At 43.7% G+C, this 144,179-nt stretch overlaps 4 protein-coding genes across 4 annotated transcripts; all 4 read left to right on the top strand.

The window, feature by feature from the left end:
• Positions 1 to 31,070: 31,070 nt before the first annotated feature.
• On the top strand, positions 31,071 to 44,765 carry gabra4 (gamma-aminobutyric acid type A receptor subunit alpha4; the record flags this gene model as incomplete). Its single annotated transcript, XM_084456303.1, has 9 exons — positions 31,071 to 31,168; positions 31,467 to 31,585; positions 32,797 to 32,864; positions 33,037 to 33,257; positions 33,428 to 33,510; positions 36,503 to 36,646; positions 36,881 to 37,033; positions 42,103 to 42,359; positions 44,238 to 44,765. The coding sequence occupies exons 1-9, from the start codon at positions 31,083 to 31,085 to the stop codon at positions 44,763 to 44,765; spliced, it is 1,659 nt and encodes a 552-aa protein (XP_084312429.1). The 5' UTR covers positions 31,071 to 31,082.
• A 10,819-nt stretch (positions 44,766 to 55,584) lies between these two features.
• On the top strand, positions 55,585 to 106,771 carry gabra2b (gamma-aminobutyric acid type A receptor subunit alpha2b; the record flags this gene model as incomplete). Its single annotated transcript, XM_084456304.1, has 8 exons — positions 55,585 to 55,699; positions 77,091 to 77,158; positions 84,823 to 85,043; positions 85,963 to 86,045; positions 89,859 to 90,002; positions 103,188 to 103,340; positions 105,202 to 105,404; positions 106,466 to 106,771. The coding sequence occupies exons 2-8, from the start codon at positions 77,156 to 77,158 to the stop codon at positions 106,769 to 106,771; spliced, it is 1,113 nt and encodes a 370-aa protein (XP_084312430.1). The 5' UTR covers positions 55,585 to 55,699; positions 77,091 to 77,155.
• Positions 106,772 to 113,897: 7,126 nt separating this feature from the next.
• guf1 (GTP binding elongation factor GUF1) lies at positions 113,898 to 119,841 on the top strand. The gene is made up of 17 exons (XM_084456275.1): positions 113,898 to 114,144; positions 114,368 to 114,479; positions 114,627 to 114,775; positions 115,029 to 115,109; positions 115,206 to 115,283; positions 115,429 to 115,512; positions 115,611 to 115,675; positions 115,810 to 116,013; positions 116,100 to 116,239; positions 116,426 to 116,549; positions 116,693 to 116,825; positions 117,461 to 117,604; positions 118,184 to 118,317; positions 118,439 to 118,540; positions 118,666 to 118,785; positions 119,530 to 119,566; positions 119,676 to 119,841. The coding sequence occupies exons 1-17, from the start codon at positions 113,950 to 113,952 to the stop codon at positions 119,808 to 119,810; spliced, it is 2,037 nt and encodes a 678-aa protein (XP_084312401.1). The 5' UTR covers positions 113,898 to 113,949; the 3' UTR covers positions 119,811 to 119,841.
• A 900-nt stretch (positions 119,842 to 120,741) lies between these two features.
• On the top strand, positions 120,742 to 125,600 carry kctd8 (potassium channel tetramerization domain containing 8; the record flags this gene model as incomplete). The annotated part of the gene is made up of 2 exons (XM_084456392.1): positions 120,742 to 121,552; positions 124,987 to 125,600. 2 exons carry the CDS (start codon positions 120,742 to 120,744, stop codon positions 125,481 to 125,483), a joined length of 1,308 nt encoding a protein of 435 aa, XP_084312518.1. The 3' UTR covers positions 125,484 to 125,600.
• Between the last annotated feature and the right edge of the window lie 18,579 nt (positions 125,601 to 144,179).

Consider the following 144,179-nt stretch of genomic DNA (forward strand, 5'->3'; position numbering starts at 1 on the left):
CATTCCAACTATGCTACTATCAAACCAATGTGCTAGCTACTGTCCATCCCAACTATGCTACTATCAAACCAATGTGCTAGCTACTGTCCATCCCAACTATGCTACTATCAAACCAATGTGCTAGCTACTGTACATCCAAACTATGCTTCTATCAAACCAATGTGCTAGCTACTGTCCATCCCAACTATGCCATCAAACCTATGTGCTAGCTACTGTCCATCCCAACTATGCTACTATCAAACCAATGTGCTAGCTACTGTCCATCCCAACTATGCTACTATCAAACCAATGTGCTAGCTACTGTCCATCCCAACTATGCTACTATCAAACCAATGTGCTAGCTACTGTACATCCCAACTATGCTACTATCAAACCAATGTGCTAGCTACTGTCCATCCCAACTATGCTACTATCAAACCAATGTGCTACCTATTGTCCATCCCAACTATGCTACTATCAAACCAATGTGCTAGCTACTGTCCATCCCAACTATGCTACTATCAAACCAATGTGCTAGCTACTGTCCATCCCAACTATGCTACTATCAAACCAATGTGCTAGCTACTGTCCATCCCAACTATGCTACTATCAAACCAATGTGCTAGCTACTGTCCATCCCAACTATGCTACTGTCCATCCCAACAATGCTATTATCAAACCAATGTGCTAGCTACTGTCCATCCCAACTATGCTACTATCAAACCAATGTGCTAGCTACTGTCCATCCCAACTATGCTACTATCAAACCAATGTGCTAGCTACTGTCCATCCCAACTATGCTACTATCAAACCTATGTGCTAGCTACTGTCCATCCCAACAATGCTATTATCAAACCAATGTGCTAGCTACTGTCCATCCCAACTATGCTACTATCAAACCAATGTGCTAGCTACTGTCCATCGCAACTATGCTACTATCAAACCAATGTGCTAGCTACTGTCCATCCCAACTATGCTACTATCAAACCAATGTGCTAGCTACTGTCCATCCCAACTATGCTACTATCAAACCAATGTGCTAGCGACTGTCCATCCCAACTATGCTATTATCAAACCTGTGTGCTAGCTACTGTCCATCCCAACTATGCTATCAAACCAATGTGCTAGCTACTGTCCATCCCAACTATGCTACTATCAAACCAATGTGCTAGCTACTGTCCATCCCAACTATGCTACTATCAAACCAATGTGCTAGCTACTGTCCATCCCAACTATGCTACTATCAAACCAATGTGCTAGCTACTGTACATCCCAACTATGCTACTATCAAACCAATGTGCTAGCTACTGTCCATCCCAACTATGCTACTATCAAACCAATGTGCTACCTATTGTCCATCCCAACTATGCTACTATCAAACCAATGTGCTAGCTACTGTCCATCCCAACTATGCTACTATCAAACCAATGTGCTAGCTACTGTCCATCCCAACTATGCTACTATCAAACCAATGTGCTAGCTACTGTCCATCCCAACTATGCTACTATCAAACCAATGTGCTAGCTACTGTCCATCCCAACTATGCTACTGTCCATCCCAACAATGCTTCTATCAAACCAATGTGCTAGCTACTGTCCATCCCAACTATGCCATCAAACCTATGTGCTAGCTACTGTCCATCCCAACTATGCTACTATCAAACCAATGTGCTAGCTACTGTCCATCCCAACTATGCTACTATCAAACCTATGTGCTAGCTACTGTCCATCCCAACTATGCTACTATCAAACCAATGTGCTAGCTACTGTACATCCCAACTATGCTACTATCAAACCAATGTGCTAGCTACTGTCCATCCCAACTATGCTACTATCAAACCAATGTGCTACCTATTGTCCATCCCAACTATGCTACTATCAAACCAATGTGCTAGCTACTGTCCATCCCAACTATGCTACTATCAAACCAATTTGCTAGCTACTGTCCATCCCAACTATGCTACTATCAAACCAATGTGCTAGCTACTGTCCATCCCAACTATGCTACTATCAAACCAATGTGCTAGCTACTGTCCATCCCAACTATGCTACTGTCCATCCCAACAATGCTATTATCAAACCAATGTGCTAGCTACTGTCCATCCCAACTATGCTACTATCAAACCAATGTGCTAGCTACTGTCCATCCCAACTATGCTACTATCAAACCAATGTGCTAGCTACTGTCCATCACAACTATGCTACTATCAAACCAATGTGCTAGCTACTGTCCATCCCAACTATGCTACTATCAAACCAATGTGCTAGCTACTGTACATCCCAACTATGCTACTATCAAACCAATGTGCTAGCTACTGTCCATCCCAACTATGCTACTATCAATCCAATGTGCTAGCTACTGTCCATTCCAACTATGCTACTATCAAACCAATGTGCTAGCTACTGTCCATCCCAACTATGCTACTATCAAACCAATGTGCTAGCTACTGTACATCAAAACTATGCTTCTATCAAACCAATGTGCTAGCTACTGTCCATCCCAACTATGCCATCAAACCTATGTGCTAGCTACTGTCCATCCCAACTATGCTACTATCAAACCAATGTGCTAGCTACTGTCCATCCCAACTATGCTACTATCAAACCTATGTGCTAGCTACTGTCCATCCCAACTATGCTACTATCAAACCAATGTGCTAGCTACTGTACATCCCAACTATGCTACTATCAAACCAATGTGCTAGCTACTGTCCATCCCAACTATGCTACTATCAAACCAATGTGCTACCTATTGTCCATCCCAACTATGCTACTATCAAACCAATGTGCTAGCTACTGTCCATCCCAACTATGCTACTATCAAACCAATTTGCTAGCTACTGTCCATCCCAACTATGCTACTATCAAACCAATGTGCTAGCTACTGTCCATCCCAACTATGCTACTATCAAACCAATGTGCTAGCTACTGTCCATCCCAACTATGCTACTGTCCATCCCAACAATGCTATTATCAAACCAATGTGCTAGCTACTGTCCATCCCAACTATGCTACTATCAAACCAATGTGCTAGCTACTGTCCATCCCAACTATGCTACTATCAAACCAATGTGCTAGCTACTGTCCATCCCAACTATGCTACTATCAAACCTATGTGCTAGCTACTGTCCATCCCAACAATGCTATTATCAAACCAATGTGCTAGCTACTGTCCATCCCAACTATGCTACTATCAAACCAATGTGCTAGCTACTGTCCATCGCAACTATGCTACTATCAAACCAATGTGCTAGCTACTGTCCATCCCAACTATGCTACTATCAAACCAATGTGCTAGCTACTGTCCATCCCAACTATGCTACTATCAAACCAATGTGCTAGCGACTGTCCATCCCAACTATGCTATTATCAAACCTATGTGCTATCTACTGTCCATCCCAACTATGCTATCAAACCAATGTGCTAGCTACTGTCCATCCCAACTATGCTACTATCAAACCAATGTGCTAGCTACTGTCCATCCCAACTATGCTACTATCAAACCAATGTGCTAGCTACTGTCCATCCCAACTATGCTGCTCCATCCCAACTATGCTACTATCAAACCAATGTGCTAGCTACTGTCCATCCCAACTATGCTACTATCAAACCAATGTGCTAGCTACTGTCCATCCCAACTATGCTACTATCAAACCAATGTGCTAGCTACTGTCCATCCCAACTATGCTACTATCAAACCAATGTGCTAGCTACTGTCCATCCCAACTATGCTACTGTCCATCCCAACAATGCTATTATCAAACCAATGTGCTAGCTACTGTCCATCCCAACTATGCTACTATCAAACCAATGTGCTAGCTACTGTCCATCCCAACTATGCTACTATCAAACCAATGTGCTAGCTACTGTCCATCCCAACTATGCTACTATCAAACCAATGTGCTAGCTACTGTCCATCCCAACTATGCTACTATCAAACCAATGTGCTAGCTACTGTCCATCCCAACTATGCTACTATCAAACCAATGTGCTAGCTACTGTCCATCCCAACTATGCTACTATCAAACCAATGTGCTAGCTACTGTCCATCCCAACTATGCTACTGTCCATCCCAACAATGCTATTATCAAACCAATGTGCTAGCTACTGTCCATCCCAACTATGCTACTATCAAACCAATGTGCTAGCTACTGTCCATCCCAACTATGCTACTATCAAACCAATGTGCTAGCTACTGTCCATCCCAACTATGCTACTATCAAACCTATGTGCTAGCTACTGTCCATCCCAACAATGCTATTATCAAACCAATGTGCTAGCTACTGTCCATCCCAACTATGCTACTATCAAACCAATGTGCTAGCTACTGTCCATCCCAACTATGCTACTATCAAACCAATGTGCTAGCTACTGTCCATCCCAACTATGCTACTATCAAACCAATGTGCTAGCTACTGTCCATCCCAACTATGCTACTATCAAACCAATGTGCTAGCGACTGTCCATCCCAACTATGCTATTATCAAACCTATGTGCTAGCTACTGTCCATCCCAACTATGCTATCAAACCAATGTGCTAGCTACTGTCCATCCCAACTATGCTACTATCAAACCAATGTGCTAGCTACTGTCCATCCCAACTATGCTACTCCATCCCAACTATGCTACTATCAAACCAATGTGCTAGCTACTGTCCATCCCAACTATGCTACTATCAAACCAATGTGCTAGCTACTGTCCATCCCAACTATGCTACTATCAAACCAATGTGCTAGCTACTGTCCATCCCAACTATGCTACTATCAAACCAATGTGCTAGCTACTGTCCATCCCAACTATGCTACTGTCCATCCCAACAATGCTATTATCAAACCAATGTGCTAGCTACTGTCCATCCCAACTATGCTACTATCAAACCAATGTGCTAGCTACTGTCCATCCCAACTATGCTACTATCAAGCCAATGTGCTAGCTACTGTCCATCCCAACTATGCTACTATCAAACCAATGTGCTAGCTACTGTCCATCCCAACTATGCTATCAAACCTATGTGCTAGCTACTGTCCATCCCAACTATGCTACTATCAAACCAATGTGCTAGCTTCTGTCCATCCCAACTATGCTACTATCAAACCAATGTGCTAGCTACTGTCCATCCCAACTATGCTACTATCAAACCAATGTGCTAGCTACTGTCCATCCCAACTATGCTACTATCAAACCAATGTGCTAGCTACTGTCCATCCCAACTATGCTACTATCAAACCAATGTGCTAGCTACTGTCCATCACAACTATGCTACTATCAAACCAATGTGCTAGCTACTGTCCATCCCAACTATGCTACTATCAAACCAATGTGCTAGCTACTGTACATCCCAACTATGCTACTATCAAACCAATGTGCTAGCTACTGTCCATCCCAACTATGCTACTATCAATCCAATGTGCTAGCTACTGTCCATTCCAACTATGCTACTATCAAACCAATGTGCTAGCTACTGTCCATCCCAACTATGCTACTATCAAACCAATGTGCTAGCTACTGTCCATCCCAACTATGCTACTATCAAACCAATGTGCTAGCTACTGTACATCCAAACAATGCTTCTATCAAACCAATGTGCTAGCTACTGTCCATCCCAACTATGCCATCAAACCTATGTGCTAGCTACTGTCCATCCCAACTATGCTACTATCAAACCAATGTGCTAGCTACTGTCCATCCCAACTATGCTATTATCAAACCAATGTGCTAGCTACTGTCCATCCCAACTATGCTACTATCAAACCAATGTGCTAGCTACTGTACATCCCAACTATGCTACTATCAAACCAATGTGCTAGCTACTGTCCATCCCAACTATGCTACTATCAAACCAATGTGCTACCTATTGTCCATCCCAACTATGCTACTATCAAACCAATGTGCTAGCTACTGTCCATCCCAACTATGCTACTATCAAACCAATGTGCTAGCTACTGTCCATCCCAACTATGCTACTATCAAACCAATGTGCTAGCTACTGTCCATCCCAACTATGCTACTGTCCATCCCAACAATGCTATTATCAAACCAATGTGCTAGCTACTGTCCATCCCAACTATGCTACTATCAAACCAATGTGCTAGCTACTGTCCATCCCAACTATGCTACTATCAAACCAATGTGCTAGCTACTGTCCATCCCAACTATGCTACTATCAAACCTATGTGCTAGCTACTGTCCATCCCAACAATGCTATTATCAAACCAATGTGCTAGCTACTGTCCATCCCAACTATGCTACTATCAAACCAATGTGCTAGCTACTGTCCATCCCAACTATGCTACTATCAAACCAATGTGCTAGCTACTGTCCATCCCAACTATGCTACTATCAAACCAATGTGCTAGCTACTGTCCATCCCAACTATGCTACTATCAAACCAATGTGCTAGCGACTGTCCATCCCAACTATGCTATTATCAAACCTATGTGCTAGCTACTGTCCATCCCAACTATGCTATCAAACCAATGTGCTAGCTACTGTCCATCCCAACTATGCTACTATCAAACCAATGTGCTAGCTACTGTCCATCCCAACTATGCTACTATCAAACCAATGTGCTAGCTACTGTCCATCCCAACTATGCTACTCCATCCCAACTATGCTACTATCAAACCAATGTGCTAGCTACTGTCCATCCCAACTATGCTACTATCAAACCAATGTGCTAGCTACTGTCCATCCCAACTATGCTACTATCAAACCAATGTGCTAGCTACTGTCCATCCCAACTATGCTACTATCAAACCAATGTGCTAGCTACTGTCCATCCCAACTATGCTACTGTCCATCCCAACAATGCTATTATCAAACCAATGTGCTAGCTACTGTCCATCCCAACTATGCTACTATCAAACCAATGTGCTAGCTACTGTCCATCCCAACTATGCTACTATCAAACCAATGTGCTAGCTACTGTCCATCCCAACTATGCTACTATCAAACCAATGTGCTAGCTACTGTCCATCCCAACTATGCTACTATCAAACCAATGTGCTAGCTACTGTCCATCCCAACTATGCTACTATCAAACCAATGTGCTAGCTACTGTCCATCCCAACTATGCTACTATCAAACCAATGTGCTAGCTACTGGCCATCCCAACTATGCTACTATAAAACCAATGTGCTAGCTACTGTCCATCCCAACTATGCTACTAGCAAACCAATGTGCTAGCTACTGTCAATCCCAACTATGCTACTATCAATCCAATGTGCTAGCTACTGTCCATCCCAACTATGCTACTATCAAACCAATGTGCTAGCTACTGTCCATCCCAACTATGCTACTATCAAGCCAATGTGCTAGCTACTGTCCATCCCAACTATGCTACTATCAAACCAATGTGCTAGCTACTGTCCATCCCAACTATGCTACTATCAAACCAATGTGCTAGCTACTGTCCATCCCAACTATGCTACTATCAAACCAATGTGCTAGCTACTGTCCATCACAACTATGGTACTATCAAACCAATGTGCTAGCTACTGTCCATCCCAACTATGCTACTATCAAACCAATGTGCTAGCTACTGTCCATCACAACTATGCTACTGTCCATCCCAACAATGCTATTATCAAACCAATGTGCTAGCTACTGTCCATCCCAACTATGCTACTATCAAACCTATGTGCTAGCTACTGTACATCCCAGCTATGCTACTATCAAACCAATGTGCTAGCTACTGTCCATCCCAACTATGCTACTATCAAACCTATGTGCTAGCTACTGTCCATCCCAATTATGCTACTATCAAACCAATGTTCTAGCTACTGTACATCCCAGCTATGCTACTATCAAACCAAAGTGCTAGCTACTGTCCATCCCAACTATGCTACTATCAAACCAATGTGCTAGCTACTGTCCATCCCAACTATGCTACTATCAAACCAATGTGCTAGCTACTGTCCATCCCAACTATGCTACTATCAAACCAATGTGCTAGCTACTGTCCATCCCAACTATGCTACTATCAAACCAATGTGCTAGCTACTGTCCATCCCAACTATGCTACTATCAAACCAATGTGCTAGCTACTGTCCATCCCAACTATGCTATCAAACCTATGTGCTAGCTACTGTCCATCCCAACTATGCTACTATCAAACCAATGTGCTAGCTACTGTCCATCCCAACTATGCTACTATCAAACCAATGTGCTAGCTACTGTACATCCAAACTATGCTACTATCAAACCAATGTGCTAGCTACTGTCCATCCCAACTATGCTATCAAACCTATGTGCTAGCTACTGTCCATCCCAACTATGCTACTATCAAACCAATGTGCTAGCTACTGTCCATCCCAACTATGCTACTATCAAACCAATGTGCTAGCTACTGTCCATCCCAACTATGCTACTATCAAACCAATGTGCTAGCTACTGTCCATCCCAACTATGCTACTGTCCATCCCAACAATGCTATTATCAAACCAATGTGCTAGCTACTGTCCATCCCAACTATGCTACTATCAAACCAATGTGCTAGCTACTGTCCATCCCAACTATGCTACTATCAAACCAATGTGCTAGCTACTGTCCATCCCAACTATGCTACTATCAAACCAATGTGCTAGCTACTGTCCATCCCAACTATGCTACTATCAAACCAATGTGCTAGCTACTGTCCATCCCAACTATGCTACTATCAAACCAATGTGCTAGCTACTGTCCATCCCAACTATGCTACTATCAAACCAATGTGCTAGCTACTGTCCATCCCAACTATGCTACTATTAAACCAATGTGCTAGCTACTGGCCATCCAAACTATGCTACTATAAAACCAATGTGCTAGCTACTGTCCATCCCAACTATGCTACTAGCAAACCAATGTGCTAGCTACTGTCCATCCCAACTATGCTACTATCAAAGCAATGTGCTAGCTACTGTCCATCCCAACTATGCTACTATCAATCCAATGTGCTAGCTACTGTCCATCCCAACTATGCTACTATCAAACCAATGTGCTAGCTACTGTCCATCCCAACTATGCTACTATCAAGCCAATGTGCTAGCTACTGTCCATCCCAACTATGCTACTATCAAACCAATGTGCTAGCTACTGTCCATCCCAACTATGCTACTATCAAACCAATGTGCTAGCTACTGTCCATCCCAACTATGCTACTATCAAACCAATGTGCTAGCTACTGTACATCCCAACTATGCTACTATCAAACCAATGTGCTAGCTACTGTCCATCCCAACTATGCTACTATCAATCCAATGTGCTAGCTACTGTCCATTCCAACTATGCTACTATCAAACCAATGTGCTAGCTACTGTCCATCCCAACTATGCTACTATCAAACCAATGTGCTAGCTACTGTCCATCCCAACTATGCTACTATCAAACCAATGTGCTAGCTACTGTACATCCAAACTATGCTTCTATCAAACCAATGTGCTAGCTACTGTCCATCCCAACTATGCCATCAAACCTATGTGCTAGCTACTGTCCATCCCAACTATGCTACTATCAAACCAATGTGCTAGCTACTGTCCATCCCAACTATGCTATTATCAAACCAATGTGCTAGCTACTGTCCATCCCAACTATGCTACTATCAAACCAATGTGCTAGCTACTGTACATCCCAACTATGCTACTATCAAACCAATGTGCTAGCTACTGTCCATCCCAACTATGCTACTATCAAACCAATGTGCTACCTATTGTCCATCCCAACTATGCTACTATCAAACCAATGTGCTAGCTACTGTCCATCCCAACTATGCTACTATCAAACCAATGTGCTAGCTACTGTCCATCCCAACTATGCTACTATCAAACCAATGTGCTAGCTACTGTCCATCCCAACTATGCTACTATCAAACCAATGTGCTAGCTACTGTCCATCCCAACTATGCTACTGTCCATCCCAACAATGCTATTATCAAACCAATGTGCTAGCTACTGTCCATCCCAACTATGCTACTATCAAACCAATGTGCTAGCTACTGTCCATCCCAACTATGCTACTATCAAACCAATGTGCTAGCTACTGTCCATCCCAACTATGCTACTATCAAACCTATGTGCTAGCTACTGTCCATCCCAACAATGCTATTATCAAACCAATGTGCTAGCTACTGTCCATCCCAACTATGCTACTATCAAACCAATGTGCTAGCTACTGTCCATCCCAACTATGCTACTATCAAACCAATGTGCTAGCTACTGTCCATCCCAACTATGCTACTATCAAACCAATGTGCTAGCTACTGTCCATCCCAACTATGCTACTATCAAACCAATGTGCTAGCGACTGTCCATCCCAACTATGCTATTATCAAACCTATGTGCTAGCTACTGTCCATCCCAACTATGCTATCAAACCAATGTGCTAGCTACTGTCCATCCCAACTATGCTACTATCAAACCAATGTGCTAGCTACTGTCCATCCCAACTATGCTACTCCATCCCAACTATGCTACTATCAAACCAATGTGCTAGCTACTGTCCATCCCAACTATGCTACTATCAAACCAATGTGCTAGCTACTGTCCATCCCAACTATGCTACTATCAAACCAATGTGCTAGCTACTGTCCATCCCAACTATGCTACTATCAAACCAATGTGCTAGCTACTGTCCATCCCAACTATGCTACTGTCCATCCCAACAATGCTATTATCAAACCAATGTGCTAGCTACTGTCCATCCCAAATATGCTACTATCAAACCAATGTGCTAGCTACTGTCCATCCCAACTATGCTACTATCAAACCAATGTGCTAGCTACTGTCCATCCCAACTATGCTACTATCAAACCAATGTGCTAGCTACTGTCCATCCCAACTATGCTACTATCAAACCAATGTGCTAGCTACTGTCCATCCCAACTATGCTACTATCAAACCAATGTGCTAGCTACTGTCCATCCCAACTATGCTACTATCAAACCAATGTGCTAGCTACTGTCCATCCCAACTATGCTACTATCAAACCAATGTGCTAGCTACTGGCCATCCCAACTATGCTACTATAAAACCAATGTGCTAGCTACTGTCCATCCCAACTATGCTACTAGCAAACCAATGTGCTAGCTACTGTCCATCCCAACTATGCTACTATCAAACCAATGTGCTAGCTACTGTCCATCCCAACTATGCTACTATCAATCCAATGTGCTAGCTACTGTCCATCCCAACTATGCTACTATCAAACCAATGTGCTAGCTACTGTCCATCCCAACTATGCTACTATCAAGCCAATGTGCTAGCTACTGTCCATCCCAACTATGCTACTATCAAACCAATGTGCTAGCTACTGTCCATCCCAACTATGCTACTATCAAACCAATGTGCTAGCTACTGTCCATCCCAACTATGCTACTATCAAACCAATGTGCTAGCTACTGTCCATCACAACTATGCTACTATCAAACCAATGTGCTAGCTACTGTCCATCACAACTATGCTACTATCAAACCAATGTGCTAGCTACCTTCCATCCCAACTATGCTACTGTCCATCCCAACAATGCTATTATCAAACCAATGTGCTAGCTACTGTCCATCCCAACTATGCTACTATCAAACCTATGTGCTAGCTACTGTACATCCCAGCTATGCTACTATCAAACCAATGTGCTAGCTACTGTCCATCCCAACTATGCTACTATCAAACCTATGTGCTAGCTACTGTCCATCCCAACTATGCTACTATCAAACCAATGTGCTAGCTACTGTCCATCCCAACTATGCTACTATCAAACCAATGTGCTAGCTACTGTCCATCCCAACTATGCTACTATCAAACCAATGTGCTAGCTACTGTCCATCCCAACTATGCTACTATCAAACCAATGTGCTAGCTACTGTCCATCCCAACTATGCTATCAAACCTATGTGCTAGCTACTGTCCATCCCAACTATGCTACTATCAAACCAATGTGCTAGCTACTGTCCATCCCAACTATGCTACTATCAAACCAATGTGCTAGCTACTGTACATCCAAACTATGCTACTATCAAACCAATGTGCTAGCTACTGTCCATCCCAACTATGCTATCAAACCTATGTGCTAGCTACTGTCCATCCCAACTATGCTACTATCAAACAAATGTGCTAGCTACTGTCCATCCCAACTATGCTACTATCAAACCAATGTGCTAGCTACTGTCCATCCCAACTATGCTACTATCAAACCAATGTGCTAGCTACTGTCCATCCCAACTATGCTACTATCAAACCAATGTGCTAGCTACTGTCCATCCCAACTATGCTACTATCAAACCAATGTGCTAGCTACTGTCCATCCCAACTATGCTATCAAACCTATGTGCTAGCTACTGTCCATCCCAACTATGCTACTATCAAACCAATGTGCTAGCTACTGTCCATCCCAACTATGCTACTATCAAACCAGACAAATGGAAAATATATAAAGCATTATATTGGCTTCGCCTTCACTGTTGCCTATGTAAAATTAGCCTAAGATTCGTGATGGCCTGACACGAGCGAGCTCCCAATGCGAGTCTCAAATTCAACACAGTCAAACAAACAATTCACATTTCCCTCAGTCCAGCGGCCATTTTAGAGTAACGTTAACTAACACAAACTACCAGCTCAGACCGTTCGCTTATGTTTCTACAAATGTTCGCGGCGAACACAAAGCAAGCAGTAACAGAATTTAGGTTTGCAATAGTTTGTCGGAGTATTTGCAATATTGTCTAAACGTTAGCCAAGTTCGGGCCTTGACTTAGCTAGCTAACACTAGGTAGCGTGCTAGCTAGCATTAGCTAACGTTAGCTAGCTATCATTGGGCTTCCAATTCCTGAACTTAGTTTAGCGTGCAGGTTATGAGTTACTTCTGTTTACTTAAATCTTATATTACCGGTAAGTAAACAAATAAATAGCTAAACCAACGGTCAAATCAATGTAATTTGATGAGAAAAAAAACCCAGAGGTGACGTTAGCTAGATAACTTACCAGAGATGAAGTGCGCACCACACAAAAAAGTGTTGTTGGTCCCCAATCTGTTCTCTTTATGGCTTTAAACCACAGCTTTCGGCGGTTCCTCTGAAAAGGGTGACATCTCGAGGGGATGATGAAGAATCTGAAGCCATCATCTTGTTCTTTTCTGTTTGTACAGTTCACAGCACAGCAGCTTTGAGGCATAATTAGCTACATGAAACGGAGCTCCTGGCTACTGTGGCGAGTTCGTTTGCCTTTTTACCAAGAGGCTGTGTGCGCACCCCGCTGTGACGTAGGCGGCGAACCCATGGAGGTATAATATAAGATCTATAGGGAGGGAAAGTAATCTCATCGCCCCCTAGTGGAAGCGTCCCATAATGCCGAGAGAATGAATGGGTTTTCTCGACACGTCTTTTGAAAATTGATATTTTGGTCGACACCGAAAAGTTAGTAGACTTTTTTTTAATAAATGAAAAAGCATTCAATTTATAACAAACAGGGAAATATACAATCAATAACATTTCTAAGATGAGTTATTAACCTCAACATACAGTACAATATGAAGGATATAAGCGAAAATAAAAATAATAATACAGGAGCAGTTTGCCAAACCGCCTACTTTAACTGTGAACCAGCAAGCAGTGACGTCACGGGATAGCCCGATTGCTAGCCTAATAGGACTGTAATACAACGTTACTCTCACGTTATGCAATGTGAAACGTTTTAGGGACCCATGTTGCCAATGTTTCTGCAACGTTGCAGTAAAGTCTAATTAGACTTAGGAGGGTAAAGTTATTTTCGACCATAGATGGACGTTGTCACAACATCGCCTGATGGTAACGTTGCAACTTACCTACTAACGTTGCAACTTACCTAAGTACAACTTATGTGCAACGTTGCTGCAACCCACTGTTAGTAGGGTTACAGCTTATGAGGGTTGCTTATATCAGATAGCCTACCTACCCTACTAACACAGTACGTAAAACTGACGGGACACATTGGTGTAATTGTGGTAACTTTGCGACGTCACCAGCAGCGGACCTAGCTGACACCTAGCTGACACTTGCCTTTTCAGTCGCAAAATAACCAAAATAGCCGTCCTCAAGTACACTGTAAGGGAACGTAGCCGCCACTGCTGCTTAAATCCGTAACTACGATGTAATTAAATAACGTGACAATGTGGTTACATCACAGTCCCAATCTGACTTTATTGGAAATGTGTCACAGTGGGTCAGAACATTTGTAAATTACTTAGGTTTTAAAATAAATTTTGAAGTCATAGTTACAGAATTGTGAGGAGAAATCCTGCATGTCTGTTTTGTGTGTAATTTCTCATTTACAGTTAATATTAACACTAAAGATTTGCAGTCTAGGCCTAATAAAAATAATGATAAAAAATATGCCTATGAATAAAGTCCTAATTTTGCAACCTAAATGTGAGCAATGAACGCTGAGCAGTGAACGTAGAATGCAAGGCATTGGGCTACTTTCTTAGGTGACACAATTGAAGAACTAGACAAACAAGTTACACACTCTGGTACAGTAGGTGGCTGTATGCACATTAAAGTTGTTTGCGATCCGCCACTAAACCCAGCGAAGGAGAAGAAGAACGAGGAGGGGTTAAACTTCCGCCCCGTTTGAAACAGAAGCGATTGAGAAAGACCAACACGCCCGCGACAACACAGATCCTGTAAGTATCTCAATTTCAATGTATACATTAGTATGTATACATACATACTATGTATTTTGGTATCGTCCCAGATAAAACACCAACGTTATGTGCAAGCTACCCTTTTGTAATGATTATCTATATGCAGATGCTCTCTTTCCAATGTTAGCTAACTAGCTAGCCAGCTAACGTGATTAGCCTTTTTCGGGCAATGGTGGAGTCTTCTCGAGTCTAGCAGGCTCGCGCGAGCTCCTGCACGTTCGTACTGTTTCATCGCTTGGAATAAAATGCGATAATTAGCTTACTCATTGATTTCGCATTAACCCACGACACCGTTAGTAGGTGTTCGTTTTTAGGCATTCATTTTTCCGAAGTTAACGTTAACAGAATACTAGAAGCCCCAACAACGGAGCTAGGCTAGCTAGCAGGATTTGTTATAGCAGCCATCTTGGCTCATTTGGTTACAGCAGCCATCTTGGTGGATTTCATGTTACTCTTAACTGTTGAAATGGTTGCTCATTCTGTCAAACGGGTAAAGAATTGTGTACTACGTTTTCACTCACATACAAATCCAAATTTTGCATAATAGGTACTCATGATGTGGACTACTAATAGAGGCGCTAAGACGGGGACAGGCGTGGCCAGGGGCAGTCCTGGGACAGCACCACAGGCTCTGTGAGTCTTGTTCAGTTGAATGCCCTCATGAGTATCAACAGAAGAGCACCATATACATATGCACACATATACTCTAACATGTCGCTCTCTCCTCAGCTCAGCCCAATGGTCTCTGATGGTTCTGTCTGGCCAGCCCTTAGGTGGAGAAACACCTGATCATCAATATAGGCAGGCACACGTAAGTACAAATGCACATACGTTTCCATAGATGGGATAAACAAATGGGGATATTGATATTGAGTTAATGTTAGCTGTAGACATGTGAGATTCATAAGACGCATCACTGACGCCAGTGACGCCACAATATCAGGGAAATTGAGCAATTGCTTCCCTGTAGTGCAAACTTGCAAGATTCGCTCAGTTATTAACCCTTCTTGCCTTTTTTGTTGTTGGTTTTCTCTCTCCTCCTTCCTCTCTGTGCAGTTCTCCTGTGTGCTGAGCCGCTATCCCATGTATTGCCACTGCTGACAGGGTAGAGCTCAGCCCCATGCAGAAGTGAGTGATGAGGAGAGGGAAGATCATTTTCCCGTTTTTTTTCCCTCCAGTTTTAGGAACCGTCTCAAGAATGTGTTCCCCACTTTTATGCCTTTAAATCAGGGTTGGAGTATTCCAGGTGTGTGGCCATGGCCATGAACACCAGTAGAGGAGGGAACCAAGTGTCTCATTCTCTCTCCACAGTTGTGTGGTTGTAACCCCCTACTAGCTACATATTCATTCAATCTTTATTTAACCTTGTGAATCAATTGAGAGTAAGCTCTCATTTACAATGACGTATAATCACTCTATATTTGAACTTGTACTACAGGTGAGATAATCCTTTTTAATGGTCTCTCTCATTCGCTCTCCTAGCTGTGATGTTAGAGTTGTGCAAGACTTGGGTGTTCTCCTGCTCTGAGTGCCCATTCTCCTATACCTCCCAGATCTACCTCCACAAGCACATCAAGAGGAGCCATGACAACCTGTCTCTGCTGAGGAACACACAGAGCATTATGAAGTAGCCAGTGCCTTGGCGAAGGTGTTTGAGCAGCAGTCATCAATGGATTAACTCCCAAGACACAAGGAAGAGACAGCGCAACACACGCTATGACTCCAGTGACGAAGGTAATATAATAAAGTGCATTCAACAGTCCCAAAAGAGTACTACTTGAGTTGACTAATCTGAGCTAATTTACCTCTACTATATGTTCCAGTGCCCAGGCAGCCGGTCGGCAGAACTCAGACCAGACCAGCTATGCCAGGTGCCAGAGCCGGAAGGCCTGCTCTGCCAGTTATCAATGCAGGTATCCATGCATGTTTGTGTTGGTGAAATGTCTATGCATATTTGCACACTTACAGTTAACTCAGGACTTTCGGAAGACTCATGTACTCAGTTCACTAATTCGCTCATCTCACATCTCACTACTCGGCAGTAGATGTTCATCGCCCGGGTCCTTTGAGCCAAGGCGCTGTGAGCCCAGGCCCTTCAGCCCTTCAGACGTCCAGGCACGAGCAGCATGCATCAGCGATTAGCACCCCGGCCAGACCAGGTCAGGGTCTGACATGTCTCATGTCGAGTTGATTCTTCCCCTTATGCCAGAATCACTACGCTGCCAGCACCATAGTTTCCTGCTCATCCCTTTATCCTCTGGTTTTCAGGTAGTTCTCTGATGCCATCGCCTGTGAGACCAACAGCTCCAGCAGTGTTGTCATCAAGCTCTGCAGATGCTGGTATGCTGAATTTTGTGAACTACTTCATGCTGCATGTAGGGATATACTGTGAGCTGAATATCCATTATGGGACCGTACAATTACTTATAGCCACATCTGTGTTTAATATCCAGACTTCCAGAGGATGATGTGTCAGCAGTTCTCCAGCGTCATGCAGAGTCTGAGGGAGATGGCACAGACAATGATGAGGCTGGAGCAGAGACTGTCCGGCGAGTCTGCAGACAGCTATCGGGGAGCAGTACTGGATGACCTGCACCCTGCTAAAACGGAGGAGGAGCTGCTGGTCTTGGAGGAGCAGCTGAAGGACAAGGATCATCAAAGGAAGATGGTGAGTAACTTCAGGGCAGAACTTTGTTCCTTATTTTTGCAGGGAAGTGTTAAGGAAATGTAAAAGTAAATGATTGTCTTTATGTTTTGCAGACACGATATCTGAGTTCCATTGGCGGCAAAGATCTGCCAGATGTGGTCCGGCGGGTGCTGTCAGCCATTGCCATACACAGAGTGTGGTGTGTCTACAGCGTCCATGGGAAGAGGGGGAAGAAGCCTCTGAAGAATAGGACCCTCTATAATGTCATATTACGTAAGGGATTGTTCATATTTTCGCAAAATAATACATTGTCTTTGCTTCATGCCATGTGCATTGAAACCATTCCCTTTTTGGTTAAAAGGTGCAGTTATGGCCTGTAAGCCAAGCACCACTGTGACGGAGGTGTCTGCCCAGCTGCAGGAGATGCTGAAACATGCCCCTGCTCGATTCAAAAAGGTATGTGATGTCAGGCAGTTAATTTTCTCGTATCCAGTGACATGGCACGCTTCCAATGAACGTATGCGACTTGCTTTTACAGCCATTTCATTATGTCCTTAGGCATCTGCTCCAGCCCAGCTGACCTCCCCAGCCCAGCCCCTGACCGCAGCTCCAGCCCTGACCACAGTGGAGTATTCAGATGAGGATGACCTCTTCTGCCCAGACCCTCGATTCAGATGTGGGTGACCCCCAGCCCGTCTCCCTAAACCTGCCTTTCCAGCCTGCCAGGATGGATGCCTTTTTTGTAAATAGTTTTTGTAAATTTTAACCTTTTTTTTGTGGGATACAACGGTCTGTTCCCGGTCTGCCTGCCACAGAATGCGCACTGTTTCATTTTTGTTTTTAGAACTTTTGCAATTGTCAGATAATGGGTTGCTAGCCAGAGCTTGTACATGCTTTTTTTTGCTTTTCTGGCTATGCGTAATGTGACAGACCGTAAACCTCATCCTTGTAAATATGTATACTTTTAATTTGTAATGTACTTTGTGTAATAAAATGTTCTAAACTGTTAATGGTGTTCAGTCTTATATTGGTTTGTATCATAATGCTTGCTGCTATATCCCCATATAGCATTAATTCATTTTTGTACTGGTAAATGCTAAATATAGCCAGTGGTACTGCAAATGCTAAATATAGCCAGTGGTACTGCAAATGCTAAATATAGCCAGTGGTCAGTAAGTGACCATATTTGCACCGTGCGAAAAAGACGTGCAGACCAAGTCATATAAATACCTGTAAATCTAGTGTCAGCCAAGTGAGTTTATTACGGAAGTTCCTGCCCACGTTTTTTGCACGCGGCCGCACCATATTTGCACCGTGCGAAAAAGACGTGCAGACCAAGTCATATAAATACCTGTAAATCTAGTGTCAGCCAAGTGAGTTTATAACGGAGGTTCCTGCCCACGTGATCACGTGCGTTCTTTGCACGCGGCCGCAACTTCGGAATGACGTGTCGTTCTTACGTAGCGGCTACTAAACGGCAGATCTCGCGTTTCCGTAAATGGCCGCGTAATTTCCGCACGCGGCGCAGATGAATCGTCACCTATAGCGGCCGTATGTAGAACGTTTGCGCAACCTGCGTGTGTTAGTAGGGTAGGTCCTAAGTGGAAATATCCAAATTACAATATGGCCAAGGCATTCAATTATATTTATACATCTTTTTAAGAACTCTTACCTATTCATTTCACCGTTACCCTAATTCATTATTATTATTATTATTAGGACTATTGTCAATAAAATAATTGTCATTTTTCCACCGCAGCTGCTTCAGCACGATTATTTGTAGGCTAATAGTGTATTCTTTGTATTTTTGTTTTTATTTGCATTAAAACAAAGCAGGCCTGATTTTGTTTGTCCTGATGTTATGCTCATTTCATCTTCACTGTTATGAAGCACTTTGGGCTGCAATTCTTGTGTTGAAAGTTGCTATACAGTTTATTAAAACAAGCCCATAAAAATTGCACAAGCTGGCTGTATGAACCTGTGTTTGTCCTCTTGTCATTTTCTGCAAATAATGTCTGACATTCTAAATTTTGGGGAAAAGTAGTATATAGAAAGTGCACTTACTCAAAAACATCTATAAATAGTAAACCATACATAGTAAACCAGGATGTTGCTGTGATCTCATCCTTTCCAGAGCTGTGTTCACCTGTGGTCTGAAGTATAGGCTAGTTTAGATTGCAGACCATACCACTAATATGACAACCAGAGATTGCACATATTTGTCTCCAGATTCTGTATAAAGGATACACAGGGATTGCCACAATTCTTATTTATTGAAAATAAAATAATATTGAAAACTGAAAATTGGGCATCACCGATCACAACTGAAAATTATTAATCCCCATCAATGGACCCCCGTCTTTTTTGGCAGGGGAGGGGGGGTTCAAGTGAGGACACCCTGGATGTGTCTGGGAGGGATGGTGTATCAGACGTGGATGTGTCTGGGAGGGATGGTTGATCAGACGTGGATGTGTCTGGGAGGGATGGTTGATCAGATGTGGATGTGCCTGGGATGGATGGTTGATCAGACGTGGATGTGCCTGGGAGGGGCAGTGGATTGGACCTGGATGTGCCCGGGAGGGAAGATGGATCTGGACTGGCCTTGATGGTGGGGTTCGACATGCATGAGGCAATGAGGACAGGTGGAGTCAAAGATTGTTTTGACTCCACTGCCTCATGCATGCCATCATAGAAGCTCCAAGTAGCAGGGGTTTCCTCTCCTTGGTCAGTCCCAGAGCCAGTTGGTGGAGCTCTCAGCTCCTAAAACAAACAGTGGCATGAGATCTCTTTAGCATCTAGAAGGCTATATTCATGTTATGTGAAACACATTTACTGTGTACTTCTTTAAATTCACCCATTTCTTTGAGGCCTGTTTTGGACTTGCCTGACCCTCCAGGTTCATTTCTTTTATGATGAAGCTGTTAAGAAATATGTCCGGGAAGATGGTTAAAATGTTTTGGTCAGAATGAGTGCTGTGTGGCCCCTCAAATCACTCCACATCTTACCAAGTAGTAGTCCTACACATCATTTATCAAGTCCTAGTAATGGAATACAATCACACAATTAATCTTCTTTGAAATAATCTTAAACATTAAGGTGTTTTTGGTTGTAGGCCTAATCAGTGAAATCTGCCAATGGAACAAGTGAAACTTTGCTTAATGTTTGGAAGAAGATGCATTTATCTAAAGACAAATCACTTGGTCTATATCTCACTGAAATGTTGCCTGTTGGTTGACTGTCTACATTACGTGTAAAAAGATGTGTTTTTACAGCGCGCAGACTGGCTATTCTCCGGCTCACATTCTCTGCGCTACGATCGGATTGTTGCTGACGAATGACGACGACAATATTCTCGGCACCAACAACGATAGTAGCGCAGAGAATGTGAGCCGGAGAATAGCCAGTCTGCGCGCTGGCCTGTGCGCATGCGTGCTGGAGCAAGTGGGGAAAGGCGTGTAAAGATCATATTACAGAGGCTAAAGACCCCGTATTTGAAAACCGAAACAATGCCTCGCGTTGAGGAATCTCAACTGTCGATTCATCCAATCTGATTGATGAAAACAACCGTTTAGCGGCCGAAAATAGATTTTGAGAAACTGCATTCTCGGTGCCCCGATCACCGTCATTACATGGATATACTGGCTCGCACTGGATTTTAAATTTCTTCTACAGGCCTCCGAACTACACCAAAGTGATCTCGGTGAGTCAAACTTCTTATAATATGTCGTAAATAAGGTCCAGGTTGTCAAAAACGAGCATTGCCCTTTAAGTCTGCTGCCCTATTTTGCCGTGTTAATGGGTGTAGCCCCCCATGTGTGTAGTGCAGTGTCACTCCGATCCTCACAGTCGCTGAAGTAAACCCTGTGTGCGGTGGTCAAGTATAAAGTGGCTATGGTTGTAGTGGCCCTCTTATGTGTCTGTGTGTGCAGTGCACATTTGCAGTGTGGTGTGACGGCAGCCGGCAATAAGGCCCCAACCCTGGTGGTCTACTGTATCAAATGCTGCTGAGAAGTCTAGGAGTATCAGGACAGAAGAGAGAGAGTTCACTCTCGTGGCATGGAGTGACTCCCTCACTGCAAGGAGCGCGGTCTCTGTCAAGTGGCCAACCTTGAACCCAGACTGGTGGGGGTCTAGGAGGTCATTCTGGTGGAGATACGAAGATTGTTGGTTAAAGTGTTCAAGTGTTTTCAATAGAAAGGATAGAAGGGAAACCGGTCTGTAGTTTTTGACGCCAGAGGGGTCAAGAGATGGTTTCTTCAGGAAGTGGGTGACTCTTGCAGTCTTGAACGCGGGGAGGAGGAGGGAAAGCATCCTGATACAAGAGATGCATTGATGAGGTGGGTTAGGAAGTAAGGAGTTCGGGTGCAATAGACTGAAGGAGAGTGGAGGGGACAGGGTCTATGGAGCATGTGGTGGGGAGGCTAGATGTTACAAGCCTTATGAGCAGAGAGAGTGGGGAGGTGAGTTTGGTGCATGGTGCATCGACGGGGGTGGGGAAAAAGGATCTGATATCGTTAACTTTCTTGTCAAAGAAGTTGGCGAAATCATCAGGGAGACCTGACGAGGAGTTGGGATAGGAGGTGGGGTTTGGAGTAGGTTTTTTAGGACTGAAGGCAGAGGTTGGAATTTTAGAGCGGAAGAAAGCTGCTTTAGAGAGGGAGGAGGTCAAGGCAGAAAGAAGAGATTGGTGATTAAGAAGTTTCTCTGGGAGTCTGCCTTTTCTCCATTTATGCTCAGCTATTCTCAGGCTCTGTCTACCAGTACGCACCAGCCATGCGGCAGGTGGAGTTGGCCATGCTGGCCTGGAGGTGAGGGGACAGAGATTGTAGAGAGGAGAAGATCAGTAGCAGTATCAGAGGGTAGGAAAGAGAAGGACTCAGGGGCAGGGAGGACAGAGGTAACGGCAGAGGAAAGGTCAGTAGGGGACAGCAAGCGGACGTGGGCGGGCACCACGCAGGCGAACCCGGCGGCCAGGATTCGCCGCGTGGTGACATTAGCAAAAGTTCGATTTTTGGAACTTTCTGCAGCAGATTCGCGTGGCAACCCATTGGCTCCTGCAGCGAGATTGGGGCGAACTGGGCGGCGTGAATTTTCTCACCGCGCCTGGTGTGAACACAGCATAAGGCAAACCTATGCCAACCGATTGCTAGGCTACTAACGCCATTCATTGGTTGTGACGAGCACTGCAGCTTGCTAACGTTAACCAGCTAGATAGTGCTATAGCATTGTACATGCAGGTGCTATGCTATACACTATTAGGCTATTTTACATTGACATTGACAGTCCTTAAATCTAGATGTCTTCTTTGCAAGCTAGATTCCCTCTGTCATCCGCTTGCTAAAGGCTACAAAAACGTATTAGTATAACTTAGTCTACAGTGGGTCATTCATTCATTCACTAGTTGTGCATAGTAATGTAACGTCACTGCACCGAGCTAGCAAGCTAACGGTAGCTAACTTTAGGTATAGCTGGCTAGCTGCAGTATGTTACTACTAGTCTAATGAATGAACCACTGTAAGTCAAAGCTTTAGCAAGCCGATGACAGAGGGAATCTAGCTAGCAAAGAAGACATCTAGCACTAGATTTAAGTACTGTCGATGTCAACGAACGGGACTTATTGAGGTGCGCATAGCATGCATACCTGGGCCCTGTACTACGAAACCGGATTACGGGGTTAGCGCGATCACTTCAGGTTCAAGCCTTGTTTATCCGTACTACGAAGGTGGTTCACTTTGCACTGTGCTATATCGCCGTGGTAATTTATGCTGCCGAGATAACCTGCTCCGGGGCAGGTTAAGTTCCAGATTATGGATCAAAACGTATGAAGCACTGCCGACCGACTGACGGTGCGTGTCCACTATAGGCGATGAAAAATGCCCGATTTGCGTGCCCTCCGTGGTGTGGTTCACGGGTAGTGGTGGGAGGGGTTAACCGGTAATCCGGTTAACCGGATTGGAGAGCCTTCAAATGCCTTACCGGTTACTAAAAATCACTAACGTATTCATTTTTTTATTTTTTGGCTATTTAAATCATGTATAATAAAAACGTATACTATTGGATGGCAATTGCGATGAATCCGGTGTGCAGCACACCTGATCAATCACTTCCATCCAATAGTATAGGACAGGAAAGAAATATGCCTGTAGAGTTTCAGGAAGAAGTGGAGCTTGTGCAAAGAGCCTATTAATGCCATATAGTCAATGCAGCAAGCATAATTATGATACAAAAGGTATGACACAACACCATTAACAGTTAAGAACATTTTATTATATTAAAAAAGTACAATATCACACAAAATCACACTGTGGCTAGCCAGACAAAAAAGTACACACAATGTCTGGCCTGCAACATTATAAACAAGTTCTAAAAAGGATTTTAAAAAACATCCTGTGTTATTTACAAAAAAATGACGGGCTGTGCTCAGATAGGCTGGGGGGACTGTGCCCAGATGAGCTGCGGGTGGGCGTCAGATGGGCTGGGGGGCAGCTAGGAAGGGAAGTCTTCCTCATCGGAACGCTGGGCTCAGATGGACTGTGCTTGGATGGGCTGTGCTCAGACGGGCTTCTGCAGATACCTAAAGACATAATAATAATAATAATAATTGTGTCTGCAAAACATAAAGACAGTCATTTACTGTACCCTTCCCTGCAAAAATAAGGCAAAAGATTCTGCCCTGCAGACACTCACCATCTTCCTCTGATGTTCCCGGTCCTTCAACCTAGCCTCAATGACCTGCAGCTCCTCCTCCGTTTGGGCAGGGTCCAGTGCATCCAGCACTTCTCCCTGGGCACCTCTGGACTCCCCAGGCCGCATGCTCTGGGCCAGCTCCCTCACACTCTGCGTGAGCTCACGGAGCTGCTTCCCTAAGTCCGAGAACTGCTGATGTACCGTCCTCTGGAAATCTAGATATCAACACAGATGTGGCTATAAGTACATTGACATAAAACTAAATTCAACTCAAAATATATCTCTGCATGCAACATGTTCCTGAAATTGCACGTACCAGCATCTGCAGAGCAGCATTGATTGGGTAGAGGGGTACACGGAGTCAATGCTGCTGGAGCCGTTCTCTTGGGCGATGGCATCACAGAGCTAACTTAAAACCAAAAGGGATAAAGGGATTAGCAGGAAACTTTATGGTGTTGGCAGCATGCTTTTGCTTCTGGCATTTGAAGGAAAATAAATGAAGACATGAAACAGGTAGACACATCACAACACCACAGCAGTACATACCACTCTTACCTGGTCTGGCTGGGGTGCTATACATGGGGCCTGGGCTTGCATGGTTTTCGCTCACAGGGGATGAGCTCGGAAAATCTGCAAGATGAGTAAAATGGTATTCAAAATCTAAAAAATAGTCCAACTATCAATGTGCAAATAGGCATAGACATTTCACAACACAAACATGCATACCTAGATTGTAGAGCACACGCGGATTGTACTGGACAGCCGGCAGAGGCCTTTCGATTCCGGCACCTGGCATACTGGCTTTGGCCTGCATTGTGGGGACCAATGGCTGCCCGGGGCTTCGAATATCTAGTGGAATATCAGTAAATTAGCTCAGATTAGTCAATTTCAAAAGTAGTAATCTTTTGGGACTGTTGAATGCACTTCATTATATTACATTCGTCACTGGAGTCATAGCGCGTGTTGCACCGTCTCTTTTGAACATCTTGGCGCTCATCCATTGATGACTGCTGCTCGAACACCTTTGCCATGATCCTGGCACCTTCATAATGATGTGTGTGCATAAAGTACCATAATCAATACATTTCAGCCATCCTTTTTCCTCAAAATAATGAATCGTGTTTTTTTCCCATCAGTATTTTTTTAACAGCTTAAAATGCAAGCCTACCAGTTATGGACTTTGGGAAAACTTGGACTCTGGAGCGCCCAGTCAGGGTTTGGTTCCACACAGTTCTTTATGCGTTGCCAGACAAAGAGGCGTTGCTGTGCCTTTTTCACCACATGGGCGGTGTGCACCTCCCAGGTCAGGTCCTAAGTGATATGGACACTACCCAGATAGCAAGTGGATCTGGGCCATATACAGGCCAGATCTGGCCCTTGTGGCTTAGTTCCGGCCCATATATGGCCCAGAATCATTACCGCTTGCTATCTGGGTAGGAACTTTGAACTCTCTTTACGGTCGATCCACTGATGGTGATGAGGTCCAGCCTCTCCCCAGATAGCAAGCGGATGTGTAATAATTCTGGGCCATATATGGGCCGGAACTAAGCCACAAGGGCCAGATCTGGCCTGTATATGGCCCAGATCCGCTTGCTATCTGGGTCTCCTCTCTTCCTGTAGACCACGATCAGCTCCTCGACTTCACTCCTATAGGCCGCCTCATCATTTTCGATAATCAGGCCTATTACCATTGTGTCATCGGCGAACTTAATCAATAGGGGAGTTGTGCGTGGCTAGCTACTGTCCATCCCAACTATGCTACTATCTAACCAATGTGCTAGCTACTGTACATCCCAACAATGCTACTATCAAACCTATGTGCTAGCAACATCCCAACTATGCTACTATCAAACTAATGTGCAAGCTACTGTACATCCCAACTATGCTACTATCAAACCAATGTGCTAGCTACTGTCCATCCCAACTATGCTACTATCAAACCAATGTGCTAGCTACTGTCCATCCCAACTATGCTACTATCAAACCTATGTGCTAGCTACTGTACATCCCAGCTATGCTACTATCAAACCAATGTGCTAGCTACTGTACATCCCAACTATGCTACTATCAAACCAATGTGCTAGCTACTGTCCATCCCAACTATGCTACTATCAAACCAATGTGCTAGCTACTGTCCATCCCAACTATGCTACTATCAAACCTATGTGCTAGCTACTGTACATCCCAGCTATGCTACTATCAAACCAATGTGCTAGCTACTGTACATCCCAACTATGCTACTATCAAACCAATGTGCTAGCTACTGTCCATCCCAACTATGCTACTATCAAACCTATGTGCTAGCTACTGTCCATCCCAACTATGCTACTATCAAACCAATGTTCTAGCTACTGTACATCCCAGCTATGCTACTATCAAACCAAAGTGCTAGCTACTGTACATCCCAACTATGCTACTATCAAACCAATGTGCTAGCTACTGTACATCACATCTATGCTACTATCAAACCAATGTGCTAGCTACTGTACATCCCAACTATGCTACTATCAAACCAATGTGCTAGTTACTGTACATCACATCTATGCTACTATCAAACCAATGTGCTAGCTACTGTATCACTCACAGAGCAAGAGACCCTGTTTCAAGGAGTCCTGGGATGTAGATTATACTGTACCAAACACACACACACACACACACACACACACACACTGTATTGTATAAACGCACACACGCACACAGAAGTGGTAATAAACAGACAATATATAACATTCTCTCTGAAGACACAGGCACAAGCTTGCTGCGAAAGGTCAGGAGAGCATCATAAACTTCACATGGCTGGTCCTGTACCAGTTTTGGCATAGTTTGACATTTTTAAATATTCTGTAGCATTTTGAATGACAATTTTCTATGTGTTTTACTGTAGTACAGAATATCCAAATGATACATAAAAAGTCATCTGTTGGACCAAAGCCCACCCCCACAAAGAGCACATGTATTTCTCTTCCCCCGCAGAGCAGCAGTGCTGCAGTGCATTGTGGGTGGACCAGGGTGGGTGGCAGGGCTGTGCAGAGGGCCGTTCCATTTCTATATGATACCGTACCATTGTGAACTCCAGCTGAAGACCAACATTCAATTTGCAAAGATAGTGTTCAACCCCTGCCCTTTCAAAACAAAACCATAATTTCATCTTTCCTTTTAGAGCTGGAGCTAGGTCTATAAAGCTGGCTTAAGAGATCTGGGTCTATAAAGCTTGGTCTAGAGATCTGGGTCTAGAGATATGGTCTAGAGAGCTGGGTCTAGAGACCTGGGTTAAGAGAGCTGGGTCTAGAGAGATGGTCTAGAGAGCTGGTAGAGCTGGTCTAGAGAACTGGGATTAGAGAGCTGGTCTAGAGACCTGTGTTTAGAGATCTGGGTTTAGAGAGCTGGTCCAGAAAGCTGGGTTTATAGAGCTGAGTTTAGAGAGCTGGCCTAGACAGCTGGGTCTAGAGAGTTGGGATTACAGGTCTGAGTCAAGAGAGCTGGGTTTAGAGATCTGGGTTTAGAGATCTGGATTTAGAGATCTAGGTTTAGAGATCTGGGTTTAGAGATCTGGGTTTAGAGATCTGGGTCTATAGATCTGGGTTTAGAGATCTGGGTCTAGAGATCTGGGTTTAGAGGTCTGGGTCTAGAGAGCTGGGTCTAGAGAGTAGGTTTAGAGAGCTGGGTCTAGAGAGCTGGGTCTAGAGATCTGGGTCTAGAGATCTGGGTCTGAAGAGCTGGGTCTAGAGAGTAGGTTTAGAGAGCTGGGTCTAGAGAGCTGGGTCTAGAGATCTGGGTTGAGAGATCTGGGTCTAGAGAGTAGATTTAGAGAGCTGGGTCTAGAGAGTAGGTTTAGAGAGCTGGGCTAGAGATCTGGGTCTGAAGAGCTGGGTCTAGAGAGTAGGTTTAGAGAGCTGGGTCTAGAGAGCTGGGTCTGAAGAGCTGGGTCTAGAGAGTAGGTTTAGAGAGCTGGGTCTAGAGAGTAGGTTTAGAGAGCTGGGTCTAGAGAGTAGGTTTAGAGAGTAGGTTTAGAGAGCTGGGTCTAGAGAGTAGGTTTAGAGAGATGGGTCTAGAGAGTAGATTTAGAGAGCTGGGTCTAGAGAGTAGGTTTAGAGAGCTGGGTCTAGAGAGTAGGTTTAGAGAGCTGGGTCTAGAGAGTATTGAGATCTGGGTTTAGAGAGCTGGTTTATAGATCTGGTTTTATAGATCTGGGTTAATAGATCTGGGTTTAGAGAGCTGGTTTAGAGGGCTGGGTTTAGAGAGCTGGTTTATAGATCTCGGTTTAGAGAGCTGGTTTAGAGGGCTGGGTTTAGAGAGCTGGTTTATAGATCTGGGTTTATAGATCTGGGTTTAGAGAGCTGGTTTAGAGGGCTGGGTTTAGAGAGCTGGTTTATAGTTCTGAGTTTAGAGATCTGGGTTTAGAGATCTGGTTTATAGATCTGGGTTTATAGATCTGGGTTTTTAGATCCGGGTTTAGATAGCTGATTTAGAGGGCTGGTTTAGAGATCTGGGTTTAGAGATCTGTGTCTAGAGAGCTGGGTCTAGAGATCTGGGTCTGAAGAGCTGGGTCTAGAGAGTAGGTTTAGAGAGCTGGGTCTAGAGAGCTGGGTCTAGAGATCTGGGTCTAAAGATATGGTCTAGAGAGCTGGGTCTAGAGAGCTGGGTCTAGAGAACTGGGTCTAGAGATCTGGGTTTAGAGAGCTGGGTCTAGAGATCTGGGTCTGAAGAGCTGGGTCTAGAGGGTAGGTTTAGAGATCTGGGTCTAGAGATCTGGGTCTAGAGATATGGTCTAGAGAGCTGGGTCTAGAGACCTGGGTCTAGAGATCTGGATTTAGAGATCTGGGTCTAGAGATCTGGATTTAGAGATCTGGGTCTAGAGAGCTGGGTCTAGAGATCTGGGTCTGAAGAGCTGGGTCTAGAGATTAGGTTTAGAGAGCTGGGTCTAGAGAGCTGGGTCTGAAGAGTAGGTTTAGAGAGCTGGGTCTAGAGAGCTGGGTCTAGAGAGCTGGGTCTAGAGAGTAGGTTTAGAGAGCTGGGTCTAGAGAGTAGATTTAGAGAGCTGGGTCTAGAGAGTAGGTTTAGAGAGCTGGGTCTAGAGAGCTGGGTTTAGAGAGCTGGGTCTAGAGAGTAGGTTTAGAGAGCTGGGTCTAGAGAGTAGGTTTAGAGAGCTGGGTCTAGAGAGCTGGGTTTAGAGAGCTGGGTCTAAAGAGCTGGTATTGAGATCTGGGTTTAGAGGGCTGGTTTATAGATCTGGTTTTATAGATCTGGGTTTATAGATCTGGGTTTAGAGAGCTGGGTCTAGAGAGTAGGTTTAGAGAGCTGGGTCTAGAGAGCTGGTATTGAGATCTGGGATTAGAGGGCTGGTTTATAGATCTGGTTTTATAGATCTGGGTTTATAGATCTGGGTTTAGAGAGCTGGTTTAGAGGGCTGGGTTTAGAGAGCTGGTTTATAGATCTGGGTTTATAGATCTGGGTTTAGAGAGCTGGTTTATAGATCTGGGTTTAGAGAGCTGGTTTATAGATCTGGGTTTATAGATCTGGGTTTATAGATCTGGGTTTAGAGAGCTGGTTTAGAGGGCTGGGTTTAGAGAGCTGGTTTATAGTTCTGGGTTTAGAGATCTGGGTTTAGCGATCTGGTTTATAGATCGGGGTTTATAGATCTGGGTTTATAGAGCTGATTTAGAGGGCTGGTTTAGAGATCTGGATTTAGATATCTTGGTTTATAGAGCTGGGTTTAGAGACTTCAAATGTTGCCAAGCAAGCATACTGTACATACTTAACATATCCACTTTGGCCTCAGCACTAGATTACACTCTTAGCCACTTGTTTAGAAAGGAGATGCACTTATGAGTTCTGGCAAGTAGTAATACACTGACTACCTACGTTAAATGCAATTTTTGTAAGTCGCTTTGGATAAAAGCATCTGCTAAATAACTGGGGTGTCCTGCAAACTAGACATCTTGTATGTCCCCTGAGACTTACACACACACACCTCACCATTAGAGGCAAACACAGGTACGGGCACGAGCACGCACGTACTGTACATACACACACACACACACACACACACTTATCTGAAGGTCCTTGTCCCAGGTGCAGAGAAATCTGTGAAGCAGCATGTGGCTTGTCCCAGTTCCCCTACAGTACCAGTGACCGTGTGTTTGCATGCCCGTGCCAGTGTGTGTGTGTGTGTGTGTGTGTGTGTGCGTACGTATGTGTGTGAGTGTGCATGCCAGTATGTGTGTGTGTGTGTGTGTGTGTGTGTGTGTGTGTGTGTGAGAGAGAGAGAGAGAGAGAGAGAGAGAGAGAGAGAAGGGGGGGGGGACAGAGAGGGTGCATGTGTGTGTGTGTGTGTGCGCGCATGTGTGTGTGTGTGTGTGTGTGTGCGTGTGTGTGTGCGTGTGCGATTGCGTATTGCGACAAGAATGACCCATTTGAATGTAGGAATGTAGATGTCCTGTTAAAACGTGCTAGCTGCTCACCTCTGATCATCAGATCCTGCTTGACAAAGATGGACCTTGAGGATTTTGTTTCTGTGCACTTTTCAAACACCTTTGAAACCCATTGAACAAAATGAATTAAGCAAATGTTTACCTTGAAATATAGTCAAATAAAAGTGTATGTTGATTGAACAATGCCTAATAAATGCAGCCTGACTATTTAAGCATTTGCAATACCAGATGATTATGGGTGAAAGGGGCTGGCTACTAAGTAGCTACCAGCCTGTTCTCCACTGGAACTTTCTCCCTAGATGGTTGTTGCCAACCCTCCCCCGACGATTCATTTTCTCACTGACGTTTTAACCGCTGGATGTGCTGCGCGACTACTCAATTTCTGTTATCATCTCTTCAACACAACACACCCATCTATCATCAGCAGCCTGAATTGGCATGTGTGAGGGAACGTTTGCTGGAACGTGGAGTATGCAAACAACTGAGATTAAAGGTTCGGTTTCATCAGGCAACAGGGAATGTGCGCGCTCCGATGTTCATCAGGTCCAGGCTTTTTCCCTGGAATGAGAGATTTGCGGGAGATGGTAAAGTTCCATTTGCGCCGTTCTCTTTTCTCTGTCGCGCCTTTGATCCTTCCATGGGACAAGACGTTCGGCGAAGGGAAATGTGAAGAGGCTTGAAGTATGGCATGTAAAGATGGTTTCTGCCAAGAAGGAGATGGTGACTGCGATGTACCCCAGTTACATTTTGACTCTCTTCTACTTTTTCTGCTTGAGTGCTTGGTGAGTTCGAAGGACAAACGATACGAGGCTTGTTCACCAGCGAGATCTGTCCATGGTGCTGAAATCTGGACATGCGATGCACAACCAGAACGGTCTTGAAGTGTAGCCCAAATAGTTATATATATATATATATATATATATATATATATATATATATATATATATATATATATATATATGCCTATATATATATATGCCTATATATATATATATATATATATATATATATATATAACTATCACTTACAGTAATGTTGTCATCAACATCTCAGAATAACATGCTTTGTGTCGTGTTTCAGTGTAAAGAGGATCTCTGGACAGATAAAAAAGGATGAGAGAATATACCCGGAGAATTTCACACGCATTTTAGACAGACTTCTGGATGGCTATGACAACAGGCTGCGACCTGGATTCGGAGGTATGTACCTGCAGAGGCAGTTTCGGCACTAGCCAATTAGTTGTGCTTTGGTTAGGAGGATATGTTCATGTTTAAAATGGATTTGGCCTACATTATAACTATAGGCTAGGCCTATTCAGGAGCTTTGACTTGCGCACATTTTTGAGTGAAACATGTTGCACCAGGGCAACTACCAAAGCCATCCACAGATGTTAAATCAACCTATTGCATGTTTTAAAAGCTTTATGGCTTGCAGGACTTTCTTACATGTAGTAATCGCAGCTTCGAAAAAACTGTAACCCACATCCAAATGTTGTAAACGAGTTTAGTTACGTAATCGTCGTTGGAAAAAGCCGCTTATGGCACAATTTAAGTAGAAAAAGCGCAGATGTTCTTTTCGCGTGTGTTCTCCACCTTCCATGACTGCAAAGTAGCCTATCAGCAATTTAAAACCTGTGAATATTTTTTAAACCATTATAATTAAGCTTATTCCAATTAATAAAGCATTATTATTTGAAATGGTATAGGCCTTCCTTTATATGTGCAGATTTTAGGAAATGTGTCCATTTTCCAATGCTACCCCACAGTGGACGCTTAAACTTTATAACCCCTCAAGAGTTCAGAGGGGATGATGATCGGCTTACTCTGGATGGTTTCCGCTTTAAACCTCTTTAGCTATTTTTCATTCTATTATGTAAAAGCCTAAAAGGTATGATACCGTCTATGCATGAGAGGCAGCACTGGTTGCGTTTCGGATGTCCGTTTGCGGTAGCAATCAAGTGTTCCCAGAAACCTTGCCATGGGTTCTTTGTTCAATACACTAGGTTATGAACATGTGAGTTTTCGATACTTTATATTTTACATTAGGGGTTTGTGAGAGGCAGTCTAAATGGATCATCAAATAACTCAAGCAGGCATCCCTGCATAATACCCGATATGCTCCCAGTACCTAATTATAGCACGTGTACAGTTGTTTTGAAGTGCTTTTTATCATGATGGATGAAGCTAACACCAAAGAACACCTCACAGATAGGGGGTCATGCGAGGGGTCATTTGAGGCTTACCTATATGTATCATGCCACGTCTATGGTACTGTGTAGGCCTCAAGTCTCAAATATCTCTCTCTCTCTTTCTCTCTCTCTCTCACACACACACACACACACACTCACACACACACACACACACACACACACACACACACACACACACACACACACACACACACACACTAGGTCCAGTGACAGAGGTCAAAACAGACATCTATGTGACAAGTTTCGGACCGGTCTCCGATGTTGAAATGGTATGTACCCACCCAACCACTCACTTGACACAGATTAGTAAAATTACCCATATTATGGGTAGACTTCCAAAGAAGAATGGATTCTTAATTCAATGTAATATTTTAGAATGAGACACCAGGGTACAGCAGGTCACGTGACCAAATGAAATATGGCTGTTGCCCATGTTTTTAGGAATATACGATGGACGTGTTCTTCCGGCAGACATGGGTTGACAGGAGACTGATGTATGATGGACCCATTGAGATCCTGAGACTGAACAACTTAATGGTCGGTAAAGTGTGGACTCCTGATACCTTCTTCAGGAACGGAAAGAAGTCTGTGGCCCACAACATGACCGCCCCAAACAAGCTGTTCCGTATCATGAAGAACGGCACCATCCTCTACACCATGAGGTGCATCGCTACACTACCCAGAATCCCTCCATCTACACTTTCTATATCTCCTTTTCTGCTTACAGTATGATGCCTAAAAGCAAGTGTTTGCTCTGCTGGTACAGTATGAATTTTGGGAAAAGAAAACAACCAGTTTAACCGACAGTACATGTTGGATGTTTATGCTACAGGTTGACCATTAATGCAGAATGTCCCATGAAGCTGGTGGACTTCCCCATGGATGGACACGCATGTCCCCTCAAGTTTGGAAGTTGTACGTCCAACCTCATACACTACAAGGAAGTGGGAGGGCTAGGAGACACTGGGAGGACTGGGAGGACTGTGAGACACTGGGAGGACTGGGAGACACTGGGAGGACTGGGAGGACTGTGAGACACTGGGAGGACTCGGAGACACTGGGAGGACTGGGAGACACTGGGAGGACTGTGAGACACTGGGAGGACTGTGAGACACTGGGAGGACTGGGAGGACTGGGAGGACTGGGAGACACGTGGAGGGTTGGGAGACACTGGGAGGACTGGGAGGACTGGGAGACACTGGGAGGGCTGGGAGACACTGGGAGGACTGGGAGGACTGGGAGACACTGGGAGGACTGGGAGGGCTGTGAGACACTGGGAGGACTGGGAGACACTGGGAGGGTAGGGAGACACTGGGAGGACTGGGAGACACTGGGAGACACTGGGAAGACTGGGAGGACTGGGAGACACTGGGAGGACTGGGAGGGTTGGGCAAAACTCTAGACATTCAATCTGCATTACATCACCACATAAGAAAGTAACTATGAGCAAAGTTATGGTCATATTAGGTGTCATAACCATGGCTATAGGGACTTCATCCATTTGCAAAACTCCCTTTTGCTTTCTGTGATATAGTCTAACGAAAAATGCTAAAACTAAATTACATTCTGTACCAAAAACTGAACAAAGAAAGCTAAACTCAGCAGCATTGCTCATACTGAGCCCACTGGTCAGCACAAACTTATCTCAAATAAAATAATCTCTGGTACAAGCCTGGCTCTTATCAGGGAGAGAGTAGGGATTTGGAGATCGTATCAAAGAAGGAGGAGGAGGACGCAGAGAAAAGGAGGTTTGTCATCCACTTCCCAACAATGACATTGCAAAGGACACAGATTCCCTGGGTATCATCAAATTACTCTTGGTTGAAGATAGTACTCAGTCCCTCCCCCTCAATCCATCCCTCAATCTCTCCCTCCTCTTTCTCCTCCTCATACTCTCTTACTCCTCCTCCCCTCCTCCTCCCTTACTCCTCCTCCTCTCTTACACCTCCTCCTTCTCCTCCTCCTCTCCTCCTTCCCATCCCCCTCTGCTCCTCCTCGTCTCTTACTCCTCCTCCTTCCACTCCTCCTCCTCCACTCCTCCTCCCTTACTCCTCCTCCTCTCTTACACCTCCTCCTTCTCCTCCTCCTCTCCTCCTTCCCATCCCCCTCTGCTCCTCCTCGTCTCTTACTCCTCCTCCTTCCCCTCCTCCTCCTCCTCCTCCTCTCTTACACTTCCTCCTCTCCTCCTTTCCCTCCTCCTCATTCTCCTCCTCCTCCTCTCTTCCTCCTAGTCATCTCCTCCTTCACCTTCCCCTCCTCCTCCCCTCCTCCTCTCCTCCTCTCCTCCTCCTGGCCTACAGGGGAAGCAGATGAGAATATGATGAGGTTTGTATCTTAGGAAAGGTCAGAATCTTTCCTTCTGCCCCAGGATAGCTCAGACATATACCACTTCTCTCTGAAGCTGGTGTGTGTGTGTGTGTGTGTGTGTGTGTTTTGTTTGTTTGTGTGTGTGTGTCTGTTTGGTTTGTGTGTGTGTGTGTGTGTGTGTGTGTGTGTGTGTGTGTGTGTGTGTGTGTGTTTGTGCGTATGTGTGTGTGTGTTGGTGGGGAGGTGGGAGTGTGTGTCTGTTTTGTTTGTGTGTGTGTGTGTGTGTGTGTATGTTTGTGTGTGTGTGTGTTGGTGGGGAGGTGGGAGTGAGAGAGAGAGAGAGAGAGAGAGAGAGATAGTGGCGTTCCGCTCCATATCATGCCCCAGCCATTCCATTTTCCCAGCACAGTTGGTGCTCTGTCAAAGTTCCGTTGGGAATGGCAAATGGGAAAAATGGCCATGCGCACTGAATGACAGAACGACAGACCCATATACACTGTAGGAGGAATCTGCTCAATGACAGACCCATATACTGTAGGAGGAATCTGCTTAGATGTTTACTGTATATTTGTTTATGATATCAGTGCAATTACAATACCAGCCTTTTCACTTTGTGTTGTTCTAATAACATTGGTGTAGAGGTACACTGCCACCACCATCTAGAAAACAGTGTAATTCCTGCTTACATGAGACGACGAGTATCAAAAGGAGCATTAAACATTTCAATGGCAGAGTTGACCTGCTAGTGGAGGAAATGAGCCAGATTTACTACTGAAAGACTTTCGAAAGACTAAAGATTTTCCCACGGAAATGTGTTTTATAGTATAGTACTTACCCTATTAGCCTTTTTATTGATTTATAAGAACCTATACATGTTCATATGTCAAGATTACACCACTTTCATAACACTAGACTGGAGGCTGTAGGGCAGCGCAGCAAAACTGTGTCTTCACTGTATAACTTCCCCCTTTGCTTTTGTGATGCTTGTTTTCAATCACATCGTGACAGAACACTGAAAATCCAGCGGAGGCATTGTTTCATTTAATCTTCAAAATTAGCATGTATTAATATTAGCATGTATTAACATTAGCATGTATTAACATTGGCATGTATTAACATTAGCATGTATTAACATTAACATGTATTAACATTTGCATGTATTAACATTAGCATGAATTAATATTGGCATGTATTAACATTAGCATGTATTAACATTAGCATGTATTAACATTAGCATGTATTAACATTAGCATCTATTAACATTAACATGTATTAACATTAGCATGTATCAATATTAGCATGTATCAACATTAGCATGTATTAACATTAGCATGTATTAACATTAGCATGTATAAAGCCGCTGAGTGACGTGCAGATCAAGTACAGAAGTCTTGCATAACTGCCTGCACAGCACTGCCTCATTCACAACCAGAGCATTCAGCTTGGTACAGGAATATACATAAGAAACATGCCAGGATAGAAACAGACATAGCCTCCAAATATTAATTCTTTGTAATTGTCCAAATTAAATTGAATTGACCCCCCCAACATTGACCTCCATGCATACACTGTTTATGTATTTCTTTGTTCTCACCCTCAGATGCATACCCCAAAACAGAAATGATCTATACATGGACTAAAGGACCAGAACACTCAGTCGAGGTTCCCCCCGAATCCTCCAGTCTAGTGCAGTACGACCTCATTGGACAAACTGTCTCCAGTGAAACAGTCAAATCCATCACAGGTACAGTGACATTGGCTTCCTGACTTATTACATCCTCAGGGATTATTACTGCCAAAGAATACAACCTTTTTTGCTTAATGCCACGATGAAGGCAATTTGCTTAAACACAGAAAGAGAGAGTATCCTAACTACTGTATTTTCTGGCCTGTCCATCTTCCTGTAAATATTGTTTTCATGTTTTTTTGTGTTTTTTATTTATTTAAATCAAATGAATCATTTCTGTCCGTCTGCCAGGTGAATATGCGGTGATGACAGTGCACTTCCACTTGAAGCGGAAGATGGGTTACTTCATGATTCAGACATATATTCCCTGCATAATGACCGTCATCCTCTCCCAAGTGTCCTTCTGGATAAACAAAGAATCTGTCCCGGCCAGAACCGTCTTCGGTATGTACAGTACCACACAGAGATCCCCCTGGGTCAGTATGTACCACACAGAGATCCCCCTGGGTCAGTATGTACCACACAGGGGGTATTGGGGCGGCTGTAGCTCAGTTGGTAGAGCGGGTCGTTCAATGATCGAAGGGTCAGTGGTTCGAATCCCAGCTCCGGCTGTCCACATGTCGAAGTGTCCTTGAGCAAGACACCTAACCCCAAATTGCTCCCAATGAGCAGGTTTGCATGGCAGCTACCGCCATTGGTGTGTGAATGTGTGTGTGAATGGGTAAATGAGAGGCCATTGTAAAGCGCTTTGAGTGCCGCTAAGGTGGAAAAGCACTATATAAGTGCAGTCCATTTACCATTTACACAGAGATCCTGCATTCTGCTGGCAGTGTTCGTCTGTTGGGAGGCCACATATATCATCCGTTTCACACATGATGCTTTGTTGTTCTCATGACTCTGTGCTGTCTGAGTAAATGATGTTGTTGGGTTTTGATGGTTTCTCAGTTTGGTGGGGACTGCTGTGGTAGTCAGTGAATATAATCAAACGGACTGTTGCTGAATATGTTGAAAGTGCAGGGAACAGTGTGTTGACCATGTGGACTGACCAGGAGAGTCAGTGGTGGATTATGGCTCATACTGTATCTTGGAGCCAGAGTTTTTCATTGGTCAGGTCACAAGATTAGGGACATCAGCTCACTTATTAGGGACATCAGCTCACTTTTCTGGCCCCCGGGTGATACTGGTTTTTGCTTCCCTCTGGAATATGTAGAAGTGGGTCGTATGCCCACCTCCCTTGTTCTCTGTAAAGCGCATTGTGTCGCCTCTGGATATGAAATGCGCTATACAAATAAAGCTTTGATTGATTGATTGATTGATCTTCAAATTATTGTTATTGTTTATTATACGTTTATTGAACAGGGAATATGTACATGAAGATCATGAAGATCTCCTTCCAGTGTTGACTAAAAGGCTAGTCTGCAGTGTTTTATACCACCTGTATCAGATGTGTTTGGCTGGTTGAATCCCCAGTGGTGGAACAGGGACTAGAGTCAATCTGCTCTGTTGGTGAGGCCAGAGTATGTCTGATTTATACCCCACCCCCCCCCCCCCTCCCAATGACACTGTCACATTGGCTTGGGCCCCAGGGCAACTGGGCTGTTACTCTCCAGTCTGTCTGTCTGTGTGTGTATGTCTGTGTGTGTGTGTGTGTGTGTGTGTGTGTGTGTGTGTGTGTGTGTGTGTGTGGTGTCTGTGGTGTGTGTGTGTGTGTGTGTGTGGGGGGGGTCTTTTTCACTTTCCTTCTCCTCTGCCGACGATGCGCTGTTCCACTTCCTGCCTCCATGACTCAACGCCTGGCACAGTCACCCTGTAATGGAGGTGGCAGGACTGTTTGGGAAGAAAAACAAGGATTTACTTCGATGATGATCAATGAAGAAACGATTCTGGAGCTCCCCCTGGTGGCTCATGGTTTTATAGCGGTTGAAATGGATCTTGGAGTGGCTCAATCAGAGCTTCATAGTCCAGACTCAAGATCTGTTTATTGCCATGTATATGGTTCACACATACTAGTAATTTGACTAGGGTTAAGGCATACTTTGTTGTACACGACATAGGACAGGGTACAGGCCAGGACAGTGTAAAGACATGACAGTGCAAAACCGTACAAAAAATTGTGCAAATACAAAATACAGAATACAAAAAAACAGTGCAACAAAATGCAGGGCAATGTACAAATTAAGATATACAGTTAAAAAATACAAAAAAATAAAGCGAGAGGCACAGCAAAACTATGTACAGAATGGGGTGTGGTGAGTGTATGTACAGTGCAGTGTGTGTGTAGAGTGTAGTGTGGTAGGTGAGCGGTGTTATGTACAGTGAGTGCAGTGTGTGTGCTGTTAAGGTATGTGGAACAATCAGAGGTCGTGTGCAAGTGGTGCAGGGGGTGTAGAGTCAATATGTGTTGGGTGTTGGGGGGGTGGTGTCGTTGTGGGGAGACACAAGCCTCAGTGATGAGTCTGATGGCCGTGGGACAAAAGCTGTTTTTGTGATGAGTGATGGACCGCCTGATGGACCGCAGTCTCTTGCCAGAAGGGAGTGGGTCAAAGAAACCGTCTCCAGGATGAGAGGGGTCGGCCGCGAGCTTATTGCCCCGTTTTAGGGTCCTGGAGGTGTGCAGGTACTGTAGAGATGGCAGTCTACAGAGTAGACAGAGTAGATAATGTGCTGCAGTCTGTCCTTGTCTGTTGTGGCTGAGAACCAGATGGTGATGGAGGAGGTGAGGATGGACTCGATGATGGAGGTGTAGAAGATTTCCATCATTGCCTTTGACATGGAATTTCTTCAGCTGCCTCAACTGCAGAGCATCCAGGAGGGGGTCTGAGATGGATTTGAGATGCTGCAGGACAAGGCGCTCGAAAACCTTCATTGCTACAGGGTCAGGGCGATGGGTCTGTCGTCGTTGAGGCTAGTGATCCTTGCTTTCTTGGGGATGGGGATGATGGTGGTGGTGAAGCCTTGAAGCAGACTGGAACATGGCATGTCTCAGGAGAAGTGATAAATATGTCAGTGAACACCAGGGACATCTGATCAGCACAGTATTTCAGCATAGAGGGGGAGACAGAGTCCGGTCTGGCTGCTTTCCGGGGGTTCTGTCTTTTGAACAGGCGGTTCACATCCTTCTCTAGGATGGTAAGAGGCTGTGTTGCATTGGGGGGGGCGGGGGGTGGAGAGGTCCGGGGACCTTCTGGGTTGATGCAGCTGCTGAGTGTGGGGCTCATTTGCATGTACTGTGTCATTTATACTGTGTGTGTCTCCAATACACCACATCTTAGGCTTGTTCTGCAGTGTTTCCTGTTTCCCTCCTACAATATTCTTACAGTATGCTACTGTGTAGAATTTCCTATCTTTTAACACTTGTTGCATGTCTGTTGTCACCAATGTGTGTTTGTATCTGTATGTTTCTCTGATGAGCAACTTATGACAGGCACGCTTATGGATTCTGCTAAACAGCTAGAGGGCTATGAGTGACTATAGCACATTTGAGTTGCTCCACCACCATGTATGGAGACAATTCAGTTCACAGAACAGGATGGTTTACAAAGATCTCCAATGTTTGTGGGAGCTTCCATGTTGGGGCAAATACATACATTTCTTTGTGTGGGCAAGTCCATCTGCCACAGGAGTCAATGTAAATGTTTCTGAGTTTGTGAGTGCTCTATTCAACAGTATGTTAAATGTTTAGCAGTATGTAGCTCGGGAGGTAGAGCGGCCGGCTGGGAATCACAAGGTCCCCGGTTCAATCCCAGCTCCTGGCAGTGTGCTGAAGTGCCCTTGAGCAAGACACTGAACCCCAAAATCGCTCACATGTGGCACGGTGGTGCAGTACTTAGCCCTGTCGCCTCAGGGCAAGAAGGTCTCCGGTCCTTTCTGTGTGGAGTTTGCATGCTCTCTTTGTGTTTCCCCCATAAAGAATTCAATATGAAAAACATGCAGAAGAACAGGATGCTAACGCTGTCCATCCCTGATGAGGCTGGACAGGAGCACTTGGATTTGTCCCCAGACGCGGCTCCTGCACGCACCCTTGTCTGCAGTGTACGACATACCCTGTGATAATTGTCACGGCTCCCCCAGACCCCCCTGTATTTTGTATCTTTTTGTATGAATGTATTTCTAATTTTATCTAATTTTTCACCCAATTTGGTAGTCAATCACACCCGACCTACTGTCTAATTGTCCCCTTTGGCTGCTGTGAAGGATTCGTTACACAATCCCACAGTCGGCGATCCGGAAGAGAGAGCCAGCTACCTGACTCCCTCAAACCCATTCATCCATCCATCTTCATCCGCTTATCTGGGGTCGGGTCCCTCAAGCCCGTGATCCAGAAAAGAGAGCCAGCTACCTGACTCTCTCAAGCCCGTGATCCAGAAAAGAGAGCCAGCTTCCTGACTCTCTCAAGCCCGTGACCATGACTCCAACACCAGACAGGGTCGCTGTAGAGTGGCGGATCCTTGCACTGAAATTAAACTAACCACCCTTGTGAGTGGAGGCCTAATTATGCCACTCTTCTGTGGGATCTGGCTATATTCGGATCTGGCGAGACCAGGGCAGGGATCCCTGCTCCCTGGTGGGCAATGTGTGTGTGTGTTCATGTCGCCCATTGCATGCACATGTTGGAGTGTCAGTTGTATGACAAAGAAAGCCTTCTTCTTCTTCTTCTTCTTCTTCTGCTTCTTCTGCTTCTTCTTCTTCTTCTTCTTCTTTATCTTCTGCTTCTTCTTCTTCTTCTTCTTCTTCTCCTACTGTAACATGCAGTATGTTACTGTAACCTCCTTTAGGTGCAATTCCAACTCCCTATACAATGTAAACAAGTTCCCTTCTGGATACATAAGACTTAAGTGATGCTGAACAATGTTGTTTTAAGGTAAAACTGGAGTCTCTGTTCATACACAAAGTTATTATGTTTTATTATGTAACACAAAGAGTTATTATGTTTTGATTACTCCCAGTAGGATTAGTCATACCTCAGGATTCTGCATCAGATCTTGGAAGACTGATCATGTACCGTATCTGATATTGACAGTTAACTCAGCAAGACAGCTTTATATGAATAGTTATACTCCAGCTAGGAACTCCCACCTTCACCCCTGCTCTCTAACATCATCATCATCATCATCGTCGTCATCATCATCATCGTCGTCATCATCATGTGTGTGTGAAGTCAGAGCAGAGTGGATGGAACATACTGTCCCGTACCTCACATTCTCCAAAGCACATTGTTGCTATCTGCTAATAATCCCAAGGAAGAGGGAGCTCAGAATATGATTCTAGCACTGGCGTTATTTGTTATATTAGTCTAGAACACACATCAGGGGTCAGCAGGTCATACTGAACAGAATAGGGTTGACTAATCTTGTCAGCAAATGTCTACTGTAGTCCACTGATACACTCAGAAACCCATTGTTGATAGAGAAACAGATGTTTGCCTAGACAATGTTGCAAATATACTGTAAGAATAAACTTTTGTGTGGATGAGTACTCTACTGAACTCATCCATGTTCTGGCTTGTTTCTAAGGCATCACCACCGTGCTGACCATGACCACACTCAGCATCAGTGCCCGTCATTCTCTGCCCAAAGTGTCCTATGCCACCGCCATGGACTGGTTCATCGCTGTCTGTTTCGCATTCGTCTTCTCCGCTCTCATCGAGTTTGCTGCCGTCAACTACTTCACCAACGCTGAGCTAGAGAGAGCCAAGAGGAAGCCGGCTAAATGCCCCCCCGCCCCCCAAACCACCCCTGTGAAGGTCAAGCACTCAGAGGAGGCACTGCAGGTGAGCTGTTGCTGGCATTCACAGCATCTGACTGATTCATAATGCTGCTTCAGAGCATTACATTCTCTCCACCAGATCTGCTTTTGATTTACTCCCTCGCTCTTTTTCTCTCTCTCTCACTTTCTCTCTCTCACTTTCTCTCTCTCACTTTCTAACTCTCTCACTCTTTCTCACTCTCTTACACACAGACACACACACACACACACCAGCCTCCCTCTCTTCAGCACATCACACACACGCACGATTTAATATAATTTTAATTTGAACACTGGCAAGACACACTAAGTGGTTGGTCTGGGGGTCGTTCCCCAAGAGATTTTGAGCGTCACACTTCATTTCCTGCATTCTGGTGTTCTGATTCTGATTTGTATGCACCAATTTGAGACTTTTCTGCATCGGTATACAGTGGAAATGTCCTTGGAAGCATCCTAACTTATACATACATACACACACGTTCCTCCCTCCCTTCAAAACACCACACTGTTCAAGTAAAATCCACTCTACTGTATGTTCAGACCATTTGAAGTACAGTTGCACAGCTGTCTGCTTAAATCAATGTGTAATCTAGCACAGCAGCTTAACAATTTCATCCCTAAAATTTGGAATGCTCTCAATGTCCTACATTACAGTAACTGCTTTCTCATAAATTCAAACTGTGAATAAATGTAATATAATTTGAGGTCTGGGTCAGAGAATGGGATAATGAACAGGCCTAGTTCAGACTATTTCCATCACCTTACAGTACGTTCCATTTCAGTCTGACACAGTACAGTCTTCAGGTACTGATACATTACATATGTCATTTATCACAGAGAATGTTTCCATTCCAAGTACAGACAGTGATCATGGTATCCAGAACCACAGTGAGGCAACTGAAGAAGCAGCTCAACCAGTTTGCAGTAGCACTCATCAGCCAGATGTCTGGTGTCAAAACATGCATTGCTAACCGACGCTGGCAGCATGTACAGCAGCAGTGTCAACCTCTTGACTGCTTTAAATTCCCCTGCCATGCAAATCCTGCCGTGCTGTAATCGAGCCTGAATGCGGTTTAGCGACAACAGCGCTTCAATGGATTAGCAGGTTGCCACGGCAACCCGGCCCGGGTAGAACATCTGTATAGGTTTGAGAGAAGCTCACGGCGCCGGAGGGAAAATTAATACCCTGTTTCCTCGACAGCGGCCCCGTGGCGACAGGACACAGGGGAAATCTGCCAGGCGTTAGGGTCACGGCGTGTGCGGACGTGTCCAGGTTATAAGCCTTTTACCGTGGGCATTGGGCAGATAAAACCCCACTCCCTCCCAGGCACCATGTGCTTCCCATCATTCTAGGAGACAATAGGGTTGGCTGCAGGATCCTCTGGGATCTGGGGGAATCATGACTGCACTGTGAAAACATTCGCTTTCAGAGGATAAGCTGCTTTGATGCCTGTATGCCGCTCTCCGCTCCACCATACCAGTGAGTGGTAACTACTTTGTGACATAAGCTAGTGTGAAATGAATGAAATCCTTCCCAGATGACATCTCAATTCTTCCACACCATGACTACAAATGAAGAACAGCTGGGGGCAGAAGACAACATGCTGATTAAACTGACGACAAGGTTTAGAATGCTTCCTGAAAAAAGACCTGGGTTAAAAGAGAATATGAATTTTCTTCAGGTCCGCTTGATTGCACTATGATGGATCAAGCCCCGCTGAAGTGATTCAAATGTTACAAATAACGTTTGACCCAAGCCTGCATTACATCATAAAATCATAATGAATAGTGAACAAGGGTACATTTACCATTGCCATTACCATGAACAAGGGTAGATTCAAATGATGTATCATTATGCATACTTTGCACCTTTCAATTTAGCAGTATGTTTTTCTCTCCACAGCAAAACCCGGACACTAATGGTAACCTAAGGAAACGAATGAACAACATGTCCCAGCAGGACTCCCACAGCGGCCAGAGAACTGAGTCCAGCAGCAACAACTCAGCAAGGCTAACCTGGCAACCTCAGCCCTCTGGCCAATCCTGTTTAGCCACAGAAACGACTGGCAGCTCCTCCACCCTATCCTGTTCCAGCCCCAAGTCCGCCAGCCAACTCAACACGGTTAAGAACATGCCCCCGGCTCCGCCCTCCACGTCAACCATGGTGGGTGAGACACCGACCAAGCAGAACTTTGGCTCCTCCTCCCTCGAGCATCTCCTTGGTCCAAAGCTGGAGCACATTCAGATGCTGGGCAACAAGATGGAGCCCAAGCAGTCACCATGCTCCCAGCCGACCACTGCCGGCATGGGCGGGACCAGCAAAATCGACAAGTATGCGCGCATCCTGTTCCCAGTGTCCTTCGGGGCTTTCAACATGGTCTACTGGGTGGTTTATCTGTCCAAAGACCCCATGCAATCCAGAGGAGCATAGCTGGGTCTCCTGTCAGAGGGGGTCGAAGTTTGGATCCTTTGTGTAAAACGATGGAATTTAAAGCAGGGTTTTTTCGAGCCTGTCTGAGCAGTTTGGACAGAGAGATGGACCCGTTTCAACTAACATGAGAACATGAGACCCTCAAAGGTTTTCCCTGGGAACACACACCGACATTTTTGTTCGTTTGTTTTGTTTTCTGGAGGTCATCTGACAACGAGCACAAGAACAAAACCATTCCAAAAATGTCAGAATCAAGCAAATATAGTAGATCTTTAGAGAACTATGTTTTATTTTATTACCGTGGTTTACAGCGATGATTACAAAAAAAAAAGCACACATTTCTCAATGTGCTTGAGAAAATCCTTGGCATATTCCTGTATAAGTAGGAGTATTGCTCCAATGAACCCAATCTGAGGTGAGGAACATGAATCACAATGTCAGTGTGAGTGAAGCACAAGCAGGTGTCTCCTAGCTAAGACCTATAGTAACACCATGTGTATCTGCCTCATCACAGCCAAAGGGATTCTCATAAGCACTATAAATATCTTGGTTAGGGGATCTTGCATGCACAGGAATCACAATATCATGGTAGATGAATGGCCATTCACCTGTCATAGTTAGAGTAAGCCTTCCTCCACACATTTAGTGTTGAACCCTCTCTGCTTTTCAAAAGATAATACAAACATTTATCACTGTATTAGCTCCGGTGACTGTTTATCATTAAGTTAATACCTTCTTTAGTCATGGTGAAGAAGTTCTGGTTTACAGTGGTGATTAGTCAGTGGTATTTCCCTGAGACGGTCCTGTCATCGTGAAGAGGCTACTGTGACTGGTTATCCTGAGGCTTGGTTGTGCACTCTTAGCCCTATCACCCACGGAGGCCGGGCAGGCCCCTGGAGTCCCTCTGCAGACTGAGTGGGACTGCTGTTCCCAGAGGGCTGGCTGTAGACAGACAGACGGACGGACAGACGCACATGTCTACTACTGAGTGCTGCTCCTAAATGCACTGGCGTGTGAAATAGATTTTGTCCTCCCCTCACCTCCCTCTTGGAATTTACACAATACTGTACACACACACACACACACACACACACACACACACACGTACAGCACAACATTTGTACACCTTGTTAACAGCCTGTATGTATGTTAGTCTATGTTTTTCTCTCAACTCTGTTGTTTTCTCTGTCTGAGTATTCATGCCGGTGATTGATGGAGGTGTCAACATCCGGTCGCCTTGCTTTTAAGCAATCTGAGAACATGGGAGACAGCTGACTGAGGAAAGTTGTGTCTTATGTAAAGGAGCTCCTGGATGCTGCTTAGGGGGTTGCAGAAGGGGATGTAGCTGGCATAGTAAGGCTCTGTGTAAGCAGCCAGTCTTCCTTGCAGAGGATGAGGACGCGGTTCACTGGCTTCACCCGACATTGAAGCATATCATCCCTCTGGGTGTTGACCAACACCAGAGCAGAGGCCTCCATTAACGTGGCTGAGAGAAAGATCACATTAACATCGGTAGGAGTCTCCTGTTGTACATAAGCCTGGCAAAGCCCTCCAGATGTTGTTTGTTTCATGTTGTTCCTCCCCTCAATGAGGAGCAGTAGATCTGGAGACATGCCGCATTACACAACCTTACCCTGCCACCAGTGACATGCTTCTCAAAACTGCTATACACCCATAGAGACTGTATATCTACACCCAGTATGTCAATAGAACACTTTTAGGATTTTTTTTTCATAACACATTTTTTATTTTGAAATGATAAATACATGAGTATAATTTCTATAGTATGTACATTAATTTCAATGTGTGGGACTAAGTTAGTATTTATTTTACACAGTGAACTGGACTCAGGTAGAGCACATTGTCTTTGTTCCTGCATTTTAAAAGATCAATAATGTTTTTTTATGCATTATTTTATTGTTTTAAGCAAATACCTTGATTTCCTTGGTTTGTGATTTATGATGGGGCTAAGGTTATTGCATGACTTGCTATGCTTAAAAAGAGTACAGTACACAGCTTTTGGTAGTTTCAAACAATGTTCTACTGTACTTGTATGGTAAACCATTCAGATTCCCAGTGTAACATCACCAACATGAAACCACTAATATGATTATCTGCAGCCTCATGTGAGAGGCCAAAGGAACAGAGGCAGAGAACATCTAATCAGAACTAGAGGGGTTCTCTCTCACCCAGCATCTAACAGCAGTTAAGCCCTTAACTCTGACTTCTTTTTAACTGTGTGTTCACGTACCACGCGTCTACTGTGTTCCTTTGGCACATTGGCTGCAATTGGCTGTGTAGGTCCTCAGAAATTCACTTCGCAGAGGTAGAGGAACCCTGTTCTCTCTCATCCTGTATCTACAGTAGCAGCAGAGGTAGAGGAACCCTGTTCTCTCTCGTCCTGTACCTACAGTAGCAGCAGAGGTAGAGGAACCCTGTTCTCTCTCGTCCTGTATCTACAGTAGCAGCAGAGGTAGAGGAACCCTGTTCTCTCTCGTCCTGTATCTACAGTAGCAGCAGAGGTAGAGGAACCCTGTTCTCTCTCATCCTGTATCTACAGTAGCAGCAGAGGTAGAGGAACCCTGTTCTCTCTCGTCCTGTATCTACAGTAGCAGCAGAGGTAGAGGAACCATGTTCTCTCTCGTCCTGTATCTACAGTAGCAGCAGAGGTAGAGGAAACCTGTTCTCTCTCGTCCTGTACCTACAGTAGCAGCAGAGGTAGAGGCATCATGGCAGGCCATCTCAGCTACCAGGTCCATCAAATGCCGTTGGAATTATAAACCAGGCAGAGATTTGATCTTTTCAGAAACCAAATGTAATTTCCCCCAAACACTGGAGAACGAAATGTGTTCTTGTGCAAATATTCATGATACAATAACTGGGAGAGGAATAGAACAGGGAGAAGGATTGGCATAACAGAACATGTGGGAGGAATAAGACTTATTGTGACTTATTTCAGATCACAAACAGCGGGGATGGATCCACCTCCTGTATATACAGTACTCACAATAATAACTGAATGTCTTTGTACAAAATACTGACTTTATGTGTTTTGTAGTTGAGAGAATATTTAGCATTGCCCTATGCAAGAGACACTTTAGAATTGTGTCGTAGTGCAGGTGTCTGTGCTGGGTTCCTCCATGAGGAAGGGGGTCACTCTCAGCCAAATAAAAAAGAGTGCAATGTTATTAACTGTCATGGGTCTATTTTCTCTTCAACCCTCACATAATCTCTGCCTCCTGTTCTCTGGTGTATCTGATGTCTTATCTGTGGGTATACTTGTGAACCAACTGCTGTTTGGCTGCACATTTCTTCCCTAGTTTATTTTTAAATTGAGATTGAAGTCCTCCTGTCTACTGTACATCTCAAACGTCACAATAGATATGTCCTTCGATTCACACCATACTTTTTGTGCCTGTCACATCACTGCCAAGACACTCACTGTCAAACCCATGGCCTTAACACAAGAACTCTCAAATAAATCACACCCAGGTTGTGAAGTAAGAGGTTTATGCGCCATCATCTTAAAGATGGGCCCTTTTCATGGGCCATTTTGACATGTCAAAGCAAGCTAAACACAGGTGGCTGTGACACAAAAATAGAATGGGACCATGATTAATTTGATCAATTTCACCTGTGTTTACCCTGCCTACTCCCGATTAGCATAGGCTACTCCTGATTGGTCTAAATGTCATGCTACGAAGGGACACACAGAGGGACGTACACACACGTATAGAAGTGGATGCACCACTTAAAAATAACAGTTATATGCAGTTCCGGTGCACAACTCAAGAAAGGCAATCTCACAAAGCAATTAAAGTCCAATTAAGAAACACTATTCCATGGCAGTGTGGCTGAGGGCTTGTCATTTACAGAGCCTGAGAATAGACTGAGGGACTGTGAATCAGTCTAGCTTGTTGGCACCCCATCAGTGCGCAGACAGCTCTACACAGACTGCATACAGATGTCTCCGTAGCCAATGGCGTGTGATCAACACAGCGACCACCCCAAACAACAGGGAATAGAGAAAACATCAAGCCAACCTTTACAATGAATTCTTTGAAATTGTATTAATCAATGGGATGTTCTATTTCATCTTTATGTCCTGGAAATCCTGCAATTTGTGTTACATTATTTTTCCAGCCAGCATAATCACAATGTAATAATTTTGCTTTATCGGTGACCCATGGTATCCTCTCTTCATGATACCCATAGTGTACCACAGTGTATTACAGTGCATTACCATGTATTACAGTACAGTACATACCTAAAAGACATAATTTCATAATGTTTAGTATAGTGCCCCTTGCTGGCCTTCTTTGGTACTACACCTGAAATGAAAAAAGCCTAGTTTAGCAGGGACACTATGTGACCAAATCTCTTGTGCTTCCTATCTAATCAGTTATATGACCTGCTGTTACAGTGACTCGGCTCAAGTTTGGGGAAATAATGCCTGGGGCTATGAGATCGACTACAACAAATGAACACAGTGATACATGTCTGATATATCCACAAATAACTGAGGTGGTGATAGTGGTATATATTAATTTGTAAATCCCTGTTGCAAGATAGATGGGTTTTTGTGCGTGTTTTTTTGTTGTTGTTTTTTTTTACCATGATCATACCCTGAATTCCAGCCTCATCATGACATCATCTGGTATATGGCTGGATATGCAATTCTGATTCTGATTCACACAATATCTCAATCAGTGTCACGAATAGGATGTTAGCAATGATGTCATCATTGTTGTTATCACAACCCCAAAATAGTGATAATACATGCTCTAGCTGACCAGCTGATATGAGCCCACTCACACTCGCACATGCTCTATCTGTCCTGTGTTTCCTGCATGAATAATGATTCTCAGCATCCCGCTTATCAGGAACTCTCAGCAGGATCTTGTTTTTTTGTTTGTTTGTTTTTTGTATCTTGCTGTTCTCATATTTTGTACATGTTCCGACAAATGTAATTTGCAGAGATTCTGCTTTTTGAAAAAATATTTTATAAATATAAATAACATGATGCAATGAGCTGCAAAGAGAACATGAGGGATGAGGCAGAATTACACCAGGGCTCGTTTCCCTGGCAACCTGATATAAATTAGCCAATGAATGTGCAGAGAAACTCCACGGAATTGATAATATTGCCAAGGTCAGGGAGCTGATCTTTTCATTCACATGTGTATGTTCATCTGTGGAATATATGTAAGCTGAGAATAAGAGAAAATAGTGAAATAGTGTCTGGAATTTGCTAAATGCATTTTTAATTTAATTAAAAAGTGTTGAGGTCTCAAGTTTCTCATGTTGTTTAATGTGGTACACGGTAGCAACATGGTACCACCCCCACGTGTAGCTTTTAACAACAGCCATGTGTGCTAGCTGTTGTTTGATTTCAAAATGAGGAGTGTTTGTTCAGAGTGTGGAACCCTTCATCTTTGCTGTTTTCCTGAAATGTATTGAGAACAGGGACCCACAACTGTGACCTTTGATCCAAGTCTGCCCTGTACACATTATTTCTATGATCAATGATGTCCAATTATGTGCAAGTGCAAGTTGTCATTCATATATATTAACTCCTGTGAGGCCCATCCATGCATGTGTGTAATTTAATTTAATTTAATTGTTTAATTATTGCTTCTGGGAGGGTAATTCGTATTTAAGTAGAGTGCATTGGCTACACCTGAAAAAGAGGCAAAGCTAAGTGATGTGTTTAACAAGCATGAATATCATAAGGTCTTCACTTCTGTCAGATCAATTTACTCATTTAGAATTCAAAATATTGTGAAAGGTATTTCCCACTGTACGTGGCAGATTGCACTACCACAAACAGGGTTGAAGCTAAATTAATGTTGCACCTCTCTTGAACAGTGACAGACAGGCAGGCGGGCAGGCAGACAGGTTGGCAGACAGACAGACAGACAGACAGACAGACAGACAGACAGACAGACAGACAGACAGGCAGGCAGACAGACAGACAGGTTGGCAGACAGACAGACAGGTTGGCAGACAGACAGACAGACAGATTGGCAGACAGACAGACAGACAGACAGACAGACAGACAGACAGACAGACAGACAGACAGACAGGTTGGCAGACAGGCACAGATACACACACACACACACTGTAATGCATGTATTATCCTGTCCTCTGTGTCCTCCTACCTGCACAGATAGACAGCTTGTCTATCACATGCTGTATCTCCCATGAAGCACTGGGGTCTTCAGCAGTGTCACAGCCCCTCAACAGCATCCTCTTCTTTCTTCTGTCACGGCTTGTTGCCGAGGCAACAGGCAAGATACAGGTTTAGTAATCCCAACAGAAATCAAGTGTTTCGGATGTGCAACTGATGATAATGTTGAACTGATTAATGTTTTGTGATCATTGTGTGACTGAACAGTGGACCAATGATTAATGATTATGATAATTTAGTGTTTGGCTACACTGCCTTTTATATCCAGAGTGCCAGAATTCATAGTTTAAATACTGTAGGTTATTTGGGTATTATTTGACAAGTTAAGGTGATGATAATGTAGGCTTCTAATAATAACCTGAAATGTCTCATTTAAGTGGAATACATCATGTTATCTATGTTTGTTTGGATCTTTCAGTGGTGAGAGGGAGGTCTTCCTCAACACTCCTCGTGGTCACTACGAGGGTTTTATTATGAATATGCTGTTTATTCTGAGTGTTCTTTATGAAGTTGATATGAGCTTATTTTCGTACTACAGATTACAAGGATATCAATGCAACACTGCTGGTAGTGTGTTCGTCTGTTACATCAGCAGAGGGCGCTGTGACCAAATGTCATTGCTACCTGAAAAGGGTGAGCGAGTCTGGCGAATTGAATTAACCTATGGACACCTTTTGTCGTGGATTAATTTATGTATGGACACATCATGTCAACCACTGTATAACCATTTACCAAAAGGACCAAAGTCGATGTGTTTAAAACGATAACCTACCAACACTATTTAAACCCCGGTTTTTATGGTATAGTCTACCTGGGCAATGAGGATCAAACTGATTTTTATATTACTTCAGTTCTAATTGATTTGCATTGACAGTAACACTATCAGTTCACATCTCTTAATGCCTGCTCCAATAAGTCACCCAGAGATCCTGGAGACACAGCAAAAAAGAAGCATCAGTGTCCTTAACACGATGCAACACCAAGCAATGCAAATAACATCTCATAGACTACTACTCATTATCATTCTGTGTCCATAGTATGTCAAACAGTACTTGGCCGCAGGGAAAGGGAATGGAGATGAAGTTCCCTTTATGCTGTGCATAGCTAAAGCACATTTGTCCCTGCATGTTTCACCTCACTGGACTGGATTCTTCTCCAGCTGGTGTTCCCTGATTTGGTCAGATCTAACCTGGGCTGGATGGAAGGACAAATGTCACTGTGTTAAATTGCCGATGTCATTGAAGACCTGTCACAGGTATATAGGTTGGTTCTGGGATCCATTAACCAGCCGCCAGGTTGACAACCCTGTGGTTGATAAACACATGTGGTTCTAAGCCTAGAAAACTGGGTTTTAATCAAAGGGTTGTATATTTGGTTTAAAAATGCAGTTCACTTTTTTATATATATATATATATATATATATATATATATATATATATATATATATAATTGTGTGACCAGGTCACTGTAGGCATAACAATGATAGGTAGACAAACATACTCCTGGAGCTTGCTCGATCGCCTTGTTGAGAGGGGTCAGGGAAGAATTTTTACAGCTCACTTATCTGGCCCCCGGGTGATTACTGTTTTTTTGCTTCCCTCTGGAATATGTAGAGAGTGGGTCGTATGCCCACCTCCCTTGTTCTCTGTAAAGCGCATTGTGTTGCCTCTGGGTATGAAATGCGCTATACAAATAAAGCTTTGATTGATTGATTGATAACAATGCATTTTTCATTCCAGGCCACTCACATTATTTTACCCACCCACACACATGCCACCTACACTCTCCCAGCAGAACACATGCACTTTGTTCTCTATTCAAATTCAACTTTGTGTATCTATTCTTGCCTGATTTGATGTACTTACGATGGGACTTGTTCTTGTTTTGTTTGTTTTTTGTTTTACTTGGTAAGGGGGGTCATGGTCACTCTTTTGCATCGCGGTCCAATGACTGACATCATTCTCGTTAATGGATGAGTACTGAAAGGACATTATATCCTCCACTGGGATGGTTCTAAGAGCACCATGGGACTGACTGAACACAGGTGTTGAACAGCATCACTGCAATTTGAGCAGTAAGTGAACTGTGACATGTCCGCAGAGCCAATGCAACATCACTCATGTCTGTTGAGACAATGCAACATCACTCCTGACATGTGCAGTGCTGGGTAAAGATGAACACCTGAGGTCTAGCACCAGCGGGGCCCTGGCATAGTGTTCTGGACTACGCTCATCCCCTACTACATCATCCCCTCTATGCAGGAAGGAAACATTGGAAATTATTCAATATTGGAAATTATTCAATTTTTACTCATTATTTGAACTTATGGAAACGTCCTGAAAAGTTTCATCTTCATGCAAAGCACTCCTCAAGTATTTCAATGATTTCCAATGTGTTTTCCCCTGTTGTGACGTTGAATGGCAGGCTTAAAACGAGTAGGATGCAGTTGCATGAGATGTAGTTGAACGCGTGGTGCTGAAAGAACAGCTCCTTCTCAGTGACTTCCACTTCCTTTGCCTGTCAACGCCACTTGATAGTGTTTATTTCAAAGTTAGAGTTGTACTCACAGACATTAGAATCCAAATCGTGCTCACAGTAGCCTTCCTCCACAAAATAACAGATTCGGTGTCACATTTCAAATAATAGACTATGCTCTTTAGGACCCGGTGTCGCCCTCCCTCTCTTCAGTTTGTGTGTGAGAGGGAGAGTGGGGAGAGTGAGCGCGACTGGAGTCAGCTGCCAGAATGTGAGATGAATACTGCTCAGTGAATTCAAAGGTTTACATTTTTATCAGCCAAAAAAAGGATTTTATCAGTTAATTTGGCCTCGGATGTGTGTTTGCACTTGGCTAAGAGTAATTTCTTAATGCTTGGAATTTGTAAGGCGTTCTGACCGACGCCCGCTCCTTCTGTCTTCATCAAAGCCCGCACTAGTGTCTTATTGGGCTCAACTCGCACGTTTTCCTCGGGTTGAGGTTGGATCGTTTGCAAGTGCGCCCTGCATTCCAGGTTAGTCTTTTTCTGATGAAAAGTCAACTGCTGAAATTTCCAAGTGAGAAAAGCCTTATACTGTAATAGATCTGACTGCATCCCACTTCAGGTTTAATTAGCCCATAATGTTATAGGGATGTCCCTCTTAATGCTTTTCCCAAGTGCAATATTGTGAAACCGGGGTTCAGAAGGGATGCTCCTCTCCTAACTCGTTTCAGCTAGGCTGTTGAATTTCATGGCAGGCAGTAGGCTAGCCTTAAAATTGTCATTCAACACAGGCATGTTACGTGTCACTGAATACTAATTGAGATCCCCTAGTTAACGCGGTGTGATGAATGTAGGCTTCCCTAGTAGCTTTTCCTACATACGAACGGAGTATCCAGCGACTTTAATATTTAGGATATTTAGGCCGTACTATTTTATCGTTGTTTATACCCCAATCATCTGACATTAGCCGATAGCTTTGTCAATTATGGGTCCATTCTTTTGTCTCTCCTCGTGTGTAGGTGTACATGCAGAAATGAGGAACAGGGAGAGTAGTTTTCAATATCTGATCTTCTGCCTCACGCTTGTTATCATCATCTGGCAAACGAGGTAAGTAGTTTAATTAAAAACAAATATAACCTATTGATCACGTTATAAAGTAAATCTCCATGTCCAATGGGCTTCACCAATCTTGTTCATTGCACAATAATAGAAAAATTGGACGAGGAAAGTATACACTATTACAAAGCCCCAGCCTGATGGCCATCCACACATCAGTGGGTGGCTGTCTGAGCAGGGGGGCTTTGGTAAGAGCGCTAAGTGTCTTCATTTGAGGATGCGCTTCCTGTGGGTGGTGATGGAGCAGACTGGCCTGGGGTCACGCCTGTTGTGCTGGGGGCCACTCAGATGCCATGAAGATTATTCATGAAAAGGGAATTACAGCAGCAAAAATAATAATTTAATGTTTTTTTACACTGTGTCTATCTTCACAAGTGGATAACAAAAATCTATCCTAAAAAAATCCCCAAATGAGCTCTCACCTCACCTTTTCAACTCAAAACACAAAAGTTTCAATCAATGTTTCAGATCCTGTGGTTTCTGTAGGCCTAAATGACCAAGTTTGATTAGTGTTTCTAAATACCAGTAGGTACAGCTTGTTCAAACACCTGTACTGATCGTAAATATCCTCAACATACTGCAAGTACAGTATGCAATCAATCAAGGAGAACCCAATAAACCAGTAAATAATTTATACGATCAATTAATCCTATGTGGCCGGATACCAGATATCCAAATCATTGTGGCTGCGTGAATGCACAGTTCTGAATACATTTGCATATTCAATTGTGTTTTTCCTCCAAGATCAGATGGCACACAAATGTTCAGCTCTGAATTGGGTCATCTCTGAGGCGGAAGAGAGGGGGGATGTGTGTGTGTGTGTGTGTGTGTGTGTATGTGTGTGTGTGTTAGGTCTTCTCATGTGTATCAGGTTCACATGATCCATTACTTGATCCAGGTGCTGCTTTGATGAGTCTGTATTAATCAGTGTGTATTCATCAGTGTGTTTCCTTTCAGTTCAGGTCATTTAACCAAGTCTACAGTTGCCATCACCGCGACATACTGTTGTACAGTAACTCCATGTTTGTTGACCAGGCCAGTGTCTGCTGATGCCACAACCGATGCTTTCAAGAACAACATCACTCTCTTCACTGAGATCCTGGACAGACTGCTGGATGGCTATGACAACCGTCTACGGCCAGGTATTGGGGGTAAGGACGGTCTCTTGATATTTTTCTGACCTTTGAATTGTCCATATTATAACAAGAAGCAGTGTTGGTCCACATACTTCACAGTATACTGTATCACAATACCTGAAACATTTGGCAGACATATCACACTAGATGAAACACTTGGTACACACATCACAGTTTATCACAGTACCTGAAATGTGGTACACAGACATCACAATATATCATCATCATCATCATCATAGTGCCTGAAACATTTGGTACGCAGACATCCCAGTGTCACAATACCTGAAAATTGTGGATAGAGAGAATTCAGGCCTCAGGCTTTAATAGTAAGCAGAAGGTCTAACTGTTTTCAGTGGTAAAATCATATAGATTATATGGTCCAAAGTGTACCAGTACAGTATATAGATCCATGGCCTCCAGTTATGACGATTCACTCAACGCCCCATTAGGAAACGTCCTAGTACTCTCATACTACAGCACTGAGATATGCTGCCTACTTGTGTGGTGGGGAGGTGATGCGCTAGCTGCTGATTGGTGCTATGGGGGATCCCAGCAGGCTCTGTGACATCAACACTGATTGGACAGCATCAGCAATACAAATATAGAAAGAAAAAGTTGTTTGTGGCTGCTCAACCTTGACCTGTGAACTCTGGCACTGTAGCCAGGCCATATCCATCAACAGTCTGTCTATAATTATCATATGCCTCTACTAGTTTTCAGAGCAATTATGAACCAATAAATGATCATGTACAGCTAAGAGAGAATACCCACAGTTTTGCCATAACTGGCAGGATCCACAGTACATGCCACATGTAATGCATTCTGGCCTTGGTGATTAGCTATGAGATGGGAATGTAGGAGTTGGAGTTTCTTCTCACTCTTTTTCACTGTGACCGACAGTCTCGAGCTGGCTGTCAGGAGTCTCTTCTAGAGAACGAGTAGGTTTTGCCACATTAAAAACGACTATGTCACTGTGCTTCTGACATATCTGTGTCAGTGAATTGGGGTGGATGATCAGCAGTGCTCAGTGAGCTATAGGATAAGGGTTCCCATTTTGATAGCTTCGCTATCTAACAGGAGTTATAATGTATTGTCTTATTCACATTTTACGGTTGTGCTATATGAAGTCATAACAGTTGCATTGCGTGTTTTGAGTTGATTAGGGATGGAGTAGGACGTAAATACCAATGAATGTAATTTGGTTAACAGCAACATATGTTTACTGTAGGTTAACGTTGTTAGCATTAGCATCAATACTGATGCAACGACCAGCATCAGTGCTAGTGCTAACAAGGCTAAATTACATTTTCAGTTCATTTGAACAACCTTTAAATTTTTCATTCAGCCCCTGGTCTGATTTCCCCGTGTGATCTATCTGTGCCAGCCTGCAGGCATTCAGTCAGAAGCTTCAGACTTGTCATTGTTGACCACTGCCCCTTTTTATGTCATTATCTCTGTACTGTATGTAGTGGAGCCCAGAGGCTCGTCTCCCACTGCTTAGACACCTTTTACCACCAGGACTAATTTATTGCCTTCATAAAAACAGAAAGTCTGAAATATCTCACAATTATTTGCCCTCTATAAGATGTATTGAGCGGTGAGCATGTGCACGTTCCCTATCCTACCAGATATTAGCTTCAAAGCCAGACATTAGTTTCATAATAGGGTAATGATGATAAAACACACAAAGCACTGCTAATCAATGATGGGGTGTTGATATGAATAAATAATGATGGAACAGTCAATATGTTTCCTTCTAGAATTATTGTGGAGTCTTATAATATTAAATGATTTATCAGCGCCTATGTGTAACGAGGAGACTAGAGTAGAGTAGTTGTCAAGTTGTGAAACTCACTCCCCTAGTATAAAGGATGCTAGCGACCCTGCCGAGAGGGATAGGGAGACCGGGCCTTTTCAGCCCGGACACCTAAGCTACGGAATGCCCTGCCTGAGAACCTGAGGCTATCAGCCTCGCTATCTTCTTTTAAATCTCTTCTGAAAACATATCTGTTTTCCAAGGCCTTCATGTAGTGTCTACCCTTTCCATCTTTTTCATCTGTCCTTCAGATTCTCGATTGTCCTATTTTTATTGTTATCATTATGTTATTTTTTTATTTCGTTGCTTTTGTAATCTGTTTGTTATTGATTGTGGTTACCTATCTACCTGATTGCATTTTTATCCTGACATTGTAAACCACTTTGTAACTTTGTTTTGAAAAGCGCTTTATAAATAAAGTTTATTATTATCATTATTATTATTATTATTATTATTATTATTATTATCTCTCTTGTTGTTAGCACATCAGACTTGCAAGCGCAATGTTGCAGGTTCGCGTCCCGTCCTGGGGCCTCATATATCAAAGAGCGTGTAAATTCAGGTGTAAAAGAGGGCGTACGACGAAAACGAGAAAAGGGCGGACTGCCGCGTACAACGAGAATATTTACACGCTTTTCGGATCTACAGGTATCAAACATGGCGTACACGCTGCTGCGCCGATTCCTCAAAGAAAAATCCGACGGTCTCGTAGAAGACAGCGGACGTGCACGCGCCTCGTGTTCCGCCCTCTCCACGCCCAAATTCAACCATATATGGTCAAAAACTATGACAGCGCACAACGTGGATACCCGGAAGGAACCGACATAATATAGCGTGGAGCAAAGGCAAGACAATTACGTTTATGGAAAAACGCGGAAAGAAGAGAAACTTTTCGGAGACGGAGGTGCATGTGCTTATTGGTGAGGTCCACGCGAGGAAACAAATCATCTTCGGAAGGTAAGCTATTTGTACTAGCCTACATTTGTCTGATTGCTCCTACAGTTTAGGTAGCCTACTGTACGTTTCGTGCATCCTGTATTTGGCGTAGGCTACACGGACATTCTGTATTATGTGGCTGTGAGGAAAGCAAACATTCTGTGGTAGGCTATGATTGATTTAGGACCAAAAACAGGGAACGATAACACAGATGACCACTTCATAATGTTAGACCACATTAAACATTTTCCCCTCTGGGAAATTAAGACTCTCATCTAAATCACCCGGTAAATCACAGCATTTATTTGACTGCCAATGCATGATTAATGCATAATAAAGTGTACAGACAAACTCAAAGAAAATGACTGAAATTGTTTCTCCAGACTCTGACGTGGGGTGGGACTCAGAGGAGGGGGAGTCTGCAGTGGTCCTTGACCTGACGGTCGTGCCCCCGCCGGTTGTATCCTCCACCTCCAGCGCCACGACCTCCAGTGCCTCCACCTCCAGCGCGCCGGCCTCCACCTCCAGTGCCATCTCCAGCGCCTCCGTCTCCACCGCCCACGCCTCCACCTCCGGCTGCCAGCGTCCCTGCCTCAAGGGTCCCTGAGGGCTGGGCTTCCTCTCAGACACTGTGCTGGAGGCTCATGACCCTAGAGGCCCAGAGGGACATGGCAGAAGGGATTGGGGCAGTTGTGGGGCAGTTGTGCAGCAGTTGGTGGAGGTCACCACACTACACCACCAGAGCCAACAGCACATCCTCACTGCACTTCATTCCCTCACACATGCTGTCACGGACCTCACACTCACTCACTACAACACTCACGGACCTCACACATTCACTCACAAACGCACTCACACACCTCACACAGTCACCCACCAACAGACAATAAAATGGTAAAAATGTGAACCTTACTTGTTTGTGTCTTCATAGCTGGCGCATGACCTCAGTGTGGGCCCTTTGGCCCCGCTGGTAACCCTCATGACGGGGAGGGGGCTGAGGGCTTGGGTCCTCATTTTGTGGTGGGGTCTTGACTGGTTCTCATTCTTATCAGCTTTGAATATATATCTTGGCAAACATAACAGAAGGATGTACAAGGAGGGGACAGATACCTAGTGAAAGTACTATTGGTTGCTAGTAAAAAGACAATAATGAGGGCTTGGTATAAGGTGGAACCTTCAACCAAGGAGCAGTGGTGGGTGTTGTGGAGGAGATTTATGAGATTTATTTATGCATTGAGGATGCAGGAAGGAAAGTTTGAAGGGAGATGGGAAAAATGGATGGATTATAGAAGGAAGTGTGATGATACCACTAATATTAAAATTGTAATATTTGAGTAAGAGAAAAAAGCTGCATGGATGGAAGTACCCATAAGCTGTTATTGTAAGTTTTTATGTTTTATTGTATTGTCGTTGTATGGATGGAAAATGATAATAAAGATTAAAGTAAAAAAGACAAAGAATATGTATCTTGGCTATGCACACACCAACAAGCCAGCCGTCACGCGCAGCGCCTGCCTCCAGTCTAGCCCTACCCTGCTGTGCGCCAGGATAATTGAGCCATGCGTGGAGCCAGGCCACCGTGCCACTACACTTGTGATGAGCATGTCGGCGTCACATATGATTTGGGTATTTATAGTGTGCACATTTTTGCGATTCACATAGACGTATTCATTCACTGATGGTGCCCTTATGTGGGTGCAGTCGCCATCACCGTCACCTCTTTGGAGTTCTATCTCGGCCAGTAGGCCGAGTAGCGCCGGATTCATTTAGGCTCGCATTACGCACAGGAGGACTGTCATTTATATGCTTACCAAACAGCAAACAGGTCCACATGATCACATATTAATGACAATCTAATTGGTCAATTATTGCCGTTTGATGGAGTGCCTGCATTAGGTGTGCGCATAGGTTAAGTTTGGGAAACATCCATATCGGACCATTAATGAGCCGGTTAGAGGACACGATCTTGCATTACGATATATGTTTGTGCTGAATTGGGCTATTAGCCTACATGATTGTGCGTTCATAAACTTTCGCTCTTATTCTCTCCATCAAACATTGTAATTCACCGACGCACCACCTGCGTCGCCAGTTCCCCCTGTGTTCAAAAAGGGTGTAAAAACCTGTCTAAATCGGTACGACAAGTTGAGAGGTGTCCTACAAAAGCGCGTAGAAAGGCGACTTAATATCCGCCCTTTTGGCTTGATAGATCACGCTGTGGGGGGGGGGAAATGGCGTACGCCTGAAATTGCGGAAAAGACCATGTAAAAGAAGGCGTACCTCAATGATATATGAGGCCCCTGGACAATCTCTTAGCATGGGTCAAAGGAATCAATGACACAAAAAGACACAACGCAGAGCGAAATGAAGTCTGTCACAATGGTGCCGTGACCCGGATGTCCAGTGGTGTGGGGTGGGTGTAATGAAGTCTGTCACAATAGTGCCGTGACCCGGATGTCCAGTGGTGTGGGTTGGGTTTTACGAGGAGGCTAAAGTGCAGTAGAGTAGTTGTCGAGTAGTGAACCTCACTCCCCTAGTATAAAGGATGTGCTAATGACCCTGCTGAGAGGGATATCTCTCTTGGCATAGTTGTTAACACATCAGACTTGCAAGTGCAATGTCACAGGTTAGCGTCCCGCCCTGGACAATCCCTTTACATGGGTCAAGGGAACGAGTGACACAGAAAACAACACAGAGTGAAATGAAGTCCATCACATATAAATGTCTTCCTAAGACCAAATCGTTCTTTATGGTGAGAGGATGTGTAGCCCTCTGCCTTCACCTCCATGTTCTGTATCTCATTTGCAGGTGGCCCCTCACCCCTAAAGCTCAGCTCCTCCCTTAGGATTTGGTGTGATTTGAAATTGAAATTCAGAGTGCCGTCCGCCCAGAACCCCAGCTACCGTGTGGGGGATGTTCTTCCCCTGGCTTGGGCATGGCTAGTCGTATGTACAGACATAAAAATTGATTTCCATTCTAAAGTGTGCACTCAAAAGGAAGTAAAGAAATATGGTCCTCTGTCCACAAAATGGATTTATGATGGACTGTAATCTGATTCACAGCAAGTGTTTGATTTCTCATCTGAAGTCTCAGACAACCAAAAAAGATACCATTTGAGGAACTGTTTCTATTTATTTTGAAAGGAGGGTCTCCATCTATTTATCCCAGCTAAGACAACATAGCCTGTAAATATAGTGTCTGTAGGCTACTTAAGAATCAATGCGTTTCCCTTGGGAATGTGGTCCACGAGCCGTGGCTGCACCACTGGTATTGGGGTCATGAGTCTGATGATTTAACCAGTTGTTGCTGACTGATCGATAAGAGGGTCACACAGCCACATAACCCCACCACCTCAAGTGTGTATCAAGGGAATCCTCTCACTTACTGACACCCATCACTAATGAGATCTCTCCTTTGTCAGTACAATATAAGATTGTGTGAGGATACTGGCAGTATATAGCCTACTGGTTCATACTGTACATTGTTTACATTTTCCATTGTAGTCATTTAGCAGACACTTTCGAAAGCTTACTACATTATTTTTTCTAGAGTAAGTGAACCGACTACATCCCAGTCATCACCAGTAACGCCTTCAAAAACAAGTGTCGCCAGCAGTCACAGTTAGACAAAGGAAGAGGACCCGACGTTGATATAGACACTGTCTAGGACAGGAGGATGACACCATGATGACACAGTAGGAGGACACTACGATGACACAGTAAAATGATGCAGTCTACAATGACAGTAGGATGATGCCTACGATGACACATTATACAACGGGTAGTTCCGACCTCACAATCCGATTGGTTAAGAGTACCGTTCTATGTGAAATATTACCGCACCAATTCTTACTGCCTGCAAAAACGTTAGTTCCACTCGGTGACCGTCTGTTGGTTGCATTACAGTTTCTCCTCAAGAAAAATGGAAACATTCAATGTCAATTTTGAGTTCTATCCGTCCTGTAGCCTACCACTCTGGTTTATCGTCAGCACTTTTGCAACTCGCATTTGCACTGCAAAGGTATAGGCTACACTTCGTTCATGGCTAGCTAGGTAGGTCAGGAGCATTAGTTTTGGATGCTAGGGCTCATTGTTTGTCGTTTTGAAACTCCATAGCAACGTGATAGTTTTAGGAACTACCTTTCTGGGCGGAGTTCACTAATAAGTATATCTCATACATGTTTCCCGATGATGTAACCGTTGTATAAAAGCAATAACTCGGCTGCGCCTCGTGCCTATGAACGCAGCATAACCCGTGGTATATTGACCATATACCACACCCTCTCATGAGTTAGGCAAGTTGGTCCACTTGTGGTCTACAGCAGGGGTCCCCAACCTTTTTTGCACCGAGGACCGGTTTCATATAGCCAAATTTTCTGAGGCCCGGGGGGTAGCATAAAACTTTTTATTTTCTGAGCCTATAACGTTGTAGTGTAGTCGCTTTTTCATAAGTTTAAGTAGGCCTAACAACAGCACACTGATTTAAACACATTACATGCATATTATGTTGGTGTCAACACATATGAGCCTATTATTATTGTTATTATTATTATTATTATTATAGGCCTAATAATAAGTTTAAGTAGGCCTAACAACACACTGATATAAACGTGGCTAGCTCAAGATCAACTCAGAAGTGCTCCTTTATTTGGAACTTCGTGGTCGGAAGTTAAAAATCTGTAAATTGTTGTGGGGTTCACAGATAGTGGTTACTGGTGAAAAAATGACCAACAGACTGAACGCAATTCAATGTAATGTATTAACCCACCCCCCCCAAAAAAAAGTTTTTATTTTTTTTATTTTTTTTATTTTAGGCTATACTTTCCGAGGCCCAGTAGCACCTGTGCCGAGGCCCGGTACCGGTCCGCGTCCCGGTGGTTGGGGACCAGTGGTCTACAGCTCAGTGCCACATGCAATACAGCCATTGTTAATGCGGAGGCGTGCGGGCATTGAGCAATTCCCCTGTGCACTTGCATGCCTAGTTCCCACTCAAAGATATTGCAATAATGTGGAGTGTGCCCACTCAGCACCGTCCGAGTTTCTCCACTCCTGGGTCCAACCTGATAAAGTAGCCTGATCCTTGTGTCCACATCTGGACTGGGTTACACCAGTTTGGCGTAAGTCATGATCTTGATTAGAGTCCAGACAGCATACAGAGAGGTCAATTGTACACTAGACTACATGCCATTGTCTTTTGTATGTTAAACCTTCTGGAATAAACAGCTTTTGCTTGTCCCTCAAATCTTGTGATGGAGAGATTAATTTGGAATACACCTGAAAAGGAGACACTGGACTGTGTGGTATTTCGTGAGTTTGGGGTGCCGTCTTTTATTGAAATCAAAACACAACGCAGAGCTTAATAACACAATAATAAAAGACATTGAAAGTCAACAGAACACTTACAGTACAGGCTGTCCTGAAGGGGAACCCAAGAGTTACCGCCCCATCTCTCTGGTATCCCCTTCAGGATCCTCGAGCGTCTCATCTACGCCCGCGTCGAACCAAATCATCGACCCACTGCTCCCACAGGAGCAGGCTGGGTTCCGACGTGGGAGATGAAGTAGATCAAGTCACTTTGATGACTCAAGACATTGAGGACAGCTTTTTCGGCCCAAAAGAAGGCCAGGGTCATTTTTATAGACCTGACGACTGCCTATGACACCGCATGGCACCGCAGCCTCACCTGCAAGCTGCTCCGCTGCTGCCGGACAGGCACATGGTCAGCATGACCATGGAGCTTGTCCGAAATCACAGCTTTACCCTCACCACCAGTAGCGGACAGCGATGCAGATTGCGATGCCTTAAGAACGGCGTCCCCCAGGGATCAGTCCTGCCCCCCCCCTTTATAACATTTACACCTACAACCTGCCGAACACAGTCTCCAGGAAGTATGCCTACGCAGACGACCTTGTGCTGGTGTACTCAGCTGGAGACTGGCAGGTCGTGGAGGAGACCTTGAACCACGAGAGACGGACACTAGCGGCATACCTCTGGAAGCTCAGCGAGGCAAAGACGGTGTCGGCGGCCTCGTGGGGCATTGATGAGGCGACTGGTGTAATCAGGCTGGGGCGCTGGCGCAAAAACATTGCGTACGGCAGTCCTATCCCTGGTCTACTCAACCAGTGAATACTGCGTACCGGTGTGGTGCCGCAGCGCTCACACCGGCCCCATCAATCTGCCTATCAACGAAGCCTTGCTTTTCGTGACAGGATGCCTGCGTCCCACTCCTGTGGACAACCTTCCCGTCCTCGCAGGCATCCAGCCCGCTGGCCTCCGCCGCACAGGAACCACATTACGTCTCGCCTGTTGGGCCGTGGAGCCTAACCACCTGCTCCTCGACAGGCTCGCTGCAACAGCGGAGCCTCCCCGGTGACTCAAGTCAATACACCCTTTTGTGGAAAAAGGAAAAAATAATTTTGACATGATCAGATTTAGCTATAGCCTATGTACACAAACTCTACATGAATTGTATTGCTAGCCCAGTAATCAATGGCGATTCCGAGGTAAAGTGAGGGTTCTACTAGCCTACCTACAACTAACTAGGGTTAGTTTGTACTTAGTAAGACGTGGTGCAACTGGCCCATGACCCCTGTGTTGACATGGATGGTGCTTGAGTACGCTGTGACTAGCTACCTATCTCAAGAGTGCACCGTTTGACTAAACTTTGACATCGTCCATTGTATATGATCGTAAATAACCTTATAACATGGCTTATAATGCTAAATTCCAAACATGTCCTTTAAGATATTAACACAAGCAAAGCTACATGGTAAAAGCAATATTAAAAATGTATGTTTTAAGATCTTACTTTAAAGTTACCACGGTCTCAGACATTCTCAGGTCCTCTGGCAGGGTGTTCTAAAGCCTGGGGGCATACAGTAAGAACTGAAAACTGCCTCCCCATGCCTCTTAGTCCTGGCTCTAGGAACCATTAAAAACTCAGTGCCAGAGGACCTGAGGGACCTACTCGGTGTACGTTTTATATACATGTCTGGCATGTATTTAGGTGCATGATCATGTATGGATTTAAAGACTAATAAAATATCTATTCTAAAACTGACAGGTAACCAGTATAGTGATTTTAAAACTGGTGTGATTTGAACTATCCTTCTGGTGTTTGTAAGAACATGTGCTGCAGCATTTTGAATCAGTTGGAGTTGACTAATCCTTTTTTTTCTGTAGGCCAGACAGGAGAGCATTACAATAATCCAACCTGCTAGTAATAAAAGCACGTATTAGTCTTTCAGTATCAGTCTGGGATAGGAAAGGTTTCACCATGGCAATGTTTCTTAGATGATAAAATGAGGTTCTTGTCACATACTTTATATGGGCCTCAAAGCTAAGATCAGAGTCCAACACAACAAAGTTTCTGGCCTGGCATTTGGTATTCAGTGTCAGTGTTTTTAAGTGCATCGATAGTCGCTCTCTTTCACCTTTTTCACCAATGATCAATACTTCAGTTTTGGCTTGGTTTAACTGGAGGAGGTTCTGTGATATCGACACATTTGTATATCAGCAATACATTCTATCAAACGGTTAACTGCAGCTGTAGTCGAGGGGTGTCACAGAAATGTAGAGCTGGGTGTCATCAGCATAGATAGGCTAGCTAATGTTCCTTGTCACGGCATCACGTATGGGTAACATGTCCTACAGACTCAAAAGTAAGGGCCCTAGAATTGATCCCACCCACATGTCATCTTTGTTTTTGGAGCTGTGATCACCAAGGGCGATGGAAAGCTCTCGGACAGTTGATAAGTCGTGAACCAGTCAAGGACTGGACTGGGAAGGCCGACACGGTTTTCAAGTCTTCTAACAAGAATATTATGATCCACCATGTAAAACACTGCACTCAGGTCCAGGAGGCCAAGGACAAAGAGCTTTTTTCGAGTCACCATTGATTCTGTGATTGTTGACAACCTTGACCAATGCTGTCTCTATGCTATGATTAGGGTGAAAACCTGACTGAAAAATATCATTTATATGATATTAAATACCATTTACCTCTTTTCTCCTATGGGAAGGAGGTGTGATGCTATATTAGTGAAGCGGAATACATATAGTGTCACATACGGGGCTAGCTAGTAGTAAAACTGTTTTTAGCTAGTTTTGCAATCGTTTGTTAGCGAGTTGATAGTAAAACTGTGTTGTTGTTGTTGTTGTTGTTGTTGTTGTTAGCTGTTTTTGCACTCAGTGTTGTGTCATCAAAGTTGCTGGACCTTTTCACCCACCCTGAAAAGCACTCACAAATATATGCCCTTCTTTGTGTACAACACTACTTTTCTTGAATCACATGATACACATACCTTGGCGCGAATCAAGTGTTTTGGCTGCTAGATGGAAGCAGCGGCTGTATTATTTTTACCTATGTTTGAGCAAGGCACGGATATGGCATGAAGCTGTAGACCACAACTGACCAACTTATCTATTATATGTTTATGCTGTGCTAATGGGTTTCTACCAGGGACGTTGGAACTACTTTGTGGAAGCTGGTGGTGTAAAAATGGGAGAGAACACATTAAGCATGGGGTCTGGGGGTCCTCCCCCAGGAAATGTTGAGCGAAACACTTGCATGCATTATGGTGAATGCATTCTGGTGAATTTTCTATGCACCAATTTGTGCTGGATTACCTTGTCTGCAGCTATCTTAGCTAGCTAGTTTTAAGGGCAGGCATTGCATTGCATTTGCCACATAATATTATATGGTTGTATGAGCTCATGAATCATATTCAAATTTTGGGAGTAATACATACCTAGTGCTGAAGAACATCTAAAGTTATTAGACAAATCATAGGCCCTCGAATGTACAAATATGTGTAACCTACTTAAAAAAAAGAGACCACTAGAATGAAGGCTGGCTATTCCATAATCATATATCTTATTAAATTGAGTGAAACAGAACATGAGGCCAAACGAAAATAGGCACACACAAAAATAGGTAGGCCTACCTGCAATTAGCTCAGCTGGTGCATGGAACTTTGCACATTTGGACACGTTTCACAACTGTACCTTTAGTCTATTATCTACTGTGCATTTTGCCTGCATTGACCGAAATGAGGCGTCATGAATGGCATGGTTAATGGCTCACTCAAATCCAGTCATGTTGGTAAGCAGGAGGCTGCATTGCGCATTTACATCTTGGCAGAGCTATTTTCACTCCTATTGTAGTTAGTCTATGAAGAACAAATGTTGGCTACAAACTGTATAAACATCCAAGTCAGCTGGATTGATTATACAGTAATATATGAACAGAATCTTCTCTCCCACTTTTACTTGAGTTTACACCATTTGGTACAGTAGAAGGAAGCTGTTGATACACTTCAACATCAATGGTTGCTATGATGACCCAGTAGGATGACGCTGTCTATGGTGATAGTTGGATGACGCCGTCTACTGTGATAAAGTAGGATAACACTGTCTACGGCGGCAGTAGGAGGGACTTGCAGGTTTTGTGATGACACAACTTATCAACAAAAGCATTCCAGCAAATAAGGCCTATAGACAAATAACCATATGCGTTATAGATACTGTATTTTGGGGAGGGCTTGATCAGTAACAGTTTTACAGATCATCCTAATAATATTTTGTATGAATGATATATAACAGTACATCATCTGCAAGTTTAAAACATCTTCTATGTAGTCCTTTGCATTTAATCATCTTTTCTGTTATTATATTAATTTAGTTTGCTTTAACTACTTAAGCACGTGAGTAGGTCCATCAGAGCCCAACAAATGCACAAATATGACAGCACATTCCTTATTACTATAAATAAGCAGGTTCACATCCTCAGGCATCAAAAGCACTCTGGTTCTTAAATAGTAAACAAGGACTTTGTCCCCAAGGGCTGCTGCTTTTATACTTATATTGTAGTACAGTATGCATCACTCCTAATTATTTCTGTTCTTGATTTTGATGACCATTTCATAAAGGGCATACACAGGTCTTCTGCTGGATTTCACTATTGTTTACTTTAGTATTGTGGATTTCCACCCACATAATTCCACAAATGTATAGTTTATATAAATGGATCTGCAGTATCACAATCTGACTGTATCCCAGTCTGCACTCCAATTTTAAAACCACGAGTCCCTGATTTATACCTACAGTATTCTCTGGTGAAGGTCACTACCCATCCAGTGCTGTCACTTGCAGTATGCAATTACTGCATTATTCTTTCACAGTAAATTATTATGCAGTAAACATATTCTGTAAGAGGAAGGAACTTTGCTGGGTTTACATATAAAAATAAAAAAAAATAAAGTAATTTAAAATGAAATCAGAAGTATGTGATTTTAAATGAAATCAGAAGTATGTGATTTTAAATGAAATCAGAAGTATGTGATTTTAAATGAAATCAGAAGTATGTGTTGCTAAAAGTATTGTGCCGCACCCTATAACCCACCAGCCAACGGTTCCTCCGGACATACTCTAGTTCATAAATAACTGAGCATATCCATTATACGCTTGTGTGTGCCATTTGTTAGAGTGGGGAGAGGTGGGCTGGCTGGCTTTGCATGAGCGCACTTGATTGAGTCTAATGAGAGGTTCTTTAGAATACATGTAAGTGAGTGTGTGGTTTACAACGCACGGCAGATAGTAAAGCCTGAAAGCTTTTGACCAAGCGTATGAGAGAGGTGCAGCATGTAATGAAGCTGGTACACTGCAGACAAAGCATTTTGTTTGGGTGCGGTTGTTGTTATCAGGTAGCCTATAATGCAGTAAGCATGTATTGAGCTTTCAATATTATCATGCCATGACATTTGACACAGAATGCAGAGTAGCTAACAAAGGCAGCAGTTGGGACATACAGTACCAACAATGTCTCTGGCAGTGATTCCAACCTTCATCCCTGCCCAGGCCTCTGCCTCACTGTAAAATATGATGCCCTGTTCATCTGACTTAATTTTTGCTGCTTGGTTAACATTTCCCATTTTGAGTTTGTTCTACTTTTATGGTGAAGTTCTAAAGCACATTTCAAATTAGTTTACTGAACTTAGTTAACTTGATTCTTCTCACAAATAAGTTCCTCTAAATTTTCCCAAGGAAACAGGTTTCATCACTTTTCTTACAGTAAGTAAAGTTATTGCATCATTTTACAGTGATTTGGTCCAGTGGCAACACCTGGGGCAGGACAGTCTGATGTGGGGGAGTGTAGTTCCTAACCATCTCTGTCACACATTCATGCATAATTGCAAGTAGAGTAAATGCTGAGTGGTTTCCACTAAATTCACATGTAATGGTCTGAAATAAATATGCTCCATTGGGTGAGAAAAGCTCATCATCCAAACTGAAAATCAAATCAATCTACTATCCTCAAGCAGCATAGTAGCACTAAGCAACTGATCTCATTGTCAATTGACCTATTCATGTAATAATAATAATAATAATAATAATAATAATAATAATAATAATAATAATAATAATAATAATAATAATGACTTACTTACTTAGGCCTTTATATTCCTTTCGGAACATAGGCCATTGATGAATCGTTTCCACCCTCGTCTGTCTTGGGCCATCTTCTCCCGCTGTTTCCACGTCGGTCCCTTCTTCTTTACTTCTTGCTCTGTGCTCCTTCTCCAGGTGTTTTTGGGCCTTCCTCTGCCTCGTTTGCCCCGTGGGTTCCATTTTAATGCCTGTTTGGTTATTGCCGTTTTGTTTCTTCTAAGTGTGCGGCCAATCCAGCTCCACTTTCTCCTCATCAGCTGGACCTCCACGGTTTCTTGTTTGGTGCGTTCCCACAGGTCAATGTTGTTAATTTGGTTCGGCCAGAAGATCCCGAGGATGCGTCTTAAGCAGCGGTTGATGAAAGTTTGCAGTTTATTGGTGATGTCATTGGTGGTCCTCCAGGTTTCGGATCCATACAACAGTACGGTCTTAACGTTGGAGTTGACGATTTTGAGCTTAGTATTGAGTGAGATGTTTTTCGTTTTCCAAATCCTTTTTAGCATGTTGAAAGTTGCTCTTGCTTTCTCTGTTCTTGTCTTCACGTCCTCTTCTGTCCCGCCGTCCACAGCGATTACACTTCCCAGGTATGTGAATTTGTCGATCTCATCCAAAGTCTGGTCCCTGATGGTTATAGGGTTCATGCTTTTGTTGTTGATCCGCAGGATTTTAGTCTTTGATCCATTTATTTTGAGTCCAAGCCCGGTTGCAGTTGTTTCTAGCAGTTGGGATTTGTCCTGCATCTGTTGTCGGTTGTGTGAGAGTAGTGCAATGTCATCCGCAAAGTCGAGGTCCTCAAGTTGTTCTGTCAGACTCCACTGGATACCAGTCTTTTTATTGTGGGTTGGTTGTTTCGTGATCCAGTCAATACATAGGAGGAAGAGGAAAGGGGAAAGTAGGCAGCCCTGTTTTACTCCAGTGAGCACGTCGATTTTATCTTGCACACATCCCTGGTGGAGCACTTGGCATTGCATACCCTGATATGTGCTCTTGATGATGTTTATGTATTTGGGGGGTATTCCATAGTGTGCCATTAGCTTCCTTAGCAACTCGCGGTCAACACTGTCAAATGCCAATGAAATTGACATAGACAGGTGTGTGCCATTCTATGGATTGTTCGATGATGATCCTGAGGGTAGCAATTTGATCACTGCATGATCTTTCGTTCCTGAAACCGGGTTGGTTTTCTCTTAGCTCATCATCGACCCCCTTTCACAGTCTCTCTAAGATAATGCGATTGAGCACTTTGCCTGTTGTTGATAGCAACATGATCCCTCTGTAGTTGTTACAATCCCTGAGGTCTCCTTTCTTGGGTATAGTAGCAATGAGCCCGTCCTTCCAGTCAGCTGGTACATTTCCCTCTTTCTCCCATATTTTCTTGATCAGCTGGTGTAGCATGGTGGTGGAGGTTTCAACATCAGCCTGTAAAGCTTCTGCTGGGATGTCATCTGGCCCTGCCGCCTTGCCACGCCGTAGTGACTTTATGGCCTTCTTTACCTCAGATCTATTTGGGGGGGCACAGGTGATCTCAAGCACGTGTGCGGCTGGTGGAATCTCTACCTCATGAACAGGGGGGGGTCTGTTGAGCAACTCTCTAAAGTGCTCTGTCCACCTTTGGTGTTGTTCTTCCTTGGTGGTGAGGAGTCTTCCCTGTTTATCACGGATGTGTGTGTTTGACCGCCTAAACTTTCCGGTAAGTTTCTTGGTGGTCATGTAGAGTTCCTTGAGGTTGTTTTTTCCAGCTGCTTCCTCTGCTTTTTGTGCCAATGCCTCGATGTAATTCTTTTTGTCACGTCTAGTGCTTTTCTTCACCTCCTTGTTTGCTACTTGGTAATCTCTGTGGGCTGCTGCCTTTTTTGCTCTGGTTTTTCATTGGTTTAGTAAATCCTTTTTTACCCTCATTTCTTCTATTCTTTTCAGTGTTTCTGTTGATACCCAGGGTTTGTGGTTTGTTTTCTTTTTCCCGACCACTTCCAGACATGTCTCCTTCCATATGTTTTTCACGTTGTTTCAGTGCTCTTCCATCGGAGTGTGGAGTTCTTGCAGGGCTTGGAACCTGTTCTGTAGGGTGGTTTGATAAAGTTCAGTTGTTCCTATGTCCTGAGCTGGGTGTTGAACTTTGCTCTGTTGTTCTGGGGGTTGTTGCAGCACTTCAGCTTGAGTTGGAGTTTTGCAGCCAGTAGGTGGTGGTCTGACCCAGCGTCTGCCCCCCTCTTCACTCGCACATTTAGGAGAGAGCGTCTGAACTTCCTGTTTATGCATATGTGGTCGATTTGGTTTTCGGCAGTGTGGTCAGGTGATATCCAGGTGGCTTTGTGAATGGGTTTATGGGGGAAGACAGTCTCTCCTATGACCAGGTTGTAATCAGCATGTTGTCTGCAAATCTCTTCCCATTTTCGTTCATGATGCCTAGTCCTTGCTTTCCCATCACCAGCTCGTATCCACTATTGTTATCTCCAACCTTGGCATTCATGTCGCCCATGAGCAAGAGGATGTATTTTTCTTTCCTGGCCTGGAGTAGATGTTGTAGCTGGTTGTAGAAATTGTCCTTTATTTCCTCATCAGTGTTGTTGGTAGATGCATAGCACTGTATGACTTGAAGGTTGGTTCTTTTATGGGTGGTTTGGAATCTTGCATTGATAATCCTTGAATTGATGGGCTCCCAGGTGATGAGGGCCCTCTGAGCTTCTTTGGAGAGCATTAGTGCTACTCCCTCTGTGTGTGGTGCTTTTTCATCAGGGTGTCCAGAGTAGAATATGGACTCGCCGCTGGCCAGTTTGGCTTCGCCTGTCTGGAGCCATCTAGTTTCGCACAGGCCGAGGATAGAGATCTTGTATCTCCTCATCTCATCTGCAATGACTGACGTCTTTCCTGCTGTGTACATGGTCCTGATGTTCCAGGTGGCGATGTTGGTAGGCTGCCTAGGGGATAGAAGGTTCCAACGCGCCCTCTCCGTATGGTTTTCGGTGTGCGTCTTCATAATCTCTTTAGCTTTTTTTCTTGCAGAGGCTTCATCTCCCAGGTTGTAGGGTTTCTTACTTTTCTTCAATGTTTCTGTAATCATTGTGATCCACTCACGGGTGATTGGCCCATGAGTTTTACCATTGTCCTATTGGCCAGCTTTAGCTGTTTCCACCTCTCAAGACGAGGACGTTAGGGTTGGATTTTGAGAGGCAATAATAATTATAATGATAATAATAATAATAATAATAATGTTCAGCACTGGATCGGGGTCGGGCATTTTGAGGAGGAAAAGGAAGGAGGAGATAAATGACAAATACATAAGGGTGTCTGCCCGGACCCTGATTATTGAAAACTTCTTCAATTAAAAAAAAATCTTTAAAATCATGTGTCTGAAGTACAAACAGTACAATGCCTGATGCATTAGCATGTTTATTCTGCACCACCTGGGGCTTGAACTCACAACCATAGACACCAAAGGAAGTTCAGGTACTTGTTGAGGCAAGTGAGAAGCTGGCAGTTTGACCTAATAAAAGTATAAATATCACAGCTAGATATTTTACACCATAGGAATCCTGCATGAACATATTAGTAGGCCTACTGTGATGGGAATGAGTTGTGGGACTCTGGACTGAGCATCGATCACTGATTAACTAAATTGATTGGATAGACCACAGGTGGGACTGATTGAGATGTACAGTAAGCAGACAGAAGACTGGTCAGATGAAGAGATATAAACAAGATGAAGAAACAGTAACAGCTACAAATTAAAAATATCATTAAAACTAGAAAGGGTGCTCTGAGATGCTCTGCATTTTGTTGGTGTAATCGAGTTGAAATGGTTAAACTCACTCCTCATTATAAATATAGCACACTTGCACCAGTAAGCTTTTTGTTGGTGTAACTGATTGTGGTGTTTATAAAGGTGGTCATGTATGAACACAACTGAACATACTTGTGTACTTACCTTTTTTATTTTTCAATCAGCCATTACAGACAATAACAGAAGACATAAGTTACAAAACTATATACAGAAATTAAGTCCAGTGTTCATTCCTCTGAGGGGTAGAAAAGACAGGCACAAGCCCAGTGTCCATGCTTCTGGAAGAGGTAGGGCACTAGCCCAGTGTCCATGCATCTGGGAGGGGTAGAAGGGCACTAGCCCAGTGTCCATGTCTCTGGGAGGGGTAGAAGGGCACTAGCCCAGTGTCCATGTCTCTTTGATGGGTTCTAAGTTGACTTATGCTACACCCAGTGGCGGCTGGTGAAAAAAATAGTAGGTAGGGCCGAAGGTTTGGAAACCAAACCCCTGGGGGGGCATCCCCCCCCCCAGAAGATTTTTTGTGTGATTTTCACATGTAAATCAAGCATTCTGGTGCATTCTGAGAAAATAAGAAAGGAAATATATAAGAAAATAAATAAAATTGCCACCTCCGGCGGAGCTTCTCTGGCATCCCTGTGGAGGTTGGGGACATTGAGCATGAGTGGTCGGTGTTCAAAGCCTCCATTGCTGAAGCTGCGGCTGGGAGCTGTGGCCTGAGGGCCATAGGTACCTCAAGGGGCGGTAACCCTCGGACACCGTGGTGGACAGCGGTGGTCAGGGAAGCCGTCCGGCTGAAGGAGGCCTTCCGGGATATGTTAGCCCGGGAGACCCCAGAAGCAGTTGCAGGGTATCGACTGGCCCGGCGGGCTACGGCTTCAGCCGTGACCAAGGCAAAGCAGCGGGTGTGGGAGAAGTTCGGAGAAACCATGGAGAAGGACTTTCGGTCGGCACCAAAGTGTTTCTGGAAGACATCAGACACCTCAGGAAGGGAAAGCGGGGGACCATCCAAGCTGTATACAGCAAGGATACGACACTGCTGACCTCAACTGAGGAGGTTGTTGAGCGTTGGAAGAAGCACTTTGAGGAACTCCTGAACCCGACTAATCCACCCTCTACGATCGAGGCAGAGCCGAAGATGATGGGGGGTCATCAATTTCCTTGGAGGAGGTCACTGAGGTAGTCAAACAACTCCACAGTGGCAAAGCCCCAGGGACTGATGAGATCCATCCAGAAATGCTGAAGGCGCTGGGTATTGAGGGGCTGTCTTGGTTGACACGCCTCTTTAACATTGCGTGGAAGTCTGGGTCAGTGCCAAAGGAGTGGCAGACTGGGGTGGTGGTCCCAATATTCAAAAAAGGGGACCAGAGGGTGTGTGCCAATTATAGAGGCATCACATTACTCAGCCTCCCAGGGAAAGTGTACTCCAAGGTGCTGGAAAGGAGGGTCCGGCCGATAGTCGAACCTCAGATCGAAGAGGAACAATGCGGATTTCATCCTGGTCATGGAACCACCGACCAGCTCTTCACTCTCGCGAGGATCTTGGAGGTGGCTTGGGAGTTTGCCCAACCTGTCTACATGTGTTTTGTGGACTTGGAGAAGGCTTACGACCGGATCCCTCGAGAGGTCTTGTGGAGGGTTATGCGGGAGTATAGGGTGAGGGGGTCCCTACTTAGGGCCATCCAATCCCTGTACACCCAGAGCGAGAGCTGTGCCCGGGTCCTCAGCAGTAAGTCGTCTTCCTTTCCGGTGGGGGTTGGCCTCCGCCAGGGCTGCGCTTTATCACCAATCCTGTTTGTGATTTTCATGGACAGGATACCGAGGCGTAGCCGTGGGGAGGTGGGTTTGCAGTTCGGTGAGCTGGGGATCGCATCCCTGCTATTTGCAGATGATGTCGTCCTGATGAGTCCTTACCCCAAGTGAAGGAGTTCAAGTATCTGGGGGTCTTGTTCACGAGTGAGGGAACCATGGAGAGGGAGTTTGGCCGGAGAATCAGAGCAGCTGGTGCGGTTCTGCAGTCGCTTTACCACACTGTTGTGATGAAAAGAGAGCTGAGCCAAAAGGCAAAGCTCTCGATCTACCGGTCTATCTTCGTCCCCACCCTCATCTATGGTCATGAAGGATGGGTCATGACCGAAAGAACGAGATCACGGATACAAGCGGCCGAAATGAGTTTTTTTTTCGGAGGGTGGCTGGGGTCTCCCTGAGAGATCGGGTGAGAAGTTCAGTCATCTGGGAGAGACTCGGAGTAGAGCCGCTGCTCCTTTGTGTCGAAAGAAGCCAGTTGAGGTGGTTCGGGCATCTAGTGATGATGCCTCCTGGGCGCCTCCCTAGGGAGGTGTTCCAGGCGTGTCCGGCCGCGGGGTAGACCCAGGACTAGGTGGCGGGACTACATCTCCGCACTGGCCTGTGAGCGGCTAAAGATTCTCCAGGCAGAGTTGGTTGATGCTGCTAGGGAAAGGGATGTCTGAGGCCCCCTGCTGGAGCTGCTGCCTCCGCGACCCGACCCCGGATAAGTGGATGAAGATGGATGGATGGATGGATAATAAGACAGCAGGTCTCCTCCCAATCAGAGTCAATTTAGCCAGTTGTAGTCCTCGGGTACACTATTGGAACAACGTTGCTGACTAGTGGATACATTGCTGTTGTACTATAGGATTGTGGGTAGTGTATTTTTACTGTATGAACAGCAGTAGTTTGAGGGGACAAAATGAGGGCGGACTTCAAAATACTATCAAAAATTCAGTTTTTGAGATAAAATTCAGAAAAATGTCACACTACATCTACCATGTCCTGAAAATGTTGTCTTTTTTTCATGAACATTGGAGATTTACTGTCCAAGTATTTGCAGTAGCTACATACAGTGATGTGTACAATAAAACATATTTAAAAAATCTGTAAAGATCATTTGTTGAGGACAGTCTGAAGATGCAGTGTTGCAATTGCGGTGTCAATTGACCAAAAATGTGGGCGGAGTAGGGTTTGATAGGTTTTACAGTTTTTGAGAAAAAACAAGTGATGGACCTCATAATTCCTGCCAGCATATGGTTTCTGCTCACTTGGGCCTACATTTTGGTGGTGGTTGCACGTACAATGGATTTGTTATGATTTTTTAAAGTTTTAAACTTTATATTGTTGCTGTAGCGCCACCTATTGGCGCACAATGCTACTTGAGGAATTTTGCCATAAGACTGAATCTATGTGCAAAGTTTTGTGATTTTTCATGCACGGGAAGTCAGACTTCCTAGGAAGGAGATTCAGATTCAGAATATTTGAAAATACTAGAGGGACCGGGAGCTGAGGCTGCCTGGCCCCTAATAATAATAATAATAATAATAATAATAATAATAATAATAATAATAATGTAAGAATCAATGGTGGATCTCTGTATGTTGTTTAATTCTGTGTCCTTATTTTCCTTTTCCACAGATCGTGTGACAGAGGTGAGGACTAATATCTACGTCACCAGCTTTGGCCCAGTTTCAGACACAGATATGGTAAGACTTCATAGTCTAACACTCCCAGATAGATAGTCTCCATGTCTTTATCTTCTAGAGAATTGAACACCATCCTGGTTCCATCCTGTCGCCTGACGCTACTCTCATAGCCCCCGCTCAAACTGTGATTGTGTACACTCTCCCAGCATGCCATGCTAAAGCCGCTGGAACACTGACCCTAAGAGATTCCCCAGTTCGCCCTCAAAGGCCCAGGTTTCAAACCCGGCGAAGAGAAGAGGCGCCTTACCTTGGATAATCAGATCCTTTCAAGCCAGGCTTCTCCTTTTTCAAAACCTTTGGATCCTTCATGGGTTTATGTTCTCAGCAGTTGATGCGCTCTTAGATTCTCTATTATATGTGCTATTTTTAAGGAACATGTAATATACCATATGAAAACGGGAGATAAGCTCAGACATATTCTTTGTGTAGTTACCTTGCTGCCCTGTTCCAAGACTTATTCGGTCACCATTCTGCTTCTTCCTCCCCCTCAGTGTAACAATGTATTTTTCCAGTGCCTCCATTACTATTTTTCTTTCATAATGTTATTTTAAGGGAACGGGGCGGATGCCCTCCTTGAGAATGCTTTCACTTTATTATTAGACCAGATGAAAGGAGCGGGACACAGCCCGGTGGGGAGAACAGGACGGAAATAGTCAGGGGGCGGCACTGGGGGCGGAACTGAACCCTGGTTTGTAAGGTGTATGCACACTATATCACAGTCCTACGCTGTGTATATACTCAGAGCCTGTATCTAACAGTCCTATACTAAATACAGTATATACTCAGATCCTGTATTTGTATCTCACTGTCCTACACTGAGTATATAATGAGATTCTTTCATCTTAGATCTATCTAGTAAAGAGTAAAACTGGATCTGTTCAGTTTGTGAAAAGCAGTTTCTGTTGTCTCCATGCCAGAGAATGCTGCCTCCTCCATTGACAGTTTTAGCTTATGAATTATTAATACTCTACTCTTTATTCAAGTCACTTATTCGTTTATCCTCTGCTTGTTTTCAAGAAAATACACATCCATTTATCATATCCAGACGCTTTACAATGACAATAAATCCAGACAGCAACATTCTTCAAGTGATTGAACTATTGATTTAACATTTATGATGTCTGAATGCAATGCTAATTTCAAATGTTGTGGTCTCTCATTCATAAATGAACAACTAAGTATACAAAATACATATATTATGAATTCACGTGTCTGGTGTGTCCCATACTGTAGCAAAAGATTTTTACTTAAGATCTGTGTGATCATCATCTCAGCGTATGTAGCACCAGTAGAGATTTCCAACACAATCATTTATTCATGTGTGCTCTGCATTGCTGCTACAGGGATTAGATAAGGGTGTTCACACATGATTGATATGAAAGCTTGTCGCATCCCTTCATGGGTCATAGATTTCCAAGACAAATTTTCCTAACCAGGAAAAAGGTTTGGCCCCATAGAGAGTGCAAACCTAGGGATGAATCTAGATACTTTAGTATCATCTAAAAAGGCTCTCTAACTCTGAAAGGATGTGTGGATTAGATTAACTATTGAAACAGACAGTCAAGTTTGGGGGAAACACCAGATATCCTAGAGATTACTGAGTTGAGAGGATTTCACAGCTAATAGATCTCTTTAATTATATATATGAGATAAATACTGATGAATATTTCAGTAGTTCATCAGTATTTATCTGTAGCATTCATTAGTCTGTGTTACCACCATACACTGCCTCTAGTGGCAAGAGGAAGGTGATGAAGAATGTACTGCTCTTGATCTGTACAGCTGTAACAGCACCATTGCTTTCTTTGTGTTTAACCCGACACCCTCAGGCAGATTTCTGAGTTTCACATTTGAACATACATGTATATCTGGTAAGCCTGTACAGAGAGAGAGAGAGAGAGAGAGAGAGAGACACACACACACACACACACACGCACACACACAAATCGTTTACAATTCAGTTTGCCCTGGAGCCCTTAATAACCCAGGTACCCTTTGAAGACCAGCTCTGGACAAAAAAGAGGGGAGAGGGGGTGGGGGAAAGACTGATCTGCTGACTTGAAGAGCTGTGAAATCAAACACTGGCTATAATGGGTACATGGTTCACCAACACCATGGGCATCACCCTCATATCTGTGACTGAAATAAAAACCCATATAACCCCCTATCCACAAGACTAAATAAAACCCATATGACCCCTATCCACAAGACTAAATAAAACCCATATAACCCCCTATCCACATGACTAAATAAAACCCATATAACCCCTATCCACATGACTAAATAAAACCCAGAATCCCTATCCACATGACTAAATAAAACCCATATAACCCCTATCCACATGACTAAATAAAACCCAGAACCCCTATCCACATGACTAAATAAAACCCATATGACCCCTATCCACAAGACTAAATAAAACCCATATAACCCCTATCCACATGACTAAATAAAACCCAGAATCCCTATCCACAAGACTAAATAAAACCCAGAATCCCTATCCACAAGACTAAATAAAACCCATATAACCCCAATCCACATGACTAAATAAAACCCAGAATCCCTATCCACATGACTAAATAAAACCCATATAACCCCTATCCACAAGACTAAATAAAACCCAGAATCCCTATCCACAAGACTAGATAAAACCCAGAATCCCTATCCACATGACTAAATAAAACCCATATAACCCCTATCCACAAGACTAAATAAAACCCAGAATCCCTATCCACAAGACTAAATAAAACCCAGAATCCCTATCCACATGACTAAATAAAACCCATATAACCCCTATCCACAAGACTAAATAAAACCCATATGACCCCTATCCACAAGACTAAATAAAACCCATATAACCCCTATCCACATGACTAAATAAAACCCAGAACCCCTATCCACATGACTAAATAAAACCCATATAACCCCTATCCACATGACTAAATAAAACCCAGAATCCCTATCCACATGACTAAATAAAACCCATATAACCCCAATCCACATGACTAAATAAAACCCATATAACCCCTATCCACATGACTAAATAAAACCCATATAACCCCAATCCACATGACTAAATAAAACCCATATAACCCCAATCCACATGACTAAATAAAACCCATATAACCCCCTATCCACAAGACTAAATAAAACCCATATGACCCCTATCCACATGACTAAATAAAACCCATATAACCCCAATCCACATGACTAAATAAAACCCAGAATCCCTATCCACATGACTAAATAAAACCCAGAACCCCTATCCACATGACTAAATAAAACCATATAACCCCTATCCACATGACTAAATAAAACCCAGAATCCCTATCCACATGACTAAATAAAACCCATATAACCCCAATCCACATGACTAAATAAAACCCATATAACCCCTATCCACATGTAGGGCTGCAACAAACGACTATTTTAATTGTTGATTAGTCACCGATTATTGAAACGATTAGTCGACTAATCTTTTACTTTTTTTTAAACTTTTTTTTAAAATAACCAGGTTAATTGCATGAATATAAAATGGCTCTTATGGTACAGTATATTTAGCCATCAGCTTTTAAATCTAGCAAGACAAGAAAGAACGATGGGCATCACCCTCATATCTGTGACTGAAATAAAAACCCATATAACCCCCTATCCACAAGACTAAATAAAACCCATATAACCCCCTATCCACATGACTAAATAAAACCCATATAACCCCTATCCACATGACTAAATAAAACCCAGAACCCCTATCCACATGACTAAATAAAACACAGAAGAACCCCTATCAACATAACTAAATAAAACACAGAAGAACCCCTATCCACATGACTAAATAAAACACAGAAGAACCCCTATCCACATGACTAAATAAAACCCAGAAGAACCCCTATCCACATGACTAAATAAAACCCATATAGCCCCTATCCACATCTACATGTTAATTTTGTCAAAGAAAACTATACTATGAAAAATTTTCGTCCATGACCTTGATTTAGTTATCATCACGAGACGATAACTAAATTTCAAAAACGATGAAGAAATCTATAAACATTCCCGTCAATAAATAAAAACTAGACAAAAATGTTAGGGAGAGACAATGTGGGAAGAGATCCAATCAGAATGCTGAGATTTCTGTGAAAGTCGAGGCTCATGCTGAAAAAACATTGGACCTCATTCCTGAACATTTTCTTAAGTGTCTTCTTAAATGTCTTCTTACGAGCTTCGTAAGACCAACCCTAAGAAAGATCCCCGCCGGATTCATGAACGTGTGGAAATGTGTTGTTGAATGCGTGTTCTCATACACCTGAATTTGCATACATAAACACCCCGCCAGCTCCTTACTACAGGGTCGTGTGCACACAGAATCCCCAGACAGCGCGGAAAAAGTTGATTGAGTTCACGTGCAAATTCGACGTTTTATTCGTCACGCAACATACCAGTAAAATGAGCAGTGAGATGTTTTTCCGCTGGCTCTTATAACATGCAAACTAAGCTTAAGCAAGGTGAAAAAACCAATACAAAATAACAATAGAAAACAAAACAGTATATGGACTTTTAATACAAAAGGCAAAATATATAGCCTACATGAAAGGGATGGGATGTGCTGAGAGCAGATGATTAAATTGTACAGTTTAGTGTACGAGTAGGCTACTTGTGGATCTTGATGTTCCCTATCTATATTATGTAGGCCCATATGATATATTTTAGTTATGGATATTCACGTTTATTTACAGAATGTAGATGTGTCCATTCTGACGACTATAGAATATAAGGTGCTGTTGTGTCAAGTCTGAGTATAGCGACTGAGTTTAGTGCTTATTTATTCATTCACTGCCATTTGCAATGTTTGTGTAGAGCTTTTATTTATTTTAGGACACCACGATGCCTCGTATAATCATGACTATAAACGTGAAAGGTAATTGGAAATTATACAAATATTCTTGTATTCATTATTATTCTCATTTCAAGCCTAGGATGTCTGTAGAATTGTTGTGAACGCGATCACCTCAGATTTCTCATAAATTCAGCCCTTGCGAACATGGGCGCATTCCAATTTGGCCTACCTACGACTGCATTTCCGCGTTCTTAAATCCTGTTCTTAGATAAGAACAAATCCCAGATAAGAAACCATTCAGGAATCCCAGAATTGTCCCGGGAACTTTGTGGGACACCGTGAGTGAGACCCGAGTGTAGCAGAGAGGGAGGTCCAGTTGATTGGCGCGTTTATTTAGGTCACAAACAGAAAAGAAACCAAAGCAAAAAACTTCGGGTCAGCCGGGCTGACTCCTGTCCCCCGTGGATCGCTCAGCCGAGCTGCGGGGATCCTGGGCTCTGCTCCGGTCGTCAGCGCAGGGGTCGGATAAGACAAAGAAAGCAAGGTTAGTCAGGGGTTCTGTAGACCAAGAATTCAGCCAGCGTTTCTCCTATCCTACTCACTGAGTCCCTGGACTGCCGAGTGTTCTCCTCTCTGGGGTTTTATGGAGACCCAGCTCGTCAGCTGAGTGGCTCCAGCCGGTGTTGCTCCAGGGAGAGGGCCAACGAGCAGATTGTCTGCAGCTGAGTGGCAGGGTTGCCATGGCGATGGTGAATGGCCTGTAGACTCCGTTCACCACCTGGCCGCGCTGTCCATGGTGCTGAACTGCCCAGCGGAGTTTCCGGGTCTCTGGGGCCGGTCGGAGTGCCGTCGCGGCCGCGGTTTGTGACCCTGTGGCAGCCTCGCGCCCACCCATGGCAGGGAGGGTGCCACAACTTCTTACGTCGAGTTAAGAAGAAATGTCTTCTTAACTTTTTCTTAACTGCGTTCAGGAATGAGGACCAAACACAGGCAAGGACAGTGCATAGAAATTTAATTCATTACCTTTGTCCATCAGTCTAATAAATGTTTCCTCCAGGAGTAGGCTACAGTACATGTATATGAATTTGGAAATTCTAGAGAAATTGTTAAATTATGCACTTTAACTGAACCCATTCGTTAACTATTGTAGATTTAGTTAACTAAAATCTTTATGCTATTTAGTCAACTAAAACTAGACTAAAGCTAAAACAATTCAGATGACTAAAATATGACTAAAACTCAATAGCATTTTAGTCAAAAGACTTTGACTCAAACTAAACCAAAATTTGCTATCAAAATTAACACTGATGCACATGACTAAATAAAACCCAGAACCCTTATCCAGACGACTAAATAAAATACATATAATCCCTACTGTATCTACACGACTAAATAAAATCCATATAATCCCAATCTACATGACTAAATAAAATCCATATAATCCCTATCTACATGACTAAATAAAATCCATATAACCCCAATCCACATGACTAAATAAAACCCATATAACCCCAATCCACATGACTAAATAAAAGAGAGTAAGTAAAGTGTATCTATAGCACGCTTTACAGACACAGAATCACAACGTGTTTCAGTTTTGAAATAATCGCAATAAAACAAAGTGCCTACGAAATTGAAATAACAACAACAACATATAAAAACTAGAAATGGTGCTCAGAGAGTACAGACCTCCGCCCCTAAATGTATTCCGTGGCTCTGTGCACACCAAAATTGAATGGGCTCTAAATTGGCTTTTTGAGTTTCATGTAAATCAGTCAGGTAATTTTTGTGTAGTCCTAGTCCAAAAAATTAATGGCAGTGAATGGCCAGCCCGGCCATATTTGGGCGGCTCATGGACCCGCCCCGTGATTCAGATCCACTCCTGAATTTAATGGGTTGTTAGATGACCCATGCTACCCCCTACACCAAGTTTCATGAAAATAAGTCTGGTAGTTTTAGCGTAAACCTGGTCTAAAGAATTAATGGAAGTGAATGGCCAGCCGTGTTTGGGCAGTCGTGGACCTGGCCCGTGATTCGAATCTGGTCCATAATTTAATGAGCTCTACGTTGGCCCATGCTACACCCTTCCTGTTTTGTGAAAATCGGTGCAGTAGTTTTTGCATAATCCTGTTGACAGACGTACGGATGGACGTAAGGACACACACACGCCACAGTCAACATTACCTCTCGCCCAGCTGTTACTGGGACGGAGGTAGACAGTACAGAGAAACATAACCACGCACAGAAAAAAGGATACAAGTACCAAACACAGACAAGTCTACAGATCCTTTAGAACTTTAAGGGGAGGGCATTACACAAATTTGGTGAAATAGATTGAAAAGCACAGTTTAAAAATTGGAAAATAGAGGGGTAGGACCTATGTCCATCCCCCAATTGCTCTCTGTAAAGCACATTGTGTTGCCTCTGTGTATGAAATGTGCTATATAAATAAGGTTCGAGAGACGACCAGGAGTTTTCGTTGGGAAGACCAAAGAGCCCGACTGGTTGTGTAAAGGAGAAGAAGGTCACCCATGACCCCTATCCACAAGACTAAATAAAACCCTAGTGTATGCAGAGACACAGGAGGCAATAATGGATAGGCAGGCTGCTCAGTCTGGGAAGGAGAACCACTGTGTGTGTGTGTGTGTGTGTGTGTGTGTGTGTGTGTGTGTGTGTGTGTGTGTGTGTGTGTGTGTGTGTGTGTGTGTGCGTGTGTGTGTGTGGGGGGGGGGGTTTGTCACTATTGTCACTATAAATTGAGTGTTTATATTATCCTAGCATGTGCTGTTTGATAGTTGTGAGTGACCATGTTTATTTCTGCCAACAGGAGTACACAATAGATGTTTTCTTTCGGCAAAGCTGGAAAGATGAAAGGTTGAAATTTGAGGGACCAATGAACATTTTGCGACTGAACAACTTGATGGCGAGTAAAATCTGGACTCCGGATACATTCTTCCATAATGGGAAAAAGTCTGTTGCTCACAACATGACCATGCCCAACAAGCTACTCAGGATTCAAGATGATGGGACCCTCCTCTACACCATGAGGTAAATTAAGCAAATAGTTCACCGATTCTGAAAGCTCACACTTATAATATGATATCTTTGCTCATAGCCTACACCTCGGAAGTTATAAAACTGCAATACAGCACTGTCTTATTAAATATTAGCTTTATAATTACATTGGGAGAGGGACCTCAATATTTAATTCATACGTATATAAATAAGAAATAATGTGTTATTGAATTTATTTTGTTGTCCTTGTCAAACCTTTCTTCTCTCAAGCCCTCCTTCCACCACAATTCCTCTGAATCAATAAAGCTGTGATTTATTGTGAGATTTTTCTCACTCAGAGCCACTGACAGCAGCTATTATTCTGACAAGTGACTCCCCTCAGACTTTACTGGGAGTGCTGCATAGTCAACAGCACTGGACAGAATTCTCTGTGGAAACAGCACCGTCAGGTCATTTTGGAAGGGTGAATCTAGATAAAGTGCATCACTGTTGGACACACGGCAGTATTTCTAGATATATTGTGGACTGCAATCAGGTGTTGCTCAGATTCATATGGGTTCAATTGGATGGAAGTGCTGTGTCTGTAACCTGGACTCTGTTAGCTTCCATTATCTGAGTTTGATTATTGTGAAGAGGCCTCCTCTCTGTGTCTCCTTTGGAAGTCATAGCTGACCTAACAAAGCTGGTATTTATTGATAAATTGGTAAAAGCAATAGAGCTTTGCAGGCAAGAAGGAAGGGCTTTGTTTGGAAAAAATGTTTGCAAACAGGGATAGTGAATATCTGAAACTTTATACTTACTGTTAATATTGTGGAAGTGAGTGTTAGATGCCATGTCAACCTATCCATTACCTACAACAGTGGTGTCCTCTGTATTTATTTTGATATTGTATTGACATGATTTGTATGCGTGCTTCCGTGTGTGTGCATGTATGTGCTTGCTTTTGAAACAGGTTAACAGTTCATGCCGAGTGTCCTATGCATCTTGAAGATTTCCCTATGGACTTCCATTCATGTCCCCTGAAGTTTGGCAGCTGTGAGTAATCATTTTTTGACATTCACTTAAACATATGTGGTCATTAAAATGCACCAGGTCATTTAGAGAATATCTTATAGACAACACATCTGGGATTAAAATCTATCCCCAGCATGATTTATTATTCAATAGGCCATCTCATATACCCTGGGGTCACACATTGATCTAGTTGTGGTAAGAGTCATTCTCTAATCACCGGCATGACCGTGGTCAGAGTCACTCTCTGATCTACAGCAACCCCCCATGGGTTCTGATGTACTTCTGTTCTCTTACTACATGTAGAACTGTAATATTCAAGCAGTGCAATCAGAATCAGATTTATTCTGGCCAGGTAGGTTTTTACATATACGAGGAATTTGCTTTGGACTGTTGGTACATAACAATAAATAGACAACAAATAGACAAGGTGAAGGACAGCGCAAAATACTAAAGCTGGTAGGCGAATTGCTGCCAAAGATATTGAAGATACAGTGCATTTGGAAAGTATTCATATCCCTTAACTTTTCCACATTTTGTTATGTGGATGCTATTTGGATGTTATTCCAAAATTGATTGAATTCATTTTTTTCTTTTTTGCTTGTTCATGATCTATTAACGATTTATTAGTTTTAAATGATTAACCAATCATTACAGAACACTTAACAAGACATTAAAGGAGTAGCAAAGGGAAAATTCATGTTTAGCCCTGTTTTAAGGTTACTTATGATCATATACAATGGTTCAGATCAAAACGTTGACAAAACTAGCACTTTTGAGAAAGTCTGATAATTGCTCTACCACTGTTTAGGTCATACAATGGATGTGGGTGGGCACCTTGAAAAATCATTCAAAAAACATGTTAAACTCTCGATGCGACTTAAAACAGAGCTAAACATGATTTTTCCCTTTACTACTCCTTTAATAACTCATTAAAGGTATAATATGTAATATGTGGATTATTTCCCCCATCTAATGTCTAAAGATAAGAACTGCAACAACACAACGTATTGGTTGCCAAAATGCCAAAGAATGCACTGTTTCAGTCATACTGTGATAAAATCTTCACTCCGAGAGGAACATAACGTTACACTAATCAGTAATCACAATAAAGTATTTCAGAGTGCCATGTAATAAGTTACGTTAGATGCTGTAGTGTGGAGATAATGTTAGGTCTGGCTATGCAGATTCCAAGAAAGATAACGATAGCTAGTTAGCTAGCTTACTGATCTAGTAGAAAAGTATCCATGTCACCATGCAACTTTATCCCATGAAACTCCATAAACTCCGTCCAACGAGCAAAGGCTGGCCCAGTATCTATCCGACTTTTGCTCCTTCTTCGGTCACTGAGCTTTTGAGATTCGTATCGCACGGTTCGCCGGGGCTCAGGCGGAGAAGCAGGACGACGAAACTCGGCCATTTTACCAAACGTTTAGTTGAAAAGAGTGAGTGGAAGTGGACGGAAAAGCTGCCGTTTTATAGTCGCACACACACTTGATGCTAACCAACATCTATAATGCTGCTAATTCATGAAAGTATAACGTTAGCTGGCTACTGTTAATCTCACAGTGGTGAAGCTAGAATAGTACCTGGCAACCCAGCACGCAGTACCAATGCTGCAATACTATTGGCTGGTATGATATCAACAGAGTGTCATTGTCGGGCCGTAAAAATTTCATAATGTAATAATTTCAGACAAAATATATATTTTTTATGGAAAAGCAATACTTTTACTCTGCAGCCTTCGCAAAGCCCTATGGATGTATTTTTTTTATTTTATATTTATTTTAATCCACATATTACATATTATACCTTTAACTAACGTTTGTGGATGATCTATTGGCTGTTTATAAGGGATAATTGTACATCACTAACCGACTATTAAGAAAAGTTTAACACATCATTAATAACTTGTTAACTAACAGTTTGTGAACGATCTATTTAGTATTTATAAGGGATAGTTATTGTAAAGTGTTACCTGAATTTTTGGCAAGTTTATTGAAAATAAAACACTCAAATATCACATGTACGTATTCACACCCTTTACTCAATACTTTGTTGAAGCACCTTTGGCAGCAATTACAGCCTCAAGCCTTCTTGAGTATGATGCTACAAGCTTGGCACACCTATTTTGGGGCAGTTTCATTCTTCTTTGCAGATCCTCTCAAGCTCCATCAGGTTTGATGGGGAGCTTCGATGCATAGCCATTTTCAGATCACTCCAGAGATGTTCAATTGGATTCAAGTCTGGGCTCTGGTTGGGCCACTCAAGGAAATTCACAGACCTGTCCCGAAGCCACGCCTTTGTTAACTTCACTGTGTACTTATGGTCACTGTCCTGTTGGAAGGTGAACCTTCGCCCCAGTCTGAGGTCCAGAGCGCTCTGGAGCAGGTTTTCATTAAGGATCTCTCTGTGTATTGCTGAATTCATCTTTCCCTTGATCCTGACTAGTCTCCCAGTTCCTGCTGCTGAAAAACATCCTCATAGCATGATGCTGCCACCACCATGCTTCATTGTAGAGATGGTACTGGCCAGGTGATGAGCGGTGCCTGTTTTCCTCCACACATTATGCTTGGCATTCAGGCCAAAGAGTTCAATCTTGGTTTCATCAGACCAGAGAATTTTGTTTTTCATGGTCTGAGAATCATTTAGGTGCCTTTTCGCAAACTCCAAGCAGGCTGTAATGTGCCTTTTACTGAGGAGTGGCTTCCCTCTGTCCACTCTACCATAAAGGCCTGATTGACGGAGTGCTGCAGAGATGGTTGTCCTTCTGGAAGGTTCTCCCATCTCCACAGAGGAACGCTGGAGCTCTGTCAGAGTGCTCTAACTCTAAGAACAGTCTTGGTGGTTCCAAACTTCTTCCATTTTACGAATGATGGAGACCACTGTACTCGTTGAGACCTTCAATGCTGCAGAATTGTTTTTGTACCCTTCCCCAGATCTGTGCCTCGTAGGCATGTAACGATTCACTCAACTCGCGATGTGATTCACGATGCAGGGTTGATGATGCGATTTTCTCACGATTTTTTGTAGAGAAACTTGCAGACAAATTATAACTGGAAAATAAGGGTAGGGTACCAATCTCTTGCAATACTTGCATGCTGTTTTGGTTTTGTCTGTTAACTTCTTGCCCTTTTCATTTCTGAAAACAGGGAAGCCAAAATGCGTCCACACATCTGACTTGAAACTTGCGGGTGCATCCTCGATTTCGAACTCACTCGATACATCCACGTTTGCCGCTGTCATGTTTCTCGTTCTGTCAGAAATAAGTGACGCATGATGCAGACGCAGACGAAAGTAGGTGGCGCCCTCTGCTGTTCAAAAAAGGGCATCATGATGCCCTTTCATCTGCACCGATTTGAATCATGACACAAAAAAAACTATTTTTAACTGCATCGCGAGGCATCGTTACATGCCTAGTGCCTCAATACAATACTGTCTCGGGGGTCTACAGACAATTCCTTTGAGGTCATGGCTTGGTTTGTGCTCTGGGACCTTATATACTGTAGACTGGTGTGTGCCTTTCCAAATCATTTCCAATCAAATTTACCACAGGTGGACTCCAATCAAGGTGTAGAAACATCTCAAGGATGATCAGTGGACACAGGAGTGTCATGGCAAAGGGAGTGAATAATTATGATCATGTCTTTTTCAATTTCAATTTTCAAAAAACCTTTTCACTTTGTCATTATGGGGTATTGTGTATAGAAGTTTGACGGAAAAAAATAATTATTCCATTTTGGAATAAAGCTGTAACATAACAAAATGTGGAAAAAATGAAGGGATATGAATACTTTCCAGATGCACTCTAACACCTTCTACTGTTGGTCTCCACAGATGCCTACACCATTTCGGAGGTGACGTATGCCTGGACACACAACGCCTCGGCCTCGGTGGTGGTGGAGGAGGAGAGCTCCCGACTCAACCAGTACGATCTGGTCGGAAAAACAGCCGGACAGGAAACTATGAAGTCAAGCACAGGTACTATGGGTTTCCTGTACAACCTCAAAGTCCATATATTAATATACAGATACATGTACTGTATATAATGAGAACTATATATATACACAAGGGTGGTGGTGCTTCCAGACTGGATGTGCTGAGTGAAGGTTCTGTGCTTTGTGGAGTGATGATGGCCTATGTTAAAGCAGTCCTATTCACAGATGAGGGAAAGCGGCGCTTTGTTGTCCTCTTGGATGGACATGTATCTCAGACAATGCGCAAAAGTCTTACAAAACATGTTTTGAGTGTCAACTAGACTGCACTCGGGCGAGGTGCCAACTTACGCCTTATATAGTGCCTTTCCATAGCATGGTACTGGGTCAACTTGATTCGACTTCATTTCAAGGGCGTAGGTTTGGTTTCAACATTGGTAGGGACCATATAACAGTGTAGCTGCATACACAATTTTTGCTGGGGACAAGAGGTTAAACCTCTTAAATATGCATATACTTATGAAATTGAATAATACTAATACAATGTTCTTAGTGTATCACATCCTGCCTGCTGCTGCTGCGTCCCTCCACTCTCTCTCTCTCTCTTGGTTGCTGCTGCGTCCCTCCACTCTCTCTCTCTCTGGACTGCTGCTGTGTTTCATATATAAAAATGATTTGATAAAAATTTAGATTTTCATTGGATTTTTACACTGACATTCAACTCAACAACAAATTGATATATCTGTCCATTAGGGGAGTCACAAAATACCAGACATTTAGTAGGCAATACTAATTGAGAAATTCCACAATCCTGGATACCCAATTCGATACCATAGTTGGAAAAAATAAATCCCATGTACTTCAACATACACTACTTTATTTAAAACACCCTCCGGCCAATATAGTGAGACCAAAATTATGAGATTCCAGTTAGTAAGTATACGTTAGCTAATAACTGTAAGAAAACAGGAGTCTGAGTCCTCATAAAAGTAACGTTAACGGCTCTCACGGGCTGGATAACCTCTAGATAACGTTACCTTATGAGTATACAGTTTCCCCTATAATTCTAACAAGAACCCCAGTCAGGCTAAAACAATGTATTTATTTTTAAATCAAAACTTACGACTTTAATATCACTGACGTTTTTTAGCATAAGTAAATGGGAATTTAAAATTAGAAAATTAGCATCCCGTCTAGCACAGACTGGGTTTGACAAAGCTATAGCTAGCTAATAGCCCATCGGCTAGTATGCTGACACTAACGGTCATTAGTTGTGAGGACGCCGTGATGTCCCATTCAATTAAATCTCTGGTGGGCAGCGAATGTATAATAATGTAATGGCTGCTGCTATCCGAATGTTACAGTATGATAGAAGCCATCTTAACAGTTCGCTAGCTAGCCAGCTTATATCACCAGTTGATAATTTGCCACAATGGAAAGACAAGTGATGTTAGTTTAGGTAACGTTAGCTAGCACCAACCTAGCTGGTTTTCATGTTGCTAATGCCTAACGTTAGCTACTTAGTTTACCAGTAACTAGCTAACCTAGCTAACGCTAACGTTACTTACAGTTGCGGAGAAAAAGCTCCTGATATCCCTCATCCTCTTCAGAGGGGGAGGCGACATTGTGGTGGATGTACCTGAACGGCTGTCAGAATCATAGCTGTCAGCGTCTGTCTGTAAGGCTGTTGGTCTTCAGATCCAGTGAAAATGCAACAATCTATCTCAGCCAAATGAGCCAATCAAACGTGAGTTTAAAAAATATAAAAAACATACTGGGATGGCACATTCACGGTGGAGGAAAGGGGTAGGCTAACGGTCTAATGTAACTCTGAACATAATGTAAACTAACTCACTCAAAATGGTACGGCCAATTCTGTCCTTCCAAACTATGGGAAGGCCAACTAAATGATCTAATATAACTGCACTCCAAAGATAATGCGAACAAGGTTGCTTAAAAGTTGGTAGGGACAATTTGGGCCTCCCAAAATGTTGGTAGGGACATGTCCCGACCGTCCATACGCAAACCTACGCCCTTGCTTTATTTGCTTTACTTTTTTTCACTGTGTTTTCCATCGCAAACTAGTATTCTGTAGTTGGTCGTCATAGCAATGCTCGTGACGTCATATAGAGGGGGTTTCCCATTTAATGTGCTGCCTAGAGAAGATCCCTTCCTTGCGCTACTCAAACAAAAACAAATACAAAACTGATTTCCTAGATCAAACAACCTTGTATTACGATATTCGCTATTTTTTTTTGCATTACAGATTGATCCTAAACATCCACGAATTAATGCTGCCATGCCAATTCACTTGTTGTTGAGTGCTGCTTAGGGCGGTTGCGGGAGTCTCCTAAACTGCATAAATACCACACATATGAACACAAAACTGCTTTTCCTGGATCAATCTTATTAACTAAGATATCTGCTGGAAAAAATAATTGTTCTCATGGACAGAAATAGGATGAAAAGTTATATTTTGGATGCAATTGCATGCAATGTACTGTAGAGAGGTAGTCATTGCTGCCCTCTAATGGTCGGTCAGAAGTATTAATAACACCTATACCTTCATAACAAAAGTGAGAAATAATTTGTGGATCCGCCCTGTAATTCAGGTCTGCTCCAAAATCTAATCAAGTCCAGGGGTACCTTGGGTGGAACATATGTATCAAGTATGATCGTCATTGGGTTATTTGTTTTCGAGCTACGGTGTGAACAAAATGCCCATCCAACCACCCACATACGCACACACACACACACACTGACGTACAGACAGCAGTGAACACCCTACTTGCACGCCTCGGCAGCACAAGTAACAAGCACCGAATCAACAGCGCACAACAAGAGCCAGCCGCGACAAGATTTTCCACTTTACCAGGGAACAGAATACCCCTACGGAGTACAAAAGGCGCCAGAGAGTCACAGCACAAGCAGGAGGCAAGTGAAGAGAACGTTCACAATACCACCCATCAGTTGGAAAGACTGAAAGAGAAGAGAAAGTGGGGAAAGAGAGAACAGCCGCGGGAGCTGCCGTTCAGTCACGAACACACAGGACGTACACCTGAAAGAGACGTCTGGCCTTCTTCTGGAGCCACACCAGAGGAGACACAGTAAAAATAAGTCACCCTGCATGAGAACAGATGCATTTTACACAAAGGGGCTGGGGACAAATCATTTCAGATGCAGAGCTTTGATTCAAGAGGCCACAGTTCTCAGAGAGGATCAACTTATTCATGACCATGTGGCAGAAGAAAAACACTCAAAACACAATGTCAGTGTAAAAATTAATGTTACCTTTTTGACATAATTCCCCCCCCCCAGAATACTGATGCTATGGAAATAACTGCAGATGGTTTGTGATCAAATAAAAGCCCCGGGAGGATGCATGGCCGTCAGTGGCGTGGCATGTCCTGTCAGCGCGATTGTGGCAACAGATCAATATGCTGGCAGATGTAGTGGTCTTCAATGATTAGTATTAGCCCTTCAGCTTTTCTCACGGGAATACAAGCCATTACCATCTTGAAATGCTCTTAAGGATCTTCCTCCCCCCAAACCCTCAGCCCCCGGTGCCTTCCCCCCTCCTATGCGTAGGCAGTAGGCTCAGGGGATAAGTGCTTTTCCCTTATTCCTTTCTTTTCTGCTTCCCCTCCTCAGAGAACCCCCCCAGTGAGAATTCACAGCATCCAGAGGGAATCCCTGTCCTGCCCTCTCTTCTGTACTAAATGCAGCGATCTAGGTTAGGTGTCGTGGGTTGTCCAATCGGTTTTACACACGGCTGCAGATTTCACGATGTACCCAATTGTAGATTAATCATTCATTAGGAGTGTAGTGCAGTCTAGCATGCTAGTGAACTAGGTCATCTGACACGGGCTCAGGAAGAGGGATATATTTCACTGTAGACTTTATCGTGACGGTTTATTGTTCACCTAGAGGGATCTGTGGTCTGTGCTATCAGTTAACGAACAGGAAATAATATAGCATAATAAAACAAACAAACAAACATCTTTATTCATCACATAGTGAGTACGCACACATCACACGGTGTAGGCCCGGGGGCCAACCAAGTGCTCCTGTCCGTCTTCACCAGGACGCTCCTGTCCGTCTTCACTGCACGTGAGCGACTTGGACGTTCAGTGTCTTGCTCAACGACACTTCGGCACACTTCGGAAGCTGGGATCGAACCAGGGACCTTGCGATCCCCTCCTGATCTACATGCCGCCCGCCCCTTAATATAACAAGTCAAACACCCCAACTCTTTACTTGACTAAGGCCGAATCCCAATACCCCCCCTTAGCCCTAGCCCCTAGATTTGGAGTGCCCTCGACTGGGTAGTGGCCCTTCAGAACGGAGCCACAAGGGATAGGGGTTGAAATCTTTACCTAAGAAATGGGACACCGCTCACTACGTCTTCGATCTGAATTTTATTAGTTGCCTGATTTTCTGTGGAGTCCCTGGGATGTTACAGTATGATTACTATTATTATAGTGACACATCTGACCAAAGTCCAGGACAAGACAAGACAGATTAATCACTTGTACAGCCAGGAAGCATGTTTACACATCGGCTGTTAACGTTAGTCCTGCCCATAGAAATGCACTGATATTAAATGAGCAGGGAAGAGCAGAAAAATGCTAGATTATTTTTCAGACTTCATACACTGGACATGGAATCATCTGTCACTCAAAAATCGTTGTTTACACAAAGTTCTATTGATTAGATTATATTCAACATTGCACCGTAGCCTACAAGTAACTTACTGGAACATCAAAACGCAGAAATGCCGTTGACATCGTAAATAGCGATTTTTTATGTCATAACGATCCAATGACATGTTCCTTTGCATCTACATTAAACTAAGCTTTTCCATGGATTTAAAATTTTTTAAATGAATATTTGCGACAATATTGGGCTTTTTCCCCATGGTTTTTCACGGCACCGGCAGCTATGTTTCCTATCACTGCCTCGGTTCGCAAAGCATTGTGGGAGTTTTCATCTACCCCTCGGTTTCAAGTCAGCATCTGAAAACCCTTGTTTTGGAGGGCTGTTTGAACGTCCACTAGCCCTCGATATGCCCCCTAGCTCTCGAAGGTAAAAGGAATGGGACACACTATCCTACGCGTGAACGCGCAAAATGTACAGGTAGGGCCAAGGGCTAGGGCTAAGGGGGGGTATTGGGATTGGGCCTAAGGGTATCAGGCGTCTATACAGTAACAGTCCTGTCCATTCCTGTCTATAGATTGGTAAGGAGGTGCGTGAGTGGGTAGGTACAGTAGGTGGGTGGGCGGGCGGGCGGGCGGGCAGGTAGGTAGGTAGGTAGGTAGGTAGGTAGGTAGGTAGGTAGGTAGGTAGGTCGGTCGGTCGGTCGGTACCATGGAGTAACATCTTTACTCTGAACACACCAGAGTGAACATGGAACAGGAGTCTGTACATTAACATTAGACTGCTGTGATGTCATTGCACCACCCTGTTCTGTGAAGAACAGGGAAACAGATAACCTTTATCAATAGTCTAATTTATCAATCTCAGTCTGAAGGAGGAAGTCTTGACTCAATCAAGTGACCTAAAGATCATGTGATGACGCTAGGACGTGATCAAAGCTTAATAATATTTATTGAAGTTATACTAATCAATTATCAAAATAACATGAAAACAGTTCAATAATAGATGGAAAAACAAATGTGGCAATATGAAAACACAGCAGAAATAAAAAGAATGACGTCATAGATTATCACAGCCTATCCTAAATCCTCTAAGCTTAAACAACACTTGGCATCACACCACATCAAAAGAGAATGCTGGATGTCAACCTTACGGTAGAGTGTGTTGGAAAGCGTGGTGTCTGGAGGTCTTGTCTGGCGCGAGGAAGTGAAGAAGCATGTGGCTGATGGTCGCTTGGTTTGATGCAGGGTGTAGCGCGCCTGTGCTCCAGTTGAAACAGTGATGGTAGACTATTGCGTGAAGGTTGAAGTTCGCAGAGGTTAGAGTTCAATTTCAGTGCTGCTGGGTGTACAGCAACTGAAATGGTTCAGAGCTTAAAAGTTACAAATGTCTCATTCAAAACCTCTGCTCTCGCCAGAGGTGGATCGTTTGAAGAGTTTGTGGAAATGGTGTAGACTACAGAGATCTTAGCTAGCAGTGCAGCAATTCCATGGATACAGATTGATTTTCATCAATCAGGCACAAGCTTGAATACTTGGGTTACGTGTTACTTGGAAAGCAACTTTTAGAGAGAGAGAATCTGTCCGGTCCCTACTTAAAAAGGGCAGGAAATCGAGGTGTGTTCTGTTTGCATAGACAGCACCAATTGGTCACTCACACAGAGTGACCCCCACTCCCTTCGGTCATAAAAGGGGAGCCAAGAGTCTCTTAGGAGTCTGGAATCATCAAATATCTCTGTTATGGTTTCAACATATTATATTTCCCCAATATGCATAATCAACTGATTCACGATTTTAGCTTCAGATTGATACCAAACATTGTTAGGTTAACTAGAGCAGCATGGAGCCAGTTATTTACAACACACAGTAACACTTGGTTACAAATACAATGCATCAATGCCCATACTTTATTCCCAGGGCTTATTCTTGTGGTGGTTGCATCACATAGTTGGGAGAAAGTAATTGCACTTTATTAAAGAAACAAGACAAAGAATGCTCATACTCCTTTGTCTCACGGTGAGTCTGTTGGGAGAGAGCTTCTTTGGAATGTCAGTGCCCTGGGTTTAGCACCACAGGGGGAAGGTAGGAGGACCATGGCGAGGAGAGAAAGAGTTAATGTTTTCCCCAAAATTCCCTTTCACAGAACCAGTCCTTGCTAAAAGGGTTTTGTAAGATTTTACTGTTTTTGACAGGAAACAGTCTAAACAAAATGCATTCCTCTCTACATGACCTCCCATTGATTAGTCACTGGGTAGGGGAGAGCAGGATGTCCCGGGCTGCCAGATCTTTATCAGGCATCACCAACATTCCAGTCAGTGAGATGGTCTCACAATATGATCTGTAGAATATTTGTCATGTCCATAATCTGCTACATCATTATTCAGTCTTAACCATCAATATTTGCTCCTTTCTCACCAACAGAATATCATGGCTAAACGTGTAATAGACAAGTCGAGGCACTTGTGTGAAACGGCTCAGTATCACATTTTAGCTATACTTAAATGTAGAATACATGTTTAAAAACGTGAAATAGACCCATTGCTTAAATGTGTAATACAGTTTCTCTTATCGCATGATAACTATAGTTTGACAGCCAGGAGGTGCGCGGACAACGAACATTGAGCAATTCCCCTGCTTGCCCACGGGCTTGCAGGCGAGCGTCCCCGAGCAGGGGTATTGCAATATGCAGAGCGTGCCCACTCAGCGCCATCCGAGTAGCTCCATTCCTGGGTCCAGTTTCGTAAATCAGCCTGACCCCTGTGTCCAGTACTGACGTGCATTGAAAAAAGCCTCTATTAAACATTTAAGCAACAGGTCTATTACATTTTAAGCATCGCTAAAATGTGATACTGAGCTATTTCACACAAGTGCCTCTACTCGTCTATTACATGTTAAGCTGTGATATGTCCCTACAACACACTCTCCCTGACCCGTCGTCTTCCTCATGTTCTCCCTCTCCCTTTTTCTCTTTACTCTGAACACACCAGAGGGAAGAATTATTGAAGAAATATTATCAGTAAACAAGTTGTGTTCTTGCTTAGCCAGGTACTAACCATTTCTGATCTGAATGGTAATGTTTATTATATCAAGAAACATTTACTCATCTTTTGTACTACCATACTTCTATCATCTGACTGGTAACATTACAAATTTTCTCACTGCTCTTACCTTTGTTTTCTTACTGAGGCTGCCCAACAACTGTCAAATGTCACTGCCACCGTTCCTCTTGTTCATGATGACTCACTGTGAAATTACACATGCAGCACTGCATAAATGTGACTGACACTGGAGGTTTGGTCCTGATGTCTGCCACGGTCGTTTTTCAGTTTTTTACAGATAATGAAAGTGTAAATTGTAAGCTTTCAAATGATGTGTCATGCATTGAAATATGTTAATATTTGAATAAGATATGCTTCAGTAAATGTCGGTACACCTGAAATCATTAAGCAGAGAAAACTCAACTTCAATTTTTGTAATTCCGTGAAAGTTCGGAAAAAAATAACCAGAGGTGAATGGGTGGCTGTATTTGGCCAGCTCTGTGGCGCCCCCCTCGGTTCACAGCCAGTGTGGGGCAGTGCGGTGCACTCCTGTCTGTGCCCCCTCACACCCCAGTCCAAACCCCATGTCTCTAGTAGACACGAGCTGGCTTCGTTCTAAGTTTTGTTTTCATTTTGTGTAATCGTAGTCCAAAAGATGACTGGAGGTGAATGGGTGTCTTTTTTGCCGGCTCTGTGGCCGGCTCTCCATGCTACATGCCTGCACCGAGTTTCATGAAAAGCAGTGTGGTAGTTTTTGTGTAATCCTAGTCCAAAAAATTAATGGAGGTGAATGGCCATCTGGGCCGTGTTTGGGTGGCTCGTGATTCACTGGGGTAGAGGTAAAAATGACTAGAGGTGAATGGGTGGCTGTATTTGGCCAGCTCTGTGGAGCCCCCCTTGGGTCACAGCCAGAGGGGGTAATGCATGCACTCCGAGTTCTCCCCCCACACACCCCAGTCCAAACCCCATGTCTCTAACACCCCCACATAGGAAGCTGGCTTCATTCTAAGTTTTGTTTTCATTCGTGGATCTGGCCCGTGATTCGGATCTGCTCCAAAATTGAATGGGTTCTAATGTGACCCATGATACACCTCTTCACTAACTTTCATGAAAATCAGTTTGGTAGTTTTTGCATAATCATAGTCCCAAAAAAATCAATGAAAGTGAATAGGCAGTCCGGCTGTGTTTAAGCGACCCATGGAACCGACCCGTGATTTGGATCCACTCCAAAATTTGGTGGACCATGCTACACCCTTCCACTGAGTTTTGTGAAAATCGTCTCAGTAGTTCTTTCGTAATCCTGCTAACAGACAAACACACGCTCACACACAGGCACACACACATGCACGCAAACCACCAAAAACATTACTGTACCTCTCACCCTTCACTGCAACTTAACGCAAAATTAGCAAGTGGAATATTATGCTCTGAATGTACATTATATGGGCTGTTCGCCATCGATATCCTGTCCATGAAAATCACAAACAGGATTGGTGACAAAGCGCAGCCCTGGCGGAGGCCAACCCCCACCGGAAAGGAAGACGACTTACTGCCGAGGACACGGACACAGCTCTCGCTCTGGGTGTACAGGGATTGGATGGCCCTAAGTAGGGATCCCCTCACCCCATACTCCCGCATAACCCTCCACAAGACCTCTCGAGGGACCCGTTCGTAAGCCTTCTCCAAGTCTACAAAACACATGTAGACAGGTTGGGCAAACTCCCAAGCCCCCTCCAAGATCCTTGCGAGAGTGAAGAGCTGGTCGGTGGTTCCACGACCAGGACGAAATCCGCATTGTTCCTCTTCGATCTGAGGCTCCTTTCCAGCACCTTGGAGTACACTTTCCCTGGGAGGCTGAGTAATATGATGCCTCTATAATTGGCACACACCCTCTGGTCCCCTTTTTTTGAATATTGGGACCCCCACCCCAGTCTGCCACTCCTTTGGCACTGACCCGGACTTCCACGCAATGTTAAAGAGGCGTGTCAACCAAGACAGCCCCTCAACACCCAGCGCCTTCAGCATTTCTGGACAGATCTCATCAGTCCCTGGGGCTTTGCCACTGTGGAGTTGTTTGACTACCTCAGTGACCTCCTCCAGGGAAATTGACAATGACCCCCCATCATCTTCCGGCTTTGCCTCGATCATAGAGGGTGGATTAGTTGGGTTCAGGAGTTCCTCAAAGTGCTCCTTCCAACGCTCAACAACATCCTTAGTTGAGGTCAGCAGTGTCCCTTCCTTGCTGTATACAGCTTGGATGGTCCCCCGCTTTCCCTTCCTGAGGTGCCTGATGGTCTTCCAGAAACACTTTGATGCCGACTGAAAGTCCTTCTCCATGGTTTCTCCGAACTCCTCCCACACTCCTTGGTCACGGACGCAACCGCAGCCCTCCGGGCCAATCAATACCCTGCAACTGCTTCTGGAGTCCCCCGGGCTAACATATCCCAGAAGGCCTCCTTCTTCAGTCGGACGGCTTCCCTGACCACTGCTGTCCACCACGGTGTCCTAGAGTTACTGCCCCTTGATGTACCTATGGCCCTCTGGCCGCAGCTCCCAGCCGCAGCTTCAGCAATGGAGGCTTTGAACACTGACCACTCATGCTCGATGTCCCCAACCTCCACAGGGATGCCAGAGAAGCTCCGCCGGAGGTGGCAATTGAAATCTCTCCGGACAGGCTCTTCCTCCAGACGTTCCCAGTTCACCCTCACTACACGCTTGGGTTTTCCAGGTCTGTCCAGAGGTTTTCCCCGCCATCGAAACCAGCTCACCACCAGATGGTGATCAGTGGACAGCTCTGCCCCTCTCTTTACCCGAGTGTCCAAAACACATGGCCTCAGATCAGATGATACGATAACAAAATCTATCATCGACCTTCAGCCTAAGGTGTTCTGATGCCAGGTGTACTTGTGGGCATCCTTGTGTTCGAACATGGCGTTTGTTATGGACAAACCGTGACTAGCACAGAAGTCCAACAACAAAACACCACTCTGGTTCAGATTGTGGTGGCCATGCCTCCCAATCACGCCCCTCCAAGTTTCTCCATCATTGCCCACGTGTTCATTGAAGTCCCCCAATAGGACAGTGGAGTCCCCTGCAGGAGCCCCAAATAGGACTCCACTTAGGGTCTGCAGGAAGACTGAGTACTCCGAACTGCTGTTCAAGCACAAACCACAGTCAGAGTCCCCCCCCCCACAGTCCTAAGGCGCAGGGAGGCCACTCTCTCGTCCACTGGGATGAACTCCAGCACAGAGGCGCTCAGCTGGGGGCTAGCTAGTATAGCCACACCTGCCTTACGCCTCATACCGTGAGCAACTCCAGAGAAGAACAAGGTCCAACCCCTATCCAGGAGTTTGGTTCCGGCGCCGGTGCTGTGCGTGGAAGTTAGCCCCACCAGGTGTAATTGGTATCGCTCCACCTCCCTCACAAGCTCCGGCTCCTTCCCCCCCAGCGAGGTCACGTTCCATGTCCCCAGAGCCAGCCTCTGCCGCTCGGGTCCAGTCCGTCCGTGCCCACCGCTTTCACTGCCACCTAGTTAGCAGCGCACCCGACCCCAACAGTTCCTCCTGTGGGTGGTGGGTCCACGGGATGGAGGATGAGATGGTGTCTCCACGTCGCTTTTTCGGGATGGGCCCGGCCACCAGGCGCTCGCAGGCGTGCTACAATATCTACCTACTTACCTACCTATAGAGAGGAGTGCTACTGTATACTGTAATATAGTTCTACCTACCTAATGGACAGGAGTGTTACTGTATAATATAGTACTACCTACCTACATACCTACCTACCTACCTACTGTACCTACTTACTATACCTACTTACCTACCTACTTCCTACCCTAGGCCATAACCACCATATATATTGGAGGGGGATGCCTTCCCTCTTTATCATAAAGCTGTCCATTCCTGTATACTGTAGCATGCTCTGTGCTTTCTTCAGCGCTCAGTCAGACTATGAGACCTGGCCTGGATACCATCTAAGACAACATGCTCCATCTTCATTGGGCATTGGCATTAGCATCTATGGAAAGGAACTGTTGGCATCTCATCAGTGCAGACAGGAAGTTAAAGCCATATGTTTCCTGTCAGCCGTGTGCAGCCCTGTCTTCTATCTCAATTAGCCCCAGCCGAGGAGGGTGTCAGAGTGAGACCGAGTCACGCCTCTCACTCTAAAATGACACATGCTCTTGCTACTGTTGTCATTTACAAAATGTGCTCCCGTGTTTTGTTTTGTTTTTCCACTGATATTTTGTTATTGCTCTTCCTATTTCTCAGACTTCAGACAGCAGTCACTTTGTTAAATTGTATCAAATGAACAGCGACATTCGGTGGAGATCAGTGCTGTTGTCTTGCAGCAGTGCTGCTCTTCATCAAGGGCTATTATACACGTGAAGCCACAGCTCAGCAGACCTGGAAGCTTATTGTCTTCCATTAATGGATTCTGTTGGGAGCCTTTTCCTGCAGATAGCTGCTTGTGAGCAAGGCGCTGGATCGTGTTGGCGGAGGACCCTGCTTCCTACGTCAGTGACCATGCTGTGATTATCATCTTCCCTCTCACAGCGAAGGGCTCATAAGCTCCTCTGGAGAAAGTCCTGCCACATCTCACAGATTCCTCTTCCCTCATTCTTCCCATCCCTCCCTCCCTCCCTCCACATAAGAGAGGCATCAGGGCAGTCATGCAAATTAAATTACAGAAGATATATAACTCTATATGTTCCTGAGAGTACAGCTGCTCATTTTCTTTAAATTCCAGAGCCGGGAAGCATGTGTGTGTGTGTGTGTGTGTGTGTGTGTGTGTTTGTCTGTGAGAGAGAGAGAGAGAGAGTGAGGAGGGGGGAGAGAGAGAGAGGGAGATAGAGAGAGAGAGAGAATAGGATGCCACGTGATCAGGAAAAATACAGCAAGTGCACTTGAATAAAAGAGGGGTTCTTTTGGGACTAGACTGAACCCCCCCCCCTGCTCTGGTGAAAGGAGTTCCCTCTTGCCAAGTGGCAGTATTAAGGCCTTCATTGCGGAATCCTAGAAAAGGAGATGTATTTCTCTGTTCTGTTGCCATGGGTAACACACATCTATTTCTCCTCATGTCTAATCTGAGCTTTTCTTTGAGTTATCCTCGGTCAGAAGTTGTGCTACAGCACTGGCAACATGTCACATCCTCGTTAGCGGGTTTGCCTCGCCAGTTTTGCATTGTGAATATAGAATCATAATATATGGCGCTCTATACTATTGTGTCACACACTCACAGATATACAACAATTATCATCCTATGTGCTATGACGTAGAATGCCCTGATTAACTTACTGTAGCTGAACTGGATATTCAGTTTGAACACATACAGTCTCAATAAAACTCAAGAACCTTATAATGCTTTTGGAAATACAGTCAGTGCAGTATGCTACTGTACAGTTATGCATTGTCACTGTCTACACTGTCTACAAATAATGGCAAATAATTTCAACTCAAACCTAAAAGGACTAATGATGACATCTGAACAACATGTCCTGTCACTAAAAATAACCATGACTCCTCTCCTCTTCCACAGGCGAATACACCGTCATGACAGCACATTTCCATCTGAAACGGAAGATTGGTTACTTTGTGATCCAGACATATCTCCCCTGCATCATGACAGTCATCCTGTCCCAGGTGTCCTTCTGGCTGAACAGAGAGTCGGTGCCAGCCAGGACTGTGTTTGGTGAGTACGGTGTCTCCTATCCCCTGGCCTGTCTCTCTCCCAGACTACTGTGCTGTACTTCCATCTCTCTGGTAGATTAGCTGTGGTCAGTCGTCCCAGAGGCGATCATGCAGATCTTCCATCTGCAGCTCACTGTTGGCCACTCCTGCTGGGAGTCAGGCTGAAGTGTGTATCAGTTTCTTGCCCACACCGAGTCCCAGTGGAGGGTTCCCGTATGCTTCTGGTGCTGAGCAACACCAAAGTGATGCAGTTCCACAGCCTCAAACACTGAGCCGGTATCCAATGTCGTGCAGCAAATCAACTACACTATTGGCCAAATGGCTGGTTATATTAATAATACATACCCAAGACTTGGCCAGTCAACAGAAGTACTTTGGTACTTGTAGGTGATTCATGTCATCGCCACCACCAACCTCACAATTTTTCCTTCCTGAACACGCATATATTTGTAATATTGTATGGATTTAACTTACCTCTTTATGTGTAGGGTAGTCTTGCATAGCCAGACCTATCTCCACACAGCCGGAGACAGGTCTGGCTGGACATATTACCATTCTGCAATAGGGGGGGGGGAAATGCAGTATTTCTTTAAACCAATCACCGCAAAATAGTCTGGATCTAATCTGATTGGTGCCGAGAGAATCGCTCGGCTGAATCAGATTCATTTGTGTCGCCAGACTCACCACTGATTGGGCAGTGTGACAACGAATTACAAGGTTTATTGCCAAAACCTACATCCGTTGAGCCAGACTATTGGTAGGGTAATGTGTGTCCGCTGTTAGCTGGGCTGAGACAGAGTGAAACTTATGGCACATCTCCAATTGCTAATGGTGAAGTTATGCCAACAGCTTTAATGGATCGGGCTCTGTTTGAATTTGATTTGGGCTGACTCTGAAAATGAGGAGCTTGTTGGATGGCCTGAGACCCTTTTAAATCCTGCTCATTATTCCTCTGCTACAGCTAGTGTACCCTTGGTGGTCTCCTCTTCAGATATGAGGAAAAGTAGGTTCAAGATATTCAAAGCATTTTTCTGGTTGTTGGCTCTAAAAATGCCATCCCACCTGCCATTGGTAGAGAAGATGGTTTATTTTGTCCCTTAAAAAAAAAAAGTTATTACATTACAGTCATTCAGCAGACGCTTTTATCCAAAGCGACTTGCAATAATTACATTTACCACTACTCGCCAGAATTTCACAAATGCATCTTCTTTCTAAACAAATTACTAGGAATTTAATCTAGTGCTTAAGTCAAAATGCAAAAGCAGCAAAATACAAATAGGCTACATAGGTGCCTAAGAGGATGGGTCGGGGTCAGGCTTCTTCAAGAGATGAGTTTTGAGCCTGCAAGTTATGAAAGGCAAGCCACAACATGGCCATAACTCAACATTAACATAGAGTTGTTTGAGATGTTTTCACATGAATGTCTCACTCCACGCAGCATTTATTTGCACTCTATGCTACAAAAAGGAAACTGTCCCCATCAACAATCCGGAAACATGATATTTGTCGAACAAAGTATATGAACTATCTCAAAAGGCCACATACAGTAGTGACCCCACAAGGCAGTAGCAACTCACTGAAAGGTCAACTTTAACTAGGAACAGCTGACCTGTGCAAGCTTAGCCCAAGGAAAGAGCAGGACATGCTAAAGGGCAAGGTTCAGCCCAGGGACCGAACCAAATCCCTTACAATGGTGTTAAGTTCTACTCCAGGTTTTTACAGCATTATAATGTCACTCCAGATGACATTTGACCCGCAGTCCCCAATAATCTCTGTGATAAATGTGGAGATAAATACAGATCTCCTTGCTTAGCTGTTAACTTCTCTCTGCCCTTTGGGGCTGATGTGTTCTGCCCCTGCAGGTGTGACCACGGTGCTCACTATGACCACTCTGAGTATAAGCGCTCGTAACTCGCTACCTAAGGTGGCCTATGCCACCGCCATGGACTGGTTCATCGCCGTCTGCTACGCCTTTGTCTTCTCTGCATTGATTGAGTTCGCCACTGTCAACTACTTCACAAAACGAGGCTGGGCTTGGGACGGAAAGAGCATTGTGAATGACAAGGTAAACAACGCCCACCCCTGGCCTGGTGCCTTTATGTTCACAGAGAAATAATAGAGGTGTTTATGTGTTGAAGGGGCCACTATAATGAAATAACTAAAGGGGTTTTAAATGTGCTTGCATAATATGCATTCAGCCAGAGGCAACACAATATGCATGCAACACTGCAACACAAGCAACACTAGACCTGAACAGTATGCATGTGGATGTGCAGTAAAGGCATATGCATGGATGTCTGTAAGGAATAATTGTCAGACTGGTCCTAGAAAAGAGAAATATGCCTTTTTACTGTACGTTATGATCAGGATGTAAAAACAACTTGGAATCTTAAGTGTGGCCAGCATGTAAATGCCTATTGCTGGACTCCATAGTTTGCAGGAGTTGATAGAAGGCACTTAATTGCTGAGTGTGCCTTTCAATAAGCCTCGTTGTTTCACTGGCTGGATTCTCTTCACTGTACTGTACTTCAACTAAAAACCTTTCAGTGGTGTTTCCACTGTGTGCTTGTGTGGGCAGAGAGAAGACACAGATTAAGCCATTTTGATGCTATCTTCCTGAGTGCAGGCACAGCACAGCTTACCTTTTGTTTTCAGCCCCCTGTCACCTGCGTAGCACCCAGGCTATTGGACAGGTCAGGTGATAACTAATGTGCTGAGGCTAACTACAGAATGCTATGTGTGCTCCTACAAACCAGTCTGGGTGAGCGGTGGAAGCAGATGGTTGTTTCTGTACTTATTATATAACTTTCTGTTCATTGTTATATCAGTTACCATTGTGACTCAATGTTGCTAGCGATCTTTAAGATGGTAAAGACAAACACTAAAATGTTGACATTGCAGTTGATGGTTGGCAGTTAAAAGTCGACGCTGCAACTTGTCAGTAAATCTGAGAGCTTGCAGGTCTTCATTCTGCCACTGCTCTGCATTTAGATTGATGCATTAGCCTTTCCCAGATCCCATTAACTCTCATTAACAGCCTCGCTCTGCCCATTCATCTATAAACTTGGACAGGATGTGACAGTGACAGGTCTGATGACTGCCTCTAAACTTTTGGTCCCCCAACAGAAAAAAGAGAAGGCATCTGTGATTAAGAAGAACAATGCCTATGCAGTGGCAGTGGCCAACTACGCCCCCAACATAACCAAGGACTCTGGACTGCCTACTATCGCCAAGGGGGGCGTCGGCGAGCCCAACAAGACCAAGGCAGATGGCAAAGCTGCAGAGAGCAAGAAGACATTCAACAGTGTGAGCAAAATCGATAGGATGTCCAGAATAATGTTCCCGGTTCTGTTTGGGAGTTTCAACTTGGTCTACTGGGCCACATACCTGAACAGGGAACCTGTCATAAAGGATTTGATCCCTTCCAACTAAAGACTCCTTGTACATTGTATTGTATCATAATTTGGGGACTAAAAGACATACCAAATACAACCAGTAACTGCTTACATGTGAGCTTAGCAGACAGTCAATCCCTGGACTGCGTTGACACCCTCTATCTGCTCTTTTTCTACACCACTTTCTGCAGTGCTTTTGAAATAACTTGCCTTTGTAAATGTTTATGTATTTATATTCATGAGTTCTGTATATTTGGTGATATAATCAGTAAATACTATTTAATTTTATGTGCATTGTATTTACCATACACTATGTGGCATTTTGTTTTAAAAGGCGCATTTGCTATTAAAAACGAACAATTTAAGACAAAAGTTGAAAATAAATACTCAGTGCTTTCTTGAATTATACTGGTATGTTCAATTTTATTTTTATTTTTTGTATTACTTTGTTGGCTAACATTTCTCATTGTGTACTGAATTCTAAATTTTGGTCTGAAATTAGCTTTTTATCTGTACAAGCCGATGCAAAAAAAGAAGCCAATTTTGTATATTATGTGAACTAAAATGAATATGAGCATAGTTCATACAGTATCACGCAGTGTGATTATATCACACATTGAGAGTTTGCATGAAGTGTGTTATATTAATGTTTCTTTAACAAGCAAATGTTTTTTCACATGATTGTTTTTTTTGTTTTTTAACCAATCCTCCCCAAACTGAAAAATCTACATTCCAGTTTTAACAATACAAAGAAGTGGCATTCACTTAATCTAGCATCATTGTTTAGACATATCTTCTTACAACAATCTTGTACTGTATGACCTGAGTGGTAAGTGGTCTACAATGCTCAGATATATCTAGCCATATTTTGCCGTTGAAGAAGTGTAAAAACCCAGATATGGACCAAAACAACCCCAAGTGCTTCAGCGTAGACGAAGTATGAAATCGGACCAGTATTTGTACTAGTCTTATACACCTTTATATACATTTTAATAATGTATCTATATTTTTCATAGGCTTATATTATAAATGTGAATTAGAGGTTAGAATGTGTGAGCAATATGCTCATCCAATTGAGTGTTGTACTGGTTCTGTGTACAGTATATGTATTGACTCTTAACCAATCTGTACATGCACATTTCATAATTACATGTTTATCTTGCCATAAGAGGTCCTATGGACTAATTTTGCGTGTGGATGGGTGAATACTTCTGTGTTACTAATTCATGACTTTGGGGTCAACACTATCTTATCATTTTAGCTCTATTTGCCAAACAATCTAACTACACTGCTGGGCATAGAGGGAGTATGACATGCTCCATGTCTCAAATGGAATGTTACAGCAATAATCTGATGGATGAAGCTATCACAGAATTGGATATACTAGTTTGTGTCCGTTCAAAACGTGCCTGTTCAGAACAGGCTGACTGCTTAGTCTCCGGTATTGCTGCTTGCAGCTACTCCAGTGCCGCTCATTCTAACAACTTTACACTAGCACTTCCTTGGGTCCTGAGCAATACACCTCCTGAGCATCATATAGTGCCCAGTTCTCAAGAAAATCAAAACACAGGCAGACATAAAGAGACTCCTTCCATTATAGTATGACTAGAGCAGTGCCGTTCTAAATGTGCGCACTGTGCTCTCTGGCCTCCAGTATTGCTGCTTTCAGTTTTCTTGAGAATCCAAACAACTTCAAAACATGTGTTCGGAACAGTCGGATTGATAACAGTGGCAGTAGCGTTCTCGAGAACTGCTCAATTGCAGCTTTCTCAAGAAAAAACTAACCCCACACAACACTTCGCTTCCTTGGGTTCTGAGCAATACACCTGGCAGATTTTAATTTCATACAATGCCCGGTTCTCAAGACGTAGGCTACATTCAGACAGACAGGCAGAAGACTCCTTCCTTTATATATTTGCCTTTGAAGATGGCACAATCACTGCTGAATTAAGTATATTTATTTATTTATTTATTTATTTATCTGTTTGTTTATCTGTTTGTTTGTTTGTTTACTGAAGTAATTATTTATTTTCTGATTAAATTAATTCATTGGAGTAGTACAATCCCTTAATGTGCAGGACCACCGAGGGTAATCCACGGAGATTACGGCACATTTCCATGCATATTGTCAAAATGTTAGAAATCCTACTGTTTTCTCACTCCCGTCCAGTCTGTTTTTTTATTTTATACTTGCTCTGATTGTAATTCTTTAAAAAGATGTGGGCTAAAAGACTGAGGATATCTGAATAAAGTCTATGATATTGAACAGCTTCCTTGCTGTCTCTGTGAGTTCCCAAAGTCAGGAGGGGTTATACTGTAAAATCCAGGCCTGGATAGGAGGGGGTTATACTGTAAGATCCAGACCTGGATAGGAGGGGGTTATACTGTAAGATCCAGACCTGGATAAGAGGGGGTTATACTGTAAAATCCAGGCCTGGATAGGAGGGGGTTTATGTAAGATCCAGGCCTGGATAAGAGGGGGTTATACTGTAAGATCCAGGCCTGGATAAGAGGGGGTTATACTGTAAGATCCAGGCCTGGATAAGAGGGGGTTTATGTAAGATCCAAGCCCAGATAGGAGGGGGGTTATTCTGTGTACGTTCCAAGCCCAGATAGGAGGGGGGTTATACAGTATAAAATCTAAGCCTAGATAGGAGGTCCAAGCCCGGATTCAATGACAGTGGCCAGACATTTTTACCGTGGTCATAAAATAATCGTGGTGGTCGTTTGGTATGGTAGATTTTTGCAGCCATGTTTTATGTTTGAATGCTTTATGTTTTTATGCCATTTACTCATTCTGGCTGTTGTGTGAAGTCAAGCAAACATGGCGGGCTGCCCGGGCGTAGAGGTGTAAGCGTGTCAGGGTTTGATTATGGCCCCCTCCCCGGGAGACAGATAGACATGGTTCCTGTTTGTTCGTTCCACTCTGACTCTACTCAGGGCTGATGGAAAACAATCTGAACACAGTCATCAAGGTTGGAGATTGAATCTGGTTTGGAAGCCTTTTGAGCTGATAGCATTCAAGCCTTGCCTGCCTCGATCCCAACATCATTCTGTGCAGTGGCCTGTAAGACATTGGGAAGCCAGTCCCAAGTGGGGGTCAGTTTCACCCCATGTGTGTGTACACAATGAAAACTAAAACAGTCTACAAATGGACTTCCACAGCAGCAACCCAGTGAAAGCTATTGATAGAGAATCCTCAGCTACAGCAGCCCGTGCAATTGAAATATGATTTTTAACCAGACTTGAAACCCCACTCAGCAAATAGCATCATGTGCTTGGACAGGCCTACCACCATATTAAGCTAATGTCATTAATGTACTGTAGGCTATGTATGCATTTTCTCAAACATATTTAGTCATCAGAAGTGATAGTCTTCCCTCAATATCTATAACGCTTAGACAGCTCTTTTCAGCTTCTTTTCCACTGACGCAGAATGATCTTCTCAGTCATGGTTGGATTCTCTCTGTATTTGCTGCATGCACACAACAACCATTATATTCCTGGAATCCTTGCCTTCTACCAAATGTGTGAAGCTTTGCTGAGATGTGTGATTTAATTAGTGAAGTTGAACACTGCCAACGTGGGTTGTCATACTCAGTGCTTGTCGCTCAAAACATGAAATTACGAAGAGACATTTGTACAGAGACATAGAAATCCTGTCTGAATATCTATAATAAATGTATCTTAACTTAAGAGTACTGCATCTTTGTAGGTGTACTTTGAATAGCCAATGTTTTGCTTTTATTGATTTCCAACTTCTGGAAACATTTATGAGGCACAAGAGACAACGTATAGGCCAACAACCACTCTAGAAAAATGGACACTGCACATAGTAGCCTACTTTAGTATGTCTTAAATCATCAAATGTTATGGAATGAAATGGACTGGTGTTAACATGCATGCAGTTGTGTGTATCTCTGGTGAAAACCCATGCTGCAGTCTGATGTGTGTCTTTGTGAAAAGAAAATTGTGAGGAGAAAATAGCCTCTCTAAACAGTTTCCTTGGTAACCGCAGAGAGCAGGGATTTTCTTGTTTGAACAGCTAAGTGTCCCATGACAGTACCAGAGCTAAGAATATGAGCATTGAAGAGAGCCTTGTCAGTACGAACATCACTGCCATAAGGTAAAACAAGGACCTGTTATTTACCGAAACATAAATCCCCATCCCCTTTCACCTGATCACCAATATCGGGAGGTAGACTCCATGGCAAATATCTATATAAAAAAACTTTAATCAAGAGAGTATTTAGATCTAAATGCTTAGAGTTGAGAACTGGTTAGTGTTTGTTTATCGTTTCTCTGAAGTGAAGTGTGACTCTGCTACCTGTGCGCGGCAATGATTGGTGTTGCATTGCTTTCACCTCTCAATCCAGACCAGAAATTGCAGGAGAGATTACTTCATGGTCTGCTTGGCAGGAATCAAATAGTCGATGGGTCCGCCTTTAAGTACGCTGAAAAGGAAATGAACATTTGGATCTCCTGCTAACCTGGGGTTGTCTCTTCTTAAAGTAAATCTCAGGTGTGACATTCCTGATCAAACAAATACCATTCTCATCATCAGATGTTAAATCCAGCTCTATTCTGTAGTACAGACTGCCTTAACCCTGTCATAGACATCCTCTATTTTCTTATGCTGATATTCCTTTTGAGTATCAAACAGTATAGTAGTAGTCATGTTTTTATGTTGAATTAATGTTGCTAGCCATGGGTAAAACTTGTTGACAGATCTTTAGATCTGAAATCTAAAGGAAAGTAATCATGAAGACCTGTGCCTATAACAACATTAGATATCCACTCTCAGGACAACCATCACTGTTCATTACAGATTTAATTAAAATGTCATCCACTGTCATCACAGTCGTGTGATGCATAACTACTGTGGACATGCAATTCTGATCCACTGTACAACACGATAGACATTATAAATGATATCTCCTGTACAATGGACAGTTCAATGAATTATTGTGAAAGTAGACGAATCAAATTTAAGCCAAGGATACTGTATCGAATATTTAAGCAGGATGCAGCATGTGTATGTCCATCATCTCACTACTTTTTAATTCATTTACACGTACAGTATATTACACGCATATGTATCCCATACTGTATAGAAATTGTACTTATTGTGCAAATAATTTGTTTATTTTGTATATTTTTAATCTGTAAATGTGTAACTTGTAAATGTGTAATTTGAAAATCGAGTATTGGAGTTTATCTGTATTGAGCATAATCTTGAAGCGTGGAGCAACATTTCCCTGTGACTGTACACCTGTACATTCCACATGACAAATAAAACGAATCTTGAATCTTGAAGAAAATGTTATTCTTCACAAATCAAATGCAATGTGAAGGTCCCTGGTAGTTAGAAGTTCTCACATTTTCAAGCATACAGATCCTTGATTAGTCTATAGCCATTTACATTTCATGATTTCTCCAAAGATAGTCTTGTCTTTGATTATCATTCCAAATAGGGCAACACATAGGCCTAAGTTAAAAATAGACTATCATTGTAAAACTGAAGTAGGCACCATGAATACTTCATGCATGCCCAAGTTGCAGAGAAGATAAGAAAAATTGTCTCTCTCCCTCAGATCCAACCTGCTATAATTAGAATAACCCACAACTGTATGGCAACATCTGCTTGTCATATCAGTGAAATGAGATTAGATGATGGCTGAATCATGTCATGTGATATTGAACATCACTGTGGGGCCTCCTGCCTGCAGCAAAGGTGCAGTCGGCTGTATTGTAGAAGTTACCAAAAATTTTGCTTGAATTTGTAGTTGCCTCAAAAGCACTATAAGAGAAATGTATTTTGAGGGTCTTTTCACTCTCCCCTGTTTGAGGCCAGTGAGGTGCTGGTGAAGTCCAGGGAAAGTAAAACAGTGCTGTTGTGATCTGGAAAACAAGTGTCACAAAATTAAAAGTAATGCATTCCTTAACTGGACTGCACACAACTTCACTGGTCTTAAAGTAATCATGACCCATGAACTTAACAAGTCCAAACACATGGCCATGACACTTCAATCTGTCTCCTAAAACATTGCATAATACTATAAGCTATACCAACCACATATAAGGACGATATCATTTGCTAAGGCACTTCTACAGGTCTTCCGGACACGTGGGTGTTTGGCTCACTTTGATGAAAGGGAGATGTTTTAAATCTAGGTGTTGCTCTCCCACGCTGTCTTCAAGACATGCCACAAGACTCCTCAGTGTACCTCTCTGTGCTGTGTGTTTCTTATTAATTTGTGCATGTGGGTGTGTGTGTGTGTGTGTGTGCGCCGAGCCATGCGTGTGAGTGTGTGTGTGCGTGTGCATGTGTGTGCATGCGTGAGTGTGTGTGTGCGTGTGTGCATGTGTGTGCATGCGTGTGTGTGTGTGTGTGTGTGTGTGTGTGTGCGCGCGCACTACAGGGATTGCTCCTTTTCTACACATCCCACATACAGTACAACTAGTGGGTAGATGCATGTATGCCATATAAACACAGCTGAATATTGTAGAGTAGCCATGATCATAATTCACTGAGGTCACCACAGAGAAGGGTTTCCCTTTCCTGTCATACAGTGTTTGGATTTTTGCAACCCAAATACTGAGAGCATACTATCAAAGATACCAGGGATAAAAGCGAGGGGATATTTCATTTGTCGAGCTTCTCTTCTGAAAATTAATGCAGAAACCTTGTATGTGAGGGTAGCTGGATGATGTTGCTATGGCAATGATTTCCCTTTTGTCCCCTTTCTCATCTACTGTATAGACTAGAGCGACACCATGTGGGAGTTAACGGAATAGCATGGGAACAACACCTGACATCCCTGGAACCCACATATTTTCTCCATTCTTTTCAAAATTGTTAAATGGGTTAAACATGCCGAAGATTTGTGGATGGCCTTTACAAAAGAAGCAGTCAGAATCTCCATAATATGCCACATTTATGGCTATGTAGCCTACAGGTATAAACCATTTGGCCTATGAAATTCTAAGGATCAAAGACTGTATCCAGTGTAGGTCGTGCCATTAACGTGTAGGCAATTTGTGGAATTACAAACAAAATGTCATATCTAATTCGTCACACTACTTCGTACTAACTGCATTCCCCAGAATGCACCACCGACCACCTTTGACCCCAGGAAAATGGCCGCCCCCTTACAGAAGTGTTGTAGAGATTCAAGTCCAACTTTTTTCTAGCTAGCTATCTTGTCAGAAATTATGGTGTTTTCAATATTTAAACCGCAACTTTATTACACGACACCCTTTTTAAGGCGCCTTTTGGACTTCAGAATTTATCGAACCAGACGGAGGAGTCAGGGCTATCAGACAAGCACAGTCATAAGACACCGCTGGATGAAAAATGTGTTTTCGCACAGCATCAACACAGTCATGTTCAGCACCCAACCCGAGAAAGTAAGAATCAATAGCTAGTACAAACATTGCCAACGTTGGTGTGACACCGTCGGTTTCGAGCATAATGGCCTATTAAAACTCAAACATCACATTATTGACCTTGATACTGGTAGTTCCATCAGTGATCTCACGTTGGTGGGGCTACTGCGCTATTGTTTTTGACCCACTGCATAAATCAAGCATTCAATCAGTAATCCAATAAAGCGTTATTTTTGCTTTCAAGGACAGTATTGACATGGCCAAGTTCCCAGAGGATAGGATCAGAAATTTTAGCATCATTGCTCACATCGACCATGGGAAAAGCACGCTGGCTGACAGACTACTGGAGATAACAGGTATAAGCTATTATGCAATAATCCCTTCTCTGAATGTAACTGTTAATGTTTTTGAGCAGTTTATTTTTAAAGACAAGGCAGTCAATCTTAAGTCTATAAGAAAGTGATCTGAAAGGGGAAACCTATTTTGTTTTGATTTTCAAACAGGTGCCATAGCCAAAACTGACAGTAACAAACAGGTGTTGGACAAGCTGCAGGTAGAGCGAGAGCGCGGTATTACTGTAAAGGCACAGACAGCCTCGCTGTTCTACACGCACCAGGGTCACACCTACCTGCTGAACCTCATCGACACACCAGTAAGTCAAAATGTTTCATGCAGACTAGGGTTCTATACTTCAAATACTTTAGGTGGATCTAAATTGACTGTGCATCAGCAGGGCACAGGGTCAGTAGGGTGAGCACTTTTGTGGCGATTTCATTCATTATTCAGGAAGGTTATGCACCCTGAAGTACTTGAACACATTTGAGTGAATAAGCCAGATCTGGCTATAATATATGACAAAGTGGTGCCTGGAAGGCCATTGTAGTTACACCAGTCCTGTTGTACAGGGACATGTGGATTTCAGCTACGAAGTGTCCAGGTCTATCTCAGCGTGTCAAGGAGTTCTGTTGATCGTTGATGCCAACCAGGTTAGTTTCAGCAAGGATATTTGGTATTATATTGACAGTACTTCAGGTTGAAAATGCACCATGGTATGTTCCGCTCATGTTTCTTGTCATTGTCAGGGGATTCAAGCGCAGACTGTGGCTAACTTCTACTTAGCATTTGAAGCTCAACTGACAATCATTCCTGTGATTAACAAGGTGCATTTGAATCAAATACTGTACATGCTCACCTTTTTATTGTCTGCAACCGTCTCACTGTGTTCTTTTTACCTGATATTGTCCCTGTCGAATAAAGTACAGTGAAGTAGTTGTGCTGTCTATCTTCATGCGGTTTCTATTTCAGATTGACTTAAAGAATGCTGATCCAGAGAGGGTGGAGAAGCAGATAGAGAAGGTGTTTGATATCCCACGTGAAGAATGTATCAGGGTGAGTGAACATAGTGACTCAATGATAATTATATGAGACTTATCCAAATATTCAAACGTTGTGCAGAAACCTCTCTAGATATATGGACCTATTCTCAGATTTCAGCCAAACTTGGGACCAATGTGGACCAGGTGCTCCAGGAAGTTGTGAAAAGAATCCCACCGTACGTTGCCACTGATGTTTCCCTGCCCGTTCCGAGGGACTGCTGGCTGAAGAAATATATCTTTGGACCACAATATACATCTATCCATGTTGTATGATTACCGCTAAATCACGACGTACCTGTACCGTTCATAGGCCCGTAGCGCGTAAAGAGGACCCATTCAAAGCGCTGGTGTTCGACTCCAACTTTGACCACTACAGAGGGGTGGTGGCCAACATCGCGCTGTTTGGAGGCCAGGTCAGTAAAGGAGACAGGATTGTGTCGGCATACCTGGGCAAAACCTACGAGGTGAACGAGCTCGGGATCCTGCGTCCGGAGGAGAGCCCCACTAACACACTGTGAGTCTCATCTCTTTCCATCTGTCTTGTTTTATTATATTTGATCCTAGATTGATTATGAAGATCCTCTGTCCTCTGATGTGCAGGTATGCAGGTCAGGTGGGCTATATTGTTGCAGGCATGAAGGAGGTGAAGGAGGCCCAGATTGGAGACACACTCTACCATCACAAATATCCAGTGGAGGCTCTACCAGGGTTCAAACCAGCCAAGGCCATGGTGTTTGCTGGTACAGTGAATCTAGTCTGATATAGGCTTTACGCAGCAAAGTGAATGGAATTGTCTCTGTATCAAATGGGGAAGACATCCCTTACAGGATCCTCCTGATCACGTTCATCGCTGCTACTGAAATGCTGAAGAGGTATTTATTTATTTTCCGATGTCAGGCCTGAGCGTGCTCTCTGTGACTCCTCAGGGATGTATCCCATGGACCAATCAGACTACAGCACCCTCCGAGGCGCGGTAGAGAAACTGACCCTGAACGACTCCAGCGTCACCGTTCAGAGGGACAGCAGCGTGGCCCTGGGAGCAGGCTGGAGGTCAGTCAGAGGGCTTCTCATATCTCGCCACGGGGTTCCAGATGGCCAGCATTCACAATGATCTGTCCCTCTGTCTTATCTCTCCCTGCTTCTCTCTCTCTCTCTCTCTCTCTCTCTCTCTCTCTCACACACTCTCTCTGTAGGCTTGGCTTCCTGGGTCTGCTGCATATGGAGGTTTTCAATCAGAGGCTGGAGCAGGAGTACAATGCCTCTGTCATAGTGACAGCCCCCACTGTGCCCTATAAAGCCATGCTGACATCAGCCAAACTCATCAAGGTAACTCATACTAAACTAAAGATGGTAGGTAACCCATTCTAACTAGAGATGGGAGGTAATCCATACTTACTAAAGAGGGGAGAGGTCATCTATACTAACTAAAGGTGGGAGGTAATCCATACTAACTAGAGATGAGAGAGGTAATCCATACTAACTAGAAATGGGAGAGGTAATCCATACTAACTAGAAATGGGAGAGGTAATCCATACTAACTAGAGGTGGGAGGTAATCCATACTAACTAGAGGTGGGAGAGGTAATCCATACTAACTAGAGGTGGGAGAGGTAATCCATACTCACTATAGATGGGAGAGATATTCCATACTAACTAGAGATAGGAGAGATAATCCATACTAACTAGAGATGGGAGAGATAATCCATATTAACTAGAGATGGGAGAGATAATCCATACTAACTAGAGATGGGAGAGATATTCCATACTAACTAGAGATGGGAGAGATAATCCATACTAACTAGAGATGGGAGAGATAATCCATACTAACTAGAGATGGGAGAGATAATCCATACTAACTAGAGATGGGAGAGATAATCCATACTAACTATCTGACACATTTCAGAATGATCCCAGCCCGGCCTTGTTCTGTTCCCCCTGTAACGGGTGTCCTCTGTAATGCAGGAGCATGGAGCAGAGGAGATCACCATAGTGAACCCTGCTCAGTTCCCAGACAGGTCCCTGGTGTCTGTGTACCTGGAGCCTATGGTTCTGGGGACCATCATCGCCCCCGATGATTACATTGGCAAGATCATGAGTCTCTGCTTGGTAAGTCTGTCTGTCTGTAGGTCTTATGGTGCGTTCGTTTATAACTGGGAGGTGGCAAATTGCGACTTGCTACTAGGAATGATTAAATAAAACGCCGCATGAACTCGCACTTCCTCGTCGCAAATTCGGATATGTTTCTCAGCCCCCAGTTGCCGACTGACGTCAATATCATATCATATCATCATCCTATCATTCGCTATAGCTCGAATGCACACAGGTCGGAGGTAGGTATTTTGCCACTTGCGACTTGCCACCTCCGACCACAAACGAACGCACCATTACAGTATTCTACACCACAACGTACTGTACAGAAAAAAGATCTGCCTCAAGCAGTTGTTGGTGAAATGTCAGCAAACAGTTGCATGCTGGAAAACTACTGTATGTGAAAGAAGGGATGTTGTCGCCAGCTGTTGGCTAATAATGCAATCACATCTAATAATGCAATCACATCTAATAATGCAATCACATCTAATAATGCAATCACATCGAAGTACATAGAACTCCTGGTATTTAAGATAATTTTTTTAGTGTGTATGTTATGAAGAAAAATGTCAGTGGTTTGTTGATTCATCCAAAAAGAATCGCAGAGCGACACAGAAGAACATGTTGTATATCGACGACCATAGAGTGATGATGAAGTACCTCTTCCCCTTGAATGAGATTGTGGTGGACTTCTACGACCTCCTGAAATCCATGTCCTCAGGATATGCCAGGTAGGACTCAGTAAGACACATTCTCTTTGGCTGATTAAGGGGGAGACCTGTAAACTATGAGCTTTGAGCTTTATAACACTGTATTTTCTATTTATTACATAGTTGTTTTCTCTATCCATAGCTTTGACTATGAGGAGGCCGACTACCAGGTAGCTGACTTGATAAAGATGGACATTCTTCTCAATGGTCAGCCTGTGGAGGAACTAACTACTATTGTGCACAGGTAAGCTGTTTGGAAGACGTGCCACTGGGGAGCTGTTTAGCAACTCAAGGCGTTCTGTTGCTAGTCAGCATATGCCGGCTGGTGTGACTGATGGATTTGGCTCCTCTGTTATGTTTACTTGGTAGAGAGAAAGCTTACAGCGCAGGCAAAGCCATGTGTGAGCGCCTCAAAGACTCCATTCCCAGACAGATGTTTGAAATTGCAGTACAAGCAGCCGTTGGCAGCAAAGTCATCGCAAGAGAGACGTGAGTACCATGTCAAGAAACAACCCTTTGACGCAAGTGTTCCATGCTACATGGAACCCATATTATGTACAAATAAACCACCTTGAACGAGTAGTGGTTTTAAGTATAGGAAAGGGATTACATTACATTACAGTCATTTAGCAGGCGCTTTTATCCAAAGCGACTAACAGTAATTGCATTTAACGTAGGAAAAGCCAATGTACTACTACTTGCCACTACTTGTGCATCTTCTTTCTAAAACAAGTGACTAAGAGCATAATCTAGTGCTGAAGGCAAAGTGCAAGTATAGCAATCTAAAGTACAGTGCAATATAATACAATACAATAAGTGCTTAGGAGGGAGGATTGTTGTAGTACTTTTTGAAGAGATGAGTTTTGAGCCTGTGACAAAAGATGGGCAGCGACTCTGCTGTCCTGACATCAGTGGGCAGTTCATTCCACCACTGTGGGGCCAGGACAGAGAAGAGCCGTGACCGTGTCGATCGACCACAGGGGCCTCGGAGTGACGGGGCAACCAGTCGCCCCGAGGTAGCAGAGCGTAGCGGTCGGGAGGGGGTATAGGGTTTGACCATGGCCATTAGCAGCTGGAACTCCACCGTCATAGTGGAGTGCATGGAAGAGCTATAACTTTATTGCTTAAACCGAAACCATAACAATCAGATATACAAAGTGACGGCAGTGACACAGCATTCTGTAATGCTATTTTGATGACTGTTACTCTCGGCTTCACCTGTCACTATTTCAGGATAAAGGCTTACAAGAAGAACGTGCTTGCTAAATGTGTAAGTAAATATCCCCTCTCTCAAGAAAATGGAAATAGCTCCAAATTATGAACTTAAAAAAAACACACAAATAAAATGTATCCACTACATTTTTTGTCTTTTTTTCCAGTACGGGGGTGATATAACACGGAAGATGAAGCTTCTGAAAAAGCAGGCGGAGGGAAAGAAGAAGATGAGACGTATTGGAAATGTAGAAGTTCCCAAAGATGCATTCATCAACGTTCTGAAGAGGAAAGACAAGTAGAAATCCAGTGCTGCATTATTATTTATTGATATATTGGTTGAGCAATGTGAAATGTAAAAGTTGTAAGTATGATTAAATCGCCATCAAATGGCTCTTGGGTCAAATACATTGTAGATCTATCTATATTCCTGATTTTATATCTATAGATCGTGTTTCAGGGATTAGTCAAAGGCTTTACTAAATATTGATTGTGTACATAGTATGCAGCAGTAGGTATTTGCATGTGGAGGTTTTCATATTTGACCCCAGACTGTAACACTCTGTAGGATCCAGCAGATGTCAGTGTGTGCTCTGCATATTTCCCCATCAGCCCTACAAATACATCTCACACCATCCTGAGAGACCTTCGGTATAACGTTGACCAATAGCTTACTATTGAATGTTTTATACTTGGACCTACTCGCAAAAACGGATTTGGGGTAATGTAAGGTGATATAGAGGATGAGATCATGTGTTTATAATGTGACTATCTGGTACGACATTGCAGTGATACTGCCTCTTTAAAAGGCTGGTCCAGTCGATCACTCAAGCACCGCCCCTCTCATTTCACAGATGATGTCATTGTGGCTTCCCTCAGACTAAGAACAAATGATGCTGGGAGTAGTGTGCTTTTTTCCTCCTCCTGGTCCATCTCCATCTTCGTGCCTGCTGTCTCTTAAACAAGGTGACAGTGTCCAGGGGAACAGACGTCTCCCCATCTCTCTGTTTGCCTTCTGCCTGAGACAGCCTGGACATGGCATCAGCAGGGATGTAGTCTTCTCCCTCACTCAAACTTCAGCACCTATCCTTCTGACAACTAATTGGTGACCTTTGCTGATTCTTCAGGGGTCATCTTTTTCACGTTACCTCTTGGGTGTTTGGCTGCCTGGTGTTTGGGGACCTTCTCCGTTGGTGGACGGGGGGTTGATCTTGCACTCAGGATTGCTTGACCATGGCCATGAAGGACAGCGTTCTCCCCATCAGCGAGGTGTCCAGCCCTTACCCTGAGGTGGTGGAGCTCAACGTGGGCGGCCAAGTGTACGTCACCAAGCGCTCCACCTTGGTCAGCGTGCCAGACACCACCCTGCACGCCATGTTTGCCCTATCTGCTCCCAGGCAGCTGCCCCGCGACAGCCGCGGCCGCTTCTTCATCGACCGGGACGGTTTCCTGTTCCGCTACGTTCTGGACTTCCTGAGGGACCGGCAGCTCGTGCTGCCGGACCACTTCCCCGAGAGAGAGCGCCTGCAACGGGAAGCCGAGCACTTCCAGCTGGGCGAGCTCCACAGGCTGCTAGGGCCCCGTCTGGGCAAACAGGGCTCCATGAATGACGAGGGCTGCCAGAGCGATATAGAAGAGATCTCTCAGAGCGAGTACCCGCTTGTCCACAACACCTGCTCCCTCTCAGACAAAAGGTCAGGGTTCATCACCCTGGGCTACAGGGGCTCCTACACCACCGTGAGGGACAACCAAGCTGACGCCAAGTTCCGCCGCGTGGCCAGGATAATGGTGTGTGGCCGCATCGCGCTGGCCAAAGAGGTGTTTGGGGAAACTCTGAATGAGAGCAGAGATCCGGACCGACCACCAGAGAAATACACTTCTCGCTTCTACCTCAAGTTCACCTACTTGGAACAAGCCTTCGACCGGCTCTCTGAGGCAGGCTTCCAGATGGTGGCGTGTAACTCAACTGGTACAGCTGCCTTCGTCAACCAGTACAGGGATGTCGACAAGATCTGGAGCAGCTACACAGAGTACATCTTCTTCAGTAAGTGTTCACATATATGTCAGAACCAGATGGTGTTGACAGAAATTGCCAAAGGAGTTAGATGTGCAGTATTATGTTAAATTTCCCTACAAAACTGAAATGACAAGTTCTTACATAGGCTGAAAGAAATCTTCCACAATAGTCTGTTGATAGATAGACAGGACACAATCAGTCTGTACCTGTCTTGTCAGGGGAGAGAGCTACAGTATATTGTGTGTGTGTGTGTGTGTGCATGCGTGCGTGCGTGTCACATGAGAGCGAGTGCTTGCATGCACTTGTGTGTTCTTGCATACAGGGCCTCTCAGGCACTCAGAAGTGTTAATAAAGACAAAATACAGCCGGTCTCGACAATGACCGGCGAAGCCTCCGGATAATTCTTATTCTCTGAGCTAGGCTCAGACCTCCACCATCATGCGCCCTCCTGAACTAGTCAACTAAGAACTTGAGGGCTTTGTCCCTGTAAACATGATGGCCTTGACAGGGGAGAGGGGAGCCTTGATGGGAGAAAGCAGGCGAGCAGGGCAGGGGGCCGGGCAGGGGGCCGAGAGGTGTCGACAGGCTTGTCAGCTGGCTTTAGTGTGATGTGTTGCTGCCGCGGGGAGGAGCCTGCCACTCGTGTCGGGTTCAAAGCTGCACTGGGGATGTTAAGTGGCAACATCATCAAGAAAAACTAAACTGTTGGCTTGACTGCAGGTATATGATAATGCTATTGATCAACTTATTTCATTCAACTTGATGTAACCTTGTGGAAGATTCCATTTACCTGGCAGCTCAACTCAGCCCACCACAGTGGAACTGTCCTCTGTATAGTGCCTGACTGGCGCTGCAGTGTTTCTGTGATTGTGGATCACTGTACCTGATTAAATGACCTTTCACCTTTGCAGTGACCTTGCTTACGCAGGTGTACCTGCAGTCCAAAAATTCCAGAGTCGGCAGTGTTCCTGGCGTTTGGCTCCAACAGTTGCTCTGTTTGGGGGTCATCCTTCCGGGCTGCCATGTGCCAAGGTCCCCAGAGAAGAGCAGCTGTTGTAGTCTTGTTTCAGCTGCATCTGATCCTCCTCCCGATAGAAGCATCCCAAGAGCTCAGTGACGATCCTTGGGCTGGACGAAGACATTCTCAGAGTATTGATTTGAAACATGAAGACGTGAACAGTCAGGCTCTTCATCAGGGGACAGAGTATGAAGTAGAAGTCCCTTCAAGGAGTTGTGATTTAAACAGCCCATTCATACACGTAATTATACAAAAGGTATACATTCCAAAACATAATACATTGGATTATACACATGTTCACTCAAGTAGGCCTACAGTACATCATTGGAAATATATACATGAGGCCAGAGAACAAGAGACACATTCTAAATGATGAAATACTCCAAGGTGACAATGTTGAATTGTAGCCTTCGTAGGCACAGACATGGTTAACTATGAAATTACTATTTAATTGAATAGTCCGACACAGCACAGCAGCAATTATCAGAATCCACAATAGCTGCCACTGGACTGTTGTTCAAATCATGTTAACCCTCGCTTTTTTGAGGGCGGCACTGGATTAGCAAACACGGCCTGTGATTCAGTCATGTACCTCGAGGTACCTAATGCTCCACACCTCTCCGGTTTACTGCCTCTCTATCAGCGGTTACAAGGGCTAGGGCAGCTACTGCTGTTTCAACAGATAGAGCTTCCCCTCAGGGCCACCTCACACATGATTTAATCCTGACTTACTTCGATGCAACGAGACTGCTCCCGCCACCAAGACCCATTACATATGGAAATCCCACATTACTCATCCCACAGTGCAGCTGCACTGTAAATGGTTGTTAGTACCTTAAGGAAAAAACATAACAACATTGCTCCGAAACATCAATTATTTCTTTATCTCTCTTTTTCAGTATGTCTTTCTTTCTCTCTCTCTGACAAATACACACATATGTGGCATGTTTATTTATTTATTTTCACCATTATAATCTTCTCTTTCTGTGTCAAATCGAAAATAAATGAAGCGGTGGGATTGGGGGTCGTACAATGAAAGCAAACCAATTTAGAACATCTTCCCATGTACTCTTAAAGGGCAGAAAATGTTCCATCCTAATGTATCCCATATGATCTGGAAGTAGAGCATGCATAACATGCCATTTAATTTGTTTAGCAAGTAAAGTTAAGGAAAGAAATATAATTACTTGGTTCTACAATCTCAATATTATCTCCAAACCATTTAAAAAGAGAGAGTAAATTATCTAATTTCCTTTTAAAGGGGGTCTATTGATAAGCATCTTATTAATTAATTAATTAATTAATTAACCTAATTGTTTTTAATTGACTGGGCATGTTCAGCTGTTTGCTGATAGACCTGAACCTATAGGATCTAGAGGATAGTCTAGTTAGTTTACCCAGGTCAGTGGGGGTTGATTTATGACCTGGTGGGAGGCATGTTTAATGAGTACTAATGGCCTCCAGAGCTGCCTAGCATCTGGGTACTGACTGTGAGCCACCAATTATAGGCCTTTTCCACCCAGAGGGAACCGGTTCGGTGCCGGTTCGCGAACCTAATTTTGAATGGTTCCGTGCATTTCGACCAAAAAGAAATGAGTTCGGGAACCCGAAAGCTGGTTCCGAACCGGCACCACAAAATAGTAGGTTTTTCAGTGCGAACCGTGACGACATCATGGGCGTGGGCTGGCGTAAACGGTTCGGCTCAAAACTGGTCGAAACGCGGGCCCGTTCTCTGGACAGAACCAAGGTTCCAGGAATTTTGAAACCAACCGGTTCACAAACCAGAGTTCTTTTGGTGGAAAAGGGCTATTAGAGACCAGCCTCCTCTGGGCTGTCCTCCTCTTTACTGCAGTAACAGGGTTTTAAAAAATACTTCAGTTGGTTTGAAAATATGAGTTTCACTCCCTCTTGGAGGGCCTCTCTCCTGTCTCTCTCCCTCTCTCCCCCCGCCCCTCTCTCTCTCTCCATATATAGCATGTACATAATCCATCCAGACCTTTATCTATCCCATCCATCCATCCATCGTCACCCGCTTATCTGGGGCTGAGTTGCGAAGGCAGCAGTTCCAGCAGGGGGTCCCAGACATCCCTTTCCCTACCAACATCAACCAGCTCTGCCTGGGGAATCTTTAGCTGCTCACTGGCCAGGGCGGAGATGTAGTCCCGCCACCTGGTCCTGCGTCTACCCCACGGCCTCCTCCCAGCCGGACACGCCTGGAACACCTTCCTAGGGAGGTATCCTCACTAGATGCCCGAACCACCTCAACTGGCTCCTTTCGACGCAAAGGAGCAGTGGCTCTACTCCGAGTCTCTCACGGATGACTGAACTTCTCACCCGATCTCTAAGATCATGACCATAGGTGAGAGTAAGAACGAAGATAGACCGTACATTACATGTGACAAATAAAAGGAATCTCTCTCCTTCTCTCTCTCTCTTTCACCAGGGCCGCTGTTCAAAACCTCATCCCCCAAGCAGGACTGTGAGGAACACAAGCATGAGAAACTGGCTAACAAGGGCAGCGAGAGCGGCACATCTCTCAACGAGCTCTCCACCTCCAGCTCTGAGACACACTCGGAGGCCAACTCACCCCAAGACGGCCCCATTGTGGGTGTGGGGGAAGGTGGCAGGGGGTCTGTGGCCCCGTGTGGAGCCCTCCAGTCAGTCTCCCGCCAGCCCAGCACACTCACCCTGGGGAGGCCCTCCAAGGCGGTCCAGTGGATGCAACTCCCAGATAAGAGGCGCAACAGTGAGCTCTTCCAGTCCCTGGTGGGGGGGCGTGAGGGGGGGCTGAGCAGGAAGAAGGCGCCAGAGAGAGCTAGCGACCCGGAAGAGGAGATGAAACAGTGCATACAGGACTTCCAGAAGTTAAGGATCCCACTGGCCTTTCCTGAACGCAAGCGACAATGGCAGTCTGAACTTCTGCAGAAGTACGGTCTATAAGGATCTCTTATCAAAACACCAGATTGTGACTTTCCCTCATCGTCCTCCATTAGCTAATGGACTTAACATTCCTGTGCATATTCTTTTAAGTGTCCACCATTCTAAGTCAAGGTAACCTAAATGGTTATTCTGGAATAGCAGTATCTATGTATATTCTTGTTTCATTTCCTGGAAGTGTTGTCAAATTGTACAGATGGAACTGTTTGATCATCTCCTATCTGCAATAGCCTCATTGCTTGTGCAATTCTGGATTCTGGGCCATAGCCAAGTGGTTTCCAAAGTCTTCACAGCAGATAGTACATCAACAGATAACTGACATTTTGTTACATTGATTGGAATTCAATAGTCAGTGTTTTTGTTTGTCTAGTTGGAGATAATGAAAAAAAACACTGTTCTGCTGTCAAATAAGACAACAAAAGACAACAAGGAAAGACATTAAAGAATAACTCTTATTACTTGTTACATTTAAAGTGAGATTTGTTTGCCTTGACCATATAATATTTACTGCATTTGTCGTTGTTTGTTACACATGTGCAATTTGTAAGTGATCGTGTTTATTGCTACCAATGCTGCCAATGGAATATATTTACTAGCATGTAAGTTTGCTAGTTTCAACTGAATGGTTCTAATTCTCTAATAGCAGGAGCCCCACGATTGAAATATAGCATTCACTACAGTCCAATACTCAGTTTAGTTCAGTGGCTATGTACAGAATGGTACATAAAGTGTAGTACTGTGCTTCACTAGCTGCTCGTACATTTATGTGCATACAGTACATGTGCATCTGATTTGAGCCGAGGAGCTGACACTATGGAAATGAAGATGTTCTACACAGTGTTCAGCTGTGTTGAGTGAACATGGCACTATGGACTGGACTATTGCCTCAAGTGCCGTGTCACCACTGAGCTGTATGTGTGTAGTTTCTCCAGGGCCTCACATCAGAGGAACTGGAGAGGTTGAATATCAGGCAATGGTATACTCTGTCAGTCTCTTGTCTGAAATATTTTAACTATTAAAAGTGTAGAACGTAAATCTGCTATACAGTAAGTCTCCTACCTCTCTGAAGACTTCAGCTGCATGTCAAGATAAATTATTTTACAGCTCCTCAGAGTAAGCTGTATGATATCAGATGCCTAGCTAGTAAAAGGAGACAATTCCTTGAGAGTGAATTATTGGACAGAGAAGGACTTCCCTCTTTAAAGACCCTAAAACTAATAACACCTGGACCTTGGTCAAACAATGTTTGAAATCTTTTGACTAGATTTGACAAGGTTCCACCAATATATGGGGCTTTGGCAGGGACATCGCCACACATAGCTCACCATGATGAAGAGAGAAGGGCGGAACCATTCTATCTGGATGTGTGGGGGGAAAAGAAAAAAAAACATCAGCGCTGTTATCACAGTTTCTATGGTAACTCCAGGATGGGCTGCTCTTGGAAAACGTACCTCTCTGCAGGTCATTCAGTTATTGCAAGCGTAAGCTACTGGGCTGTCTTAGATTGGGGAGTTAATGTCAACAGACGCAGCAGTCATTATTGAGCCAGAAAAGAGCGTGACAGAGGTAATCACAGGGCCCTATCCATCACCGAGGGGGACTGGCAGAGTGAAGGGTACTCCTATGAGATGCATTATTCATTACAGTTGCTGCCTAAGAATCGTTATTGCTGTGCATCTGCTTTATGCAAATCTGGTGCTAACAGGGCATGATTTCCTGGAGTTGGATCTGTCAGTGCTGAATCTGCTACCAGGCTACAAAGAAGAGACATGTACCTATTGCCAACGAGGGGGCTGAAAGCTCAGATTGAAAGTTCTTATCATGCTCTGGATGAGTTGGAATGCTATTACAGACGAGGAAAGCTTTGCTGAAACTCTGCAGTTGGTGGGGTATCTGACATCGTTTGCTTTCTAAAAACCAAGAAAGTTTTCAGTGAGAGGCATTAGGTTGAATAAACAGGAGCTTCCTGTGTGGCGTGCTAGGATCAGGGGACAGGATTAAGAGCTTCTTCACAGCTGAGGGAGATGGCTAATCTTCTGGCAGCAGAGAGAAAAATCTGCCCTCCACAGAACGGAAGCTCAGCAAATTAAAATTCCACTGCTTTTTAGCCGTCCATCTGGAGTTCACTTTGGAATCAGTCCTGTGACTTTCGAGAGTGTTTGAGGAAATACAAAGGTACATAAACTGCTGGGTGTGACGACACCATACCACTACCAGCTGCTGTTGTACCACTACCAGCTGCTGACACCATACCCCTACCACCCCTGAAGCAAGCACCACCAACTGTCATCCAGAGAGGTTTACTTGATATAGTCCATTAGGAAAGATGGTATAATGACGTCTTAATCAGGTCAGTGAGGATTCTGAAATGCCTGCCATTTACCATGTGCTACATGTGTGTTCCCATCATGCAGTTGGAGAACCAATTGACGAAATCAGAATATCTCAAGGTCATGGAAAAGAATGAGTCGCAAAGCACCTGCTGTCTACTGATAAGACGCATTCAACAAAAAAGACCACTCGTATTTTTAAGAGACAGGAAAACTAAAATTGAAGAACAATAGCTTTTGTTCACCACAGAGGACTTGACCTCCAGGAAATAGTGATAAATATATCCTGTGGATGATTTCACAGCTCTGTGGTTCGGATTAGGAGCTGTGATTGCCACTCTTTTTTCCCTTTCCTTTAGGAGTTTGCAGGTTTACACTCCTGGGTTTTTTGAAATTGTCACTGTCAACGGGCTACTCAGGGTCAAACTGAATTTCCTCACCGGCTCAGTTAAATGTACAGTATGAACGTTTTCGGCCTCAAATACCTTTTATTGGTTATTGCGGTTATTGCATGTTATATTGATGCTTACAGTATCAGAGTCCATTAGTAATTGTCCTGCAAGGTCATTACCTTATGTGAGCAGTTTGCCACTCACTAACTGTTGGCTACAGTCCAGCTACAACTCATGGAGTACTAGTGTGTGTGTGTGTGTGTGTGTGTGTGTGTGTGTGTGTGTGTGTGTGTGTGTGTGTGTGTGTGTGTGCGTGTGTGTGTGGGGGGGGGTATTCAAGGGCATCTATGAGAGTGTCACGTCCGGTGCACAGCTCATCTGGAACAGGGGCAAAGTCATCTGTGAACTCAGTAAAGCCTTGTACCTGAGCACTCAAAATATGGATTACACCTTGATAACAGAGGCCTATACTGTAGCTGCATTTACACCATGGTCTGGGTGAATACTCGATTCTGATTGGCTGGAGGGGTGGTGGTTAATTAAGCAATAAGACACGAGAGGGAGTGGGCTATAAATGAACCGACAACGCCCAGACATGACAAAAGACATCTACAGGAATGCATGGTGAGCGTCAGATTTGAAATTCGCCGTTTGGAAGTGCGGTCACCCTTTTCTATATCCTTATGTTTATGTTGCTAGGCTACCTAGTTTGCGGACGTTTACACATGTATGTGCTGCGACTAAATAGTTCTATGCTAAATATTTAAAAAAGCCTTTCCAGATTAACTAGAATCTTACTTTATGGCGAATTATATGTCAGAACGCCAACTAACACCTCGGTTAGTTTCTTGTCTTTGAAATTGAGAGTTTAACATGTTTTTTGAATGATTTTCAAGGTGCCCACCCACATCCATTGTATGACCAAAACGATGGTAGAGCAATTATCAGACTTTCTCAAAAGTGCTAGTTTTGTCAACTTTTTGATCTGAACCATTGTATACGATCATAAGTAACCTTAAAACAGGGCTAAACATGATTTTTCCCTTTACTACTCCTTTAAGTGAATTCTGATCACTGATCGCTGACTGACCGCTCAGCTACTTAACGCACCCATTGGGTAGTATCATCATCACTATCATAGTATCATCACTGAACAAAACAATAAAATAAAGATGGGTGCCAAAAGGTATGGAAGGCTGTCGGATGGCAAAGAAGAACTTCGACGTATACGTGAAGGTAAATAAATAACATTACATTTAAATTCCATTTTGATAATTTGCCGACGTTAGCGTTGTAACGATGTTTCTCAGCGGGTCAAAAAAAAAAAACGTATTGGACCTACGTTAGCTATAGTGGCAGAAAGACAACAGGTGGTGATTAAAGTTCTCGTCTCCTAGTAACTCAGCGCTGTTAGAGCAGACCGTTAAGTGGAAAAAAAAAACACTCGCTCACTGAGCGCTCAGCTACTTAATGCACCCAATGTATCAAAGCGTAGTGATACGTTTACCGGTGATTTGCCCGTTGGTATACTGTGGCTATAGCACGGCTTGGAATGCGTCTTAGCCAATCACAATGCGCGGTCGGAACTAGCCTAGCTGTTGTATAATTAAGCAATTGACCATGAGAGGCAGTGGGTTATACAGGATTTTACAACAGCTACGGGGCGTTGTTAAAACCCTCGTAGCTTTTCTACAACGGTTACTACATATATATTCACAAAAAACACACACAAGTAGTAACATTCAATAATTTATTTACCGATCATTCTCATCATTTTACATATCTTCCACGATAGGCTATAGTTCTGAATTTGGTTGCCAGGCAACATAGGCTATCTCGCCTATTTGGGTTGGCCTTGCTCACATAAGCCTATATAGGCATAATTCGGGTGGTTCACGTTTATGTGAACATTTCCAGCTATAGTGTAGTTATTAAAACAGTTCTCCTGAGCACTCGTTTTTGCTGGTAGGAGTGTGGAAGTGTTGGAGTCGGACTGATGAGTGCGTTTTAGTAATAGGATACGAAAAAGACGAGGTTGCTGCGAGTGGTTGCTACGCAAAGCATAGCCTACCGCTTGATTTATCAATGGCCTCGTCAATGAGATTAACGGCGCATTAATACTAATTGTTATGCGGTCGCAGCCATGGGTTACAGAGTATTTTACAACGGCTGCTAGCCAATCAGAATCAAGTATCCAAACTCTCCGTTGTAGAAAACCGTATATTGCACACATTAATAATTGGTTCCCGTAGTGTCTCAGATATAGTAGCCGAACTAGTTTCACACACCGCTGTATCTATAGTGTAAATGAATCAATCGGAGGCTTGTCTTCACAAGAGCAAAGGCTCGTTTATTAGCTATCCAGCACTTGACTCACATATTCTACACTTCACGTGCATAACATTGAACTTCCCCCCCATAGTCTACTGTAATACCCCCAGTACATGCGCAGGCGCATTAGACTGCCTAGCCTACATATAGCATACTACCGTATATGACATCTCCCCCCTATAACACCAAATGAACACTCAATGAAAATTGCTACAGGCAGCACCTACTGTACTGATTAAACTTGAGACATCACAACATACCGGTCTCTCTATCTCAATCAATGACTGTATAAGCTTTAAGTGTTACAGTTCACAATCTCAAAGCAACATTTCAACACCAACTTTTCAACATTGCCAACAACATTTTTTCCCCCCCATATACATTATATAGCCCTCAAAGTCAATTTTATCAGAATAAGTCTACAGATCAAGTCTCTTGACTGGCTTACACACTCGTTCAGCTGGGAGTGGCGTGGACATGAGAGGTTCCTTTTGTTGTGTTCTTTTCAGTTCACAGCACACCTCACATGACGTCACAAGCTTGTTTATCTCTGTGGAGAGTCCCGGCCACCACACTGATGAACACGCTCTCACTCTACATTTTACTAGGCCCTGGTGCCCTTCATGGATTTTCTGAAGGATCTCTCCTCTCATTTTCCTCTGCACGACAATCCTACTCCCTCTTAGGACAAGACCATTGTGCTCAGACGGCTCAGTTTTCACTTGGACATACTCTCTCGCATCCATGGGCACTTTGGTTAGGTTTTCAGGCCATCCCATCTTAATGAGCCTCATGACTGACAGCAGTTCAGCATCAACTGCTGTCGCCGCTCTGATTTCAACCATCTTGCTTGCGGATGCTGGGATCCCCCCCCACTACACTAGCCACATAGCATGCTACCTCACTGTGTGTCTCAGGGTCTGCACCAGTTTTGGCCATTGGACTGTGCGCTGCAACGACCAGAGTCTTTCCTGGAGCCTACTCAATGCCACTGCATTGAATCTCATGAGCCTCATGAGGAGTCTCTGACAACGTAGAGGCACATTGTCCAGGCTGTGATTGTTAATGAGGGGCACTAACGGCTTGTGGTCCATTACTAGCTTGAACCGCCCCAGTACACTGAGGTATCTGTCAAACCTCTTGCACGCCCACATGCCCGCCAGACCCTCCTTTTCTATCTGGGCGTAGCGCATTTCTGCTTCAGTGAGGCGTCTCAAGCAGTATGCCACAGGTTTCCACTGCTCCCCGTGGAGCTGAAGTAGCATGCCGCCCAACCCGTTACTACTTGCGTCTGCAGACGCAGCAGTTGGCTTGCTCACATCATAGAAGGCGAGTACTGGTGCTGCGGTCAACAGCTCTTTGATGCGTTCAAAAGCTGTTTGCTGTGCATGACCCCATGTCCATGCGTTCTTGTGCTTTAGGAGCTCATACAGTGGCTGTCCTACTGTTGAGAGGTCTGGGACATATCTGCCGAGGTAATTTACCATTCCCAGTATCCTCCTCAACTCCTGCACGTCTGTTGTTGGAGAAAGCTGTCAGATAGCCTCCACTTTCTCAGGATCTGGCCGGATCCCAGACCGGTCAATGATGTGCCCGAGGAACCGCAGCTGACTCTGTCTGATGGAGCACTTGTCCCGATTGAGCTTCAGGCCAGCTGTTTCTATGCGCTGCATCACCTTCTCCAGGCAACTGTCATGCTCCATCTCTGTGGCCCCATAGACAAGAATGTCGTCCATGAAGACCTCGACACCCTCTAACCCTCCAGAGTATCCATCATCTTCCTCTGGAAGATTTCAGGTGCACTCGTGATCCCGAATGGCAGCCGCTTAAAGTTGAACCTGCCAAACGGTGTAATGAAGGTTGTGAGCTTACAGTTGTCTGGGTGCAATGGTATTTGGAAGAACCCACTGGCTGCGTCTAGAGAAGACTGTGGCCCCGCTTAGCTTTGCGGTTATCTCGTCAGTAGTGGGCAGGATGTACTGCTCTCTTTTGACAGCCTTTTGAGATCAACGCAGATGCGGGCTTTACCTGTGCTCTTCAGGACTGGCACCATGGGTGCACACCAGTCCGTAGGCTGTGTCACCCTCTCAATGATGCCGTTCCCCTCCATCCTCTGGAGCTCCTCTTTGACCTTCTGCAGCATAGGGAGAGGTACACGTCGTCCTGTGTGTACAGCGCATGGCTGAGCATTGTCTTTCAGCAGTATCCTCACTGGTTCAGTCCTTAATGTCCCATGCTCACCATATGCCTGCACATGTCCACTGTGTTCCCTGTTGCCCACAGTTTCTTCCACTCTCCTCACTAGATTCATTTTCACTGACATTGGCCTGCTGAGTAGGTTGTTTACAGTAGGCCCTCGGATGACATAAGCTGTGAGTGGGTGAGTCTTACCCTTGTAGGTCACAGTGCTCTGGATTTGTCCTATGCACTGCAGCTCACCACCTGGGCTATCTAGTGGTATATCCGCAGGCTCCAGTGGTCTATTAGGGATGAGTGAGTGGTAGGTCTCCTCACGAATGATGCTCACATCCGCCCCAGTGTCAGTTTTGAAGTCAGCTGGTGTAGAGCCCACCAGCAACTTGACAGCCCACTGCTCTGGTGACCCACCTGATTTGCTCACAGACCCCAGGAAGTATGACTCGGACTGCTGCTGCTCTGTTTGCTCTCTGACCTCACTCACTGCTTTCCTGTTCCTGCACACTCTACTCCAGTGTCCAACTTTGTTGCAGGTATTGCATGTGGACTTTTTAGCTGGGCAGTCCTCATCCTTACTATGCCACGCTTTTCCACATTTTATTTTCCCCTTTTGGCTTACCAGGGTGGCCTTTGTAGCGCTTTCGCTTTGAGTGACCTCGTGTATCGCCCCCACCACCTCTCCTTGCATGCTGATCTGAGAAGCAACCTCCTCTGACTGTCTGATCGTCTCTATGGTCAGCACTAGTGTCAGGTCCTTCGTCAGCTGCAACTTCCAAGAGACTTCTTTGTATTCCAACGACGATTCGGTCGCGGATGTTTTCATCTCTACTCTCGCCGAATTCGCAATGCTCGGACAGTTCATACAAAGCCCTGATAAAAGTCTCTGCTTTTTCTCCCGGTCTTTAAACACACTCATGGAAACACGCATGTTCATGTATGACATTCCGTCACGGTACAAAGTACTTGTCGAACTTTGCAAGCACCCTGCTAAAGTCATTGCTGTGTCTATCTTCGGCGAACGTAAACGAACGGTAGATGTTCTCCAACTCGCTTCCCATGGCATAGATCAGGCTGCTCACCTGCACGGCGCCCTCTTCTTTATCCAACTTGGTAGCAGTTCTGAACCTTACAAAAAGCTGCTTCCAATCGGGCCATTCTCCTGGCTTATCAAATGGAAAGTTTGTTGTTAAGTAAAACTTTGCCATAACTACTTTACTTCTGACATCATGTAAATTAATCAATCGGAGGCTTGTCTTTACAAGAGCAACAGCTCGTTTATTAGCTATCCAGCACTCGACTCACATATGCGACACTTCACGTGCATAACATTGAACTTCCCCCCCATAGTCTACCGAAAATAAAATTTTTAGAAGCTGCATTCTCGGTGCCCCGTCCGCCGCCATTACGTGGATATACTTGGCTCGTGCTGGATTTTAAATTTCTTCTACAGGCCTCCGAATTACACCAAAGTTATCTCGGTGAGTCAAACGTCTTATAATATGCCGTAAATAAGGTCCAGGTTGTCAAAAACGAACATTATCCTTTAAGATACTAAAAAGACAGTACATACTCAGTGTCACTAGTACTCTCCCCATTCTTCTCACAGTAGCTCTTTTGTTTTGGTCAAGTATGCTGTTGACACACAAGGAATTTGGTTTCCGGCCGTTGGTGACTCTCAAGCAATACAGACAATCAGGGTTGCCAAGTCTCACGCATTGAGCGTCTAACGCATTTGAGTCTCTTCTCACGCCGCACTTCACAATTCTCACGCAGAGAAATCAAAAATATCTGCCAGCACCCCTCCCCCCGTCAACAACTCGCCCGACAATCAAATTAACGGGAAGGGGATGAATCTCACTCCAAGCTTTTGGTTAAACTTGGCAACCCTGCATATTACAATATACAAGCAATATACAGATTATATGAAAGACACACAATATAGGCTACATAAAGTGCAAGGGTGTGTAGTAGTGCAAACGATAATGTACATTGTACACCGCGTATGGAACTTAAATTATAATGTATTGAGTATTGTAGCCTACAATATTTGTAAGTAGGCCTAAGTAAGTCAGTAAGTACATTGTATCTGGTATAGCCAGGCACCTCTCACAGACACAGTCACAAAGTGCTTCACAGAATTAAAAATAAATGAACAATTTATACATGTGAGGCAGGGAGTCTTAACTATATCTGAAGAAACAACAGTAGCTATGGCATAGCAGGAAAGAAACTGCTCCTATGTGTGGAACTATAGCTTTGGTGTACAGGGCGCTGTAGCACCTGTCAGAGGGGAGGAGTTGAAAAAGTTGTGTCCAGGATGTGAGGAATCTGTAATGATTTTGCCTGCCCATTTCCTGATTCTTGAGAAGTCGTGGAGGGTGGGCAGGGGAGCACCAATGATTCTTGAACATGAATGGATTGAGATTGGCATTGGTTGTGTGGGCAATGTTCCTCAATTGCAAGTATAAAAAAACATGAGTTCTTCATCATCTCTGACCTGCCAGCTGCAGTCCACTGAATAGGCCTGCACACATTCAATGGTCCTAATCAGGATACTCCTGCTCTGTGATTACTCTTTTATGTCGCATTGTCTTACTGGAGGTTGCAAACAAGGTGAATTTAAAAGCTTTGAAATCGATCGGTTGTGGACTACAAATGCGTGTGATGTGTTTGCATGGCACTTCAAAGCGCTCACTAATGAACTTGGCATTTGGATCTCTCAGCAGGATGTATTGGTGGCTGAGGACATATTTGTCATACATTCTAAAATGAAACGCAATCATCCCTCATGATGTCCTCTCCTTTACCCTTTTACCCTTTAAAGGGCAACTATCTGCCCCAATTTCAGCATCTTCCCAACCCCTTAAATCAATGTATATCTTGTAATATCTGTAAGTCTAAAACATTGGTATTCCACAAAAAATGTTTTTGCTGTATACTGTAGTTACCCTTTAGCTGTAGGTATTAGTACACCTCTGCAGTCAGCATTAGCATACAGTCTTCAGAACTAGCCAGTCATTATCTAATATTGTGCTATGATTTTGCAATGCTTTATTCATACTCCTTTTGCAGTGCAATAATAACTAGAGCTGATAAAAGTGTCTCTGAAATCCATGTCTTGACAAATTCTGACTTCATGAAAAGTGGGTTATTAATAACAATTCTCGGTAGCAAGCTATGTCACTTTGACAGTTGGCATTCAGGGTTCACTCTGTTATAATCATGCCTTGGCACTTTTTCCTCTGCACAGATCAGTGTGGCCTTTAGGGAGTACAATGTCTCAATACATTTAAAATACTGTAAAGAAAATACATAATAAACACACACAGACATCTTCCTTTGAGCATTCCACTGAAAGGAGAAACCTAAAGGTCACTTGCACATTTCAAAAGCGACGGCCCAGGTGTGCTAATTAATAAATTAGGTGAGCGAAACCAGACATGGGTAGTTACAGCCGTCATTAAACTATTTAAAGTGAAAAGCAATGCATATCATACAGTATATGCAATGTTCTTATAATGGACAATTGAAATGATCACGCCATAATGTTAGTCATCGGCATTTAAGGGCTGTTTCTGATGACAGCAAGTATCATGTAATGAGGATGAAATCATATCATTGGCACCCTCATCCCAGCCTATGGCTGTATAACACTTGGATCTGAATAGTGCATGCTGTTGGCATGGCAATGTGGACCATACAAAGGGAATGTCTCGGGACAGACGAGCAAGATGATTATCAGGATTAGAGGGTTCTGGGAAGGCGTCTACACCAGATGTAGTCCCATCTCCTGGGTTAATGGGCTGAAACAGATGGAGGTGGATGGATAGGTCTGTCACCATGACAATGCATCCAATATCACCAGCCGTAGCTCATAGTAAGTTATGATGAATGGAGATGCAGGAATACTGAAGTTCAGACTCCAGATTAATGACAGATAAGTGTTTGGGAACCAAGTTAAAATGGCAGGTAATTATACTCTTTGCATTGGAGAATCCAATAGAGAATTAAGCTTACTGTAAGTATAGAGGATAGCTGACTTTTACTGAAAAAGATCACTGCAAAGCCCAATAAGTAGAATGAATCCCCATCACAGCTTCCTCTATTCAAGAGCCTCCACAACACGGCTTCAAACATATTGATCTGGTAGCAGGGTTAGTGTGTCCCCCTCATCTCATATGAGGTCATTTGAGTGGCCCAAGAGGATTTAATCATTTACAGTGAACCTATGAGTGTAGCTACAGTATTACATTATTTTGCATGCATGGTGGGCAAGTTCTTTCAATGCGCAGTTACAGTTACAGTAGAAACGTATTTTTAAAAACAAACGACAGGCGATATACATAATACACTCAGACATTATCAACATATGGTACATTGGACATAATAGTAAAATAGTAATAAATATTGATATCCTATGGCTTAATATCGTGGGCACCTATACATTGAACAGTTACAAACACATACAAATTTGGAAAGAAATTATCGAGCACCAGGAAGAGAATGGAAATATTCATGTAAGTAAAACTAGAAAGTGGGGAAGCTCTCATACACAGTACATGTGATGTTAGAAAAATGGGAAAAGGATTTTGCTGATTTATTTTCTGTTTGCAATTACTCCTCCTTTGATGATGATTTTCTGAATGATATAACTGCGTCAAAGGTGGAATTGGAGAATGAAATGAGAACTGATTCCTATGGCTGCATTTTATATTTGAATGCAAACTTTACTATAGAGGAAGTTAAAAAGTAACTAAAAAGTCTGAACTAAAGAAATCTACTGGGATTGATGAGATGTTTTATAAAGTGCTGAAGTCATAGAGATTATTTAGAATTTTGTTTGAGTTATTCCAATTTTGTTTTGACCATTCCAGCTCAATGGTATAATTCTATCATAAAGCCTATTCCCAAATCATCAAAAAGTGATCCCAAATTATTACTCAGTTATAGAGTCATAGGTCCTATCAGCAATGTATCTAAATTATATTTGTCTCTTCTAAATAATAGATTAGTTGATTTAGAAAGGTCAGGACTGCTTGTAGATTAGCAAAATGGCTTCTGGAAACCAGATGTATTAAATCAGGTGTAAATGGTCAACTTAATGCGGCTTTTATGTGTCTCCATCGAGCACCCGCTGCCTGTGTTCAGATTAATGATTTTAGGGCAGGTTGGTTTTGCTTTTGTTGATGATTTAGCTATTCAAATAAAAGAATCAAATTTGGAGATTAAAGTTGCAGATATGATTGTTGGTATATTACGACAGTATATGCAGACGATAATAATTTTACTAGCTAAATGTAAACAAGACCTGCAGAAAATGTTACAAATTGTTGCTGACTGGTGTTGGAAATGGAACCTTGTGATTAACCAGGAGAAAACACAAATTGTTCATTTCAGTTAACAATCTGTGGAAAGAAGAAACTTTGAACCAGTAGTATTGGTAGGCTACTGTATATGCTAAGCAATACAAATATCTTGGCCTGACCTTGGATGAACACCTGACCTTTAAAGAGGCCATACTCAAAGACATATTACTGAACGGGCCTACCGGGCCCAGGCCCAGGGGCCCAAGAGCTCAGGGGGCCCTTTGCATTTCTTGTCGCATAGTCAAAAGGCTTAGTCATAACAGAGCCTCAAAAATCCAGCTGAAAAACTGAAGCAATAGCCTAAACATTCACTTTGAAGATGTCACAAGAAAGAAACCATCATGATACTGTACCTGTAGTTTTTAAGTGAGTGTTTATAGTACTTTAGAGGGGCTGAGTACTCCATGCAATATGGGCCCTTCAACTCTTTTGGGGAGAAATCCAAAAAGTAAGTCCTCCCCACAGAGTTGAGGTCCCTCGAGTCAAAACCAAGCTGAATAAAGTTGCTTTTATTGTGAGTTTTCTCAAATCATCTGCAAATTGGATGCCATCTCATTGGGCAAATTCAAAAATGTGATAAATGAAACGTGTGGGGGGGCCCTTTACGTGTCTGGGCCCAAGGGCCGATCATTTCATAATCCGTCTGTGGCCATGCTGTATTTGTTTTTTTCAGTTGACAGAGCAATGGGCTCAGTACTGAGCAAAGTGAAAACCTGTAAAGACCTAGGATTTCATTTGTTTACACAATTGCATACGTCCTGTGTACAGTATGTCCTGTCTCTGAATATGCAGATGGTGTCTGGGGTTTTAATGAACAAGCAAAACCGAATACTGTTCAGTACAGGGCCATCCATTAATTTTTGGGAGTCCATAAACTCACGCCAATTATGGACATCTGTGGTGATATGGGATGGGAATCATCAAGCATTAGACAAAAATGTGAGATTATTTGTCTATGGAAAAGACCGGTAAATATGCCTGAGCATATTGCTCACTAGAAATATTTTAATTGGGAAACATCTAATGCTTACCCCTGGGCCAAGGAGGTAAAGTCTCTATTTTCTATAACCGAATCTTTTATTTTTCATAATAGACTATGATGCAATATCCAAGCTATTAGATACATTTTTCCTACTGCATAAAGAAAAATGGTCCGTAGACATATGGTAGGCTAATAAGCTAAAATTAAGAACATATCGTCAACTACATTGTGGAACCCTATTATGTTGAGCAAAATGTACCCAAATGTCAAAGAGGCAGGCAGGTGAAATTGTGTCCTAGAGGATAACAGGCTCTGTTAGATGTGCGATTTGGGAGAAATTCAAAATGAGACCCATTTTATGTTCTATTGTGCATATGGGCATGTGCATATGATGAAATGAGAGATATACTTTTTGTAGAATGAGTTTGATCGCCAATAACGTATTTTATCTAGATGACCATGAAAAACTGAACTCGTTGCAGTAACAGAGTCACTCCATGCCGGGTCCTCTCCTTTTTCCCCTCTACACTACATCTCTGGGTTCTGTCATTTGCTCGCATGGCTTCTCCTATCACTGCTATGCCGATGACACCTAATTGGTCCTGTTATTTGTTTGTTTGAATGTATGTATGTATGTATGTATGTATGTATGTATGTATGTATGTATGTATGTATGTATGTATGTATGTATGTATGTATGTGTGTAGTTTTAAAAAATAGATTTTTCAGCTTGTTGTAATTTTTCCCCTTGTAATCTAACTTGATTTATTATGTATATTATCTATCTATTCTGCTGTACCTTTCCCACTGCTACTGTACCCTTTCCACTGCTGAAACCCCAAATTTCCCCCACGGGGATTATTAAATATTGTCTTATCTTATCTTCTCTGCACATATCACATCCATCACACGCTCTTGTAGATTCCTGCTCTACAACATCAGGAGGATTCGCCCTTCCCTCACTGATGAAATGGCGCAGGTGCTCATCCAGGCCCTGGTCATCTCTTGCCTGGACTAGTGTAACTCTCTCCTTGCTGGGGCCCCGGCATCAGCCAATAAACCCCTGGAACTTGTTCAGAAAGCTGAACGACCTCCCACTTCCAAACCCGGCCTGATAACCGCAACACGAAGAGAGCTAGCTTGCTTGGTGGAGCTGTTAACGGACCTTATAGAGGGTGGTTACAATACTGTAGCCTACACACTACAACCCAGGTAGGCTATTACAACACATTATGGACATACGATACATGTATGCACTACTGGAAGATGGTATGTAGGCCTACAGTATACACAGCTCAGAAGTTCAATAGTGTGATGGCCTGCGGGATAAAGCTGTCTGATGTGTTGGGCCGTTCGCACCACCCTCAATATATCAATCAATCAATCAATCAATCAATTAACCAATTAATCAATCGATCAATCAATCAAGCCTCCGCAGGGCTTTGCGGTTGAAGGCGGTGCTACTGTTCCTGTAGCAGGCAGTGCTCCGCGGTGGTGCACATGTGGAACGTCCTGAGGATGTGGGAGTTCGTCTAGAATTTCCTCTCTCGGACAGGCGCTGTTTTGCTTGCTTCACTACTGTGTATCCATATGAAAAGCTCTCCCGACTGGTGTTCCTTCAACAGGGATCAGCTACTCTGCCCTGAGTTTGTTAAATAAATAAATAAAGCTGAAAAGGGGGAAATGCGTGCTTCTGATAAGAAGCTAACCGTTAAGCTTGCTATTCATTTTCCTGTGAAAAATTACATGAGCCAGGGTTCATGGAAGTGGCCATGGAGGTGCAATTTGTGGCCGACGATTTAACCTTTCAAAATTTAAATAACACTGATATAGGCTATTTCACAAATTTGGACATGAAATATCATGTTAGGCCAGGCTACAAAGCTTCGATTGTCAATTCATGAACATGTGTTTGATCAGTGGCCCATTGCACTATCAATTGATCTAGCCAGATGGATGATCAGATTCAGAAAATGCATTTTAAAATGTTTGTTCGGGATTTATTCAACGACGGTGTGGTACTGGTACTATGCATACTGGAGACGTTTTGTGATTTTATTAAACATAACGCCCCATCTATGAGTAGTCCTAAACTAAGGAGAAACTCGCTCGACTGCCCCACCTAGCGGCTGGCAATTGCGAATAAGACTGAACCAATATAAGAAAGCAACCAACAGTAGCGTGAATTATACCTCAATAAGCTTCAATAGCATATCCGGTTTTGGCGCCGAACGAGCTAGACAACGCAATCTCTTCAAAATAAGAGCATGCTGAAATGTGTCGTGCTGGTTGGTGGGGCTACTCGTTAAGGTGTAGGCCTACACTGAGCCGCTTCTTGCGGTTACAGTTTATCTAAATCGTTACACACTAACACTGGAACTTAACACACAATGTGCACAATCTGAAACTCATGTAGGCTACCAACTCTCTAATCCAATTCTGCTGAACTTTTTTTTGCACAATCTTCTTGAATAAAATCACATTGTGTTCACACGGAACATACTGCCATTCAAATGGCTACACTTAGCCTACATTTCTAAGTTGGTATGGTTTGAATGGCAAATCTGTAAGTGCTATTAGTGTAATATTGTAAAAGGGCCACAGATGAGCTCTGGGTTGGAGAGCCATGGATGGCAAAATTGAAGAGGCAGAGGAGTGAGAATACGGTAAGAGGAGGAGGAGGAAGAAGAACAGCAAAAAGAGTTCAACCCAACTTGAGCCGCTTCTCAGTTGATCTTTCAGAAATCTACTCTTCCTGGGAACTGTATTCCTACTTTGTCAATAAACTAATCTACATTGTTACTGCATAGTAGCCTACTTTGAGTAGACCTATTTTACTGTATTTATTTGTAGAACTGAGAGTTTACTAGGGTGTAGTGGGATAGACTGAAGGAGGAACTGAAGACAGGATGCAGCCTAATTTTTATTTTATTTTTTTACTCTATGGGTCTATTTTCTATTGTGTGCTCTGTTCTATTGTATGTTCTGTTCTATTGTGTGTTCTGTTCTATTATGTGTTCTGTTCTATTGTGTGTTCTGTTCTATTATGTGTTCTGTGCAAATTTTACACATCCAGTTGTGTTTTCTGTGATGTAAAGGCTACAGTATTTTGGGGGGGAATTAAGTTATATCTGTGTTGTTTTATATTGAGTATAAAACATGATTAGGCAATATTTTACGTACAACAGTAGAAAGTGTAACACATGCAAAGGTATAACTCCACTGATACCCTTGACCTCTGTGCACCCTTCCAGCGTTATGCACGTCTCAGCATGGCCATCTTTCCAGCTGCATGTTTGTCTGGGGTTCAACTGACTAGCTGTTCCCAGACCAGTGACTGGCAGTGTTGTTATCACTCACCTAGAAGAAATTAACCCATCTAGACGAAACCTCTCACATCCTGGAATTCAACTCGCAATGCATGTACTGCAACTAACGTTACAATGATTTCTGTAAAGTTAGCTGCATCAAAATAGCTAGCATTACAGGAATCATCATTGTAACGTTAATTAACTGCTTTAGCCACCGACAGTTAACAAGCTACTGTGCTGTGTCTTATTGTGCTGAATTAGTATTGGAAGTATTGGAACTGATGTGTCCAGATGACAAGACCTATCTTAAAGCTGCAATAACATTTTGTTTTTTCCCACTTTTTTATCTTTTTTTTTAAACCACCTGATAGCAGATTGTTTCATTGGACATAGCGTCCGAATGTCTCACGCTAAGGAATCAGGAGATAGACTCCTGCCCTATGGGCCACTAGGCTCAAGAACCATTGGTTCTCAAGGTTACTTACTTACTGTAGTGCCCTATAGCATCCAACCTCAATGACTCACCTCTACCAGTCGCCACGTCTTGTTATTCCAGTATTTCTGCCTGTGTTGTCAAATTACGGCCCTTAACTTTGCTCGGCCCCCGTGCCTTAAACGTACATATTATACGTTTTAGGCCTTTCATTTATAAACAAGTCTCTTACTGCCATCTAGCCGTAGGAAATCGCTTATTGACTTATCGCTTTAATTTAGCAGATTTTCGATTTCATGTCATTTCAATTCACAGCTATTTCTAGCTAGTTCCTACTAACCATTCCTGAAGAGAAACAAGCCAGCCCCAGCCCATAAGCCAGGCTGTACCTATTCTAGTTTTTTTTATATACTGATTTTTAATGATTAGTTTACATAGAAATGTTATCTGTTGGCACCTTTAACCAGGATACATATGCAACCTGCAAATAATGTTTAGTTTAAATTGATTACTATTTCTTTCTCTAATCATGCATTATTTTATTTATCGACTCGGGACAGAAAGTGTTCTTTTTACATGTTTTCACAGTCAAATCACAGAAAGCACATTGTTTTTCGCGACCTTTTATTTTGAAATCCCTGTCCAGAACGCTGCCGGATATGAGTTTGGTTATTGCGGCTACATAACACATCATATTCACACTGGAAGCAACTTCCTAACCGGACCTCCCGCTGGAGAACCAGCCTGTCGGATGAACTGACCACCCCACTGATCAGGAGAGCATCGCTGGACGCCCTATAACAACCCACCACGACACACAAGCCCTTAGCTAGCTACTATTAGCTCCCGTTTAGCTGGTGTCGGATGGGGACCTAGCTAGCTGTCAGCTAGCCAGTTGTTGTCTAGCTAGTAGGTAGCTCTAACGTTACCCTGCCCAGTCCATTGGCGTAGCTAGCTAACTAGCTACAAGACCATTTAAAGGCTTCAAAGAAGACATTGTCAACTTGCCCCCCAACTGACGTTATATCCAACCAGGTTAGTAACCTGCACTCAACTTCTGCTCAAACGACTGTACGTTACTTTGTCTATATCTTCATAAACTGGACAATAGCCCTGCTAGCTAGCCAGTGAGCTAACGTCAGTGCTAACTAGCCAGACCCTGTGTTGTTAGCTAGTGGACGCTAGCTACGCTATGCTAACAAGAAGCAGCTATCTTGTGCTAGTTTGTGTTCGCATGCTCATTACTTTGCACGTTGAATGTCCATCGCCTCTATTCCAAGTATGTCTCTGTCAGGTGAGATGTGTTCACTTTGCTATCCTAGTTAGACAACTGTTTCTAATGTTGGCGTCAGTGAGCT

This window comes from Borostomias antarcticus (assembly GCF_949987555.1).
Source record: "Borostomias antarcticus genome assembly, chromosome: 22".
NCBI classification, from domain to species: Eukaryota; Metazoa; Chordata; class Actinopteri; order Stomiiformes; family Stomiidae; genus Borostomias; species Borostomias antarcticus.

What these genes read in the sequence shown, in the direction of transcription:
- guf1 (XM_084456275.1), top strand. Translation starts at nt 113,950, where the DNA reads ATGGTGTTTTCAATATTTAAACCGCAACTTTATTACACGACACCCTTT. An exon ending in AGATCATGAGTCTCTGCTTG is followed by an intron (nt 117,605 to 118,183) that starts GTAAGTCTGTCT and finishes TCATCCAAAAAG; the next exon opens with AATCGCAGAGCGACACAGAA. An exon ending in ATGTCCTCAGGATATGCCAG is followed by an intron (nt 118,318 to 118,438) that starts GTAGGACTCAGT and finishes CTCTATCCATAG; the next exon opens with CTTTGACTATGAGGAGGCCG.